The following is a 142394-nucleotide window of genomic DNA, read 5'->3' as shown; positions in this document are numbered from 1 at the left end:
GACTGCCCACTCTGGACACACACACTCAGGTACAAACACACAGGTGGTTTGTGTATCAGGATTTTTCTGCTGTGAAGTTTTAACATGGGAGTCTATGGGGGCGACTCACTGCTGCCTCTGCTGGACACTAGAGGAACTGCAGGCATCAGTGCTTCAGGTATGAGTCTCAGGTCTGACTGTTAGCTGAATGTGTGTGTGCAGGTGTGCGTCTCACTCTTTGTGACCAAGCTGGGAGGAGTCTGCAGGTGTACCTGGACTTAAGCCACACCCCCTACCCACCTGGCCTGTTGCCGGGTAACACTCTGCTGTTGTCTGGTTTCCAGAGGAGGCTGTCCAGGTGAGACACACATAGACAGGCTTATAAATGTTTGGACTCTTTATTTGGACTCATTTCCAACAATGTCAGCCCCAATAAAGTTATGGATTATCTTGCATTAATAGGCTGCTGGTTTTCTTTACTGGTTTCAGGTGTTACCAGCAAAATAGTTGTTTAATCATCTGGAAATGTACCCAGATTTATTTATTTAGACAGAGATCTTGACCCCCCCAATGTGAATGGGGACAGTTTATAATTGAATTATAGTATATAATCACATAATTATTAAGGAAAATTTATTTTTCCATGTAAAATGTTTAATCTAATGAGCTCTGGGGGGTTTGACACACTTTATACCTATTTTTTTGTTCCAAAACAGCAAAGCTGCAACCAGAATAAGATCTAGGAGACCCAGAGAACCCAGAGCAGCTACAGGTGAGATGATGGAGGAGGACGATGTAGAAGGAGGGGAATTGAGATTGGTAGTTGTTGTTGGTGGTGGTTTGGTGGCACTTGGTGAAATGGTGGTGGTGTCATAGACATCTGCAGGAGAGATGATAAAACTGGGTCATTGAATTTATTATAAGCTCAGCAGGTTAGCTTTAAACAGGAAGTGATGTCAGTGTTCTGACCTCTGACCCTCAGAAAGCTCTGAGGAGATGATCCAAACTCATCAGTAGCACACCAGTAGAGACCTTCATCAGACTGCTGCACGTTAATGGTGATGTTTTTCTCTGATTTAGGTCCAACAGGACGTCCATTAAAGTAGAAATAAGCTGCAGCTGTGCCACCAGTTTTGTTCTTACAGCGTAGCGTGACATCACTTCCTGTCCTCACAGGAAGTGCAGGGATCTGCAGGATCACATGTTTATCTGAGGAAAAGACCCACAGAGTGATGTAGAGGTGGTATAACAGTCTGCTGTTAGTCTGATGAAATGAATGACTTCATTACCTGATACAGTGATGTTGACTTCTTCACTCTTCTCTCCAGCTTCACCTTCACACCAGTAAACTCCACTGATTGGCTCGCTTTGCTTATCAAGCAAACAGGATGAACCATTGAACCTCCCGAAGCCCCGCCCACCTGCTCCACATGACTCAGTCCCACTTCCTGTGTCCCTCTTCACCGTCCATCCATCAGAGCCCAGCTGACCGTCACATGTCAGAGACACTGAGGCTGCTGTGAAGAACTGCTGAAGGTTTGGACTGACGCTCAGAGAGACTGGAGGACAGACGGACAGTTTCTATCAGTGTTTACACTCAGTGTTTGTCCTGGACCATGGTGCACTTCATCTACTCACCTGCACAAACAGTCAGTGCAGACAGCAGCAGCACACACACACCTGCAACAGGTCAGAGGTCACTGAAAGTCAGAGGTCATTTAAAGAAAGACTGAGGCTGCACAGTTTTTTTTTTGTTGTTGTTTTTTTTCTCTCAGGAAACTTTTTAATCTCCTGAAGTATCTGCCACAATCTAAGGAGCTTGGAAAGAAAAGCGTCTGGACTTCTTTGAGTTGCTTGAAGACGTTTCACCTCTCATCTGAGAAGCTTCTTCAGTTCTAGGATCAAACGGTGAAGAGACCCACATTTAAGCTCTGTGGGAGTTTCCTACTGAGAGGGACAATGGACCCCCTGATGATCCTCTACCTAATCACATGAGCCAAGGTGTGGTAATGGGTGTGGGTCACAATCAGCCAGGGTTTTACTGCTACTACTTTGTACTTTCTTACTTTGAAAGTACTCTGTACTTTTTTTTTACTTTAACTTTAGTTAATAAGTTGAATCAGTACTTCATCTTTTACTGGAGTATTTTTGAACAGTAGTATTTGTACTTCTACTTAATTATGGAAGGTCTGTATTTTTGCCAGATCTGTGAGCCACGCAGATTAAACTGCAAAAACACCACCGTGCACTGTAACAGGAACAGGAAGTTATAAAATACCACCGAGACAGCAACACAGGTTAGCCTGTCTTTTCCTGTTTTCTATACATTTTTTGATCAGATGGCAATCAACGGTAAACATCACAGTGCACAGCATTGTAAACAATGGAGAAGGAACTGTGCATGGATGAGCTTTCATTCATGTGCAGAGAAGAAAGTGTGGGACTAAGAAGCCACCCTTCAAAAGCACAGTTTTTATTTTCAGATTTGCGGCCTGTTTCACTCCCACACTGCTGCTGTTTAAAGGTCATCATGTCAATGGGAATGGGAACTTTAACAGTCAAAACCGTCTGTGGTTGTTTGAATACACTCAGTCCTCTTAATGGAAAATTGGCTGTGAATAGAGGAAGTGAAGACTAGATAAAAGAGGGGACGCAGTCAGAGGACCCTGTGCTTCATGCAGTCAGAGGCTGTGGTTTCCTGACTGAAGAGATGTTTGATGAAAAGAGGTCAAGTCTCTTTTGTTCTTTTGGTCTTCATGTTACTGACACTTAGCTGGGCAGAAAGTTTAATCGCTGACTTAGTCCAGACTATATGGTGACTTTCCTGCAGGATTCCAGGTTAAACTGCTGAGAGTCTGAACCTCTGAGAGGTTTGCAGTGATGATGAGATCGATTTAAACCGAAAAACTTTCATCATGCATGTTTGAAACCATTTTCTATCACTCTTCATACATTTCAGTTAAAACTGTGAGCTCCATTATTCAACATTAACATCACTTCTTGGTTCCTGCCCAACTTCACAGCCACCAATCAAATGAAACCAGAAAGACATAAGAAGGAGAATGAACTGTTCCTCCTGCCTTGACGAAACTTTTCAGAATTTTTACATGAACTTTAAAGTCAGTAGCTGCAAGCTTGTAACTGCTGAAAGGTTGTTTTCCTGCCATATTGTTTGTTGGAGCTGTGATAAATAAATCGATGATTTTAGTGTTTGACTCACCGAGGAGCAGAGAGACCGGTGCAGTCTTCATGTTGTCTGGATGACGACTGAACGTCAGTCTGAGCAGCAGAGAGACGCCTTCAGCTTCAGCACTTCCCCGTTAACAGTCTTCAGTACGTCACGCTGCTGCTCCATCACAAAGAGGCAGAGCAGCTTCTCCAGCAAACGTCAGTGAATGAGATGTTCCGTTGGGTAATTCAGCTCCGAATCTATAATCCTTTTAAAAAACAAATTCCCTTTTCCTACAAAATGTTAATTGAACTCACATGTAGTTATAAGCAAAAACAGACTGTATGTGTCCAAGTCCAAACTATAAATGTATATCATCACTTTAGCTCCATCTTTGTAGAAGTAGTCGGTTTAAATCTGGTTTTACTATCTTAGAAAACATTATGAGTTGCAGCACTTTATAATAACTAAGAAGCTGTAAAATTAAAGGTGTTGAGGTGGCAGGCAGGATGTAGGACCCAAACGCAGGACTAGTGATGTGTCCTGTGTGTCGAAGCTTCGAATCGTGCGTCGGGTAATCGCGGGGGCGTTTTTCTGAAGCGCGTATCGAGGCTTGCTTTGATTACGTATGCAGTGACGTTCGAGGCCTTGCGGGCAGTCCGTACCACGTAACTGATTCAGGGACTGGTTCACCGGTTCGCGCCAGATTCGAAATAACATGGGCAGGAAAACAGCTGATTCCCTATCACACCGTGTTGTGGAATTGGATTACGTACGTGCTACATAGTTACTTGTGCATTTCTTCTTCGATGGAACCAGCAAGGAAGAGATTTTTTTTTTTAATTTTGTCTCTCCTAATAAAGTATGCACACAGTAATAAATATCACAAATGATAAACACCAAAATATAAATAAACAACACTACACATCCTATAATCTGATTTCTGTCTTTTAGTTTATTAAAAAGTGAAGCACCAAACACTAGTTTGTGTCATTATCCAGATGTACATAAGGTTTACACATCATTATAATCAAAGAGCCCGCTTCACTTGAATTGAGTAGTAGAACAAATGAATCATCACAATGCTTCGAACCATGAGTCGACCAATTGGATGGAAAGCTTCAGTTCATCATGAGGCTTCATCTCACCATCACTACGCAGGACCCAGAGACAGAATGATTAACTAAAGTGGCAGCTTTATTGCTGGAGAACACTCGAATAGAAATAGAAGAAAACAAAACTAGAAACTCAAAACTTAAGCCCAAACTAGAAACCCGGGAAAGTAGAAAATCAAACCAGGAAAGAGTGAACCAGAAAATTACCAGAAGCACATAGAAAACAAAACACAGTACAGTGAGGGTACAACACAACAACTAACAGAGAAACACAGGGCTTAAATACACAAGCAGAACTACGAGAAGATGGGGAATAGGTGGTAACACATCTGGGACAAATCAGGCCTAATGACAGAAGGGAAGCAAAACCAAGCACACTGCACACAGGACAGGGACTATCAAAATAAAACAGGAAACACATGAGGCACAGACTTGATACTGAACAGAGGGAACACAGAGCACAGGGACAGGATTGACAAACTGCAACATGAGACACGACTGAACAAGAAAATCAGCATGAAGACAGAACTAAACCTTGAGTAAACATGAGGGCTGCAGGAAGAAAACCCAAGTAGATTAGATTAGATTAGATTAGATGAAACTTTATTAATCCCTCGGGTGGGTTCCTCCAGGAAATTCAGTTTCCAGTAGCAAAGCACCGAAAGAAGTTGCATGTTACAGATACATTAAGGGGAATGAGAGTAAGGATATAAGCATAAATACACCACATATACACATATACACATATATAGATACAGAATATACAATATGGATAAATAGGATTGCTCATTTGAGTGAGTATATTTCACCGTTGCTTTCGTATACATGAAGCGGACATACCTGAGTGGCTGCGATCTAATCCTGTTTACATAAAGTAAGCCTGCTCCCGAGCAGGTTTACGCTTACGGATCTGTTGCTATGACAGCAAGTCCCGGATGAGCTTCGGAGAACCGAACGATCCAAGATCACGCGAAATCGTCAACAATCAAATCCAGCTAACTTACTTACCCCCTACCCACCTGGCCTGTTGCCGGGTAACACTCTGCTGTTGTCTGGTTTCCAGAGTAGGCTGTCCAGGTGAGACACACATAGACAGGCTTATAAAAGTTTGGACTCTTTATTTGGACTCATTTCCAACAATGTCAGCCCCAATAAAGTTATGGATCATCTTGCATTAATAGGCTGCTGGTTTTCTTTACTCGTTTCAGGTTTTACCAGCAAAATAGTTGTTTAATCATCTGGAAATGTACCCAGATTTATTTATTTAGACAGAGATCTTGACCCCCCAATGTTCAATACAAAGTCACGCCGATGGTTACGTACCTGTGCGGTTTACCTGTGTGTGTGTTTCAGGACAGGAAGTGTGTACTGCACGTACTTACCTGTCAGCTCCATAACTGTGGTCTCCCTGGGAGACACCAGGTAAGTTTACAGGTAAAGTCTGGTTCACGTGTTTGTCGTGCTGTTGTTTATTTGTTTGTTTGGTTTCTATACGCTCGGCCCAGCCTCCTCCTCCTGCTCCCATCATGCACCTGGGTGAGTGGGCTCTGAGCAGTGAGTCACGTGCTCATCGTCGTCTTTATCTTTAAAAATTTAAGATCGGGTCATGTTTTTATTCCTGAGGCTTTAACTGTGAAAGGGCACGTCCTGTTTACATCCTGGTAACAGCTCCGTCTGCTCACACTTTACTGCTGAACTGGTTTGGGGGCGTGGCGTCAAACTGAGGGTTTTCTTCATATTTACAGTCGGTGTGAAAACGTCAGAAGGTTTGAGTGAAAAGAGAGAAACAGATGTTTGTGAGGATTCACGTTGTGGATATCTGAGGTTATCAGAGTGTCAGGAAGGGAAACCTGAAGAAAGTCAAAGAGCCGCCCAGCACAGAACAAGCCTGTCAGAGCAAAGACTTCAAAGACTCTACAGGCTGCACAGGGACGCACTGTGAGCTCACAGAGCTCCACGTCTGCAGACACCTTCAGCCACACTGCTGAGGACGAAGACCTGCAGACTGAAACGTCCTGTGGTCAGAGGAGGTGAAACGAGAAGAAGATGCAGCTACAACCCAAAGAACAGCGTCCACACAGTGAAGCACGGTGGGGACGCTGTGGGGGGGCCACCACAGAGAGAAACAGGCGTCCTGCAGGACGTTTCCACAGGGCCGAGCCGTGAGTCTGCAGAGACATAACCTCTGTGTCTGTCTCAGGTGTGTGACGGGGACGCTGACGACTTCCTCCTCCACTTCCTGTTGTGTCTGTGCAGCAGTGATGTCATGATTCGGCCGCTCAGCCTCACCTGCAGGAAACACACCAACCAGAGACCAGAAGATAACCCCACCCTCACCACCCTGACCAACCCTGACTGCAACCTTCAGAGTCGTGTGTGTGTGTTTCAGAGGTGAGGAGGTTCACTCGAGGAGACAGAGAGTTCCTGACCAGACTGGCTCCTCCCCTTCAGCTCACCTGTCTGCACCTCCACCCTGACTGAGCTCCACCTGCTTCGTTCTGACTTCATCTGTTCTACGTGTTCGTACAAATAAAACTTTATTGTTCCTCCTCCTGTCACATGGTATCTCACCTTCACTGACCCTAACGCTGGTGATCAGGGTCAGAGGTCACACGAAGCTCTCTGGGTTTAACCTCACACGAAAGGGGCGTCGCTGTCATCATCACAAAGGGGCCTATAACAGGTCATGTGACCCTTCTACAGGAAGTGATCCCTGTGAGTGGCGCCCACATCAGAGACGTTCTCAGATGGTGATTCATCAAACCTGCACCAGTAAAATCTGACAGTAGAAGGATGATGAGTGAAACTGGTTAATCTGGTGTTTGTGGCACAGAAGGTTTGACCTCCACTGTGTGACACGGGTCAGACTCCAGCTGGGCCTGCCGCTCTCAGCCTCACTCTGAGGAAGCCTACAGTCTGTCACAGTGGAAACTACACCGGGGGACCCCATCCTTGGGGTGGACCCATTTTTGTTTTAGCGTGTTTTGGGGTTTAAAAGCCACAGAGACGTGGTGCTTAGGAAAAATGCATTTCAGCTGTGCTGATGCTCCTGACACGTATAAGACTGGGGAAACCTGCATTCAGCTGGACCTGAAAAACACTATGTCCAGATAAACACAATCAACTTTTGGAGAAAAATAAAAGATTCTTCATCAGACTAACAACTAAAAACATGACACTTACCTTAACAGTATGGGCTACATCAAATATATTCAAGACCGACAACAACACTTCTCACTGCTGCTAATTTTAACTAAACTAAACAAAAAGTAGAAAAAGGCAATTCACCAAGTCTTGAAAAGTAAAACTGAAAAATAGAAACACAGAATAAAATAAAACATCCATCCAGATCTTTACCACCAACAACATAAAATCTATCTTAATTAAATGGCCAAATTCTCCAATAAATTAGCAATAATAAAGTAAGAAAAAATAAGACATTCAATTTATGGACGCTCAAATTAACAGAGCGACATTAAACGCACCTCATTGCCTGCCGTAGCGTTCTTCGCAGCTGCACTTCACCTCAAAGGTCGGTTAATACATCGGATTGAACTTAACCAAAGTCCAATTAAAGGAAAATAACGGGAGGGTTAGGAGTCACAGGAAAGACGGGCTCCTCAGCAGCGCAGCATCCGATTTTCAAAACCTGCTCACCTGAAATCTCAGCCAGCAGGCCACAGCCAGGCTCCACCATCAGCCAGCAAGCCCAGCCACGCTCCTCCATCAGCCAGCAGGCCCAGCCACACTCCTCCATCAGCCAGCAGGCCACAGCCAGGCTCCACCATCAACCAGCAGGCCACAGCCAGGCTCCACCATCAGCCAGCAAGCCCAGCCACGCTCCTCCATCAGCGAGCAGGCCCAGCCACGCTCCTCCATCAGCCAGCAGGCCACAGCCAGGCTCCACCATCAGCCAGCAGGCCTAGCCAGGCGCCATCATCAGCCAGCAGGCCCAGCCACGCTCCTCCATCAGCCAGCAGGCCCAGCCACGCTCCTCCATCAGCCAGCAGGCCACAGCCAGGCTCCACCATCAGCCAGCAGGCCACAGCCAGGCTCCACCATCAGCCAGCAGGCCACAGCCAGGCTCCACCATCAGCCAGCAGGCCTAGCCAGGCGCCATCATCAGAAATTCCGCTTCCGGGTCCCTCGTGGTGGCCGCCTCATGCTCTCGCTTCAGTATGCCACCCAAGAAAGGCCCAACACCAAAGGAGGTTGAAGACATTAAAACCTCCCTCGGAGCGCTGTGCGGAGACGTGGCTGCAGTCAGGGCGCAGCAGGAGCTGCTTCTGGGGCTTCTGGAGGAGGTAAAACAGCTACGCCTCCAAAATGCCGAGAAGGACAGACGGATCATGGATCTCGAGCGGCGGGTGGATGAGCTGGAGCAGTACACCCGTACGAACGACGTGGTAATCAGCGGTATTAAAATCAAGCCACGCTCGTACGCGCGCGCGGTGGCCGGGAACGTCGGGGAGCCCAGCGACGAGGAGACCCGCTCGGTGGAGCAACAGGTGGCGTCCTTCCTCCAAAGCAAGGGGATAGAGATGGACCTGGAGCACATAGAAGCATGTCACTCACTGCCCAGGAGGAGTGACAGACTGCCGGCCGTCGTTATGAGATTTGTCAATCGGAAGAACAAGGTCGCACTGCTGAAACAAGGACGCAAACTGAAAGGCACGGACGTTTTCATTAATGAGCATCTGACACGAAAAAACGCAGACATCGCGAGGAAGGCAAGGCAACTGAAGAAGAACGGTAAAATACAACATACATGGGTAACAAACTGTAAGATTTTCATTAAGCTAAACGGGACACCAGAAGAGGCAAAAGTACTGATAGTGAGGAACATGGAGGATCTGGACAAGTATAACTGACACCAATGTATCAATTACACCAGGAAATGACATGGACACGTTGAAATTAGTTCTTCAACAGAAAGTAATTGATCTAGATTGTGAATATAAGGAGCATAATATAATAGATCCAGAAATAGATTCTGAAAGTAACTTTCTCTCTTCTTTTGTTAAAAATTGTAATTATTTCACTCAGGAACAATATGAAAAAGAAATTAACCTAGACGGGAAGCTCTCATTAATTCACTTTAACAGCAGAAGTATGTACTCTAATTTTGATTTCATTAAGGACTATTTGCAACAATTTTCTCGCCCCTTTAGTGTTATAGCCATCACTGAAACTTGGTTCAATGTCGATAAAGGAATAGATTTTTGTTTGAATGGATGTGATTTAAAATACATGAATAGATTAAATAAGGCGGGCGGCGGGGTTGCTATATATGTTCATAACTCTATAAAATATAATGTTGTAACAACTATGTCTATGGCTATTGATGGAATTTTGGAATGTTTGACTATTGAGATTATGAATGAAAAAAAGAGAAATGTTATAATAAGTTGTATATATCGGACACCCAGTTCAAGTATTGACACTTTTAATGAATGGATAGAAAAAACGTTTGCTTCGGTGAACCAAAAATTACTATTTATCTGTGGTGATTTTAACATTGATTTGCTAAATCCAACAAGGTTAAAAGCCATTGATGACTTTACTGACACAATGTACAGCTTATCACTATATCCAACAATAACAAAGCCAAGCAGAATAACTTCACATAGCGCCACTATTATTGACAACATTTTTACTAATGTCATGGATTTCCAAATTAATAGTGGCCTGCTTGTCTGTGATATAACTGACCACTTACCAGTTTTTACTTTGTGTGACTGTGATTTAAAAAAAATAGATACCAAGATCATGATAGCAAAGCGAACAATAAATGAAGAAGCAATTCATGCCTTCAATTTCGATTTAGCACAACAAGATTGGAGTTCGGTGTATGAAGAGTCAGATGTGGACAAGGCTTATGATAATTTTCTAGATATTTTTACTATGTGGTACAATAAACATTGTCCTGTAAACGAACACATGACAAAGAAAAAAAAGATAAAAAGTCCTTGGCTCACAAAAGGAATTATTAATGCTTGCAAAAAGAAAAACAATCTGTATAAACAGTTTATCAAAGTAAAAACAAAAGAAGTGGAACAAAGATATAAAGCATATAGAAATAAATTGACTGATATTATAAGAACGAGCAAACAACTTTATTATAGAAGAAGATTATATGAAAATAAAAACAATATAAAAGGAACTTGGGATGTGTTAAACAACGTAATTAAACAAGGATCTTCTGGAACATCATATCCTGAATATTTTACTGATGCAAATGGTGAAAATCACAACATGAGTAATATTGTCGATGGGTTCAATAAATTCTTCATAAATGTTGGCCCTGAACTAGCAGCGGACATCCCGTGTCATAAAAATGAAAATATCAGTAATATAAAATCAAATCCCTTTTCACTGTTCCTCTCAGCTACAAATGAGCAAGAAGTAATAAATATCACATTAAAATGTAAAAGTAAGTCTTCAATGGATTATCATGACATAAATATGTCTGTAGTTAAACAGGTTATTCTGAATATTGCTAGTCCCTTAACATATATCTGTAATTTATCATTTCAGTCCGGTTGTTTTCCAAAAAAAATGAAAATTGCGAAAGTAATACCACTATATAAAGGTAATGACAAACACAGTTTTACCAATTATAGGCCTATTTCTCTACTGCCTCAATTCTCAAAAATTCTAGAAAAACTTTTTAATTCAAGATTAGAAAAATTCCTTGAAAAACATCAAATAATAAATGTTGGTCAGTATGGTTTCAGAACGCAAAGAACCACTTCAATGGCGGTAATTGAGGCAGTAGAAGAAATTACTGATACACTGGATAAAAATAAATATGCAGTTGGTATTTTTGTTGATCTCAAAAAGGCCTTCAACACAATCAATCACTCAATTTTACTGGATAAATTGGAAAGATATGGTATTCGAGGGAAAGCTGGTAACTGGTTAAAAAGTTACCTAACAGGTCGGGAACAATATGTTAGCATAGGGCATTACCATTCAGAGAAACTTGGTATTACATGTGGTGTTCCCCAAGGGTCAGTGTTGGGACCAAAACTTTTCAATGTATACATAAATGATATTTTTGATGTTTCTCAAGTACTTAAACTCATACTGTTCGCAGATGACACCAACATATTTTTCAGTAGCGATGATTATACTGATCTTGTAATGACCGTAAACAGGGAGCTAAAATTAATAAAAAAATGGATGGACATAAATAAATTATCATTAAATATAAATAAAACTAAAGCAATGTTTTTTGGTAATTTAAAATATAATATAGAATTACCAATTATCATTGAAGGTGTACCAATTGATAATGTGAGTGAAAACAAATTTTTGGGAGTTATAATTGATAACAAAATTTCATGGAAACCCCACGTCAGACACATAAAAACCAAAATTTCCAGAAGCCTCGCAGTTTTGAACAAAGTGAAACCATACCTTGATAAAGATGCACTTCGTACTCTGTACTGTACCCTGGTTCTTCCATATCTTACATATTGTGTGGAAGTGTGGGGAAATACATATAAAAATACAACTAATCCATTAGTCACAGTACAGAAAGGAGCACTGCGTATTATTCACAAGGCTGGTTATCTAGATCATACTCACAAATTCTTTCTTCAGGCAAAGTTACTTAAATTCCAGGATCTGGTTAATTACAATACATCCATAATTTTGTATAAAGCTTTTACTAAACTTTTACCGGCAAATTTACAAACTAGATTTGAAATTCGAGAAAAGGTTTATAATGTGAGAGGCTTTGGAGAATTCAAATTACCCAGAACTCGAACAACCCGTAAAGGTTTTTGTGTGTCTGTATGTGGTGTGAAAATCTGGAACAGTCTGAGTTTACAATTGAAACAATGCAAAAATTCCAAAATATGTATGTACATATATGTACTTGTGTGTGTAGATATATATGTATGTATATGTATGTGTGTTTGTTACTTGTAGTTATTACTGCCTGTTACCTGTGGTAATGTAATTTATAATTTATATATTCTGTATTCAGTTATGAAGGCTCTAATTGTTGTTTGCGAGCTGCCGTTTAGAAGCTTGTATGTGCCCGGGGCTGTTGATGGGTCTGTATGCAATGATGGGCGTAGCTGCGGGAAGTTTATTGTTTTTTTTGTTGATGAGTGAGTATAGGGGTGGGATTTAATAAGTTTTCTTTGTCCCACTCCTTTTTCAGGCAATTTTTGTTTTTTGTTTTGTGTATTTTATGTTCAATATACGTATTTGTTGTGCCTGAAAATGAAAAAATAAATGAAATGAATGAATGAAATGAAAGATAAGGTGAGAAAATATAATAGATATATATAATCAATCAATAATGTGAAAATATCAGATAAAAGGGTTTTTTTGGTTATAAGGAATAAAGAGGTCAAAGGTCAAAACAAGAGTACTGTTAAGTTAAAATTAAAGGGTCAAAGGTCAGATTAAACAGGTTACACAGAAAGGATCGGCAAAACTTAAACAAGGATAAAGAAATAATACATTAAACAAGGAAATAAATTAAAAGTCTGAGTTAATGAGAAATTAAACGTTTAAATCAGGTTAAGAGTTAAATTTTAAGCTTTTCTTAGTTAAACTAAATAAAATAATCAGAATAAACGATTGGAGGAAAAAAGCAAAGATGTTGTGATCAAATAGTTTGTACGGCAGAAAGAAAAACATGTTTCAGTAGATTGTATGTTGGAAACCACAGTAGACACAGTAGACTCAAATCATTGTTACTGAGGAATTCTGCCTTAAACAGTAAAGTGTTCTTTAACAGTGTGTGTGTGTGTGTCTGCAGCTGTTCTTTGTGTTGTTGCTGCATCGTTGCCTCAGGGGGAAAGTTGTGTGTGTGTTATGCAGACTAGCAGAGACTGCAGCTGTCAGCAGCCACACACACTTTCTATTCTTCAAATCAAATCACAGTGAAACATGTTCACTGACAGCTCAGCTTCAGCATCGTCTTCATGCTGTGACTGCAGCCGTTCAACTCTGTTTGTCTTTAACCCAAATCATCACAACATGCAAATATAATCATCAAAATGATGTGACTGGAAGGATGCAGCAGTCTGTGCTCCACCTTTCTCCTCCACACCTGCAGGTGGAGAACATGGATGCATGAATCTCTACAGAGTTCTTTGAATATTATCCGTCTCATCAGTTTTCAGTGAACAAAACTCCTCACAGAGCCAAAATAAGCAGTTTGTATCCAACATAACTCAGCTGGACTCTGATGCTCCGTATAACAGCCACACATGAGTCTGGATTCACTCAAAGCATTGAACAAACTTTATTGGAAATGAAGCTTTTGGACATTTGTTCTCTGATATTTGCTCTTCAGCTCGAGTCTCCATCAGTGGGAACATTTCCTGATTCAACTTTTCTTCTGTTCAAATCAAACTCCATGAGAATCAAAGTGTGAATCAGAGTCCTGATGATCAGATTCTATAGAAACATGGAGACTGTAGAGGATTTACACTCAATATGTTCATTTGTTCCCTTCAAGAAAAATCAATCATTCATCCAATAAAATCAGTCGTTGATCAGTTTGATTGACAGGACAGATGATCAGAGGTGCAGAGTTTTTACCTCCATCATTAGTACAGGGACTGAAGTATGGGTGGAGTTTGTGAGTGAAGGAGCAGCCAGTAAAGGAGTAGATCAGAGCTGCAGCACCTACATCATAAAAGGAGACCAGACCCTCCTCATAATCCACAAACACCCCCACCTTCTCAGGACCAGGATGGAGACAGAGGAGGACTGAAGGGTCAGCACAAGCTTTGTACTCATTTCCATTTCTCAGCACTACAGTCCAGAAACCATCCTGAGGTCTCAGTGTGATTTTTCCCTTCCTGTTGATCGACTCTGTGGCCACTCCTAAAGTCCACTCAGTCTTTCCTTTAACCTGAACCTCAAAGTAAAATCTGCCTGAAGAGAAACTCTGCTCTCCTAAAACATTAACACAGTAAGAAAATCTCTCTGGGTTGTCTGGAAGTTTCTTCCTCACATCACTATGATAAACTTGTTTTCCATCATCAGACAGGATGAGTTCAGGATGAGCTGTATCAGGATCCAGAGTCACATCCACCTCATGCTGCTGCACCCTCTGCAGCTCAGCCTCAAACAGCTTCTTCTTCATGGGTTTCCAGACTGTCTCCTCCAGCTGATCCACAGCTCTCCCCACAGTCCCCTCATATGATGGTGGATGAACTCTGACCTCTGTCCAGTCCTTGCTGGGTGGAGCAGCTTTCAGGGAGGAGAAGCTTTGGAGGAGGTGGAGGTGGTCTTCAGAGCGTGAGAGCTGCTCCACCTCAGAGCTTCTCTCCATCAGCTCAGAGATTTCCTGTTCCAGATCTTTGATGAGACCTTCAGCCTGTTTCTCTGTAGCTTCCTGTTTGTCTTCGATCTCCTTCATGAGCTCCTTCAGGCGTCTCTCAACAGACTCCATCAGAGCCGTGAGGACCTGAACACCTTCTGCTTTCTGTCTGTCTGCAGCATCTTTACTCATCTTCACCGACTCTGTGATCTCCTGAATCTTCAGTCGTCTCTTCTGGATCATCTGCTGAATCTCAGCCTCTGTCTTCTCCAGCTCTGCCTTCTTTCCTTCATATTCTTCTCTCAGAGGAACAAACTCGTGGTTCTTGTGGTCTAAAACAGAGCAGAGCGTGCAGACACATGTCTGGTCGGTCTTACAGAACAGCTGCAGAAGGTTATCGTGCTTCGTGCACATCCTGCCTTCCAGGTTCTCCACAGCATCAACCAGCTGATGTCTTTTCAGACCTTTCAGTGTCAGATGAGGCTCCAGGTGGGTCTGACAGTAGGAGGTCTGACACACCAGGCAGGACTTCAGGGCCTTCAGTCTGGTTCCAGTGCAGACGTCACAGGGAACTTCTCCTGGTTTGGCAGCTTGTTGCTCTGAGCTGCTGCTGCTGGCTTTCTGCTGAGCTTCACGTCTGAACTGAGCAACCATCTCAGAGATGAAGGTGTTGATCTTCAGCTGAGGTCGAGTGTAGAAAGTCTCTTTACACATGGGACACTGACAGCTCTGATTCATGTCCCAGTGCTGACTGATGCAGGTTTTGCAGAAGTTGTGTCCACATGGTGTAGAGACTGGATCAGTGAACACATCCAGACAGATGGAGCACAGAAACTGATCTTCAGATCGCAGATTGCTGGCAGCAGACATGTCTGCACTCTGAGGGAGAAAGAAGAGAAACATTTGATTCAAAATTCACTTTAAATTTCATTTTTACAAAGAGAGAAACAAGCGTCAGTAGTCTGAGGAGCTTGGAGAGAAAAGCGTCTGGACTTCTTTAAGTTTCTACTCATCACAGAAGCTTCTTCACCTCATCCTCAACACGGACCAAGGAATGAATACTGCACTTTTGGAAGAACTCCCTCCCCTGCAGCATCTTATCGTCAAAGGGACGGAGGTGGAGAGGGCAAACAGCCACAGATTCCTGGGACTGCAGGTTACATCAGACCTGAGCTGGACTCTCAACACTACAGCAACTGTGAAAAAAGCCCAGCAAAGGCTTTATTTCATTCGGCTGCTCAGGAAAGCTGGCATGAACCACCACCCTCTCACCCAGGCCTGCAGAGGACTGATAGACAGCATCCTCACCGCAGGCATCACTGTCTGGTATGGAAACACTACACAGACAGAGAGGAAGGCTCTGCAGAGTCAGAAAGTCTGCAGAGAGGATTATGGGAACAACACTTGCATCCATGGACCTGCACATACAAAGCTGCACATACAATCTCAGACACAACAGAGCGGACAGCAGCATCACACACAGAACACGATTCTTCAACAGCTTCTTCACCGCAACTGTCAGACTGACGGCAAACAAAAACACACTGAACACTTAAAATAACACAGCACTACTTAACCTCATTTTGAATGTATCATCGGTTCACTGACCATCGGGCAATACACTCACAACAGACTTGTGAAACAGATCTGTGGAACAAATGTGCAATACTGTGAGTGCGATAAGAGGTAGAGAACTACACACTCTCTGTACATTTTCTTCTTTTTCTTTGTATATAGAAAATAGTACGACTACCCTACTCCGGACTTCATTTCTATCCTTCTGCTTTTTCTGTCTTTATATTGTTAAAGTGTGATTTGACTTGGAAAGCTCTGCACAAGTATTCCACTGTGCATGGACTGTTGGTCCTGTGTGCAAATGTCAAAATAAAAATCTTGAACCTTCAGTTGTCAGAGTAACTGGTGGAGACCCAGCAACACACTCAGACACAAACTGGTTCATCTGAAACACAAACTGAACAACGTCGTGTCTGCTGTACAGTGCAGCGTCCAGATGAACAGGATCAACAGGATGAACATCTTTTTAACAGTCGTTACAAAGATGTGAAGTTGTTTGGCTGACACAGACAAACAGTATCCCACATTCTTGATTTTTAGCTCACAAACACGTCTTATAAGGACTTATTGATCCTGAAATGTTGGAGGTTTTAGCTCTTTAAACAGTAAAGTTACAGGAGGATACAGATAATTATCAGGAAAATGTCCTCGGTTTGTTAAAATGATCCCGTCCGATAACACACGAGAACAATAAATGTATCATTTTCTGTTGTAACCCACAAACTGAACGGTCACACTCATCTTTCATGTTGTCACTAAAACATCACTCCTTCCACGTCTAGTTGGTCGTGATGGAGGCGGAGTGCGTTGGGTCCGCTTTCCCTGCCCAGCCGATGTTCCTGACGCAGGGAAACAGATCCTGTTGGGGATCCCTACCTCGGCACAACACCTGCCATGGTCTTTGCACACTCACCACAGTAAATGCATCATGTTGTCAGCTTTACAGTATCATAGTCAGAGAAACTGGTCAGGCCGCTCTCTTCCAAATGTCTACACTTCACCCTTTTACTGTCAGTGGGCTCAGAGTCCATCTAATGTGGCTCATTATCTGATGCCGTCTGCAGACCAGTGTTAGACACTGAGAGGTTGATGGCTCCGTGTCAGAGCACCGGCCTTAACGAAAAAGTTATCAATCGTTCTTTTCATCTTTTCTCATTACCCACAGCTACATCCACTCCTATCACGCTGCTCACCTCTGCTGCGACGATTCAAACAGCCGGAAAGTAAATAATTTGGAGACGGTGCGTTTGTGTCACAGTGAAGAGTGAAAACAGAGACTTTCTAAAACGATGATGCATGTTAGTCATGTGATGCAGGCATGTGACCAATTAAACAAAGATAGTGGAGAGCATTATACAGCAGCAGTTTTGACAGTCCTATTAAAGATGAATATCAGTCTGCACATGCTCCACAGAGCTTTTCTTCAAATTCTTTATTTCTCTCTCGCTTTTGCAACTTTGTACTTTTGTGTTACTCGCAGCAACAACTCCACCTCATTGTTAGTCCATTTTAAAACTCGGTGCTTTTCCTCCACCTTTTGCCGCGACGTTTCAAACAGCCGGAAAGTGAATAAGCAGCAGACAGAAATGAGACCGGTCGAATCGTCTTGCGTTTCACGCATGCGCAGGACTGGAACGTAAGCGTTTTCAGCCGTCTTAATGTGGACGCACAACTCTGTGAAAACGACTGAAAACACCAGTGTGGACGCGGAGCGCTGTTTTCAAATCTATCCGGGCGAGTGTGGACGTAGCCTAAGTGGCACCATGGAGAAATGAGGTGGCGCTCTAGACCCTGATGAAGTGAACAGAGTGAAGATTTGTGTAGAAGCAGGAAGTGTGATCAGCTGCACTCACCACTGTTGCTGAGAGGAACCTGATGGACTCCAGTGAATCTTCTTTTAGAGACAAACAGGACTCGACTGCAGCTCTGCTGCTGCTCTCTCACACTTTCACTTCTGCAAAATGACGTTGAGCTTCTTGTTTTTCAGGTGTTGCTCCGCCTCTTCTTGCCTCTCCCTTTACAGGAATCAGCCGGTCTGTACTCAGTGACTGTGTGCAGCGGGTGGGAGGAGTGAGGAGTGGTGTGTGGGTAAAGTTCAAACAGTAATGACGGCCTCAGGTGATCAGGAGAAACTCACCTGGATTTCCTTTTTCCACAGCAGACTGAGAGCTTCAGGTGGACCCTGAAGGAGGTCTCAGACACAGGTGGTAAAAGTACACACAGTGTGTACTGAAGTAGAAGTACTACTGTTAAAAATACTCCAAGTACTGTTTCAACTTCTTTACTCAAGTAAAAGTAAAAAGTACTGGCTGTGAAATGAGAGTAAAAAGAGCTGATTGAAGAACATTTCTAACACGTGTTTATACAAAGCTAACTGAACCATGTGCTGCATCAACGTGATAATAAAATAACATTATTCACTTTGTTTCTGTCTAAATTTGAATTCTAATAAATATTTTAGCTTGAAATAAGTGAAAAAAATCTGCCAATGGAACAAGTTAAAACTCTCTATTTTTTCTCTGGTTTCAAGATTCACTGTCTTGAAAAAAGTTCATATCCGGTGGCGGACGCCCTCAGACATCAGTGCGTTGGTGGTTCTTTGTGTCCGGGGATGGGCGTCCAGGTACACACCGGCTCACTCCTTGGTGGGTGCTTATCGGGGCCTGGAGCCTGGGGCTCGCTCGGGCCTCTCGGCCTGGGACTCTGTCACTCAGGCACAGCTGGCTGCCGGCAGAGCTCACGGGCGCGTCACTGCAACTCCCCCTGGCTTCTGCTCCGCGGCTGCTGAGTGAACCCTCATCTGGGACTCTCCTCAGCTCTTTCTTTTTTTTTTTTTTTGATCTCCTCCATACCTGCTTCATGCCCTGAAGGACGGGGCTGTGGCCCCCCCACACCCTCTAGCAGATCATTACATGAAGGAACCTTTTAAAAACAAGCGCGTCCATGCTCACAGGTGTACACACGGGTGATCGCACCCACAAACTACACCCTTTTTGGCTCCTACCTCAAAGCACACTGTGTTCTGTTGATCTTATGTGCTTCACAATAATGTTTAACATTTAGTATTAACTGTTATATTCCCATATATCATTGTGATGTTGTTTATTCTATTGCTCTTGTTCTCTGGATTCAAATATTGGGGATGGAAAATGGACTATTTTTCCTTTTAATTTTTTTTTAGGTAGAAATTCTCAAATTACACGAACCTGCTCTCAACTCAGGCATTTTAGACTAAACCAACTTCAGAATTCTCAAAAGAACCTCAAACCTATTTTCAGCTCTGGAGACCAGAGTCACTGAATAGGAGACTTGGATTTGCACCCTTTAAAAACGTGTAGCTAGTGTTAGTGTGTTTATTTAGGAATCACAAGCCAAAACACTTTATTTATGACTATTGTTTTTTAATGCATTGGATGATTAAAAAAATCGGCATGTACATGGATCTCTTCCATTCAGAAATCCGCATGGCTGCAGCCAACTTCCCAGGAGAGAGTAACCTGTCCTAGCAGTTTTATATCAGGACCAGTTAAAACTGCTGGGGTTGACCTGCTTGTTTTGCAGGCCCTAATTCTTTTGTATTGATACGTCTGCAGGTTTCTAAGTAATTGTTCAGTAAGTAAAAAACTACAGATTCTACTAATCACAACATTAAACCCAACATTAGCAGGTTCCCATAGCCAGTGCTGCCGAAGGTAGGTTAGGCCCAATCAGCTCTTACTGGCTAAGTAAAACAGAGACATTTAAAAAGCAATCAGAGTTAATGAACCATCAAACCACCGAGATCACTGGATTAAAGTTAGGCGACTTTGGCAATATCAGCTGCTGAGTGAGCGACCTGAAAAATCTGTTTAGTAAACATTACAGTCGTTTGAGTCCCGCTCGTCTAAATCGCCATCAGAAAATTAACAAAGCATACAGAAAATGAGGAAAATCCGACGTTAATTCTGGAAAACCAACTATCTTCAGTCATTTAGTTAGACTCAGTCAATCTGGTCTGAACAGAGGAAGTGATGATTACAACAGGCAGATAAGGAGAACATGTGGTACATGCAGCTAGGAGCCGTGGTTTCCTGAGTAAAGGTTAATGTTTGATGAAAACAGGTCACTTTCCTCTCTTACAGACACGACATGAAGCTTCAGCTCTGTGAGTCAGTCCAGATTACAGGACAGAGAAACGCAGAGTTAAACTTCTAAATTTTAAAGAGTTTATGCAGTTGAAACAGTTTTCTGTTACTTTTAAAAGAAATTTAAAAGTAACAGAAATTTAAAAGAAAAAAAAAAGAAAAAAAAAAAAAGAAAAAAAAAGAAACAGTTTTCTGTCATTTGCTGTATCTTCATACACTCCAGTTACATATGAGGTGCTTACAGGAAATACACTACTTGATTTGTGTCCAAACACACAAACAAATATCAGATACAACCAGCCTTAGATAAACAAAAGAAGTAGTGATCACTTCTTCTCACTAAGGAAACAAAACCAACAGATCTGAACAGATTTCATGTGAGAGAAACTATCAGCGAGAGCTTCCAGCTGCTGAAAATAGGCTCTTTACCTTTGACCTTTAGTGTGTGTTGGAGCTGTGATAAAGAATTGAAGAAGGGAGGGTTTGACTCACCGAGGAGCAGAGCGACAGATGAAGTCCGCATGTTGTCATGTTGGAGACCGACAGCAGAGTGATACCTTCAGCTTCACCACTTCCCTGTTAACATCATCAGCTCGTCACGCTGCTGCTTCTCCACAAGGACGAGCTGTTTCTAATACACTCGTCTTCATCAGAATCAGAGAAACTTTATTGATCTCAGAGGGAAACTGAGTTATCATAGCAGCAAATATACAAGAAACAACACATAAAATCAGTGTAGAAACAGAGATATGATAACAAAACTATTAAGATACACAGATGAATACAGAGACATGGGACTAAATATAAATATACATATGAACGTGAAAAGACAAGCATACAGTCCTGAGTGGACATAAATTATATGTGCAGTTTGCTAATACTGCAGTTTATGCAGTCTATGAACAGCTCAATGCTCCTTCTGAGAACAGGAAATAACAAAGAGAATACAACTTTATTTATATAGCACATTTAAAACCAGCAGTACCCCAAAGTGTTTTACAGTAATACGATCATTTATAGGAGGGAAACATTAAAAGCCAATAATGACACCAACAGGTGGAGCGCACTAATTTGCTGCAGTGCAGTGAAAATATGTAAAAGAAAATACAAACACAACTCGACTAGGAGATTATTTAACAATAAAATAAAATAATTAAAACTACATAAAAGAACATTTACAGGATACAGACAATAACTAGGGAAGGCTAGATTGAGTAAATCTTTTTATTAAATTATGACCCCTGTGACTTTGCCTGTAAGCTTCTCACTGGGAAGCTGCAGTTTCAGATCGCTATGAAAGTCCCGTGACCGACTGTCACTGCAAGGCTGCTGAGCTTGAACAACTGCCTTTACAAACCCAGTTACACAAGATCTGGGGGCCTTCGTAAAATGTAAATAACAACAGAAAGAACTGTTTCGCAAATCTCAGATTTCATTTTTTATTCACAATAGTATGCAGAAGTCATTTAGAAAAAGACTGAGGTTGTGATCAGGAAGATTTTTCATTTCATGAAGTTTCTGCATCTTTAACCAGAAATGGTGGAATTATGTAAAAACATACAGAAAAATGTGTCAGTGTTTCTTTAATTACCTTATTAAGCAGAGAAGACATCAGATCATCTTTTTTTAATGGAGTGTTTGCCCAGGGTGCCAAACAGGCTAGCCTCTGCCTATTACTAAAAACATAAATAAAAACATTTAAGTTTGTGGTTTTAAGGTGAAAAAATGTGTCAATTTTCAAGGGGTATGAAGACTTTTTCAAGCCGTCCTAATCCCACAGATGATCTTCTGTAAGGGAAGTGAGTCTGGAATCAATGAGGCAACTAGAAAAATTTGCATTTCCTGCGAAAATGCAGTGTGGATGCTTTAAAGCTGAAGCTGTCTGCTGAAAAAAGCTGAAAAAGTTGGAAAGAAAAAAAAATGCTGCCCTGTGCAGGATTCAAACCTGGCCCTTCTAGTCTCAAGGAAGCTACTCATCTCACTGCGCCAAACTCTTTCTCACAAAGAAGAGGTGGAGAGACTGACAATTCTGCTGACATGAGCAGAAGCTGCAGAGAATTGAGGTGAAAAGAGGTGAAAAGGCTAAAACTTTGCAGAAAAGAGATGAATCAGCAGAATTTCTGCTCAAAAGAGTTTTTTTCTGAAAACAGCTAAGATTTGTGCTACTAAGAGGTGAAAAGGCTGAAAATTTTGCAGAAGAGGTGAATAAGCAGAATTTCTGCTGAAAAGAGGTTTTTGCTGAAAACAGCTGAAAAAGCTGGGATTTGTCCTGAAAAGTGGTGAAAAAACTAAATATTCTGCTGAAAAGGGATGAAAAAGCTGAAATTTGTGTTGAAAAGAGTTAAAAAAGTTTAACTGTTAACTGAAAGAAATGTTGCCATAAGCGGGATTTGAACACCGGCCTCCCAGTCTGAGAACGGATGCTCATCTCACTGAGCTAAAACACAGCGAGCAGAAATAAGTGACCACATTGATAATGTGTTCCATTCATTTCAATGGGCAAAAATATTGCAAAAAAAATTCAATATCTCAAAAATTATAGAAGTTATGAGCACCAAAAGATCTAGCCGGCATTAGCAAAAAATATCAGCATAGTTTAAAATTTGAACGGTGAAAATCGGCTGAAAATTGTGGAAGTAGTTAAGTGCCAAAAAGTGTACAGAAGCAACTAGAATAATAAAGTATAAAGATTAAAGAGAAACAGGAACTCAATAGTGTGGATGCTTAAAGCATCCACACAATTAAACACCTGGTTGGTGGCAGAGCCTGTAGTGTGGATGGGATTCACTTTGAGTTCCTGAAGGCTCTCGATGTTGTAGGGCTCACTTGGTTGACAGGCCTTTGCAACGTTGCATATCTGGGGCCCTTGACTCTCAGACTCGGGTAGTGGTCCCCATATTTAAATATTGGGGAGTGAAGGGTGTGCTCAGACTGTAAGGGGATCACACAACCTCAAAGTACAAATTTTGACTGAATTTTTCTTCCTTTCAGCTGATTGGTTAACGTCATGTCAATCACAAATTTAACAATCCAATGAGAGAACAGATAGGTTTGGCTGTTGGAGGGGTGCTTTACTGAGCTTCAGGTCCTGGAGGTAGTTCATACTTATGGTTCTTATGGGCTAAAATTGTTGGTTCTTCAGCCTAATTATTATTAGGCTGGTAACAATAATAATTATTGTTATTATTATTTTTCTTTTCTTTCTTTTAAAAAAACAAACAAAAAAACCCAAATCTTTTTTGCACACACACCAATTTGCATCTATAGATGCACAAACATAAATGTTTTAGATATTTTGGTTTACAAGGTTACAAAACTCAGTTCACAACTAGAGATGGACCGATCCGATATTACGTATCGGTATCGGTCCGATACTGACCTAAATGACTGGATCGGATATCGGAGAAAAATAAAAAATGTAATCCGATCCATTAAATATCACGAAAGCACCTCACAAAACTTGCAACACGCCGTAACTCACCTCAGAACGTTAGCAGTCGGAGCAGTATGCATCACGTGATAGAGCGGCTGTGGCATGCGGGACCTGTGGTCTGGATAGCATTTGAAGCTTCGCTAGCAACCTGGCATTTCATCTCCGACAAAGTTATCCCCGAGAGAAGTAAAGCAAGTGTGTAAGTCCATCTCTGAATGTTTGTAAAGCATTCCTGCGTTAAGCTTAACGAGCGACTGCCTCTCGCTCTCCGGCTGCTACTTCAATCGTGAAACTGCTTAAATGATCAGCTGATCGGCTTTTCTGTCGCGAGTCCGTCTTTGTTTTTGGCCCACTTTGCACCAGAAAGAGGAAACCAGCGGCTGAACAACAGCAGCACGTTTAAGCTTGATAAGCTGTTGTTAGAATTTATTTAATATTACTTTCTACACCAGGATCTTTTTCTAGGTAGCTGACGCTGGTAACTGTGCAGGGGCGGATCTAGCAAAGTTTAGCCAGGGGGGCCGATAGGGCATTAACTGGGAAAAGGGGGCACAAAGACATACTTTTCTTTCTTATTCTCATTTAAAATGTCGAGCTTTTAATAAATAATTATCTGACACACAAAGTTTTAATTTGATGTAAAATGAATAGAAGTCAATTACTGTATATAGTAACTATTAAGTCTAATATATATACCCTAGTAAGCTATAGTACTTTTTCCTTTGGGAAGGTACCATCTGTGCAGTCTGCAATTTTGTTGAAGAAAGATGTTGAATCTATTTAATATTTCTTGAAAAAGAATTGATTTCTGTGCATTTTTTTTCACACTGCATCAAATTAAGGTTGATTACGTCGATTAAGCATCATGAGGTGGAGTGTGAGGGGTGGTTCCCTATTTTTTATTTATTTATTTTTGTTGTTGCTGGGAGTTGGAACCCTATTAGTTAGGTTGCTTAATATTTACGCTAAGTACTCTTTAAAATACCAGAATAGGGAGGATGGTGTAGGTCTAAGTTTATTAGATTGATCAGTATTGCTGAACTATGAAATATTTTTTTTGTATACAGGTATAACAGAATAGCTTTAGTGTAGTTGTTGTTTTAAACTTGAGTATGAACTTGCAGACTTGCAAAATGCAGCAAGATATTTTAAAAAACAGTTTTGTTGATTAAAAAACACTATATCGGATTCATATCGGTATCGGCAGATATCCAAATTTATGATATCGGTATCGGTATCGGACATAAAAAAGTGGTATCGTGCCATCTCTATTCACAACTAGTCGGTCAGATTTACAAGTACAAAATATTTATGACCACAATTTGAGCCCATAGATGTGTGTGGAGAATCAGTTTGTGTTGAACATGTTTCACCTTCACGAATCCTCACAGTCAAGGGAGGAGGAGACAGGGAGGCAGGAACCAATGAGAGACAAGGAGGAAACTGAAAAGAAGAAAATAAAGAAGAGTGAAATAAATGAGACAAGGAGAGACTAGGCAACGAAGGAGGAGTGAAGGATGAAGGAAACTTTGAGACAAGAAGATAGAGGCAACATAGGAGGAGGCAGGAGATAAAGTGAAAGAAGAGAAGGGTAAAAAGAGTAAAGAAGCGATGAAGGAGACATACATAGAGGAGGAAGGAACAATGAGACTGGAGAAGCAAGAATGTGAGAGTGGGGAAGACATGGTGGAAGGAGGGAGGAGACAAGTAGGCAAGATGAAAGGAGACACATAAAGGGAACAGAAATAAAGAAAGTTAATTTTGGACAATTTATGCCTTTATTTTCAATCATGTGACTCTGACGCCCTCTGCTGGTCAGTGCTAACGTCACACAGCTCACAGAAGAAACATTTCCCTTTGTTTGCACTCAGGTTTATTTCTGATGTCATCACTCATCTCTGTGTCTGATAGAAGAGACAGGTTACTGTTAATGTTTGTCTGACTGACACAATAAAGCCTAAACATTTATTCTTTACTGACTTTAGTCACTTTGAATCAATAACCAGGATCCATTTACCTGACTTTACCTGTTTAAACTCATTTGTGCCTTTAATGCTACATGGAATATACAAAGGAGCACGAGGAAGATGAGGAGAGGACTGAACAGCGCTTGCCTTGCCTGAAGATCATTACCTCTCCTCACCAGCAAGTCTGCAGCTCTGACCTCAGTTTCCATCATTCATTTTCCATTTGATCTTCTTCTTTTGTGGTGTCTGTAGGCCCCAAAGACCTGGGCCTTCGCATGATGTGCCCAGTCACGCCACCCAGGTCTCACTGTCATTGTCCACATGAGCTCTGAAGTCTCCAAAGATTCCCAGCCTACCTTCGTTCTCACCTGTGTGGCGACGTCAGTGTTGTTGTGTATGAGTGAGTGAAGGACTGAGTTTGAGTTTCTGTCTGTTGAACTGAACTCAGATTATTTGTAATTTTTTTTACTGAGAATGTTTAGAGACAGTCTGAATGTCTGAGAACAAAATGCTTTTGTTCATTTGTCCATTTTTGAAATTGAGGTGCTGCGATAGTCCAAAGCCGAGACCCTAACATTGAATGAAATGTGTTGGTGGGATTTCAGAGAGCTGTGCATAACGTACATAAACGTCAGTGAGCTGAAGCAGCACTGTGAAGAAGATCACGTTTTTCAGTAGTCTTGAGATCAATGTCTCATGGAGGCTTCACCTGTTCACCTGTAATGACCTACGCCTGTATTCACACCTCTGCTCATGTGATGACTCACATGATCAATATTCGGTCAATGACCTTCAGGACAGAGGTTAGTGTCACAGTTTCAATGTAGAAACAGACACAGTTACTCTTAATGACCTCTTTGCAGAGACCTTCATCAGACTGCTGCACATTAATCATGATGCTCTGTTTTGGTTAGTTGTCCATTAAAGTAGAAATAAGCAGTGACTATGCCACCAGTTTTGTCTTTGCAGCGTAGAGTGACATCACTTCCTGTCTTTTCAGGAAGTGTCAGGATGTCAGGATCCTTTCTTTATATAAAAATTAAAACAGCGTGCTGTTATTCTGATGATTAAATGAACGTGTCATGAGGGCCAGAACTGAGCAGAACCCTGGAGGAGAAGCAGGGTTTAACAACATTTATTGGTCTAGCACAGGTTAACACTTGGCAGTAGCAGAAAACAGCCACACAGAATGTAACAGTGACTTGGCGTGAGAAACCTGATAACCTGGTTGTGGACCAAAAGCGGAAATTGGGCTGGAAGGGTAACTGGAGCGTGACAGCTTAGGTCTAGCTGTCAGGAGAACGGAGTTAGAAGAAGGGGAAACACTGGAGAGGGTAAGTTTAGCTGTATTTATAGCTCACTGGGAGTTGGAGTGAAAAACGCTTTGAGGGAGGGGCAGTGTGAGTCCAGGGCCCTGTTTCAGGAAGCCGGTTTGGAAAACTCAGAGTGAAAAACGACACTCACGGTTGAGTAACCCCGAACTGTCCAACTCGGAATATTCCGTTTCAGAAAGGCTGATAACAATTAGTTCAGTCAACGCGGAGTTGCTTTAACCCCAAGTGAAGCGCGCGGACGAGGATACATAAAGCCCTGATAAGCGGAGCACAGATTAAGCGAGTCACCATGGAGACGGAGGGAAAGAAGGCGCGATCAATGTATCTTACAGCGCTTGAGGCCGAAATTCTGATGGCAGCACATGCCGATAACATGCAAATTCCGCGGAAAAAAGTAACACAGCCACAGCTGCAAAAGCATGCATGGCAAAACATAGCCGACAGAGTCAATGCGTGAGTGTTAATATAAACATTGATCGAGGGATTTCCACCCATTTAACACGTTATTTTATCATATGTTATTTTATTTGTTATTTTATACATTTTATTCCGTGATGTGATGTGAGCGCAGGTGCAACCCAACAGGCCCCAAACGTTCCTGGCAGCAAGTAAAAATGAAATATAAAAATATAGTCCAAACAGGTAAGGTGTAATTGTATTATGAGCCATAGTGCTTGGTCTGTTTGTCCCATGTAAATCAATTGCAGTTAGAGGCTACATTAATTTTCTGTCTGTAAGCACTTATTGAAATTATCTGAGCACATTACAAGTACATATTTGCTTACTCTGTATGCTCAAATGTGGCCCGTTATAGCCAACAGAAAAAAAGCGGAGGCCCGAAAAACAGGTGGGGGTCCTCCACCATCACCACTCACAGAGGCTGAGCAGTTGGCCCTCAGCCAAAACAGTGGGCGCCCTGTGGCCGAAGGCATCTCTGCGGGGACATCCTCTGAGGCAATAACCCCGCAAGACACAAGTGCCTACATAAGGGGTAAATTCAAAATAATACATGATGTGCATACATCCTTTCTTCACAGTCACCTTTGCAGTGCTACTCATTCATCTGATAAACTCTTTACCATAATGGATTATTTTGTAGTGAAGTTATTTTCCGACTGATCTTGCCTTCCCTCAGCCTTGGTTGTCTTTGAGAGCATAATGACAATGAAGTGTAAGGTGCTTGGTATGTTTGTTAATTGCCATTTGGTCCCTTGTAAGTTATAAGTGACCTGTATAAACCTCATATTCTATCAGTTGATGGTGATGGTGTACTGCATCTGGTGCAGCCTCCTGTTGAGCCAGACCAACATGCAGTTGTGAGTAATACTCCACAGATTATATGAGTTTACAGTAGAACAGCAATGTTGTTTATTTCTTTACTACAGGAAAATAATGAAGAAACATTGACAGCTGTTACAGAGGAGGAAGCAACAGAGACACTTTATGAGGTTTACATCTTTTAATACTTTGTGTACAGGAAACACAGGCGACCAATAAAGCCAGTTGAACAAAAAATCTGTTTATTCTTCTTTCAACATGTTGAGGTGATGGGTCAAAAGAAATGATTGTGACATATGGTGTCTCTGACTGCGCTTCCATCTTGTATGTCCGTGGGAGGGTCAGGATGTTCATGGTTTGGATCACTGCTGATGTTTGGTTCAGAAGGACAGTGTTCTCCTCTAATTGTGGCAATGTTGTGAAGAATCACACATGCCACAATAATGTCACATGCCCTTTCTGGGGTGACCCTGAGTCTTTGCAGGCACTGGAACCGGGCCTTAAGCATTCCGATAGTCATTTCAATTCTGGCTCTTGTCCTGCAATTAGCCAGATTATATCGCTGCTGTGGGCCCGGTTCAGGGTCAGGGTAAGGGGTAAGCAAATAGGGTAAACATGGATACCCCCTATCACCAAGCAAGTAGCCAGTGAACTCTCCTAAGACAGAAGGGTACACTTCAGTTCAAATGTCCCTGAAGCAATTGGTCTTTATATATTTTAAAGTATTCTCAACTCACCATGTCCAAATTTTGTGCTCAGTGTACATTCACGGAATATTTGTGAGTCATGGACAGAGCCTGGCCACTTGGCTTCCACATTTGTGATAATGTTGGCAGCATCACATATGATCTTCACAGTGCAGAGAACACAAATTAGCATCCATTACTATAATGAAATAATTTGTTAGTTTGACATGCTACAGGGAACTATGTACCTGTACATTGATGCTGTGGAAAGACTTCCTGTTCACATAGTCTCCTTCATTTATTGAAGGAGCAATGATTGGAATGTGAGTGCCATCTGTACAGCCAATCACGCCTGGGAACCCTGAAAATAAATGTGCAATTTAAGTAGTAGTCCAAGTATCACCACATCATACATTAAGTTTTGGTCATCCTGATACCTGCAATTTTGTGGCATCCCTCTTTGATAAATCTTGTGGGTCTGTGACCGGGGAACACCACAAACGAGTACAGGAGACGTTTCAGTGCAACTGTAACATTCCTGACTGCCCGACAGACGGTAGCCTTGGAAACGTGCTCAGCGTCACCAATATTATACAGAAAGCTCCCGTTTGCAAGAAACCGAAGTGCAATACAAATAATATGCAATGGACTGAGCGCATGTCCGCGATGTGTCACATGCGTAATATATGGCCTGAGGATGTTATCCAAATAAATTATAGATTGTGCTGAGAAACGGTAACGTTCGCACAGAAAATCATCAGGAAATGATAAAATGTCCAAACGCGCTCTGATCACTCTCTCCCGGCGGAGAGCTCTGCGGAGAATTTGGGCTTCACAATCTACTGGCTCTTCAAGGAAGTGGCACGCCATGTCCGACACTTCCTACTGTCAGGTTTCCGACAAAGGGGCGGAGACAGTCAGGGTTAGTTGTGGTAAACCTGCTAGGGGGCAGGTTAGCTTCACGGAGTGTGTCGTCATAGTGACTCACTCAGGCTGCAGCTGAACTCGCTTTGTGAAACCGAAAACCCAGAGTTTTCGTTAACTCAGGGTATACTTACTCAGTTTTTCCACTAAACCGGCTTCCTGAAACAGGGCCCAGGTCAGTTGGATGGTGTGAGCTGGCTGATCTACGTTCCACAGGTTTGGATGGAGCGGGATGGCAGGCCGGTGAGGCACGGAGAGATTTCCAGAGTGAAGGTAAGTTGTTCGAGGTCCAAGGGATGAGCTTAAGGTAGAGTAAGAGACGTGGAAAACTAAGGCACACGAGAACAGGGGACATAAAAGCCAGCTCCAACATGGAGTAGCTGACTAACTGGTGGAGAAGGAACGTCAGTGTGAGGCTTAAATATCTCCAGCCTGATTGCCAAAAATCAGCTCCAGGTGAGTGGAGCAGATGAAGAGATTATGGGCCTGCTTGGGGCGGATATGAAAGAGGTTCAAGAACCTGGTGGAAATTTGCAGCCACTCACCTCGATTGTAACGGAATGACACACCAGTAAACTCCACTGATTTGTTGTTTGTTTGAGTTGATGCTCCCCACTCAGGCTCTCAGCAGCTTTGGGTAAGTGGACAGTAAAGGTACTGCAGGCAGGTCTTGCAAAATAAAAAAGCACATTCTTGAAGGTTAGATGTTTATTCCACCTCAGCTGTGGGATGAACAGTGTGAAAAAGCTGTTTCATGGATTCTATTTGCAGGTTTACGTCCTGTTTGAGTCTCACTTTGCTCATATTTGAAGCTCATCATCAGAAAGTAACAAAGCATACAAACTCTGAGAGAAATTAAATTTGACTCAGTTGACATGATGGAAAATTTGTAAACAGAAGAGGAAGTGAAGACTATACAACAAAGGCCGGTCAGACAAACATTTAGTACATGCAGCTAGCAGCTGTGGTTTCCTGAGTGAAAGCTGATATCTGATGATTGTTGGCTGATATCTATACAAACCATCATGTTACAGAAACTGAAAACATCTCTACTTGATTTCCTCTTCACAACATGACAAACAAATATCAAATAAAACCAAAACACAAAAGAAGATGAGTGAACTCTTCCTGTCGCCTAAACAACACATGAAACTGTGGACAGACCTGAACAGATTTGATTTGAGAGTCAGTCAGTGAGAGCTCACACTCTGTTAGTGTGTCTATCTGTGACAGATGAGTGAAGCACTTCAGTGTTTACACTCAGTGTTTGTCCTGGACCATGGTTCACTTCATCAACTCACCTGCAGTGCAGACAGCAGCAGCACACACACACCTGCAACAGGAGGTCAGAGGTCACTGAAGGTCAGAGGTCACTAAAGGTCAAAGGTCATTTAAAGACACTGTTAATTTAATGTTACAGTCACATAGTCTTTGGCTGTTGCCAAATTCAGAGGCCGCATTTGTAGGCCGAATACGTCACAGTGAGGCGATGAAGGTTGTTCATATTTGAAGGCTCCTCCAAATGGGGCCCACAAATGCGTCCTCTGTCTCCCCAGATTTGAAGGATGGGTCTCGCGAATCCTTCATGGGCCACCATAAATGCAGCAGCAAGGCGCATTAAGATCAAATGAATATCGTGGAGGGGAAATCAACAGAGGACAGGAAATCTCTACCTTATCCCACTGGGATTCAGCATTCTGAACAAGCTGAAGATGAGAGAGCAGAGCCTGGCTGATACCAAAATAAAGACTATCACAGTAATCAAGCCTGGATTAAATAAATGCATGAATAACTTTCTAAAGTCAGCAGATTACAAAATGTTCTTATTTTTTGCCCTGAGCTGGAAGAAGTTGGCTTTTACAACGGAATTGATTTGTTTCACAAATGAAAAACTGCCATGAAAGAAATCACTTGCAAATTTTTTAATCAGGAAGTTCTGGAGTTTTCCAAAGGGCTAAGTTCACCCTAAAGATAATAACGGGGCTCAAATCGTAAAATCTACGTTCTTTGATCATTTACATGCAAAATATTTAATGTCAACCATGATTTTAAATCATTGGGTTAATCTAGCAAAGCTGCACCAGCTGTTTGTGGTCAAATAGCCGCTAAAAAGAGCTTAGTAATAGTAATAACGAGATAATAATAATAGTAATAACATCTTGGAGATTGAGAGACCAGTGACGGACATCTAGAGCAACTGTAAAATTGGCATGCAGTTTTTGCACTAAAGGAAAATCACTACCATCTCATGCGCCTACCACATTGGCGCCAGCTGTGGCCTCAAGGCTGGAGCTGGACAACAAGACCTTTCTCCATGATAACAGACTGTGTTTAGAATCTTCGTTCCCATCCTTTGCACCCCAAACACCTCTGCATGCTTATCTCCAAGGCCGAGGTCAGGGGGCAGATCTGGGCCCAGCGCATGCTACAGGACCAGATGTGCTGTCTACACCGGCTTACCCCCACCCCTGTTGCTTGTGCTTCTATGGTGTATTAAGATTCATTGAGCGCTTAGAACAGGTACTGCTGAAGGGATTGGCTGAACAGCTGTCCCAATCCAAGGAATGGGTACGAGTGCAAGGATAGGTTGTGTCTTGGCCACTGTCACCCTGGGAAGTAGGGACAGGCATGGGAAGTAGTTGGACACCAGCCAGGGTGCAAAGGTGGACTGGGCCTTGGATGTCCTCACGCTGGGAGCAGGTGACAGCTGGACACTAGCTGTTGCTACCTGAGGAACTGATATGGTTGCAGGGACAAGCGGAGCCCTAGCTGCTCTAGGCAACTGGGACTGACTGGACCACAGCGACCACCATTCAGGGAACTGGAAAGGGTGCAGGGGAAGGCAGGGTACAAGCCTCTCTGTGAGCAGGAACAGGCAGAGAGACAGGCTCTAGGATGGTCACGGGAGGGCAGAAACAACCAGAAAGAAAGAAAGCAGGGAAACTATAACTGATATGGGAAAATTCGACTGAACCACACGGCGTTGTTGAGGTGGAACTGCTGAGTGAAACAAAGCTGACCTTGAGGAGACAGGCATTTGAGGAGGGAGGTTGTAGGTAGTCTTCTTCCTTCTACTCATCATCATCATTCTTAGTTTACTGTAGTTCATGAGGTCATGGTATTTCATTCTCAGTAATAATTTGATCCAGTTCAGCACACTCTCATGTTCTGTCAGACACTGTTTATCTTTTCTTTCTTCATGGCGGGAAACAGTCCACAACGTTCGAACAGCAGTTAAACTGAACTTAAACACATAAAACACTTCGTGGTTTATCACACCGGTTGTTTTACCTTTGATCATTTCCCACTGGTGTCAACAAGGAAGCCCTGTCACGCAGAGACTTCAGCTTCTCTCATCAGTTAACCACACGAGCAGCACCTGTTTTGATGTGGGTGAATGAACACTCGACTCTGGGAAAAACAGCTACTGACTCAGGTGACTTCACCATTTATCTGCTTTTGATGTGACTGCTGCATCTCACACAGGAGAACTTTCTCCCGTCACTTTGGTGACTCTGCATCTTCATCAGCTCCTCGTGTGGAATCCAAAAGGTGGCCTAACCTCGTCTTTGATCTCTCTCTGAGCGACAACTTTATTTTTCACCAAACACACATGGATAAAGAAAATTTCCCACATTTATTTTGGAAAAGGGCAGACGTTCATACTAACCTGAACTGCCTCACACTATGTACCAATCACATTCTTCCAATGCAGCGATCTGTTGAAGCTGCAGGATCAGTGCCACGGCTGTCTGACACTGTCACTGTCCCATTTTTCAAACAGTGACTCGACCACAGAGACCACAGTAAAGGTTTAGTGGAAACCAGTGACAACGTTAACTGTAAAACAGGAAACTAGCGACAGAGCTGCAGACCTGCTGTGGATCCTGCGTTCCTGTCCCACTTTCAAAACTTTTGATATATTTGAGGTAAAAATATTTTTTCCATGACCACATGTTACGACCTCAAAGTAGTGATGCTGTTTAAAACAAATAAAAACAGAATCCAATGATTTTCAAGTCTCATATTCTCTCAAAGACAGAAAACCAAACACATATCAGAAGTGTAATTTTGTAATGCTCCTGTACAGCCTCGCCTTTTAACATCATTCTGGAAATGTCTGTGAACTGAGGACAGCAGCTTTTGGACTTTTTGGGAGTGGGATGTTGCTCCATCCGTGTCTGATGGAGGGTTTTAGCCGCCCAGCAGTCCTGGCTCTTCTTTGTCCTGCTTCTGGTTTCATGATGCTCCAGATGTTTTCATTGATGAAAGATCAGGACTGCAGGCAGGCCAGTTCAGCACCTGACTCTCCTACTATGAAGCTGCGCTCCTGGAATAGGTGGTGTGGTGAACTGTGTTCATTGACAGTCATTTCTGGAAGTGTTCCTCCTCCAGCTGTTGGTCTTTGGTACCACTTGGTTTTCTCTTCTTTTAACCTGGTTTTGGTATTGTGTTGTTAATAAAATATAAGATTTACAAATCTTTGTATTCTTTGTTTATTTACACATTTTTTAAATTTAAAATTTTTAGAAAATGGGTTTACATTTAAATTTGTCCAGAACAAGAAACTTTCAGATTAATTTAGAGACAGAGGTCAAATACACATGGCAGCATGAAGAGGAGAAAAAAGTCTCATCTTCTTCAACTCTCAATTTCTCTTGCTTTTATCGCTCATTTATGTCACCTGCTAGAATGTGTACCTGTAGTGTTTATGCTCAGGCTGGAGTAAATCACTTCTGGTTGGATGACTGACATCTTATTGGCTGACTCTCTAATGGTGACCTCGGCATATGTGACATCATTTGTAGAGGCTGGCTGGTGTCTCCCTGCAGAAATGATGTGATGTGAATGAACGTTGGTGATCACTTCACTGCTGTAGGATGTTTAGAAGACCTTCATAGACAGTCTGATGTTACAGGTACAGGATTCAGGAGCAAAGACTGGTTGATTATGGATTAAGCAGAGCCATGATGGCAGCATCAGAGTGATGAGACCACAGAACACTGTTCCTGTATCATACCACCTTAACAAGTGACAGCCAATCGGGAAAAACAACCCAAACTGGTGTTTGTGTCTGTGGGGTTTTAGTCTGAATCTAATTTCTAGGGAGCGATCCTAAAATTGAAACCCTGATGGAAGCTGTCTGGACGTGACTTTGAATGAGAGATAAGCCCAGTTTATATCAGTAATACTTTTCATTTTTATGGACCCACTTCCAGAACTTTTAAAACTTTTCAATTGGGCCATGGGAACGCATCAGTCTAAAGATGTTGGGACCCAGTGCTCTACAAAATAAATGCAGACAGGAAAGTCCCTCAGATTTTCTCAAGTGAAATTTCAAAATATTTTAATTTGCTGCTTGAACCAAAAGAGCCCAGGTGGGACAGACAGATATCATATCTGTGTGTTTCTTCCAAAGAAGCTGAACTAGAACCAAAACCAGAACCACAAGGACCAGAGAACCTACAGTAACTATGACTGGGATGATGAAGGAGGGATTAGGAAGAGGAGGAGGAGAACAGGAGATATGGATGTTTGCTGATGTTTTTGTTGTTGGTGGTGTTGGTGTAGTAGGATCTGCAGGAAAGATATGAAGCTGGGTCATTCAGTTTGTTATCAGCTCAACAGGTTTAAGCTTTAACAGGAAACAGTGATCTGACCTCTGACCCTCAGAAAGCTCTGAGGAGATGATCCAAACTCATCAGTAGAACACCAGTAGAGACCTTCATCAGACTGCTGCACGTTAATGGTGATTATGTGCTCTGATTTAGGTCCAACAGGACGTCCATTAAAGTAGAAATAAGCTGCAGCTGTGCTACCAATTTTGTTTTTACAGTGTAGAGTGACATCACTTCCTGTCCTCACAGGAAGTGCAGGGATCTCCAGGATCACTTCTTTATCTGAGGAAAAGACCCACAGAGTGATGTAGAGGTGGTATAACAGTCTGCTGTTAGTCTGATGAAATGAATGACTTCATTACCTGATACAGTGATGTTGACTTCTTCACTCTTCTCTCCAGCTTCACCTTCACACCAGTAAACTCCACTTACTGGGCTGAACTCATCAAAAACACAGGATGGACCACTGAACCTCCCGAAGCCCCGCCCCCCTGCTCCACATGACTCAGTCCCACTTCCTGTGTCCCTCTTCACCATCCATCCATCAGAGCCCAGCTGACCGTCACATGTCAGAGACACTGAGGCTGCTGTGAAGAACTGCTGAAGGTTTGGACTGACGCTCAGAGAGACTGGAGGACAGACGGACAGTTTCTATCAGTGTTTACACTCAGTGTTTGTCCTGGACCATGGTGCACTTCATCTACTCACCTGCACAAACAGTCAGTGCAGACAGCAGCAGCACACACACACCTGCAACAGGTCAGAGGTCACTGAAGGTCAGAGGGCAGGAACCTGTTTCAATCTGGTCTTGTTCCAAAAACATCACATTAAAGGGGGGAGACCTTTAATTCGCTTTGAAGGTTCTGTTTAGGTTTTCAAAGTACATTTAGACTTATAAACATCACACAAAGCGCCAGCTCAGTTTTAACACATGCTGACGAAACTATGTTGGTACACTTGGTCTGAATGAGGTGGGCGTCATATCTGTTTTGACAATCCAACACCCTGCACCTAAATATTTCCCAAACTAAGCAGATTTTGGGGAATTGTTGATTATTGGCAGCAGAAGAGAAACTGCTCCCCACTCAGGCTTCATGAAGACTCAGCAGTTTGGGGTGGATGGGCAATGGGGAATAAAAGAGTAAGGGGTACAGCAGGCAAGAAAAGCATTCTCAGGATTAAACAGTCAGAACTTATAAACCAAAGCCATGGGATAAGGGTTAGTTGTTTATTCAGCATCAGCTGATGAATAAAAACCTGGAGAAGCTGCTTCATTGATCTTTATTCACAGGTTTGAGTCCCAGTTTGCTTCTGTTTGAAGCTCATCATGAGAAAACAAAATACACAAAAGTAAGGTAAATGACAAAAAACAGTCTCCAGTCCTTTCATTAGAGTCCACATGAAGGAAAGTTTGCTCTCTATAGTGGAAGTGAAGACTACATAACAGACCAGAGGAGCATGTGGTACCTGCAGCTAGCAGCTGTGGTTTCCTGAGTGAAAGTTGATCTTCGATAAAAAAAAGAGGTTGCCTGACTTCTCTACAAGTCAACATGTTAAAGACAACAAACTGGATATGAAGGTCCAACTCTCTGAGTCCAGAACACACGATGGATCTGAACTTTGAGATGAAAAAAGGTTCTGAGCAGCAAAACATACAAACTGTTGATGAGACAACTATACAAACACACTTTCATTGTCATTCACCTGTCAGGAACAAATTTCTCTTCATTTGGTGCCTCTGAGTTAAAAGTGTGAGCTGCCGTAAAAAAACAAACACATTTTACTTGATTTCTGTCAAACTTGACGAACAAATGTCAAATAAAACAACAAAAACACTAAAGAAGAAGAGTGAACTCTTCTTCTCGCATAAACGTAACTTCAGACTTTGGACAGACCTGAAGAGATTTCATTTTAGAGTCAGTCAGTGAGAGCATCCAGCACACACTCTGTTACTGTGTTATAAGATAAATGAACGCTATGAGTGAGTGAAGGATTTCAGCGTTTGACTCACCGAGGAGCAGAGACACAGATGAAGTCTTCATGTTGTCGGGACGACGACTGGCAGCAGAGTGACACCTTCAGCTTCACCACTTCCCTGTCAAGATCATCACGCTGCTGCTTCTGGACAGCGAGGACGAGGAAGAGCTGGTGATGCGCAGTTAGCTGATTTGGATCAAAGCTAGCTCCTTATTTGGTACAGAGGAGGGAAGTAGAGGGCGGAGGTGGCTGTGAGCTGGGGTTTAAGAAGCTGCTGTACATCCAATCATCCAATCAACACTTAGGAACTCTTTCAAACCAGCAATCAGCAGCATCCACCTGCCTCAACAGTCAACACACACATATCCATACTCACATCTCAGAGAAAGCAGAGAAAGATGCACACCATCCCGTGGGAGGAGCCAAACGTCTAAAAATATATGACACATGATCATGTATCATGAAATTTATCCCCACCCCAAAATCAAACATTTCTCCCCTAAAAGAAATGGACTTGGGGTTCAGAGTGTGTTTGGGGACTGTGGGTTCATCTTGTCTCCACACTGGGTGAGTGCTGAATATTTGTATATGTGTGTATGAGGGTGGTGTATGTTTGTGTCTGTGTGTGCATGTTTGTCTATGTCTATGTGTCAAGTCAGGTCTCACATACTGGCTCACTCCCGGCGGCTGCTTGGCAGGGCCTGGCATCCGTGACTCCGTCAGGCTACTTTGGGGGGTGGAGGACCCTCAAACCTCGGGCCGCTCTGGTGCAGCTGGCTGCCGGCCCTCTCTGACTTCTGCACTGTGGCTGCTGGGTGACATCCCATATAGGCATCTCTTCAGCTCTTTCAAGGAGGGTGGAGCATCTGCCCATCCGGTGGTCCTGGGGGGGGGGCTGAATCTATGACTCCCCACACTCACTATCAGATCGTTACACGGAAAAACCTTTTGAATATAAGTGCACACAGGTGTGCGTCAAGATGAACCGAATCAACCTTTTGGGACTGCAGGGAGGGCACTGGCTGCCTCGAGAGCGAAATGCCGTGACCTGTTATTGGAGATACAACATCAGGAAATCTTTATATGGTTTTAACCTGCTGTGCCCAGAAAATGGCACAGCTCATGGTGTGTTTGAAAAGCTGGGAAATCTAATATTGGATGCACTTAAGCTGCAACTGGGAACCAGCAAAGTAACACATTCACATTTAATGAAGTTTGGTGTGAGTGAGCAAGTATTTCACTGAGGCAGTTCAGTTCAGGGGGATGTGTAGGCTGGGATATCATCCACGTAGGCTTCTAGTTGAACAGCGTTGACCAGCCTCATCAGGAATGTTGCCGTTCACGTCTGCTAAATTTTTAAATCCAAAACTTCAATTATATTGTACGAAATGGTCAGGTGTGACAAAAGCATGTATGCATGATTACAGTTTTTACTGCCACAAGGACTGGACCGGATTCTGGACCGGAGTTTTTCCCATTTTGTGGATAAGCTGTCGGTCCACCGTTTACCTCAGCTGTCAATGCTGGAGCTGAGAAATGTCCACTTTTATTTACTCTCAAACAGGGTGTAAAACTTTGTGAAAGGAGTCTTGTGCAACCAGTGTTGGGGAGTAACGCAATACATGTACCGCCGTTACGTATTGAAAATACAAAATATGAGTAACTGTATTCCGTTACAGTTACCGTTTAAAAAGGTGGTATTCAGAATACAGTTACTTTGTTGAAATAAATGGATTACACTGCGGTACTTTCCTGTTTCATATTGTCGCGGGTCAGGACTGTTTGGGTTTTGTTTGACAGCTACGTTCTGTAGTTCCGGGTGGCAGCGTTGCGGTTGCCATGGTTATAGGGTGACGCTCTCGCTCTGCGTGTTTCCTGGGTGAGAGAGCGCCTTTTTGTTGTTGTTGTTGTTGTGCTAAGCTAATAGGCAGAATGCAGAATGTAGCCTCACGGGCAGTGTAGTCCGTGCTGCAGGGAGAATGGACTGCCATACTCGTTATGTGTCTGTGAGCACGAGGAGGGAGAAAAAGGAAAAGTAGTAGCTGTCATCGAGCAGAAACAGGAGCTGGAAGCATGTAAATATAATAATAACCACTGCAGCCAAGAAGAGAGCCTGACGAGCCCAGCTGTAAGTAAGCTGTTAAGACAGATTGCATGTCTCCCTGGAAGCCCTAAAGATTAGTTGGAAAACTTATCAGAGGGCAGTTAAGGCCGATAAACACTCCTACTTTTCTCAATTTATTTCGGCCAACTCCCACAACCCTCGTGTTTTATACAATACGATTAATTCTGTACTTAACTTGGAGGGTTACAACCTTTTGCCGTCCTCTGAGGCTATGTGCAATAAGTTTATTACCTTTTTTGTGGACAAGGTTGCTACCCTGAGGCCTCTGATTCCACCTATTGTTGATCCGGCCATGCATGCTCCTTGCTCAAGCCTATTCCCTGCTTTTGCACCGATTTCTCTGCGTGACTTAGAGGAGTTGGTGCTACATGCTAAGTGGCTGTGGCTCCCCGAATGATGTTGTTACTCCCCGCTTTCTCCGAAAAGTATTTCCCATCATTGGACCTTATATCCTGAAAATTATCAATACTAGTCTGTTAACCAGTCATGTTCCTAGTGGGTTTAAACGTGCAGTCATACACCCCTTACTTAAGAAACCTGGCCTTGATAGTTCTACTATGTCAAATTTTAGACCTATCTCCAAACTTCCCTTTTTAAGCAGGGATCTATCCTTGGGCCATTATTTTTCTCACTGTATTTACTCCTCCTTGGTGCGATTTTTTCGTAAACACGGAGTGTCATTTCATTTGTATGCCGATGACTGTCAGCTTTACTTACCTTTTAGTCATTTGGATACCTCCCCATGTCAATCACTGCTTGACTGTCTTAGCGATATTAAATTATGGATGGCAAATAATGTTTTGAATTTTAATGGTCACAAAACGGAAGCAATTTTATATGGCCCACATCGCTCTACTGATTCTCCAGATGTTGATTTTGGTGATTTGACCTCTCATCTGAAAAGTTCAGTCACTAATCTTGGTGTTAAACTTGATTCTGCGCTTACTTTTGAAGGTCATATAAATGGAGTGATAAAATCAGCTTTTTATCACCTCAGACGCCTGTCGAAGGTTAAGCCTTTCCTTTCCAAACCCAATTTGGAAACTCTTATTCATGCTTTTATCACCTCACGTCTGGACTATTGTAATTCCCTTTTAATAGGGGTCGGGTCGGGCACCTTGTCACGCCTGCAGTTAGTGCAAAATGCGGCGGCGCGATTTTTAACCGGTAGTAGGAAATTCGATCACATCACTCCGGTTCTGGCTTCCTTGCATTGGCTTCCCATTGAATTTAGGGTTCGTTTTAAAGTCCTTTTATTGGTTTTTAAATCTTTAAATGGTCTGGCTCCTGTCTATTTATCTGATTTGCTGAAGCCACATGTTCGCTCGCTCCGTTCAGCTGAGCAGCTGTTGCTGTCGGTCCCTAAGTCGCGGCTGAAATGCAGAGGAGACCGTGCCTTTTCAATTGCGGCTCCGATGCTCTGGAATAACCTTCCCCTCCAAATTAGACAAGCGTCGTCAGTGCAGGTCTTTAAGTCCAGATTGAAAACCTATTTTTATTCCCTGGCTTTTAACTCTGTAGGAAACTGACACCTTCTTATTTATTTTATTGTATGTAATGATTTTATGGTATTTTTAATTTGGTTGTTGTTTTGATCTGTGTTGTTCAGCACTTTGGTCTGCCTGGTGTGTTCTTAAAGTGTTATACAAATAAACGATGATGATGATGATGATGATGACTCGACTGAACGCTGTGTTCGTGTTTTCCTCAAATACAATAACTTCCATTGCAGCAGCCTTTCAACGCCTCTCTCTGTCTCTGCTAGCAAAGTTGACCCAGACAACAAAGTAAAGCTAGTTTTCAGCTACGAGCCCGACACGGACCCGACGTATGAGCCAGAGGTCCTTTACTACGGTTTGGAGTCACGGACCTTCAGTAACAGTAATAAATCACAGCAATAGTACATTCACGTAGTTGTAAACAGCATGATAATATATTAAGTAATCCAAAGTATTCATAATACGTTACATTTTAAAAGTAACCTTCCCAACACTGTGTGCAAGTTAATAAAGCTCACTGCTGACCGAGGACAGCCATGCTGAGGTGAGCTGTCGACGATATGCTAAACTGTTGGTTAGCGTTGGTATTAGCCTCTGTTAGACTGTGCCAGCTGCAAACAGCAGCTAACAGAGTCTTTTCCACTTTCCTTGAAGTGGATCCTTCATCATTTGTTTCTATTCATGTTTTTTTGGCAGTTCTAGTAAATTGTAAACTCAGTCAAGAAAATCTAGATAAATCACAGATATTTTTAAAGTACTTCATCTGCAAACAGACTGTTTTTCAATGAGGCCTAATACTTTTCTTATGTTGAAAGCTGATAGAGGACAGGGTTTGATGAATATCTGTGAGAGATTAGAGATTCAGAACAGAAACGCTAAGGCTGCTAGTGTTTGTCTTCATACCATTTTTCTTGTATCCACTGATATTAGCTAATAAATGTACGGTCTGCACATTTCTTCTGTCTGTGATGAGCATTTATTTGTATAAACGAAAATGTCACAACACAAATCAGTCAAATGTCTGATGTTTTACATATGTATATGTGTTACAGTGCTGCATTTCTGTCCTGACCTTTGACCCCATGCTCAGACTAAAGCTTCACACAGGCTGGTGTGTAAAAACAGCTAACAATGCATTTCTGTGTAAAGCATCATTTGTAGTAAACATTTAATGCCTGTTTCAGTTTTACACAACCTGATGGAAAAGAGAAGGAGAGCAAAGGTCAGTGAAGGGAATGACTGTAGTGCAAATACAGGTGATGTCAGTGAGGATGTGACCCTGCTGCCCTCTCCTAAACAGAGGAGACATTGTTACCCCAATACTGTCAGGCCAACATCAGCAATAAAACAGGGAAGATGTGGGGTTAATGCGCACTAATGTTAAAGAAGATTGTGTCACAGGGTTTTAGAGAAGCATTACATGTTAACTACAGTAGCTCCATAATGAATGAGTAACACGGGAAAAAGCTGTCCTGTAAAATTCAAACAAATCAAACAGTTGGAGCTGTTTAGTAAAGGAGCCGCCGACTAATATCATGTAGAAATGTTTAAGAATTCAAGAAAATTGTTTCACTTTCTTGTACACAAACCAAAGAAACTTCCAGACATTTCACCAGAAAAAGATGAATCTGTTGATCTCACAGTTTTCCATGCTTTCATCTCCTCCAGTCTCCTCACGTAGTGCAGACTTTACTCAGTCAAGAGTCCAGCTCGTTCAAAACTCTGCTGCCACACTTTCAGCATATTTAAAAAACAGCGCTACACTGGCTACCTGTGATTTTAACATATTAATGGCTACTTTTAAAGCGTTCCTTGAGCTTGTTGAGACCCACATTACAAATGATGTTACATCCTCAGATCAGAGCCCCAAATAAAGCTTATTGTTATTCATGTTTTTATTGTTGGCTCCAATGGAGAGGTTGTTGTTCAGTTCCACCTGGAAACACAGATCCCGTTTGAGTTGCCTCAGGAAGCTCATCTAGTGCAAAACTGCCAAATCAAACATGCTGAGCTACCGGCTCCACCTGTTTATTATTTATTAATAATAAATTATAGAATGTGTTACTGTTTATCTGCAAGACCTTCATTAGGAACCTGGAATTTTAAATCATTATGCTATTATTATCATTTCAAAATGCCAATCACTGGCTGTCACTACAGGTCTGTGCTGGACTTTCAGTAACAGCCACTTCCATGCAACAACTGCCTGAAGCATAGTACACTAAAAACTCATTCTTTACAAATCCCTTTGCAGCCCTGGCAAAAGCCTGCTTTTAGTAAATGGTAGAAGGACTGGTTCTTATGTAGCACTTATATAGCGCTACTCTGACGCCACAGCCAGGGTTCAGTTTATCAGCAAGAGATTTTTATTTAAACAAAGGAATAAACTGAAGGCTTATTTTTGGCCAAGACAAACATCAAAGTTGAAGGCAGCTGGACATTTGGATGCAGAATGTACACTTTTTAAGCAATGGCAAGAAAAACAGATGAGCAGGGCCTTCATACTGAAAAACAGGACAAGCTCTAAATCTTAGCAGGGAGCTGACGGGACTGGCAGAGAGAAAATCCTCTTCTTCCCATCCTCCTTTAAATTTGATCTGGGAAACTCCATCAATAACTCAGCCCTGATGCACAAGAGAACGAGAATGAGTAGATGGTTAAAAGAGAATCCAGGAGATGGAAAGACAAGAAGAATAGAGGAGCAAAGAAATTATCACAAGGACCCACAGTGGACAAAGGGTCATAATCATATTTTGTGAAGCAATAACTTGTTGGATAACAGCTGAATGTGTACCTGCAGTGTCCTCGGACTGGAGAAAACAACATGTGAGTGTGTATCTGTAATTTTATTGGCTGATTGTCTGAAGTTCATATCCTGATAGGTGACTTGACTCAGACTTGATGACAGCGTCCTTTCTGCAGGAATGAGAAAGACGAGGATTTAAACACGAGACAAATAATAAAAGATTCTAAACCGAAGACGTCTGCCAGCATGGAGCACAAACTGGGAGTCATCAGGACGCTACAACACAGAGCGAACACCATCCCCACAGACACAGCGGCCAGGAGGAACATCACATCAAGAAGGCCCTGAGTAAATGTGGTTATCCCAGCTAGTGATGTGTGGGTCGCGAAGGAAACTCTCAGAGCCGACTCTTTGACGTGAACGACACGAGCCGGCTCCTTATCGCGAGCCGTGGGTTTTTTTTTTTCTCTCACCCTCTCTCTCGCACTTTTTTCCGCACGCGAGCCGTGTGCTTTGCGCTGAGCAGAGGGGGGAGGGGCGGTAGTGACACTCAGTAGCACAGGAACAGAGCGGGAGGGAGAGAGAAAGAGAGCAGGGACAACAAGGTCACATTAGAAAGGTATAGTAATCATCCACAACTATTTTCAGTTGCAGATGATAAAGGATTCAGAAAGTTTATTCATGCAGGTCCATATGACAGAGAATGTGCGTCTTCTTTTTGTTTTCATATTATAATTTATATTTAATTGTGTTGTGGTTTGCAGTGTTTTGTGTTGTTTCACTTTAAATTTGTTTAAAAGGAAAAAGCTGAAAATTTAAATAGTTAAAAGTTGAAATGTGAATAGTTGGTTTTTGTATGATTTATTTATTACATTTTATGTGGAGTGAATAAAAAAGTATATTTACGGTGGTCCCTACAGACAAAGCACGTACGAAACACAACAGAAGTGCTCCAGGATGCTAGGGGGCAGTGTTGAGCTTTTGTTACCTAGAGGCTACACAAGTCAGCAAGTACCAACGACCGGATTTGGTGTGAGGTAGTAACAGGCAGTGTTGGTCAAGTTACTTGAAAAAAGTAATCAGTATCTAATTACTGATTACTTCCCAAAAAAGTAATCCCGTTACTTTACTGATTACTTATTTTCAAAAGTAATTAATTACTTAGTTACTTAGTTACTTTTTAAAAACCCAATTTACAACCTGAAGAGGTGATAAAGTGATAGATCTTTCAGCCCAATTCTACTTTTTCTACATAATCCATCATACAAAATGTAATCAAATGGAAAAGTCTCTTTTTTTTAACTTGTTTTATCAGTTTTAATCTTTTAACTTTATGCATCAAGCAAAAATTTAATTATATGAAACATTCTCTGACTTGAATAAATTAGTTTAACATTTAAACCTATTTTCTGCACATTCCAGCACATAAAATAAAATGTTTTTTGTGTTTACACTCAGTCTTTCAAATAGATGCAAGTAAAACACAGCAGAAAATAAATAAAGTCAAAGACTCAGCGGTCCTGTTGCTCTATTTTCACCTGTAAAGCAGGAGTGAGGTAGGCGGAGGTTTACCCTGGTGCAGGTGTGCTGCGGTCAGTGTAAGAATCCGCGAGTTTCTCTGTGAGTTTCCCATTACGTCGTTGCGCACTCGGTGCTTGCTTGGAAGTTTAGGGGTTTTTTTCGCTGTAAAAAGAAGTTTTCTTCCCACGCACGATGGACACTAATGTTTTTGTTACTTTTTATGGAATCAAACTCTTTTTTTTTTTTTTTTTTTTTTTTCTTAAATGACATCAGAAACAGCAGTATGCGACATTACGTGATGGCAGAGCTTCAGTTCATCCTTTGTCATTTTTTTTTAATAAATAGGACAGGGGGAATGAATGAGAGAGAGAGGGGGAGAGAAAGAAAGAAAACCAAAGAGGAGAAGAGACGGTGAGAAGGGGGGGGAAGAGAGAGAAAAAAAAAAAAAAAGAACTCCTGGGTCACCTGTATGGAGAAAAAAACAAACAAACAAACAAACAAAAAAAACAAACAGAGGAGACAGCAAACAACAAAGAGCAACATAATAATAGAGAAAACAAAGCACCATCACAATAAACTAGCTAGTCATAGATATCAATATTTACTAAATAATAAACGATATTGTGCAGCACGCAAGATAGACAGCGCACAGTGTGCTTTGAGGCAGCAGCCAAGAAAGCTGTAGTCCGTGTCTGTGAATACCCATGTGTGCATACCTGTGTGGATCAGCATGCTTGCATTCCAAAGGTTTCTCCATGTAATGATCTGCTAGGGAGTGTGGGGGGGCCACAGCCCCGTCCTCCAGGGTGTGAAGCGGGTATGGAGGAGATCAAAACTCCAGACATCCAGAGGCCCCCAGAACACAAGAGACCATGGAAGACCAACAGAGGGGCAGCCGCGCCACTGTCCCAGTAAGAGCTGAGGAGAGTCCCAGATGAGGGCTCGCCCAGCAGCCGCGGAGCAGAAGTCAGGGGGAGTTGCAGTGACGCGCCCGTGAGCTCCGCCGGCCCCCAGCTGCGCCTGAGTGACCGAGCCCCAGGCCGAGAGGCCGGGGGCACCCCACCTCCAAAGGGGCCCGAGCGAGCCCCAGGCCCCAGGCCCCGACAAGCGGCCGCCAAGGAGTGAGCCGGTGTGTACCCGGACGCCCACCCCCAGACACAAAGAACCACCAACACACCGACACCTGAGGGAGTCCGCCACCGGCAGGGGAAGTGGTGGTGGGTGGAGATAGGCCTCCAAACCTTGGAGGGCCTGAGGTGTCCCCAGAGAGGTGGCGTCTGATACCCAACCTGACATATAGACACAGACATACAGGCACACACAGATACAAACATCCATTCCCACCCTCATGCTCTCATATGCACTCACTCCACACTCAACCAACGTGGAGACAGACATAAAGAGACGCTGTACACACAATCACACTCCCCAAGCGTACTCTACAAACCGGGTCTAGGTACCCTTGCCCCTGGAGGGGGGAATTGCACCCAGACCCAGGTGGTGTTACCCTTTTCCCTGCGGTGGGGAGAGGCAGACCACCCCGACTCCGCAGCAGCAGGGAGGCCCCACACCCCAGACCGCAGTCGGACGGCCAACTCCTCCTACTAGCCCTCCCGCTCCAGCAGGCCGCAGAGAATGGGGGTGGGAGAAGACTCCAAACCTCCCTCCACCCGCTGGAATCAAACTCAAAGTAAGGTCAGTACTTCCACGCTTTAAACGCTGCACGCTCATACTCTCTCCCACAATCGATATGTGATCCACTGTTGATCTGCACACAGCTGTTGTCACGAACGGCACACTCGCTTACGTCACTGTCGTGAGACATTCTGGCAAAAAATCACGGTTTTAGTAACGCAGTAACGCAGCGTTCCTATGGGAAAGTAACGGTAATCTAATTACCATTTTTGCAATAGTAATCCCTTACTTTACTCGTTACTTGAAAAAAGTAATCAGTAACGCATTACTGCCCATCTCTGGTAACAGGTAAATGAACATTTGTTTAAATTATTTGAATATATATGAGTTCTTGTGTATTATTCTGCCCCTCGGTTGTTACTTTGTTGGGTTTCTTTGGCTGGCGCATTTCTCAGGTTTCCCAATAGTTGGCAGTATTACCCCTTCAGTTTGTGGCTTCTTCTTTGGTTGTTTGGTGTGCGCTACACTGTCCCCTTTGGTGATGTGTTGTAAGCAGCAGGAAAAGTTCACGCAGGCAATGTGAGAAAATGCATGGAGCAGAAAACAAGCTGCACAACTTTAAGCCCAGTTTACATCGTTGGGGAGTTTGTTGAGCCATAATCTGTAAGTAAGCAATGTCTAACTTCATTTTCTGTAAGATTGTTACTTTCATGTTACTTAAAAGGTTATTTGAACGTATAAGGAAAGATGTTAATGGTGAATGTAAAGCATAAGGAAAGCTATGTTGCTAACTTCTGTTTTGTTTACAAAATATGTTGATACTGATGCTACGTATTATTTTACTGTATGTTCACAGTCTTACAAATCAAAAGAGGAAAAAACGGTCTTCAGTTAAAGACACAAAGACAAAGCGATGTGTCCTGTCGTTCCTGGAACCATCTCCTCTTATGTTAAGCTCGCTGCATAGGGTGAATAGCCATAGCCACCTGAGGGCAGCAGATATATAAATACACAAACAATACACACATGCTTTCTCTTTTGTAATTTAAATGATCTGCTCTGTTTTGAAGTTCAGTTAAAGCTAGAAATGTGTTTTGGAGTTTGCACGTGCTTTGTGTCGTGGTCCTCGTGCCTCACTGTCCGACTCTGTGTTTTGCAACATGTTTTGTGTGTTTTTTTTCCTTTGCGCTCTCTCTCCTCTGCTGGTGCTCATTACGGCCCTAGTAATCCCTAGTAATTAGTAATTCCTTTTGTGCATAATTTTATATTATTGTTAATAATAAATTAATTAAAGCAACAAAACAACCTGAAGAGCCGGTTGGGAGCCGAAAGAGCCGGCTCTTTTTAGTGAGCCGAGCGAGACGGTTCTCTAAAAAGAGCCGGAAATCCCATCACTAATTCCAGCTGGACTTTTGTCAAAACCTGTAGTGATCCCGTATGTGTCAGGAGCAGAGATGGACAGTAACACGGTACTTAATTTAAACGTTTAAATCAGGTTAAGAGTTATTTTAAGTTTTTGTTAGTTAAACTAAATAAAATAATCAGAATAAACGATTGGAGGAAAAAAGCAAAGATGTTGTGATCAAATAGTTTGTACGGCAGAAAGAAAAACATGTTTCAGTATGTTGAGCTAAAACCACAGTAGACACTGGTAGAGACCTCAGATCATTGTTACTGAGGAATTCTGCCTTAAACAGTAAAGTGTTCTTTAACAGTGTGTGTGTGTCTGCAGCTGTTGTGTTGTTGCTGCATCGTTGCCTCAGGGGGAAAGTTGTGTGTGTGTTATGCAGACTAGCAGAGACTGCAGCTGTCAGCAGCCACACACACTTTCTATTCTTCAAATCAAATCACAGTGAAACATGTTCACTGACAGCTCAGCTTCAGCATCGTCTTCATGCTGTGACTGTGTAACCCAGTGAGTTTACACGACTCAGTAATGCACAACAACATGTTATTGTTAATTGGGATTTATCATTACTCTGTTAATCACTGAGTTGAGCTAAAGTAAATCAATAGTAAAAGATAAATACTATAAATATAAGAATAAAACCCAAAGAGTATATTTAACACCCCTACTGGTTAGGAAGGAACAAGCCCCGCCTTCCCCTGCTCTGTACCGTCACGTGCTCAGACACAGAGAGAGACGGAGGTGCACGAGACCATTGCTGATTTTCACCGCCAAGCTTTTCGCTGGAAAATAACTATTAACTTGATAGATTGAGCAAATATCCATACCGGAGATCTGCATGGACCTTGGAGAAACGGACCTGATTTATTGTGAACATTTCGGACCTTGAAACCATCGCGATCTGCGCGGGAGCGGATGAAGTGGACAAGATCCTCTCTGAGAGTTGAACATTAGAAGTGTGCTGGCTAGGTTTTTTTTATGGGATCGTGAGACCTGGATCTCTTCCTGACGAGGAAGATGGCGAGCCTTTCCCTTTGAACCGAACCACAGCCATTCTGAGTTGGCCCAGAAGGGCAGGTTGCTCTTCTCTCACGAACAATTGCAACAGTGCGGTAGGACGAAATCGCACCAATCACAAACTTTTGACCTATTGGATTTGACTTGACTGAACACTGACTATTAAGCTGACAAGACTGACATATCTGAGCTCAGATAGGATTCTGATTGTTATTATTATTGCTGTCACTGTATTTTATTTTATGTTTTCATTCCTGTTCATGAAATGCTGTTAAATTGTTGCTAAATAGTTTAATACAATTCATAGCAACTTTACCTGTGGCTTGTCATTCTTCTCCACGCAACTCACCTTATCCCTCCTACGAATCTAGCTATTGGCCCATTCTCTCCATCTTACTTTAATTTCCCCTACCCTATCCTGTACTAGGCTACAACTGCAAATCATCACAACATGCAAATATAATCATCAAAATGATGTGACTGGAAGGATGCAGCAGTCTGTGCTCCACCTTTCTCCTCCACACCTGCAGGTGGAGAACATGGATGCATGAATCTCTACAGAGTTCTTTGAATATTATCCGTCTCATCAGTTTTCAGTGAACAAAACTCCTCACAGAGCCAAAATAAGCAGTTTGTATCCAACATAACTCAGCTGGACTCTGATGCTCCGTATAACAGCCACACATGAGTCTGGATTCACTCAAAGCATTGAACAAACTTTATTGGAAATGAAGCTTTTGGACATTTGTTCTCTGATATTTGCTCTTCAGCTCGAGTCTCCATCAGTGGGAACATTTCCTGATTCAACTTTTCTTCTGTTCAAATCAAACTCCATGAGAATCAAAGTGTGAATCAGAGTCCTGATGATCAGATTCTATAGAAACATGGAGACTGTAGAGGATTTACACTCAATATGTTCATTTGTTCCCTTCAAGAAAAATCAATCATTCATCCAATAAAATCAGTCGTTGATCAGTTTGATTGACAGGACAGATGATCAGAGGTGCAGAGTTTTTACCTCCATCATTCAGACAGGGATTGAAGTATGGGTGGAGTCTGTGAGTGAAGGAGCAGCCAGTAAAGGAGTAGATCAGAGCTGCAGCACCTACATCATAAAAGGAGACCAGACCCTCCTCATAATCCACAAACACCCCCACCTTCTCAGGACCAGGATGAAGACAGAGACGGACTGAAGGACCAGCACGAGCACTGTACTCATTTCCATTTCTCAGCCACACAGTCCAGAAACCATACTGAGGTCTCACTGGGATGTGTCCCTTCCTGTTGATCGATTCTGTGGCCACCCCTAAAGTCCAGTCAGTCTTTCCTTTAACCTGAACCTCAAAGTAAAATCTGCCTGAAGAGAAACTCTGCTCTCCTAAAACACAATGACACTTAGAAAATCTCTCTGGGTTGTCTGGAAGTTTCTTCCTCACATCACCACAGTACACTTGTTTTCCATCATCAGACAGGATGAGAGCAGGATGAGCTGTATCAGGATCCAGAGTCACATCCACCTCATTCTGCTGCACCCTCTTCAGCTCAGCCTCAAACAGCTTCTTCTTCATGAGTTTCCTGATTGTCTCCTCGAGCTGAGCCACAGCTCTCCCCACAGTCCCCTCATATGTAGGTGGATGAACTCTGACCTCTGTCCAGTCCTTGCTGGGTGGAGCAGCTTTCAGGGAGGAGAAGCTTTGGAGGAGGTGGAGGTGGTCTTCAGAGCGTGAGAGCTGCTCCACCTCAGAGCTTCTCTCCATCAGCTCAGAGATTTCCTGTTCCAGATCTTTGATGAGACCTTCAGCCTGTTTCTCTGTAGCTTCCTGTTTGTCTTCGATCTCCTTCATGAGCTCCTTCAGGCGTCTCTCAACAGACTCCATCAGAGCCGTGAGGACCTGAACACCTTCTGCTTTCTGTCTGTCTGCAGCATCTTTACTCATCTTCACCGACTCTGTGATCTCCTGAATCTTCAGTCGTCTCTTCTGGATCATCTGCTGAATCTCAGCCTCTGTCTTCTCCAGCTCTGCCTTCTTTCCTTCATATTCTTCTCTCAGAGGAACAAACTCGTGGTTCTTGTGGTCTAAAACAGAGCAGAGCACGCAGACACACGTCTGGTCGGTCTTACAGAACAGCTCCAGGAGTTTATCGTGCTTCGTGCACATCCTGCCTTCCAGGTTCTCCACAGCATCAACCAGCTGATGTCTTTTCAGACGTTTCAGTGTCAGATGAGGCTCCAGGTGAGTCTGACAGTAGGAGGTCTGACACACCAGGCAGGACTTCAGGGCCTTCAGTCTGGTTCCAGTGCAGACGTCACAGGGAACTTCTCCTGGTTTGGCAGCTTGTTGCTCTGAGCTGCTGCTGCTGGCTTTCTGCTGAGCTTCACGTCTGAACTGAGCAACCATCTCAGAGATGAAGGTGTTGACCCTCAGCTGAGGTCGAGTGTAGAAAGTCTCGTTACACATGGGACACTTACAGCTCTGACTCATGTCCCAGTGCTGACTGATGCAGGTTTTGCAGAAGTTGTGTCCACATGGTGTAGAGAGTGGATCAGTGAACACATCCAGACAGATGGAGCACAGAAACTGATCTTCAGATCGCAGATTGCTGGCAGCAGACATGTCTGCACTCTGAGGGAGAAAGAAGAGAAACATTTGATTCAAAATTCACTTTAAATTTCATTTTACAAAGAGAGAAACAAGCGTCAGTAGTCTGAGGAGCTTGGAGAGAAAAGCGTCTGGACTTCTTTAAGTTTCTTTTCATCACAGAAGCTTCTTCACCTCATCCTCAACACGGACCAAGGAATGAATACTGCACTTTTGGAAGAACTCCCTCCCCTGCAGCATCTTATCGTCAAAGGGACAGAGGTGGAGAGGGCAAACAGCCACAGATTCCTGGGACTGCAGGTTACATCAGACCTGAGCTGGACTCTCAACACTACAGCAACTGTGAAAAAAGCCCAGCAAAGGCTTTATTTCATTCGGCTGCTCAGGAAAGCTGGCATGAACCACCACCCTCTCACCCAGGCCTGCAGAGGACTGATAGACAGCATCCTCACCGCAGGCATCACTGTCTGGTATGGAAACACTACACAGACAGAGAGGAAGGCTCTGCAGAGTCATAAAGTCTGCAGAGAGGATTATGGGAACAACACTTGCATCCATGGACCTGCACATACAAAGCTGCACATACAATCTCAGACACAACAGAGCGGACAGCAGCATCACACACAGAACACGATTCTTCAACAGCTTCTTCCCCACAACTGTCAGACTGACGGCAAACAAAAACACACTGAACACTTAAAATAACACAGCACTACTTAACCTCACTTTGAATGTATCATCGGTTCACTGACCATCGGGCAATACACTCACAACAGACTTGTGAAACAGATCTGTGGAACAAATGTGCAATACTGTGAATGCGATAAGAGGTAGAGAACTACACACTCTCTGTACATTTTCTTCTTTTTCTTTGTATATAGAAAATAGTACGACTACCCTACTCCGGACTTCATTTCTATCCTTCTGCTTTTTCTGTCTTTATATTGTTAAAGTGTGATTTGACTTGGAAAGCTCTGCACAAGTATTCCACTGTGCATGGACTGTTGGTCCTGTGTGCAAATGTCAAAATAAAAATCTTGAACCTTCAGTTGTCAGAGTAACTGGTGGAGACCCAGCAACACACTCAGACACAAACTGGTTCATCTGAAACACAAACTGAACAACGTCGTGTCTGCTGTACAGTGCAGCGTCCAGATGAACAGGATCAACAGGATGAACATCTTTTTAACAGTCGTTACAAAGATGTGAAGTTGTTTGGCTGACACAGACAAACAGTATCCCACATTCTTGATTTTTAGCTCACAAACACGTCTTATAAGGACTTATTGATCCTGAAATGTTGGAGGTTTTAGCTCTTTAAACAGTAAAGTTACAGGAGGATACAGATAATTATCAGGAAAATGTCCTCGGTTTGTTAAAATGATCCCGTCCGATAACACACGAGAACAATAAATGTATCATTTTCTGTTGTAACCCACAAACTGAACGGTCACACTCATCTTTCATGTTGTCACTAAAACATCACTCCTTCCACGTCTAGTTGGTCGTGATGGAGGCGGAGTGCGTTGGGTCCGCTTTCCCTGCCCAGCCGATGTTCCTGACGCAGGGAAACAGATCCTGTTGGGGATCCCTACCTTGGCACAACACCTGCCATGGTCTTTGCACACTCACCACAGTAAATGCATCATGTTGTCAGCTTTACAGTATCATAGTCAGAGAAACTGGTCAGGCCGCTCTCTTCCAAATGTCTACACTTCACCCTTTTACTGTCAGTGGGCTCAGAGTCCATCTAATGTGGCTCATTATCTGATGCCGTCTGCAGACCAGTGTTAGACACTGAGAGGTTGATGGCTCCGTGTCAGAGCACCGGCCTTAACGAAAAAGTTATCAATCGTTCTTTTCATCTTTTCTCATTACCCACAGCTATATCCACTCCTATCACGCTGCTCACCTCTGCCGCGACGTTTCAAACAGCCGGAAAGTAAATAATTTGGAGACGGTGCGTTTGTGTCACAGTGAACAGTGAAAACAGAGACTTTCTAAAACGATGATGCATGTTAGTCATGTGATGCAGGCATGTGACCAATTAAACAAAGATAGTGGAGAGCATTATACAGCTGCAGTTTTGACAGTCCTATTAAAGATGAATATCAGTCTGCACATGCTCCACAGAGCTTTTCTTCAAATTCTTTATTTCTCTCTCGCTTTTGCAACTTTGTACTTTTGTGTTACTCGCAGCAACAACTCCACCTCATTGTTAGTCCATTTTAAAACTCGGTGCTTTTCCTCCACCTCTGCTGCGACGTTTCAAACAGCCAGAAAGTGAATAAGCAGCAGACAGAAATGAGACCGGTCGAATCATCTTGCGTTTCACGCATGCGCAGGACTGGAACGTAAGCGTTTTCAGCCGTCTTAATGTGGACGCACAACTCTGTGAAAACGACTGAAAACACCAGTGTGGACGCGGAGTGCTGTTTTCAAATCTATCCGGGCGAGTGTGGACGTAGCCTAAGTGGCACCATGGAGAAATGAGGTGGCGCTCTAGACCCTGATGAAGTGAACAGAGTGAAGATTTGTGTAGAAGCAGGAAGTGTGATCAGCTGCACTCACCACTGTTGCTGAGAGGAACCTGATGGACTCCAGTGAATCTTCTTTTAGAGACAAACAGGACTCGACTGCAGCTCTGCTGCTGCTCTCTCACACTTTCACTTCTGCAAAATGACGTTGAGCTTCTTGTTTTTCAGGTGTTGCTCCGCCTCTTCTTGCCTCTCCCTTTACAGGAATCAGCCGGTCTGTACTCAGTGACTGTGTGCAGCGGGTGCGAGGAGTGAGGAGTGGTGTGTGGGTTCACACAGTAATGATGGCCTCAGGTGATCAGGAGAAACTCACCTGGATTTCCTTTTTCCACAGCAGACTGAGAGCTTCAGGTGGACCCTGAAGGAGGTCTCAGACACAGGTGATAAAAGTACACACAGTCTGTACTGAAGTAGAAGTACTACTGTTAAAAATACTCCAAGTACTAATTCAACTTCTTTACTCAAGTAAAAGTAAAAAGTACTGGCTGTGAAATGAGAGTAAAAAGAGCTGATTGAAGAACATTTCTAACACGTGTTTATACAAAGCTAACTGAACCATGTGCTGCATCAATGTGATAATAAAATAATATTCCATCCATCCATCCATCCATGTTCATCCGCTTTATCCGAGGCCGGGTCGCGGGGGCAGCAGCCTAAGCAAAGAGACCCAGACCTCCCTCTCCCCAGCCACCTCCTCCAGCTTATCCGGGGAATACCAAGGTGTTCCCAGGCCAGCCGAGGGATATAATCTCTCCAGCGTGTCCTGGGTCTGCCCCGGGGCCTCCTCCCGGTGGGACATGCCCGTAACACCTCCCACAGGACACCCCGAGGGACACGGTCGAATGCCTTCTCCAAGTCCACAAAACACATGTAGACTGGTTGGGCAAACTCCCATGCACCCTCAAGTATCCTGGAGAGGATAAAGAGCTGGTCCAGTGTTCCGCGACCAGGACGAAAACCGCATTGTTCCTCCTGTATCCGAGGTTCGACTAGCGGACGAACTCTCCTGTCCAGCACCCTGGCATAGACTTTCCCAGGGAGGCTGAGGAGTGTGATCCCCCTGTAGTTGGAACACACCCTCCGGTCCCCCTTCTTAAAGATGGGGACCACCACCCCGGTCTGCCAGTCCACAGGTACTGCCCCTGATCTCCACGCAACATTGCAGAGGCGTGTCAACCAGGACAGCCCTACAACGTCCAGAGCCTTCAGGAACTCGGGGCGGACCTCATCAACACCAGGGGCTCTGCCACCAAGGAGTTGTTTAACTGCCTCAGTGACCTCGCCCCCGGAAATTGGCGGGTCATTCCCCTCATCCCCAGACTCTGCTTCTTCCTCGGAAGACGTGTCAGTGGGATTAAGGAGGTCCTCGAAGTATTCCTTCCACCGCCTGACAATTTTCTCAGTCGACGTCAGCAAAATAATATTATTCACTTTATTTCTGTCTAAATTTGAATTCCAATAAATATTTTAGCTTGAAATAAGTGAAAAAAAATCTGCCAATGGAACAAGTTAAAACTCTCTATTTTTTCTCTGGTTTCAAGATTCACTGTCTTGAAAAAAGTTCATATCTGGTGGCAGACGCCCTCAGACATCGGTGCGTTGGTGGTTCTTTGTGTCTGGGGATGGGCGTCCAGGTACACACCGGCTCACTCCTTGGTGGCCGCTTATCGGGGCCTGGAGCCTGGGGCTCGCTCGGGCCCCTTTGGAGGTGGGGTGCCCTCAGCCTCTCAGCCTGGGGCTCGGTCACTCAGGCACAGCTGGCTGCCGGCGGAGCTCACGGGCGCGTCACTGCAACCCCTCCTGGCTTCTGCTCCGCGGCTGCTGAGTGAGCCCTCATCTGGGACTCTCCTCAGCTCTTTCTGGGACAGTGGCGCGTCCATGCTCACAGGTGTACACACGGGTGCTCACACACACAAACTACACCCTTTTTGGCTCCTACCTTAAGGTCAAGGTCAAGGTCGAATTTCTTTATATAGCACATTTCAAACAGCCGATGCTACACAAAGTGCTTAACAATATAAAAATGGTATTGAAAAGCAACAATGTAATACAATAATAACAATAAAAAACAATAAAAGGACAGTAAAAGAATTAAAACAATAACTAAACTAATTCAAATAAGACCAAAATGCTTGGGTCATAGTTTGTTAAAAGCCAGGGCATAGAAATGTGTCTTTAGTAAAGATTTAAATTGCTCAAGTATTTGTGCAGATCTAATATTTAAGGGGAGACTATTCCAAAGTCTGGGACCTGCCACAGAGAAGGATCTATCACCACGGGATTTGAGGTTAGTCGGTGGGATGGACAGCATTAGTTTTGAGCTAGACCTCGTGGTTTTTCCTGGAGCATAGGCAGAGAGGAGCTCAGACAGGTAAGGAGGGGCTCGGGCGTTAAGTGACTTAAAAACAAAAAGTAAAAGTTTAAATTGGATCCTGTAGGAGACAGGAAGCCAGTGTAAAGAAGCTAAAAGTGGGGTTATATGCTCTCTCCGTTTGGTACCAGTTAGCAGGCGAGCAGCTGCATTTTGAACCATCTGAAGATGATGGATGGTGGCCTGATCTAGACCATAATACAATGAATTGCAGTAGTCCAATCTGCAAGTAAGAAAAAGGTGAATAACACGCTCAAAGACATTAGCCGGAAGGTATGGCTTTACCTTGGCTAGCGTTCTTAACTGAAAAAAGCAGGACTGAACTACTGCACTCACCTGCTTATTCAATTTAAAAGAACCATCAATATAGACACAGAGGTTTTTTACATGTGTTTTACAATACGAGGAAAGTAGCCCAGAGTGCTGTCGATATGATTAAAGTTGCCAAAAGTGACAACCTCAGTTTTATTTTCATTTAGCTTTAAAAAACTTTAATGACAACCACTGTTTGACATCATCAAGGCAGCATAATAAGAGCTGGGGATGGTCTGACCCTGCTTTTAAAGGTAGATAAATCTGCAAATCATCAGCAAAACAATGAAATGAAATGCTGAAGATGGAGCCCAATGGCAAAAAATAGAGTACGAACAGGGCAGGACCCAAAATAGAGCCTTGAGGTACACCGTATTTAAGAGGGGCTATTTTGGAGTTGTGGGGGCCCATACTGACTGTGGGGATGAACAAAAAGTATTTTACCAGCATAATATAATCTGCAGTATGATCATTGCTTTAACAATGTAACAGATAGCTTTAAGATGGCCTTAAGATGTTTATGATGATGTTAGCAGTTATAACTATTTTATACATATTGCATATCTGTGCTTATTTGAGTTGATGTTCAGGTTCTTTAAAGGTTTGAAGCTTCACTGACGTGACTGTTCAGATGATCCATGTTGAGGGAAAACTAGAACGAAGGATTGCAATACATGCTTACAAAACACTTATATCAGGTTGTTTTTAATATCTTTTATATGCTTCATATTTTTATATTAAACTTTTAGTAGAGGTTCTTGATTAAAACATTTATTTAGTAGAAGACATACACATAGTCTCAGTGAGCCTCTGGTCTGGTAAAAGGTCAGAAGTGCGAGAGGTGACATAGAGGCTGAGTGAGGTCGTGACACACACACACACACATGAGTTAGATTTATTTAGAGGAGAGAGGTTAGTCATGTCTGGATTGTAACGGCGAAAGTGTCTCTGAAAAAAGAAGAACCGTTCCTTGTTGTCTCAGCAAGAAAGAGGAACTGAAAGGTAGAAAGGAAGTCCCGGCCATGAAAATAGAAAATGATGTTCTTTCAAATTGGGTGAAAAGTCAGTGTGGTGTTGATTTGACGTATGTATAAAATGTATCTGTGACGTTGAAGGGGCGTCAGTAAATTTAAGCCCTGATGGTATAAAATATCTGTTTATGCTTTGATTAAGTTGAAGATCAATTGTTGTTTCTAGTGATCTTCCCACGCGTGAATTAAAATCATTGTTTGACTTCACCCGGCCGGATCAGTGTGGTTATTCTTCGATCACCTCTTGTATCCTTCCTCAATCTTTGAACCTTAACATGACATAAAAAAACCTTTCTGACAGATAGGACCGAAACCACTGTAAGGCAGATCCTTTTAGGCCAGCATGAAATTCTAGCTGTGATAACAGGATGTCATGGTCGACCGTGTCAAAAGCTGCTGACAAGTCCAACAATAAAAGGGCAGCAGGGCTGCCAGAGTCCAGAGTTAAAAGAATAGCGTTAAAAATCCTTAAAAGTGCCGTCTCAGTGCTATGTAGTGGAGGCCGGAGACAGCCCTGATGCCAAAGGATCCCAAGAAGCAAGTGTTCTCACCCAAATAGCTCGGTACTTCATATAAGTTCCTGTTAGGCATAGCAACAAAGAGGAATAAGGATTAATATGTGAGTGGGGCACACAAAGGAAAACTACACTGACCAACATATGCACCACCTGCATTTACTACAAGAAAGCCTATGACTCTGTGCCTCACACAGGGATCCTGGAAGTGCGCAAGATCAACTGGACTGCAAGGACCTTCATAAGTCACCATCAAGTGCATTATTTACCAAGGAGTTGCTCTGTCCTCACAGCTGTTTCTTGAAGACGTTTCATCTGAGAAGCTTCTTCAGTTCTAGGGTTGAACCGTGGAAAATCCCAGATTTAAGCCCTGTGGGAGTGTCCCCCCAAGAGGGACAATGGTGTGAAAACGGGTGTGGGTCACAATCAGCCAAGGTTTTTGGGTGAGTTCATTGTGAAACCTAACGCCACCCTATCATGTGATTTCCTGAGGTCAGATGGCCCAGGGTGTGAGTGGGCGTTAAGGCGTCTGGGAAGGATCTCAAAACTGGATTATAGATGGCATATAGTTGGTGTTGTAAACCACCGCCTCTGTTCAAAGATGGTCGCTCACAGTGGACATAGATGGCTTGTGAACTTTTTTTAGGAACTGCATCACATGACTGTGTTATGATCGTGCTTTTAGATTTAACAGCTGCCTTTGATACAGTGGATCATAAGATTTTAGTGCAGTTTAGAGCAGGTGGTGGGTGTTAGGAGTACTGCACTGCAGTGGTTCAGATCCTAATTGGCAGACCAAATTTTCTCTGTGAAACTTGGTGAGCTTGTATCCTCTGCTGCTTCTTTTCAATGTGGGGTTCCACAGGGTTCAGTTTTAGGCCCGCTTCTTTTCTCCTTATATCTGATACCACCCGAGTATATTTTCAGGAAACATGGGATTTCTTTCTACTGTTTTGCCGATGACTCCCAGATTTGTTTCCCACTTAAAAGATAAATGGTTTCTCAGTAGACCCTCTGCTCAGATGTCTTGATGAAATAAGGGCCTGGGTGCCTTTGAACTTTTTACATTTTAATGAGCAGAAAACAGAAGTGATGGTTTTTGGTGGCACTTCTGAGACCACTACTATGGATCCTGGTTTGCTGGCGCAGTTTGTTAAACCAATCACCACTAACCTGGGAGTTTAAATGGAGGCAGATGATGAAGTTGAAAGCCAGGTCAGAGCTGTTGTAAAATCTGTCTTTTTTTCATTTGAGACAACTGGCAAAAATAAAGCCCATCTTATCAGAGCAGCTTTTTGAGACAGTGATCCATGTCTTTGTTACATCTAAGATAAGAGATGAGATAAGATGTACCTTTATTAGTCCCACATGTGGGAATTTTCTAGACTCCATTATTGTAACGCACTTTATAGTGGGGTTAGTGATGCATCTGTTAGGCGTCTGCAGGTTATGAAGCACATCTTTTAACTGGAACAAAAAGGTCTGAGCACATTACCCCCATTTTAATTTCACTCACTGGCTTCCTGTCACAAACTGGTAGTAGGAACTCAAGAGCAGAGCGGTGTGACGTCTCCAAAAACAGTTTATTTACAGCACCAGTGCACGATATATACAGTGAAGGGAAAATCCAAACTCCAGGGAATCACAGGGAAGCGCTCTCACACTCGCTCACGTCTTCTTGCCCAAACCCACACACGCTCACACGACAGGGAGGTCCGGGGAGGAAAGTCTGTAGCAGAGGAAAGGGAAGTCACTCACAAATCACGAATCACAGGTATACTCAAGCACAGGTTCACAGGAGCTGGGAGAATCACTAACGTCTGTAGTACAATCATCCAGCAATGAGAGGATCTGTGTTCCAGCCTCAAATAGTGCTCCAGGTGATGACAGCTGATTGTTGTCAGGTGTGTGGGCCAAGGGCGGGAGCCCACAGTGAGCTCCGCCCAGGCAGAGAGAGAGAAAACCAAACACCACATGCAGCCTTGTGGGGCCGGCCGGGCAGGCACGGAGACCATGACACTACCTGTACATTTTAGGGTCCTTCTTAAAGTTCTTTATTTGTTTTTAAATCTCTTATAGCCTGCCCCCACCTCTCTGAGATGCAACAGCCATATACACCTTCCCACTCCCTTAGTAAGCATTAATTTGCTTTGGCTGTAGCAGCTCCAAAGTTGTGGAACGATCTGCCCTTGCACGTTAGGCAGGCTTCTTCTCTTTCTGAGTTTTAAACTCTTCTTAAAACACATTTCTTTGCTGGCGTGTACAGCATTTTGTGAACCCTGGTTTTATTTTAAAGGGCTTTATAAATAAAGATGGTGTCATGCAGTATGGTAAAGTTAAATTAACACCTATACTTCACAGTTAAATAACAGTGGCCATTATGAAGTGTTACCCACTCAGTTCCTTTCTGTTACTGAATGAACTCCCACTGGTCACCATCAGCCTTTGCTGTGTTTGATTTGAGTATCACTCCCTCTGGTGGGCTGTACAGGTATTACATGTGAATGGCAGTAGATTTTTTGTTGTTGTTTTTGCTGTTTTCTTCAGTTTTGTAACTAGAATTTAAATCTATCCTATAATATTTATGATTAAAAGTTACATTTAAAGAGAAGTGAAAATAAAGATCAATCCCAGCTGTGCTTAGATGCACTTAGATGGTGGGAAAATAGTTAAAAGAGAGTGGGAATCAACAGATCCAAAACTGGAAACATTTAATTTTAGTGTTTCATGTTGAAAAAGTGTCATGATTAAAGTTATGCATAACAGATTAAAATCACAGAGTTGAAGCAGGAAGTTTTTAAATGTGCAAATAGGTTATTTAGGTTTTTACTCTAATGAATGCTTCTTTCATTCAAACAGTTTCTTCTTTACTGGCTGAGGCTTTTGTGAACACTCCTCCTCCTGCTGCTTTTAAAGAAGTGTTTCCTCTTCCTGAATGAAAACAATCCACAGGTGTGATGTGTGACATGGAGAGCAGCCAGAAAACACCTTTGGCTTCTTGGCAGGATTATTTAATCTCTTAGTCGGTTCAGGTTGAAGATTAACTTTGTAGATGTCTACTCTCTGTATAGCAACATGAAGATTTTGGATTTGTTTGTGATCCTCCTGTACGGTAAGAAAAGTTTCTTTTAAACTTATGACACACACACATATTTACACAAGCACACACACACTGGTTTTGCTTACAGAAACAGTCAGACAGGTTTGTGCATGTTGATCTGGAAGATAAGTTCTCAAATGCCGTAGGTTATTCTCGCATAGTTAAAGCCAAAAGAGAGAATTGTTTTTTGTTTTAGGACCAAGTGTATGTTTGCACCAGACTTTTACCATATGAAGTATGTAAATGAGAAAAAACTGAACTGTAGTCCTCTCATTTCTTTTAAAACAATGACGGGACTCAAACACAAACACACTGAAACTGAAGTCCAGCTGTAATCCAGGCCTGAGTTCTGAACAGTAAGACAGTCAGTGGGTAAAATATCACAGGCAAGGGGGAGAGATGACAGACAAAATATAAAAACAGCAAAGGTAAACACACACACACACACGGCATTATTATAGACAGGAGAAACGTCTTGGAAATAGTCTTTGAGCATGAAGAATCCACATCTGTCACTGGTGGGCAGATAAACTGAATCCGTTGATACAGCCATCCTTGGATGTGTATCTGAGGCAAATGATCAGACGGAGCAGGTGGTGGTCAACCTCCCGAGCAAACCACACCTCATCCAAAGTTTGGGCATGGAGGTGGTCACCATGTACAAGCTGCTGGGTCTTCACCTTAACAATAACCTGGACTGCTCAGAAAACACTCAAACTCGGCACAAGGACCAAAGTCGACTGTGCTGACAGGCTGAAGTCTGCAGGACATTACTGAGGATGTCTGCAATCTTTTATCCAGAGCTCTGCTGTGGAGGCGGCAGCAGAGAGAGGGGCAGGTAACGGCTAAATAGCCTGGTGAAGAGGGCCAGCTCTGTCCTGGACAGTCCCCTAGACCCCATAAAGGAGGTGGGTGGGCTATTATGCACAACATCTCTCATCCCTGCATGAGACTGTGGATGGAGACTGTGGATGGAGACTGTGGAAGGAGACTGTGGACGGAGACTGTGGACGGAGACTGTGGATGGAGACAGTGGACGGAGACAGTGGACGGAGACTGTGGATGGAGACTGTGGATGGAGACTGTGGACGGAGACTGTGGACGGAGACAGTGGACGGAGACTGTGGATGGAGACTGTGGACGGAGACAGTGGACGGAGACAGTGGATGGACACTGTGGACGGAGATTGTGGACGGAGACTGTGGATGGAGACTGTGGAAGGAGACTGTGGACGGAGACAGTGGACGGAGACTGTGGATGGAGACTGTGGAAGGAGACAGTGGACGGAGACAGTGGACGGAGACAGTGGACGGAGACTGTGGACGGAGACAGTGGACGGAGACTGTGGATGGAGACTGTGGACGGAGACAGTGGACGGAGACAGTGGACGGAGACTGTGGATGGAGACTGTGGAAGGAGACAGTGGACGGAGACAGTGGACGGAGACTGTGGACGGAGACAGTGGACGGAGACTGTGGACGGAGACTGTGGATGGAGACTGTGGACGGAGACAGTGGACGGAGACTGTGGAAGGAGACTGTGGACGGAGACAGTGGACGGAGACTGTGGATGGAGACTGTGGAAGGAGACTGTGGACAGAGACTGTGGAAGGAGACAGTGGACGGAGACTGTGGACGGAGCGCTATCACAGGTCCTTCATCCCGACAGAAGCCAGGCTGTAACATTATAAACAGGATGAACACTGTTTAGAAATATGTGTGTATAACTATCACTGCCTGCACTTTATGTGCACATAAAACATCTTGTGTTATTTTTCTGCACATAGCAACCATTTGCACAGAATCTTTTTATTATTTATTTTTTCTATTTTTATGTGGGATCAATAAGGTCTTTGTCTATGTCTGTCTCCTCAGTTTCCCAGTGTGCCTCAGGTGTGGAGGTACTAGAGGGGGCGGAGTTTGTTCTCCTGCCCTGTGAGTATCCTACTTTTGAAGAAAAAGAATCCACAGCTGTGTGGAGTCGCTATGACCTCAATCCCTCCACAGTGCACCTGCGTCGACGAGAAGGCGATGACCTCCAGAACCAAAATGACCAGTTCAGCGGCCGAACATCCATGAATCCTGACGCTCTGGAAACCGGAGACCTCAGTCTCACTCTGAAAAAGCTTCAGCTGTCTGACAGTGGCAGCTACACCTGCACCGTCCGTAAGTTTGGAGTAGAACTGGGTCAGTCAAGAGTGGAACTGCAGGTTCAGCGGGTCAAAGGTGGAGGTCAGTGCAAAGAGATTCAAAATCACATGTAGTGTCACAGAGTGTTAATCATTTCATGTTAACATCATGTAATGTTCATGTTTTCATTGTGTTATAAGTTCCCATCAGTGTCCCAGTGGCTCTGGGTGTCCTGGCTGTAGTTGCAGCTGTCATCGTGGGTGTTGGAGTTCACTTCAGAAGCTATTTTAAGAAAGGTATGTTGTGTGTGTGACGTGTTTGCATTGTGAATAATCTGAATCATCCCTAAACCTCAGATTTGTTTTACTTGACTTGACTTGCAGTGTTTTTTCTTCTTCTTAATCTATTAGTTATGTTAATAGGTTGTTTTAATTGTCTCCTTTCTTTCAATAAAACACAAACCAGTGTTTCCCCATGTTTCATGTTCTTAAGGAATCCTCCAGCGCATTTTGCAGAACAGGCTCCCCTCACACAATTTACATGTCAAACATGGGGGCTTTGACAGACTGCGCGCACAAATCATTATTTGTTGTTCTTACTTCACAGTCTCACAGGTGGATGTGGATTCGGGGGTGGAGTCTGTTCAGCTGCCCTTTATAACCACAGTTTACCGACATGAAGATGTAACTGTAGAGTGGACTGACAGCTCCAACAGGATAGTGCACGTCTTTAAAAACGGTTCTGACCACCTTGAAAAACAGCACTGGTTTTACAGAAATCGAACAATGATGAGGAAAAACCTGCGGATAGCTGTGGACCTCAGCCTGACCCTGAAATACCCGACAAACAGAGACGCACTCACCTACACCTGCACCATCTACAGGGGGGAAAACATCCTAAAGAAGAAACAAGTGAAGCTCTACGTCAGAGGTGAGTGCTGTAGACAGAAGATGAAGATGTGAGTCATGAATTAAAGAGCTTGGTGACCACATTGATAATCTGTCCCTGAGGTGAACAGGACTTGATGAGTGAGCTACAGTAAGATCTATTAAGTTAGGTTTTTCAACCATTACTTTTTTATCAGCTCAAACTGAAGATGTGACACAAGTCCGAGAAATTGAGGAGTTTAAGAGAAATTTATAAAATAATTTAGAATGAAAATATTATAATGATTATGTTTTTGAGTCAATGTCAGCCTGAAAGCACCAGGATTTTGAGGATCAGATGTTTTCTTAAGGAAACTCACACGAGCTTCTTCTATTTCTTCTATTCCACACTAAAACAACCTCATTAAAATGCTGCACGCTTTGTCTGGGCCTGCATAGCCCAGAATAATAGCTTATTTAACAAAAGTTCATATTAATCTGCATGTAGAGAGAAAATTCAAAGGAAATATTAAGTAGGCAAGCTCCCATAACAGTCTATGAACGTTTCCAGTTTGGGTGTAGGAAGTGAAGATAAAGACAGATGATAAATTTCTTCCCATAATTGATTTAGGACACCAAAGATAACACTGTGTCTGCTCAGTGGAGCAATGGGACAAATCCCAGGCTGCAGCCAGTCAAACATGTTTTCAGTGCAGATGTTTCACTTCATCCAAACAAAATGTTCTCAGTGCTGATGATGCTGTGTTCAGCTCATTGTGGTATTTTTTCTCCTCTCAGTCCCCCAGGTGGAGGTGGAGCAGGGGGTCGAGTCTGTACAGCTGCCCTGCAAAACCAAACTTCACCTGCTTAAAGACAGTAAAGTGGAGTGGACCTGCATTTACATCCGGACCACAAAGGTCCACGTGAATGAGAACGGCTCTGACCAGCCTGAAGAACAAGACCACTTTTACAGAGACCGAACGAAGATGAATGAAGACCTGCTGAAAACTGGAGACCTCAGTCTGACCCTGAGATACCCCACAGACAGAGACAACGAAGTCTACACCTGCACCGCCTACAGCAGCGAGGGAAACATCCTGCTGAAGAGAGAAGTGAGGCTTCGAGTCAAAGGTCAGAAATGAATTTAAGTCAGTTATTTATACAGCACCAAATCACAACAACAATTGCGTCAAGGCACTTTATATTATAAGGTAGTTCCTTCAATAATACAGAGAAAACAGAGAAAAACCCAACAATCATATGAGCCCACTATGGGTAAGTGCTTTGGTGATAGTGGGAGGAAAAAATCCCTTTTAACATGAAGAAACCTCCGTCAGAACCAGGACTGGGGCGACCATTTCTGACCCATTCCAACAAAACGATGGCTGATAAACAGACATGCTGTGGTAGAGAGGCAGAGGTTATTAATGACTAATTATTACATTCAGAGAGGTGTATTAACACATCATCACAACCACAATCAACACAATCATCATCTCGGCTCCTCTGACGACCTGTTTGCTGTTGCATGCTGTTGAAAGGCAGTGAGGAGAGGGGACACTCGGGCAGTGCATTTATCACGTATAATGTGTTTCCTGGATACACTGCTGCTTTTACAGCATTCAGAGATCGATGGCACCGTGTCAGAGCTGGCTATGAATTTCAGACGGATCAGACTTTAACTTAACAAAAAAGTTATCAATAGTTCTTTTCATCTTTCCTTATTACCCATACCTACATCCACTCTGTCAGGCCTAGGCTGCTCACTAGGGCTGGGTATCATCGCTGATTTCTATAATCCCTTTGATTCCGATTCACGAAGTCCCGTTTTGATTCAATTTAGCCTCAGACAGTCAGAAATATTATAATTCTGATCATTTATCAGCACTGATACATGTGAGACTTCATCACAATTGTGAGCATCACAGCTGATGTCTTTGTGTGAAAGTAACTGAGGATAAAACAGAGAAAAACATGAAGGAGATTTTCCTGGTCTGTCGTTTTATAGCAGATAACCTTAAAAATATTCTGCAGTAGATCAAAAATGAAAGAAAACCATGAATCGACATATGAACATTACCTGATGCTGCTGAAGTTGTCATGGGCCGTGGTGCGCGGGCACGAAAGGATCCAGGCGCAGACTCCGCGCTAACAGAAAAAACACTTTATTGTACCAACGAAAGGCGACCTGGGGAAACTAGGGAGCAAAGCAAGAAACTAAAAACCCGGGGAAACAATGACACGAGGAAGCCGGGATCGGGATGGTGGGAGGCTGCAACAGAAAGGGGAGATGATTACTAGGGAGCCGGGAAGCGGGGAAAACACATCTGGACTGAGTTAGAGTAGGGGCTTACGATAGAACGGGACCGTGGGAGCTCGGGAGGGAAGTGTGGCAGTCCGTGGGGCAGGAAGTCCGTGGGAATGGCGAATGGGCCAGGTGAGCACCGCGAGATCCAGTTGAGCCGGAGGACAGGCAGGTAGCAGACGCCGAGTAGAAACCTGGACAGAAGTAGGCAGGTAAAACACAGTTCCAATCCAGAAGAGAATGCACGCTTTTCGTGGAAGTCTGGTTACCACTGTGGGGGTGACTAACGGACTGGCGTGGAGCATCTGTCAGCGCCGGGTTAAGTAGATCTCCGTGTAGTCACCGTGATGGAGAGCAGGTGTGCTGGTGATGGCCCAGCCCGGGGGTGTGGCTACCCAAGCATCACGCATTCCACAGACACAGGACCACGGACCATGACAGAAGTGAAGCAGAGCAAAGTTGCAGAGGTTCTTTTTAAAAGTGGAATTAATGATGACATTTATCAAATGTGAGTTGTAGTTTGGATCTTGTCTGTGAAGCTTCTCAGTGATCCAGGTCATCGTAGTCTAAGGAGTGTGGAAAGGAAAAGCGTCTGGACTTCTTTAAGTTGCTTGAAGACGTTTCACCTCTCATCCGAGAAGCTTCTTCAGTTCTAGGACCAAATTGGTCACACTCTAGGGACTCCCCGGCAGACTACACCTATTGCAGCATAACTAAGGGAGGATTTTTATGTAATCTTTCTTTTTTGGATTTTTTGTTAATAAATGGTAAATGGCCTGTATTTGTATAGCGCTTTACTCAGTCCCTAAGGACCCCAAAGCGCTTTACACTACATTCAGTCATCCACCCATTCACACACACAGTCACACACTGGTGATGGCAGCTACAGTGTAGCCACAGCCGCCCTGGGGCGCACTGACAGAGGCGAGGTGATAATTTGTCTCCCTTTATTAAAATTAAACTACCATAAAAATTAGAGACTCGTTCTTTCTTTGTGAGCAGTCCCACTCAAATCCTACTAAAGTGGACTGAAGGCAACAATTCAAAAGAAATGAAGAACAACCATTAAAATACATTAATCCTGAATTAAATGAGTGTAGTATATTTCATCTTTAGGAAATCAACACAAGCAAAGACAAATATCATAGTTTGAGCTTAAAATTGAATATTAAAGTTCTCTTTGGAATCATTGAATAAAACTGCTGCTGTGTCATGTTGTGTTTGTTGTCCTCTCAGTCTGTCAGGTGGAGGTGGAGGAGGGGGCGGAGTCTGTCCAGCTGCCCTTCACAACCACAGAAAACCTGCCTGGAGATGCTGAAGTGGAGTGGTGGCGCTATGAACCTGAACCACCGATGACTGTTCACAAATATCACGCCGGCTCTGACCAGCCTGACGCACGAGACCAGTTTTACAGAGAGCGAAACGAAATGAGAGACGACTCACTGAAAACTGGAGACCTCAGTCTGACCCTGAAACTCCCCACAGACAGAGACACTGGAGTACATCTGCAGAGTTGAGGGGAAAGGGATCAAGAGAAAGAAAACAGTTCTGCTGAGAGTGATGAGTCAGTGCAAATACCTATGAAATATTTCTTACAGTGTATTTGTTTATAAAATAACAATAATTAAATGTAAATATCAGACTGCAGCATCTATAAAGAAGCTTAATAAGGTGTTTTCTAGATTCACTGCTGTCTGTACAGCTCATGTTGTGTTTGTTGTCCTCTCAGACTGTGTGGTGGAGGTGGAGGAGGGGGTGGAGTCTGTCCGGCTGCCCTTCAAAACCACACAAAACCTGCCTGAAGATGCTACAGTGGTGTGGAAACGCATTGACCCTGTACCATCAGTGTTGGTTCACATGTATAAGAACGGCTCTGACCAGCCTCACAAACAGCACCAGGATTACAGAGACCGAACGAAGATGAATGAAGACCTGCTGAAAACTGGAGACCTCAGTCTGACCCTGAAACAGCCCACAGAGAGAGACAGTGGAGAATACATCTGTAATGTCTGCAGCAAAGAAAGAAGCATTTCAAGAGAGACCACGGTGCTATTAAAGGTCAAAGGTCAGTATGAAAATATAAGTTTGTCTCTTGTTGTCTGTCCCTGTCTGACTGTCTTGTCTCTGCAGGGAGAGTTCCGGTCCAGGATCAAACAGGGGACATCAGGAACAGAAGCAGCTCCATTGATCCGACTCCTCTGATGGCTGATCAATCAGTTTGATCTGTGCTTAGTTTAGGATCAGCTTTTAGTTCAAGTTAAAATTAAAGTCCCTTTCTCATGACTACACTTTAAGAAAGGGACTGGAGCACACCAGCCTGCGTGGCAGAGTTCCAAGACTTTTGGGGAAAAAAACCCTGGACTGATGAGTGTGTGTCATTACACACTGCATTTCAGAAAAGGAAGCTCATACCAACAGTAAAATATGGTGGTGATAGTGTGATAGTCTGAGGCTGTTTTGCTGCCTCGGGACCTGCAAGACTTGCCTCCCTAAATGGAACCATGAATTCGGCCCTCTTAAAGAAACAATTCTTTAGGAGACTATCTGCCCATCCGTTCTCATCTGACCTGAAGCGCACTTGGTTTCTGCAGCCGGATAATTATGCAAAACACCCAAATAAGTCAAAGTTCTTACCTGAATCTGATTTATATGCTGTGACATGACCTTAAAAAGGTAGTTCATGCTTGAAAACCCAGCAATGTGGCTAAATTACAACAATTCTGCAACAGTGAGTGGGCTGAAAATCCTCCACAGTGCTGTTAAAGATTTATTGCAGGTTGTTACAAATGCTTGGTTGCAGTTATTTATTAAATTCAGGGGGCAATAGCTTTTTCTGACATGTTCATCTAGGTTTGGGTTTTTCCCCTTAATAATAAACACATTTATTTAGAAACTGCATTTTGTGTTTACTTCTGTTCTTTGTATAATATTGTAATTCAATTAATGTTTTATCACTCACCTTTGAAAGTTCAGGTCAGGGGTTAACGTGTGATAATGAGAAATAACAGAGAAAAACAAAAGGAAGAAAAGGAAGGTGCAATGAGACAGGAAATCATGATTCATGGCAAATGAAATTTATCAATAATTGAAAGCCATCCTGACAGTTATTACAAATTAATATTAGCAGGTTCAGTCCCAACTGATGACCTATAAAGATCTGTGTCATTACCAAAGTGTCACAAAAGAAACATCTCATGATGGGTAAACCAGTGAGCTGTCTCAAAACCTTCACAACCGTATTGTTGCAAAACATACTGAAGGTATTGGTTCTAAACTACTGAAGGTTCTAGTGAGCACTGTTGGGTTCTTAATGCAGAGGTGGAAAGAACATCATTTCACCATATATAATAATGATCAGAAGAGTCGTTGAAGAGCCAAGGTGCTAGAGAAAAACCTGGAATCAGCAGGTACAATTGTTTCAAGAAGGCATGGCATGTAGGTCACCATCCATGGTGCCATTGCTGAAGAAAAAGCATGATGAAGAGCATTTAAAGTTTGCTGAACATTTAGAGAAGCCAGTGAAATATGGTCTGGTCAGATGATCATATGATTGTTCGGTTTTTCTCTGTAGGGTCTACCTTACAATATAAAGGTAACTGTTATTGTGATTGGTCGCTATATGAATAAAATTGACTGGAAATGAAAAGATGACATTTAGTCCTTGCCAAGCTCAATACAGGAAGGCTACACAGATAAAGGTCAGTAAAAATAGTGTTCAAGCTTGTGGTTTATTTTCCAGCTCTACATAAGAAACGCTTCAACCACGAGTGATGGCAGTTCACTGATCATCATTTATACATGTAAACTGGTTGTTTGTGTAAACGAACTGCTGCTACTGCTCTAATCCAGCTGAGCACTCAAGACTCAGCTATTCACACACTGCTTTCTAAGCACCCTTATCAAACACTCACGTTTGGATGGAGGCGTCAGAAGAAATTTGGGGTTCAGTATCTTGCCTAAGAATACTTCAGCATGCAGACAAGAAGACACATTTAGAAGACAACCCACTGCATCACATGAGCCTCAGTCAGCGTTCACAGTGCACAGAGAGATCCTGCTGGTTTGCTGTTTATGCATTACTAATGTAGATTTATTTTTGACATGCGTGTTTAAGGTTCGGTGCCCAAACTGACAGTGACTGATGGCAACATTTAGACTGAAAACCAAACAATGAAACTCTGAGAGACACAGGACGATTATCGACTCTGTCCACACAGTGGAAAATTTGTTCTTAATAGAGGAAACATCGTCTACATAACAGACCCAATCAGCAGGAGCGATGCTAAACACAGCAGCTGTGGTTTCCTGTTTGATGAAAACAGGTCGTCTGCCTTCATGTTCAGTCGTCATGTTACAGATACTAACTGAACTGAACCTTCAGCAGGTTTTGGACGTTTATGAGACAAATTTAAATCACAAACTTTCATCACTTTAATCCTGCAGGTTTGAAACTGTTTTCTATTATTAGAAAGATTCTTTGTGTATTTCAGGTAAAGTGTGATGCTCATATGTAAATAACATCTTGTTTTGTTTCCTGTCCAACTGGCCAGCTTTGAGATGAAACCAGTCATTTTTAACCAGGATATGTCCTTTAATGCACATATTAAACAAATATGTAGGACTGCTTTCTTCCATCTGAGCAACATCTCTAAAATTAGAAATATCCTGTCTCAGAGTGATGCTGAAAAACAAGTTCATGCATTTATTACTTCTAGGCTCAAAATCGTTTTCTGTGCCTGTCATGAACAGCTGTGTGGCAGGCAGAGGCAAGACCCAAATGCAGGACTTGGAAACAAAGGGGTCGGCTAAAAGAGGCAGCGTTATTAATGTTAGAAGATACTCAGAAAGAAACATAAAAATACAAGAGAAACAAAGAAAGAAAATTAGAGAATATAAACAGGAAACTACGAAGGAAACATAGAACTCACAGAAGAACACAGCAAAACAGGCACGAGGGAGACTGAGGACCTAAACACAGGGATGGGATTACAAACACAATGAGACAGAACACAGAGAAAACAGACAAACGCAGGTACGTGAGCGGGGAGACTGAAAGAATAACAAAACACAGAGAAGAGGCTGGCACAGACTGGACACGAAGGAAATAAACATGAACAACAAGAAATAGAGAATAAGAAATATAAATAATGACGACTCTGACAAATAAGGGAACCTGAGCTCAAGAGACACCAATATAGAACCAGAACAAAGGTCATTGAAACAAGAGAACAAATAAACACATAGTCCATAACAAACACAAAAACTAGCTCAAAGACTGAGGACCATCACAGGACACTCTGTGTCAAACATGAGTGTTCATAAGTTCAGAGTATTGATCAGTTTGAAATGATGGAAGCAGCTCCTGAAAGTGACGACTCTTCACCTCGCAGTAGACCTTTGTCAGAGTTCAAGCTGCACAGACTCAAACCAGCAGCAGGTCGATTTCTTTAGTTCTCCGTCAATCCTGGTTCCTCAGGAGGAACTTGCTCCCACAATGACATCACTGTGTGAATGAATGGGAGTGAATGAAGAAAGGAGGAAGCTGATGACTGCCTGTAAATGTTCCCACGGTGACTGACAGAGTGAGACTGTCCACAGGAAGTCTGCAGGTCTGTCCTCAGCTTCCTGTTTACACTTCTTCTGTGGTGTCTGTGGTTCCTTTAGCTTCTGTAAAAATGGGACAGTTGAGTGTGCAGTCATGGGGCAGGTCACTAGAAGGGTGAGGCATTTATTGTCCTACCAACTTTAAAACCTAATTAAAATGTATATGTATGTAACAAATATATGAAACTTTAAACCTAATTTTTAAACTGAAGCTTAAAGAGAAAAAAGTTAATGATGGATTGCATTTATATAACACTTTTCTAGGCACCCAAAGTACAGTTCCACAGTCACTCTCACACACTGGTGGAGGCAGCTACAGTTGTAGCCACAGCTGCCCGGGGACAGACTGACAGAAGCGAGGCTGCCATATCGCACCATCGGCCCCTCTGGCCATCACCAGTAGGCGGTAGGGGAAGTGTCTTGCCATAGGACACAACCACCAGGACAGAGAGAGAGCAGGAGGGATCAAACCGGCGACCTTCCACTTATAGAGGAGCTTCCCAATCCACTGAACCACAGTCGCCCCGATAGTTCAGCATGTAATAACACTGGGACATGAGTCATATAGGTGCAGCCTCCCTACCTGTGTCCTCAGGGGTCTGAGTGATGATGTCAGCATTGGTCATGTGTGTTTTTGGGATGACATCATCAAGACAAGAACATGCCAATGAGTGACTGAATATCTGGGATTTATTTACAACTCACTGAACTTGGATTTCCCATCAACCCTGTTTGCCTGCTGAACTGAATTCAAATATATATTGTTTTCATTTAATAATAATCCTGCAGAGAAATCTTAATTCTTATGAAGACGTTGTGAGGGGCTTCATGAATCTCTCTCTGAAAAAGAACTCATTTTGTTTCACTTTAAACACTAGTCACACAAAGAGATGAAGACAAGAAACAAAGTTAAGAACATCTTTTGCTGTGTGGTAACTTTACATCTTCCTTTGTTCAGTCCTGTATCTCAGCACCGGTATCTGCTGACATGCACTCTCTCTACTCTCAGACACTGTTTACCTCTACAGAGTCCACAACATTCAAATAGCTGCTAGACTGATCTTAAACACATAAAACACTTCATGGTTTATGTGTTTTACCTTTGATCATTTCCCACTGATCTCAACAAAGAAGCTCCGTCACAGAGAGCTTCTCTCAGCAGTTAACCACACCAGCAGCACCTGTTTTGATGTGGGTGAATGAACGCTCGACTCCGGGAAATATGAACTACTGACTCAGGTGACTTCACTATTTATGTGCTTTTACATCTGATTACTGCTACTACTGTGTATAACCCTCAGATTTACATGGCAATAAAAGAAATAATGTGGTCACTGAACTAGCTTCTCCTGCTAGTCCCAAAAACGTGACTCAAAGTGAGAGCTGACTGGGCTTTTTCAGCTGTAGCCTAAACTGTGCAAGCATCACCCTGCCCTCGTTAGTTCAGCCCACTCGCTGCCTGTCTTTAAATAATGTCTTAAAATGTGTTTTTGCTCCTCAGATTAGAGTCAGAACGCGAGCAGTACATTCTCACCTTGTACTGGTTGTTATTTTCCTAATTTTGCTGGTTTGCTGGTTTGTACAGTATTTTTATTAAACTGTCCAACGTGTGCTTCTCCGATTTATTTTTGAAAAGATACATCTGGATTAAAAACAAACCAAATCCGCTCAGATTATTTTTAATCTTCAGTTCAGGCCGACTGCTCCTGTTACACTGTGTCATACACACAAACCTGAATTGACTCCCATCAAACACCGATCATATCTGTTTAAGCTGCAGGATTTCCTGTCTCAGTGCCACGTCTCTCTCTGCTGACTGCCTCATGTTATAAACACTGAACTGACCAACGAAACCACAGTACAGCTTTAATTATGAAACCAGTGACAGGTTTTACTGAGGAAACAGGAACCTAAAGAGTGAACTGCACCTGCATTCAGGTCCCACTTTCAAAACACTAGTTTGATAAATGTGAGAAGAAGATTCTCATTGTTTCATTGAGCACATTTTACAAGCCCAATGAAAACTACTTTTGGGTTTATCTCTCATTGATGTCCCTCGTTAGAACACAGGTGAATGTGTACCTGCAGTGTTTGTCCTCAGACTGGAGTAAAGTACTTCAGGTTCGCTGGCTGGAGTCTTATTGGTCCAGGCTCTACTGGTGACCTCAGCATAGGTGACATCATTTACTGGAGCTAACTGGTATCTCCCTGCAAAGATGAAGTGATCTGAAAGAATACTAGTATTTGTGTCTGTGGAGTTTTAGTCTGAATCTACTTTCTAAGTGTTCTAAAAATAGAAACGCTGATGGAGGCTGTCTTGATGTGTCCAACATGATGACTTTGGATGAAAATTTGAGACAGATGCCATACCTGTGCGTTTCTTCCACAGAAGATGAAGTACAAACAGAACCAGAACCAATAGCACCAGGGAACCTATAGCAGCTACAATTGGGAATATGAGGGAGGAGGGGGGAGAGGGAGAAGGGGGAGGAGAAAGAAGGGTAGAAGAAGAGGAGATATGAGCGTTTGTGAGTGACGTTATGGTTGTTGTTGCTTCTTTTGTTGTTGTAAACAAGGCTGTGGTTGAAGGACCTGCAGGAGAGATGAGGAAGCTGGTTCAGTCAGTTTATCATCAGCTCAGCAGATTGGCTTTAAACAGGAAGTGATGTCAGTGATCTGACCTCTGACCCTCAGAAAGCTCTGAGGAGATGATCCAAACTCATCAGTAGCACACCAGTAGAGACCTTCATCAGACTGCTGCACGTTAATGGTGATGAGTTTCTCTGATTTAGGTCTAACAAGACGTCCATTACAGTAGAAATAAGCTGCAGCTGTGCCACCAGTTTTCTTCTTACAGCGTAGAGTGACATCACTTCCTGTCCTCACAGGAAGTGCAGGGATCTCCAGGATCACATGTTTATCTGAAGAAAAGACCCACAGAGTGATGTAGAGGTGGTATAACAGTCTGCTGTTAGTCTGATGATGAAATGAATGACTTCATTACCTGATACAGTGATGTTGACTTCTTCACTCTTCTCTCCAGCTTCACCTTCACACCAGTAAACTCTACTGATTGGCTCGAACTCATTAAACAAACAGGATGGACCATTTATCCTCCCAAAGCCCCGCCCACCTGCTCCACATGACTCAGTCCCACTTCCTGTGTCCCTCTTCACCGTCCATCCATCAGAGCCCAGCTGACCTTCACATGTCAGAGACACTGAGGCTGCTGTGAAGAACTGCTGAAGGTTTGGACTGACGCTCAGAGAGACTGGAGGACAGACGGACAGTTTCTATCAGTGTTTACACTCAGTGTTTGCCCTGGACCATGGTGCACTTCATCTACTCACCTGCACAAACAGTCAATGCAGACAGCAGCAGCACACACACACCTGCAACAGGTCAGAGGTCACTGAAAGACATTGGACATTATGACCAGAAGGCAGTAATAGGCCTGGGAGAGCATCTTCTATGTTACCATGTTCACCCTTCTCCCTGCTATGATGGCACTTGTTTAGCCATTTGTCACATAGACTCTGGATGTTATATTTCAAAGCTGCACACTGGTTATCTGTGTAGGTCACAGTTAGGTGTTGTGAGAAAGTTGGTGACACCCAGTTGGTGGGGAGGTCCTGGTGGTGAAGTCTTCTGTTCTCCTGTGTCAAGGGTGCAGACAACAGCTGTTGAAACACCTTCTCTTTTAACGTCTATTCAACTAAATGCTGTGCTATTCATCTTTAGTGACTGTGTACCTGCCCCCCCCTCTCGCTCACTCTCTCGTGCTCATAAGAATAAAAATGAATATAGGTGGAGGTGGTCTTCAGAGCGTGAGAGCTGCTCCACCTCAGAGCTTCTCTCCATCAGCTCAGAGATTTCCTGTTCCAGATCTTTGATGAGACCTTCAGCCTGTTTCTCTGTAGCTTCCTGTTTGTCTTCGATCTCCTTCATGAGCTCCTTCAGGCGTCTCTCAACAGACTCCATCAGAGCCGTGAGGACCTGAACACCTTCTGCTTTCTGTCTGTCTGCAGCATCTTTACTCATCTTCACCGACTCTGTGATCTCCTGAATCTTCAGTCGTCTCTTCTGGATCATCTGCTGAATCTCAGCCTCTGTCTTCTCCAGCTCTGCCTTCTTTCCTTCATATTCTTCTCTCAGAGGAACAAACTCGTGGTTCTTGTGGTCTAAAACAGAGCAGAGCACGCAGATACATGTCTGGTCGGTCTTACAGAACAGCTCCAGGAGTTTATCGTGCTTCGTGCACATCCTGCCTTCCAGGTTCTCCACAGCATCAACCAGCTGATGTCTTTTCAGGCCTTTCAGTGTCAGATGAGGCTCCAGGTGAGTCTGACAGTAGGAGGTCTGACACACCAGGCAGGACTTCAGGGCCTTCAGTCTGGTTCCAGTGCAGACGTCACAGGGAACTTCTCCTGGTTTGGCAGCTTGTTGCTCTGAGCTGCTGCTGCTGGCTTTCTGCTGAGCTTCACGTCTGAACTGAGCAACCATCTCAGAGAACAAAGTGTTGATGTCTAGTTCAGGTCGTCTCTTGAACACTCTGTTACACATAGGACACTTCTTTCTGCCATTAGTGTCCCAGTGCTGACTGATGCAGGTTTTGCAGAAGTTGTGTCCACATGGTGTAGAGACTGGATCAGTGAACACATCCAGACAGATGGAGCACAGAAACTGATCTTCAGATCGCAGATTGCTGGCAGCAGACATGTCTGCACTCTGAGGGAGAAAGAAGAGAAACATTTGATTCAAAATTCACTTTAAATTTCATTTTTACAAAGAGAGAAACAAGCGTCAGTAGTCTGAGGAGCTTGGAGAGAAAAGCGTCTGGACTTCTTTAAGTTTCTTTTCATCACAGAAGCTTCTTCACCTCATCCTCAACACGGACCAAGGAATGAATACTGCACTTTTGGAAGAACTCCCTCCCCTGCAGCCTCTTATCGTCAAAGGGACGGAGGTGGAGAGGACAAACAGCCACAGATTCCTGGGACTGCAGGTTACATCAGACCTGAGCTGGACTCTCAACACTACAGCAACTGTGAAAAAAGCCTAGCAAAGGCTTTATTTCATTCGGCTGCTCAGGAAAGCTGGCATGAACCACCACCCTCTCACCCAGGCCTGCAGAGGACTGATAGACAGCATCCTCACCGCAGGCATCACTGTCTGGTATGGAAACACTACACAGACAGAGAGGAAGGCTCTGCAGAGTCATAAAGTCTGCAGAGAGGATTATGGGAACAACACTTGCATCCATGGACCTGCACATACAAAGCTGCACATACAATCTCAGACACAACAGAGCGGACAGCAGCATCACACACAGAACACGATTCTTCAACAGCTTCTTCCCCACAACTGTCAGACTGACGGCAAACAAAAACACACTGAACACTTAAAATAACACAGCACTACTTAACCTCACTTTGAATGTATCATCGGTTCACTGACCATCGGGCAATACACTCACAACAGACTTGTGAAACAGATCTGTGGAACAAATGTGCAATACTGTGAGTGCGATAAGAGGTAGAGAACTACACACTCTCTGTACATTTTCTTCTTTTTCTTTGTATATAGAAAATAGTACGACTACCCTACTCCGGGCTTCATTTCTATCCTTCTGCTTTTTCTGTCTTTATATTGTTAAAGTGTGATTTGACTTGGAAAGCTCTGCACAAGTATTCCACTGTGCATGGACTGTTGGTCCTGTGTGCAAATGTCAAAATAAAAATCTTGAACCTTCAGTTGTCAGAGTAACTGGTGGAGACCCAGCAACACACTCAGACACAAACTGGTTCATCTGAAACACAAACTGAACAACGTCGTGTCTGCTGTACAGTGCAGCGTCCAGATGAACAGGATCAACAGGATGAACATCTTTTTAACAGTCGTTACAAAGATGTGAAGTTGTTTGGCTGACACAGACAAACAGTATCCCACATTCTTGATTTTTAGCTCACAAACACGTCTTATAAGGACTTATTGATCCTGAAATGTTGGAGGTTTTAGCTCTTTAAACAGTAAAGTTACAGGAGGATACAGATAATTATCAGGAAAATGTCCTCGGTTTGTTAAAATGATCCCGTCCGATAACACACGAGAACAATAAATGTATCATTTTCTGTTGTAACCCACAAACTGAACGGTCACACTCATCTTTCATGTTGTCACTAAAACATCACTCCTTCCACGTCTAGTTGGTCGTGATGGAGGCGGAGTGCGTTGGGTCCGCTTTCCCTGCCCAGCCGATGTTCCTGACGCAGGGAAACAGATCCTGTTGGGGATCCCTACCTTGGCACAACACCTGCCATGGTCTTTGCACACTCACCACAGTAAATGCATCATGTTGTCAGCTTTACAGTATCATAGTCAGAGAAACTGGTCAGGCCGCTCTCTTCCAAATGTCTACACTTCACCCTTTTACTGTCAGTGGGCTCAGAGTCCATCTAATGTGGCTCATTATCTGATGCCGTCTGCAGACCAGTGTTAGACACTGAGAGGTTGATGGCTCCGTGTCAGAGCACCGGCCTTAACGAAAAAGTTATCAATCGTTCTTTTCATCTTTTCTCATTACCCACAGCTACATCCACTCCTATCAGGCTGCTCACCTCTGCTGCGACGATTCAAACAGCCTGAAAGTAAATAATTTGGAGACGGTGCGTTTGTGTCACAGTGAACAGTGAAAACAGAGACTTTCTAAAACGATGATGCATGTTAGTCATGTGATGCAGGCATGTGACCAATTAAACAAAGATAGTGGAGAGCATTATACAGCTGCAGTTTTGACAGTCCTATTAAAGATGAATATCAGTCTGCACATGCTCCACAGAGCTTTTCTTCAAATTCTTTAATTCTCTCTCGCTTTTGCAACTTTGTACTTTTGTGTTACTCGCAGCAACAACTCCACCTCATTGTTAGTCCATTTTAAAACTCGGTGCTTTTCCTCCACCTTTTGCCGCGACGTTTCAAACAGCCGGAAAGTGAATCAGCAGCAGACAGAAATGAGACCGGTCGAATCGTCTTGCATTTCACGCATGTGCAGGACTGGAACGTAAGAGTTTTCAGCCGTCTTAATGTGGACGCACAACTCTGTGAAAATGACTGAAAACACCAGTGTGGACGCGGAGCACTGTTTTCAAATCTATCCGGGCGAGTGTGGACGTAGCCTAAGTGGCACCATGGAGAAATGAGGTGGCGCTCTAGACCCTGATGAAGTGAACAGAGTGAAGATTTGTGTAGAAGCAGGAAGTGTGATCAGCTGCACTCACCACTGTTGCTGAGAGAAACCTGATGGACTCCAGTGAATCTTCTTTTAGAGACAAACAGGACTCGACTGCAGCTCTGCTGCTGCTCTCTCACACTTTCACTTCTGCAAAATGACGTTGAGCTTCTTGTTTTTCAGCTGTTGCTCCGCCTCTTCCTGCCTCTCCCTTTACAGGAATCAGCCGGTCTGTACTCAGTGACTGTGTGCAGCGGGTGGGAGGTACATACAGTCTGTACTGAAGTAGAAGTACTACTGTTAAAAATACAGCAAGTACTAATTCAACTTCTTTACTCAAGTAAAAGTAAAAAGTACTGGCTGTGAAATGAGAGTAAAAAGAGCTGATTGAAGAACATTTCTAACACTTGTTCCATTGGCAGATTTTTTTCACTTATTTCAAGCTAAAATATTTATTAGAATTCAAATTTAGACAGAAACAAAGTGAATAATATTATTTTATTATCACGTTGATGCAGCACATGGTTCAGTTAGCTTTGTATAAACAAGTTAAAACTCTCTATTTTTTCTCTGGTTTCAAGATTCACTGTCTTGAAAAAAGTTCATAGTCGGTGGCGGACCCCCTCAGACATCGGTGCGTTGGTGGTTCTTTGTGTCTGGGGATGGGCGTCCAGGTACACGCCGGCTCACTCCTTGGTGGCTGCTTATCGGGGCCTGGAGCCTGGGGCTCGCTCGGGCCACTTCGGAGGTGGGGTGCAACCGACCTCTCGGCCTGGGGCTCGGTCACTCAGGCACAGCTGGCTGCCGGCGGAGCTCACGGGCGCGTCACTGCACCCCCCCCCTGGCTTCTGCTCCGCGGCTGCTGGGTGAGCCCTCATCTGGGACTCTCCTCAGCTCTTTCTGGGACAGTGGCGCGGCTGCCCCTCTGTGGGTCTTCCTTGGTCTCTTGTGTTCTGGGGGCCTCTGGATGTCTGGAGTTTTGATCTCCTCCATACCTGCTTCATGCCCTGGAGGACGGGGCTGTGGCCCCCCCACACCCTCTAGCAGATCATTACATGAAGGAACCTTTTAAAAACAAGCGCGTCCATGCTCACAGGTGTACACACGGGTGATCACACCCACAAACTACACCCTTTTTGGCTCCTACCTCAAAGCACACTGTGTTCTGTTGATCTTACAATAATGTTTAATATTTAGTATTTACTGTTATAGTCACATAGATCATCGTGATGTTGTTTATGCGATTGCTCTAGTCTTCCTCTGCTTGTTTTCTTTTTTCTTTCTCAACAGGTGATCCAGGGAAAGGAAAAAGAGAAAAAAAAGGTGATGAAGCAGATTTTCATCGTCTTTTCTCTCTCTCTCTTTTCTCCTTTTTCTTTCTCTCTCCTTCTGTTAACTTTCTTCTGAACTTTTCTTCTTGTTTTTCTTTCCCGTCCCCGAGTCCAGTCTGGCCTGATTACAATAACTTATAAAAATAACTAATAAAGATCAAATAAACTATGACAATCAAGTGGACCAGTATTGCAAAAGGCCCACTTGGGAAAGTAAATCTGTTGGGCATTTGTCTTGGCCTTCAGACATAATTCTGATTGTTACAGTGCCAGACAGGACACACACACACACACACACACACACACAAAGAAAAAGATAGACCTGAAAAGCTCAATTGAAGGCCGGACAGCCCTGATGCCAAAGGATCCCAAGAAGCAAGTGGTCTCACCCGAATACCTCGGTACCTCATACTGAATCTTGTCCATGCCCGCTATGACTCCCCACACCCACTATAAGATCGTTACACGGAAAAACCTTTTGAATACAAGTGCACACAGGTGTGTGTCAAGATGAACCGAATCAACCTTTTGGGACTGCAGGGAGGGCACTAGCTGCCTCGAGAGCGAAATGCCGTGACCTGTTATTGGAGATTCAACATCAGGAAATCTTTATATGGTTTTAACCTGCTGTGCCCAGAAAATGGCACAGCTCATGGTGTGTTTGAAAAGCTGGGAAATCTAATATTGGATGCACTTAAGCTGCAACTGGGAACCAGCAAGGTAACACATTCACATTTAATGAAGTTTGGTGTGAGTGAGCAAGTATTTCACTGAGGCAATTCAGTTCAGGGGGATGTGTAGGCTGTGATATCATCCACGTAGGCTTCTAGTTGAACAGCGTTGACCAGCCTCATCAGGAATGTTGCTCGTTCACGTCTGCTAAATTTTTAAATCCAAAACTTCAATTATATTGTACGAAATGGTCAGGTGTGACAAAAGCATGTATGCATGATTACAGTTTTTACTGCCACGAGGACTGGACCGGATTCTGGACCGGAGTTTTTCCCATTTTGTGGATAAGCTGTCGGTCCACCGTTTACCTCAGCTGTCAATGCTGGAGCTGAGAAATGTCCACTTTTATTTACTCTCAAACAGGGTGTAAAACTTTGTGCAAGTTAATAAAGCTCACTGCTGACCGAGGACAGCCATGCTGAGGTGAGCTGTCGACGATATGCTAAACTGTTGGTTAGCGTTGGTATTAGCCTCTGTTAGACTGTGCTAGCTGCAAACAGCAGCTAACAGAGGCTTTTCCACTTTCCTTGAAGTGGATCCTTCATCATTTGTTTATGTTCATGTGTTTTTGGCAGTTCTAGTAAATTGTAAACTCAGTCAAGAAAATCTGGATAAATCACAGATTTGTGTATGAAATGTTTTTAAGTATAGTTTTTAAAGTACTTCATCTGCAAACAGACTGTTTTTCAATGAGGCCTAATATGTTTCTTATGTTGAAAGCTGATAGAGGACAGGGTTTGATGAATGTCTGTGAGAGATTAGAGATTCAGAACAGAAACGCTAAGGCTGCTAGTGTTTGTCTTCATACCATTTTTCTTGTATCCACTGATATTAGCTAATAAATGTACGGTCTGTACATTTCTTCTGTGTGTGATGATGATTTATTTGTATAAAGAAAAAACTAGCTGTCACAACACAAATCAGTCAAATGTCTGATGTTCGACATATGTATATGTGTTACAGTGCTGCATTTCTGTCCTGACCTTTGACCCCATGCTCAGACTAAAGGTTCACACAGGCTGGTGTGTAAAAACAGCTAACAATGCATTTCTGTGTAAAGCATCATTTGTAGTAAACATTTAATGCCTGTTTCAGTTTTACACAATTCAATTCAATTCAATTTTATTTATATAGCGCCAAATCACAACAAAAGTCGCCTCAAGGCGCTTCATAGATACAGAGAGAAAAACCCAACAATCATATGACCCCCTATGAGCAAGCACTTTGGCGACAGTGGGAAGGAAAAACTCCCTTTTAACAGGAAGAAACCTCCGGCAGAACCAGGCTCAGGGAGGGGCGGCCATCTGCTGCGACCGGTTGGGGTGAGAGAAGGAAGACAGGATAAAGACATGCTGTGGAAGAGAGACAGAGGTTAATAACAGATATGATTCAATGCAGAGAGGTCTATTAATACATAGTGAGTGAGAAAGGTGACTGGAAAGGAAAAACTCAATGCATCATGGGAATCCCCCGGCAGCCTACATCTATTGCAGCATAACAAAGGGAGGATTCAGGGTCACCTGGTCCAGCCCTAACTATATGCTTTAGAAAAAAGGAAAGTTTTAAGCCTAATCTTAAAAGTAGAGATAGTGTCTGTCTCCCGAATCCAAACTGGAAGCTGGTTCCACAGAAGAGGGGCCTGAAAACTGAAGGCTCTCCCTCCCATTCTACTTTTAAATACCCTAGGAACAACAAGTAGGCCTGCAGAGCGAGAGCGGAGCGCTCTAATAGGGTGATATGGTACTACAAGGTCATTAAGATAAGATGGGGCCTGATTATTTAAGACCTTGTATGTGAGGAGCAGGATTTTGAATTCAATTCTGGATTTAACAGGAAGCCAATGAAGGGAAGCCAAAACAGGAGAAATATGCTCTCTCTTTCTAGTCCCTGTCAGGACTCTTGCTGCAGCATTTTGGATTAGCTGAAGGCTTTTCAGTGAGTTTTTTGGACATCCTGATAATAATGAATTACAGTAGTCCAGCCTGGAAGTAATAAATGCATGAACTAGTTTTTCAGCGTCACTCTGAGACAGGATATTTCTAATTTTAGAGATGTTGCGCAAATGGAAGAAAGCAGTCTTACATATTTGTTTAATATGTGCGTTGAAGGACATGTCCTGGTCAAAAATGACTCCAAGGTTCCTCACAGCGTTACTGGAGGCCAAGGTAATGCCATCCAGAGTAAGAATCTGCTTAGATACCATATTTCTAAGATTTTCAGGGCCGAGTACAATAACCTCAGTTTTATCTGAATTAAGAAGCAGAAAGTTAGCGGCCATCCAGGTCTTTATGTCTTTAAGACATTCCTGCAGTTTAACTAATTGGTGTGTGTTATCTGGCTTCATGGACAGATAGAGCTGGGTGTCATCTGCATAGCAGTGAAAATGTATGCTATGTCTTCTAATGATGCTGCCTAAGGGAAGCATGTATAATGTAAACAGAATTGGTCCTAGCACTGAACCCTGTGGAACTCCATAATTAACCTCAGTGTGTGAAGAGGACTCTCCATTTACATGCACGAATTGGAGTCTATTAGATAGATATGATACAAACCACTGCAGTGCAGTACCTGTAATACCTACAGCATGTTCTAATCGCTCTAATAGGATATTATGATCAACAGTATCGAACGCTGCACTGAGGTCTAGCAGGACAAGCACAGAGATGAGTCCACTGTCAGAGGCCATAAGAAGATCATTTGTAACCTTCACTAAAGCTGTTTCTGTGCTGTGCTGAGCTCTGAAACCTGACTGAAACTCTTCAAATAAACCATTCCTCTGCAGATGATCTGTTAGCTGTTTGACAACTACTCTTTCAAGGATTTTTGATATGAAAGGAAGGTTGGAGATTGGCCTATAATTAGCTAAGACTGCTGGGTCTAGAGATGGCTTTTTGAGTAAAGGTTTAACTACAGCCAGCTTGAAGGCCTGTGGTACATAGCCGATTATTAGAGATAGGTTGATCATATTTAAGATCGAAGAATTAATTAATGGCAGGACTTCTTTGAGCAGTTTTGTAGGAATGGGGTCTAAAAGACACGTTGATGGTTTGGAGGAAGTAATTATTGAAGTTAACTCAGAAAGATCAATTGGAGAAAAAGAGTCTAACTTAATATCAATGGTACTAAGAGTAGCTGTAGATAATATTACATCTGTGGGATGATTATTGGTAATTTTTTCTCTAATGATAAAAATTTTATTTGTGAAGAAGTTCATGAAGTCATTACTAGTTAACGTTAAAGGGATGGTTGGCTCAAAAGAGCTCTGACTTTTTGTCAGCCTGGCTACAGTGCTGAAGAGAAACCTAGGGTTGTTCTTATTTTCTTCAATCAGTGATGAATAGTAAGATGTTCTGGCTTTGCGGAGGGCTTTCTTATAAAGCAGCAAACTATTTCTCCAGGCTAAATGATGATCCTCTAGATTTGTGACACGCCATTTCCTCTCCAGATTACGAGTCATCTGCTTTAGGGTACGTGTTTCAGAATTATACCACGGAGTCAGGTACTTCTGATTTGAGGCCTTAGTTTTCACAGGAGCTACAGTATCCAGAGTCGTACGTAGTGAGGAGGTGAAATTATTAACAAGATAATCGACCTCTGTTGGGGTAGCGTTCAGATAGCTACTCTGCTCTGTGTTGGTACAGGGCATTGAAGATGATAACAGTGGGTGGATTATATTCTTAAACTTAGTTACAGTGCTTTCAGAAAGACATCTACTTTGATAAAGTCTACTCTTCACCGCTGTGTAATCAATTATTGTAAAAGTAAATGTTATCAGGAAATGATCAGACAGCAGAGGGTTTTCAGGAAACACTGTTAAATGTTCCGTTTCTATGCCATATGTTAAAACAAGATCTAGAGTGTGATTAAAGTGGTGGGTGGGTTCTTTTACATTTTGAGAGAAACCAATTGAGTCTAATAACAGATTAAATGCCATGTTGAGGCTGTCATTTTTAGCATCTACATGGATGTTAAAATCACCCACAATAATTATTTTATCTGAGCTCAGAACTAAATTAGATATAAAGTCTGAGAAATCAGACAGAAACTCTGTGTAAGGCCCAGGTGGACGATAGATGATAACAAGTAAGACTGGTTTCTGAGTTTCACAGCTGGGGTGGACAATGTTAAGCATCAGGCTTTCAAATGAATTAAAAGTCTGTCTTGGTCTTTCATTAATTAATAGGCTGGTGTGAAAAATTGCTGCCACACCGCCCCCTCGGCCTGTGCTTCGAGATTTCTGGTAGTTAGAATGGCTCGGGGGTGTTGATTCATTTAAACTAACATAATCATCCTGCTGCAACCAGGTTTCTGTACACAACCTGATGGAAAAGAGAAGGAGAGCAAAGGTCAGTGAAGGGAATGACTGTAGTGCAAATACAGGTGATGTCAGTGAGGATGTGACCCTGCTGCCCTCTCCTAAACAGAGGAGACATTGTTACCCCAATACTGTCAGGCCAACATCAGCAATAAAACAGGGAAGATGTGGGGTTAATGCGCACTAATGTTAAAGAAGATTGTGTCACAGGGTTTTAGAGAAGCATTACATGTTAACTACAGTAGCTCCATAATGAATGAGTAACACGGGAAAAAGCTGTCCTGTAAAATTCAAACAAATCAAACAGTTGGAGCTGTTTAGTAAAGGAGCCGCCTACTAATATCATGTGAAAATGTTTAAGAATTCAAGAAAATTACCGTATTTCCTGGACTACAAAGAGCACCTGAATATTAGCCGCACAAGCTAAAATCAGGGGAAAATCCTGTTTTGTACATACATTACCGCACGTGACTAAAAGCCGCAGGTGTTTCAATGTTGACTTATCATATGTAAGAGAATATGCACAAAGTGAATTGTCAGGAAAGAGATGGCTGTTTGGAGACACACCCCTTTTATTAATATTTTGAAAAACAAGTTATGGGTACATATTTGCAAAACTTTTTAGGTATACGTACAAGTAGCGGTAATTACAAGTACGAAACATGTACTGTGCTTCATAAATGAGTAACAAATGTAGTACATAACAATAACCTACAGCACACGAGAAAAATAGCTTCGGACTACTGTTATGTATGAACCAAGAATTATTGTGTGCTATGCAAGCCATCGCCAGTAGGGGGCACCACGCCCAGTTATGTGTGTGTGTTACTTCTGTGTTATCCCAATAAAGAAGAAGTCAACTTGTAAACAAACTATTGTGTGTGCAGTCTGACTCGGCATAAGCTCTAATAGTGTATTGACACTACAGTGGAAATATAACAACTACCTTTTAGGCTCAGGTGCAGCGACACGGCTTTAACAAGAAGAAAAGTCAGTCATTCACCATCTTTCTCTTCTTCCTGCGCACTAAAACCACCAAAGTCCTCTTCTCCAGTGTCGGATACGAACAGGCTCAGGGTGGCTTCGTCATCCACTCTCCGCTTCTTTCCTTCGTTGTCACTTTCAAAACCAAAGAAATCCTCGTTGTCAGTGTCAGAGTCGAACACCCTCAGAAGGGCCGTGGCGGTGTCCTCCTCTCCATCATGCAGCAGTCCAGCCCTTCGAAATCCGTTGGTGATCATGGATGTTTTCACACTTTTCCACGCTGTCAGATTCCACCGGTGGAGTTGAGCATAACTTGCTTCTCGCAAGTTTATCGCCGCTCATCATCCACGCCTCCTGCTGAACGCGAGGAGGAGGAGGAAGGAGGAGGAAGGAGGAGGAGGATGGGAGATATGAGTGGTGATGGTGGTTGTTGTTGTTGTTGCTCTTTCTGTTGTTGCAACAGAGATTGGTGTCACAGAACCTGCAGGAGAGATGAGGAAGCAATAAATGTATAATTTGGGGGGTCAGCGGGGGAGCTGGCCCCAGGGAGGGGTCACCTGCCCCTCCCTTCCTTCCCTCCCCATCTCCAGCTGCCTCCCTCCTCCCGCTCCACCACAACCACCCACACATGCAGGGCCTTGGAGTAGGGGTATGTCACCAGGATGCAGAGGAGGCTACCCCCCCCCTCTGTCCCCTTCTGGCTGCCTCTGCCTCAATTTTATCCCACAACTTAGACATTCACATTACTCACACCCTCATTACACATACATATAGGATCTTGGGGGTGGGCACGCTACACGGAGTCCAAGTTACCATCAGGGTGTACAACCTCACCCCTGGCATCGTTGCCCACCTCTCAATTTTAAATACATGTAGACATTGAGGGCTAACAGGAGGGACTATGCGCTTACCTGCTGCTCTCTGGCAGGTAGCTCCAAGCCCTCCTGGGTTTTAATTGCACCTTAGAACACACATGCATCAACACTACAATGAGCGGGTGGAGGGAGGTTTGGAGTCTTCTCTCACCCCCGTTCTCTGTGGCCTGCTGGAGCGGGGGGGCTAGGAGGAGGAGTTGGCCGTCCGGCTGCGGTCTGGAGTGTGGGGCCTCCCTGCTGCTGCGGAGTCGGGGTGGTCTGCCTCTCCCCACCGCAGGGAAAAGGGTAACACCACCTGGGTCTGGGTGCAGTTCCCCCCTCCAGGGGCAAGGGTACCTAGACCCGGTTCGTAGAGTACGCTTGGGGAGTGTGATCGTGTATACAGCGTCTCTTTATATTTGTCTCCACGTCGGTTGAGTGTGAAGTGCACATGAGAGCATGAGGGTGGGAATGGATGTTTGTGTCTGTGTGTGCCTGTATGTCTGTGTCTATATGTCAGGTTGGGTATCAGACGCCACCTCTCTGGGGACATCTCGGGCCTTCCAAGGTTTGGAGGCCTATCTCCACCCACCACCACTTCCCCTGCCGGTGGCGGACTCCCTCAGGTGTCGGTGCATTGGTGGTTCTTTGTATCTGGGGGTGGGCGTCCGGGTACACACCGGCTCACTCCTTGGCGGCCGCTTATTGGGGCTCGCTCGGGCCATTTCGGAGGTGGGGTGCCCCCGGCCTCTCGGCCTGTGGCTCGGTCACTCAGGCACAGCTGGCTGCCGGCGGAGCTCACGGGCGCGTCACTGCAACTCCCCCTGGCTTCTGCTCCGCGGCTGCTGAGTGAGCCCTCATCTGGGACTCTCCTTAGCTCTTTCTGGGACAGTGGCGCGGCTGCCCCTCTGTGGGTCTTCCTTGGTCTCTTGTGTTCTGGGGGCCTCTGGATGTCTGGAGTTTTGATCTCCTCCATACCTGCTTGATACCATAGAGGACAGGGCTGTGGCTCCGCACACTCTCTAGCAGATCATTACATGGAGAAACCTTTGGAATGCAAGCATGCTGATCCACACAGGTATGCACACATGGGTATTCACAGACGCGGACTACAGCTTTCTTGGCTGCTGCCTCAAAGCACATTGTGCGCTGTCTATCTTGCGTGCTGAACAATATCGTCTATTATTTAGTAACTATTGATATCTATGACTAGCTAGTTTATTGTGATGGTGCTTTTTTTTTTCTATTATTATGTTGCTCTTTGTTGTTTGCTGTCTCCTCTGTTTTTTTTTCTCCATACAGGTGACCCAGGAGTTTTTTTTGTTGTTTGTTTGTTTTTTTTTTTTCTCTCTTCCCCCCCTTCTCACCGTCTCTTCTCCCCTTTGGATTTCTTTCTTTCTCTCCCTCTCTTTCTTTCATTCTTTCCCCCTGTCCTATCCCACAGCCATGTCTGTCCCGTTTGCAACTGATAATAAAATAAATTCATAATTATAATAAAGGTCAACCAAATGGACCAATATGGCAAGGCCATGATGATCCACTTGGTAAAAAAAGAAAAAAAGGAGAGATGAGGAAGCTGGTTCAGTCAGTTTATCATCAGCTCAGCAGATTGGCTTTAAACAGGAAGTGATGTCAGTGTTCTGACCTCTGACCCTCAGAACGCTCTGAGGAGATGATCCAAACTCATCAGTAGCACACCAGTAGAGACCTTCATCAGACTGCTGCACGTTAATGGTGATGTTTTTCTCTGATTTAGGTCCAACAGGACGTCCATTAAAGTAGAAATAAGCTGCGGCTGTGCCACCAATTTTCTTCTTACAGCGTAGTGTGACATCACTTCCTGTCCTCACAGGAAGTGCAGGGATCTGCAGGATCACATGTTTATCTGAGGAAAAGACCCACAGAGTGATGTAGAGGTGGTATAACAGTCTGCTGTTAGTCTGATGAAATGAATGACTTCATTACCTGATACAGTGATGTTGACTTCTTCACTCTTCTCTCCAGCTTCACCTTCACACCAGTAAACTCCACTGATTGGCTTGAACTCATCAAACAAACAGGATGAACCATTGAACCTCCCGAAGCCCCGCCCACCTGCTCCACATGACTCAGTCCCACTTCCTGTGTCCCTCTTCACCGTCCATCCATCAGAGCCCAGCTGACCTTCACATGTCAGAGACACTGAGGCTGCTGTGAAGAACTGCTGAAGGTTTGGACTGACGCTCAGAGAGACTGGAGGACAGACGGACAGTTTCTATCAGTGTTTACACTCAGTGTTTGTCCTGGACCATGGTGCACTTCATCTACTCACCTGCACAAACAGCCAGTGCAGACAGCAGCAGCACACACACACCTGCAACAGGTCAGAGGTCATTTAGAGACACTCTGATGTTATAGTCACATAGTTTTTTCTTTCAGGAAACTTTCTAATTTCCTGAAGTCTCTGCATCATCGAGCTTTTCAAGTTGAGGATGAAAGGAGCTTCATCGTTTCTTTTATTTTAACACACACTGGACCATCTTTATGAAAGGAGGGTACCATCACAGGTCATCAAGCACCGCTCATGAAAACAAACCATCAGCATGGCTGACATGTGTCACCTCATGTAAATGAGGATTTGATGTTTATGCATTATTAATGCAGGCTTACATTTTACGTGCTTATTTAGAGTTTGGTGCCTAAACTGACCCAAACAGTGACTTTGGCAACATTTAGATCTGAAAACAGATCAGTGAAGCTCCAGAGTCCTGAGAGACACAGGAAGATTATTGACTCTGTCCACACATTGGAAAATTTGTTCGTAATAAAGGAAATATCGTCTACACACAGACCCAATCAGAAGAAGCTTAACGCAGCAGCTGTGGTTTCCTGTTTCATGAATAAGGTCGTCTGCCTTCATGTTACACACACTAACTGAAGCTTCACTGACTCAGTCGACATGCTCGACTTTCATTAGATTCAGTTCTGAGCATTCAGCAGGTTTTGGATGTTAATGAGACAAATTTGAATCATAGTAAAAACAAACTTTCATTACTATAAACCAGCAAGTTTGAAACTGTTTTCTGTTATTCACTGAGTCTTTGTGTGTTCGAGTTAAAACGTGATGCTCGTACATAAATATCATCTTGTTTTGTTTCCTGTCCAGCTGACCAGCTTTAAGGTGGAACCAAATAAAGAAAGAAGCAGAGCAAACTCTTCCTAAACGAAGCAAACCAGCAGGTCTACACAGATTTGATTTCAGTGGAAGTTTCAGCTCAGTCAGTGAGAGCTGACGATGTGTTCTCCTTTACAGAGTGTGGAAGTACAGTAAATGAATGGATGAATATGAGTGTTTGACTCACCGAGGAGCAGAGACACACATGAAGTCTTCATGTTGTGGAGACGACGACTGACAGCAGCTTCAGCTTCACCACTTCCCTGTTAGCACCAGCAGCTTCGTCACAGTGAGGCCGAGCCGCTGCTCCAATGAACTCAAAGAGAAACTCAAAGCAAATATTTTTATCTATCGGGGCCTTTTTATTCATGATTTACACACTTCAAATCTGCCACATATATTGGAAATATAATATTAGCCTTCATTTTTATGCAGACGACACTCAGCTGTGTATTTCTTACAAACATAATTCCACCCATCTCCTGCTGCGACTGCCTCATGGAAGTTAAATCATTGTTGTCCTTAAACTTTCTCAAACTAAACATTGATAAAACTGAAGCTCTTGGTTACGACTGTAATCTGTCATATGTGTCATCCTCTGCAGTATTTTATCATATCAGTTTCATATTAATCACTCAAGCTGCCTCGTTCCACTTAAGCAGTACAGTCGTCTCTGTCCTTTGGGGACATGAGCTGCAGAGCCACAGCTGGCAGGACCTGGATGTGCTGTGCAGCCTTTGTTTCTCCTTTTTAATCGCATCATAATTATTACATTTTTACAGTCATTACAGAATTTCACCTTTCAAGTACGTTTCATGACAAACACTCATACACAGACACTCACAAACACACTCTGTAAAAATGTACATTTGTTTGCGTTTTGTCTGTTTTGTCTTTCAGGCGTTGTGTATGATTTAAGTGTGCTTTGTGTTGTTGGAGTGGGCCTTTTTTCCCTTAACCCCTGTCCACTCCAGCACAATATTCAGATACCAATAAGAATATTAAATAAATCAAAGATAACGAAGCATTCAGATTCTGCTGTCTCCAAAAACAGAACTTCCCATCTTAGAGTAAAATGCTGAAAAACTAGTTGATGCATTTATTACTGCTGGGCCCCTCCTGAAAATCACTGGCTGTACCCAAAGAGATAATTAAGTGTGCCCCCTCTCTTCCTGATATAAACAGGAAAGTTCCTGATCGATGCAGATCTGTCTGTTCATTAAATCTGTGTTAAATCACACCTGCTGAAATTACAGCAGGAGTTCAGAGTATTGATCAGATTGAAATGAAGGAAGCAGCTCCATCGTAGACGACCTTTGTCAGAGTTCAAGCTGCAGAGACTCAAACCAGCAGCAGTTTGATGTCTTCAGTTCCTCCTCCTGGTTTCTCTGAAGGAACTGGAAACAGGACGCCTTCCTCACTTGCTGCCACCATGACTCCATTGATTGGATTAAATGGGAGTGAATGAAGAAAGGAGGAAGCTGATGACTGTCTGTAAATGTTCCAACGGTGAGACCGACACAGTGAAACGTGTCCACAGGAGCTCTGCAGGTCTGTCCTCAGCTTCCTGTTTACACAGAGAAACTCGTCGTTTCTTTCACTTTTTAATTTCTTCTGTGGCGTCTGTGGTTCCTCCACCTTCTGTAAAAATGGGACAGTCATGCACGTTGGTCACTGCGCTGAAGGAATCAAAGACAGAAACAAGCCGCTGTGTGACCGAACATCTGGGATTCATTTTCATCTCACTGTGAACTTGGAGTTCCCATCAAACCTTGTCTGCTGAACTCAAGTCAAACTATTTTTTTTTTTTATTGATAACACTGAAGAACAATGTGAAACAATATGATTCAGCAAAGCTTCAGGTTCAGTATCTGCTGACATGCACTCTTTGGACTCCACATCATTCAAACAGCTGTTAAACTAAAGGTAAACAGATAAAACACTTCATGGTCACAACAAGGGAGCTCTGTCACACAAAGATTTCAGCTTCTCTCATCAGCTAACCACACGAGCAGCACCTGTTCTGATGTGGGTGAAAATAAACACTCGACTCTGGGAACTACAAACTCAGGTGACTTCACCATGTACGTGCTTTTACATCTGACTGCTGCCCCAACACAGTGAACTGAAACATCCTCGTCAATCAAAGTGAGTCTTCCTCAGCTCCTTTCTACTACGAGGTGTAATTCTTGAACAAATTCTTCTCTCTCTTCATCGTCTCTTTCACAGAGTCTTTATTGCCTAACCCCTGTTTTTATGTGTATAACCCCAAACTTACATGCCAGTGAAACATCGGTGGCTTGTGCTTTCATGTTCCACGCTTATGTTATTGTTTAGCTTCACCTCTGCCTTTTATTTTCAGATGTTTTTATCAGCCTTGTTAGACAGCTCCCCTTTTGTTTATCTTCTATGTTCATTCGTGTCAGGATTTTGGGTCCACTCCTCAAATTCATAGTGTGCTGCTGCATGCTGTGACAAAATCTCCCCAAATCATTTTCACACTGGAGTTCAATCAGACAGTTCGTGCTGCAGCGTGTCATACACACTAATCTTCCACATCATACACCAATCACTTCCTTCCATTTCAGCGTTCTGACTGAGCTGCAGGATTGCTGCCATGGTTTTCTCTGACACTGACCCATTTTTACAAACTGCGACTCGAGCAGTGAGACCACAGTAAGGTTCAGATGTGAAACCAGTAACATGTTTTACTGTCAGACAGGAAACTAAAGAAAGTTTATGTTTCATAACGCTTGAAGCCGTTGAGTCACAGTTCCTCTTTGTTTTGATGCATTTGAGGAAAATATAAGTCAATGTTTCCACGACCACAGTTTACTCCAATTCTTAAAAACCACAGGGACACTGTGCAAACACAGACTAAATGATGTGCAAATCTCACAAACCCATATTTTATCATGAGATAAAAAATAAGCTGAGATAAGAAAACCACAAAGAAGAGGCTGATTCTGGAGCATGCTCACATGTGGTTCTTCTTTGCATTATAGAGCTTCAACCTGCATTTGTGGAAGGCAGGTGAACAATGCTCACAGACACAGTTTCAGGAAGTGTACCTCCACCTGTTTGTCTTTGGGACCACCTGCTTTTTCTCCATTTGTGCATTCAATCCCTTTACTGTGTTCTATTTATTAAAATATGCTTTTATAAGATACACAAATCATTGCATTGTGGCTTTATTTATACAACATCACAAAAGATGTATTAACCTAAGTGTATCTCTAGTTTTCCTGCTTTTATCCCTCATTTCCGTACCTGTAGTGTTTGTCCTCAGGGTGGAGTAAACCATTTCTGGTTGGATGACTGGCATCTTATTGGATGCCTCTCTACTGGTGACCTCAGAGTAGGTGACATCATTTGAAGGAGCCTCATTGTGGACTAGGCAGAGCCATGAAGGCAGCATGAGAGTGATAAGACCAAGAATCACTGATCCCATACAACACATACATACATGTATACTGCTTCACTTACAAGTGCTCAGTTGGGTCAGACAGACTCTATACCTGTGTGTTTCTTCCAAAGGACCCGGACCAGAACCAGAGACGCAAGAACCAGAGAAACCACAGCAGCTACGACTGGGATGATGAAGGGCTGGAGAGGAGGAGGAGGAAGAGGAGGAGAAGGTGGATGGGAGACATCAGTGTATGTTGTTGTTGTTGTTGTTGTTGTTGTTGTTGTTGTTGTTGTTGTTGTTGTTGTGGGAGGAAGAGGACCTGCAGGAGAGATAATGACACTGATTCAGTTAATTTATCATCAGCTCAGCAGACGGGAAGTGATGTCAGTATTCTGACCTCTGACCCTCAGAAAGCTCTGAGGAGATGATCCAAACTCATCAGTAGAACACCAGTAGAGACCTTCATCAGACTGCTGCACGTTAATGGTGATGAGTTTCTCTGATGTAGGTCCAACAGGACGTCCATTAAAGTAGAAATAGGCTGTGACTGTGCCACCAATTTTGTATTTACAGCGTAGACTGACATCACTTCCTGTCCTCACAGGAAGTGCAGGGATCTCCAGGATCACATGTTTATCTGAAGAAAAGACCCACAGAGTGATGTAGAGGTGGTATAACAGTGTGCTGTTAGTCTGATGAAATGAATGACTTCATTACCTGATACAGTGATGTTGACTTCTTCACTCTTCTCTCCAGCTTCACCTTCACACCAGTAAACTCCACTGACTGGCTTGAACTCATCAAAAACACAGGATGGACCATTTATCCTCCCGAAGCCCCGCCCACCTGCTCCACATGACTCAGTCCCACTTCCTGTGTCCCTCTTCACCGTCCATCCATCAGAGCCCAGCTGACCGTCACATGTCAGAGACACTGAGGCTGCTGTGAAGAACTGCTGAAGGTTTGGACTGACGCTCAGAGAGACTGGAGGACAGACGGACAGTTTCTATCAGTGTTTACACTCAGTGTTTGTCCTGGACCATGGTGCACTTCATCTACTCACCTGCACAAACAGTCAGTGCAGACAGCAGCAGCACACACACACCTGCAACAGGTCAGAGGTCACTGAAGGTCAGAGGATATTAAAGGTCAGAGGTCACTGAAGGTCAGAGGGCAGGGAATTGTAATCTGTTCCTGTGTGGTTCTGGAAACATCATTCAAACCTGATCAAGCAGATTTGGTGTAAAATGCTCGAGCTGAATTCAAATGGACTATTTTTCCTTTTAATTTCTTTTTAGGTAGAAATTCTGAAATTACACGAACCTGCTCTCAACTCAGGCATTTTAGACTAAACCAACTTCAGAATTCTCAAAAGAACCTCAAACCTATTTTCAGCTCTGGAGACCAGAGTCACTGAATAGGAGACTTGGATTTGCACCCTTTAAAAATGTGTAGCTAGTGTTAGTGTGTTTATTTAGGAATCACAAGCCAAAACACTTTATTTATGACTATTGTTTTTTAATGCATTGGATGATAAAAAAATCGGCATGTACATGGATCTCTTCCATTCAGAAATCCGCATGGCTGCAGCCAACTTCCCAGGAGAGAGTAACCTGTCCTAGCAGTTTTATATCAGGACCAGTTAAAACTGCTGGGGTTGACCTGCTTGTTTTGCAGGCCCTAATTCTTTTGTATTGATACGTCTGCAGGTTTCTAAGTAGTTGTTCAGTAAGTAAAAAACTACAGATTCTACTAATCACAACATTAAACCCAACATTAGCAGGTTCCCATAGCCAGTGCTGCCGAAGGTAGGTTAGGCCCAATCACCGAGATCACTGGATTAAAGTTAGGCGACTTTGGCAATATCAGCTGCTGAGTGAGCAACCTGAAAAATCTGTTTAGTAAACATTACAGTCGTTTGAGTCCCGCTCGTCTAAATCGCCATCAGAAAATTAACAAAGCATACAGAAAATGAGGAAAATCCGACGTTAATTCTGAAAAACCAACTATCTTCAGTCATTTAGTTAGACTCAGTCAATCTGGTCTGAACAGAGGAAGTGATGATTACAACAGGCAGATAAGGAGAACATGTGGTACATGCAGCTAGGAGCCGTGGTTTCCTGAGTAAAGGTTAATGTTTGATGAAAACAGGTCACTTTCCTCTCTTACAGACACGACATGAAGCTTCAGCTCTGTGAGTCAGTCCAGATTACAGGACAGAGAAACGCAGAGTTAAACTTCTAAATTTTAAAGAGTTTATGCAGTTGAAACAGTTTTCTGTCATTTGCTGTATCTTCATACACTCCAGTTAAATATGAGGTGCTTACAGGAAATACACTACTTGATTTGTGTCCAAACACACAAACAAATATCAGATACAACCAGCCTTAGATAAACAAAAGAAGTAGTGATCACTTCTTCTCACTAAGGAAAACAAAACCAACAGATCTGAACAGATTTCATGTGAGAGAAACTATCAGCGAGAGCTTCCAGCTGCTGAAAATAGGCTCTTTACCTTTGACCTTTAGTGTGTGTTGGAGCTGTGATAAAGAATTGAAGAAGGGAGGGTTTGACTCACCGAGGAGCAGAGCGACAGATGAAGTCGGCATGTTGTCATGTTGGAGACCGACAGCAGAGTGATACCTTCAGCTTCACCACTTCCCTGTTAACATCATCAGCTCGTCACGCTGCTGCTTCTCCACAAGGACGAGCTGTTTCTAATACACTCGTCTTCATCAGAATCAGAGAAACTTTATTGATCTCAGAGGGAAACTGAGTTATCATAGCAGCAAATATACAAGAAACAACATATAAAATTAGTATAGAAACAGAGATATGATAACAAAACTATTAAGATACACAGATGAATACAGAGACATGGGACTAAATATAAATATACATATGAACGTGGAAAGACAAGCATACAGTCCTGAGTGGACATAAATTATATGTGCAGTTTGCTAATACTGCAGTTCATGCAGTCTATGAACAGCTCAATGCTCCTTCTGAGAACAGGAAATAACAAAGAGAATACAACTTTATTTATTTAGCACATTTAAAACCAGCAGTACCCCAAAGTGTTTTACAGTAATACGATCATTTATAGGAGGGAAACATTAAAAGCCAATAAATACACCAACAGGTGGAGCGCACTAATTTGCTGCAGTGCAGTGAAAATATGTAAAAGAAAATACAAACACAACTCGACTAGGAGATTATTTAACAATAAAATAAAATAATTAAAAATACATAAAAGAACATTTACAGGATACAGACAATAACTAGGGAAGGCTAGATTGAGTAAATCTTTTTATTAAATTATGACCCCTGTGACTACCTGTAAGCTTCTCACTGGGAAGCTGCAGTTTCAGATCGCTATGAAAGTCCTGTGACCGACTGTCACTGCAAGGCTGCTGAGCTTGAACAACTGCCTTTACAAACCCAGTTACACAAGATCTGGGGGCCTTCGTAAAATGTAAATAACAACAGAAAGAACTGTTTCGCAAATCTCAGATTTCATTTTTTATTCACAATAGTATGCAGAAGTCATTTAGAAAAAGAGTGAGGTTGTGATCAGGAAGATTTTTCATTTCATGAAGTTTCTGCATCTATAACCAGAAATGGTGGAATTATGTAAAAACATACAGAAAAATGTGTCAGTGCTTCTTTAATTACCTTATTAAGCAGAGAAGACATCAGATCATCTTTTTTTAATGGAGTGTTTGCCCAGGGTGCCAAACAGGCTAGCCTCTGCCTATTACTAAAAACATAAATAAAAACATTTAAGTTTGTGGTTTTAAGGTGAAAAAATGTGTCAATTTTCAAGGGGTATGAAGACTTTTTTAAGCCGTCCTTAATCCCACAGATGATCTTCTGTAAGGGAAGTGAGTCTGGAATCAATGAACCAACTAGAAAAATTTGCATTTCCTGCGAAAATGCAGTGTGGATGCTTTAAAGCTGAAGCTGTCTGCTGAAAAAAGTTGAAAAAAAAAATGCTGCCCTGAGCAGGATTCAAACCTGGCCCTTCTAGTCTCAAGGAAGCTACTCATCTCACTGCCCCAAACTCTTTCTCACAAAGAAGAGGTGGAGAGACTGACAATTCTGCTGAAATGAGCAGAAGCTGCAGAGAATTGAGGTGAAAAGAGGTGAAAAGGCTAAAACTTTGCTGAAAACAGTTCAATCAGCAGAATTCTGCTGAAAAGAGGTTTTTGCTGAAAACAGCTGAAAAAGCTGGGATTTGTGCTGAAAAGTGGTGAAAAAACTGAAAATTCTGCTGAAAAGGGATGAAAAAGCTGAAATTTGTGTTGAAAAGAGTTAAAAAAGTTTAACTGTTAACTGAACGAAATGTTGCCATAAGCAGGATTTGAACCCGGGCCTCCCAGTCTGAGAACGGATGCTCATCTCACTGAGCTAAAACACAGCTCAGCCCGGCAAGCAGAAATAAGTGACCACATTGATAATGTGTTCCATTCATTTCAATGGGCAAAAATATTGCAAAAAAAATTCAATATCTCAAAAATTATAGAAGTTATGAGCACCAAAAGATATAGCCGGCATTAGCAAAAAATATCAGCATAGTTTAAAATTTGAACGGTGAAAATCGGCTGAAAATTGTGGAAGTAGTTAAGTGCCAAAAAGTGTACAGAAGCAACTAGAATAATAAAGTATAAAGATTAAAGAGAAACAGGAACTCAATAGTGTGGATGCTTAAAGCATCCACACAATTAAACACCTGGTTGGTGGCAGAGCCTGTAGTGTGGATGGGATTCACTTTGAGTTCCTGAAGGCTCTCGATGTTGTAGGGCTCACTTGGTTGACAGGCCTTTGCAACGTTGCATATCTGGGGCCCTTGACTCTCTGACTCGGGTAGTGGTCCCCATATTTAAATATTAGGGAGTGAAGGGTGTGCTCAGACTTTAAGGGGATCACACAACCTCAAAGTACAAATTTTGACTGAATTTTTCTTCCTTTCAGCTGATTGGTTAACGTCATGTCAATCACAAATTTAACAATCCAATGAGAGAACAGATAGGTTTGGCTGTTGGAGGGGTGCTTTACTGAGCTTCAGGTCCTGGAGGTAGTTCATTCTTATGGTTCTTATGGGCTAAAATTGTTGGTTCTTCAGCCTAATTATTATTAGGCTGGTAACAATAATAATTATTGTTATTATTAGTTTTCTTTTCTTTCTTTTAAAAAAACAAACAAAAAAACCCAAATCTTTTTTGCACACACACCAATTTGCATCTATAGATGCACAAACATAAATGTTTTAGATATTTTGGTTTACAAGGTTACAAAACTCAGTTCACAACTAGTTGGTCAGATTTATAAGTACAAAATATTTATGACCACAATTTGAGCCCATAGATGTCTGTGGAGAATCAGTTTGTGTTGAACATGTTTCAATTTCACGAATCCTCACAGTCAAGGGAGGAGGAGACAGGGAGGCAGGAACCAATGAGAGACAAGGAGGAAACTGAAAAGAAGAAAATAAAGAATAGTGAAATAAATGAGACAAGGAGAGAGTAGGCAACGAAGGAGGAGTGAAGGATGAAGGAAACTTTGAGACAAGAAGATAGAGGCAACATAGGAGGAGGCAGGAGATAAAGTGAAAGAAGAGAAGGGTAAATAGAGTAAAGAAGCGATGAAGGAGACATACATAGAGGAGGAAGGAACAATGAGACTGGAGAAGTAAGAATGTGAGAGTGGGGAAGACATGGTGGAAGGAGGGAGGAGACAAGGAGGCAAGATGAAAGGAGACACATAAAGGGAACAGAAATAAAGAAAGTTAATTTTGGACAATTTATGCCTTTATTTTCAATCATGTGACTCCGACGCCCTCTGCTGGTCAGTGCTAACGTCACACAGCTCACAGAAGAAACATTTCCCTTTGTTTGCACTCAGGTTTATTTCTGATGTCATCACTCATCTCTGTGTCTGATAGAAGAGACAGGTTACTGTTAATGTTTGTCTGACTGACACAATAAAGCCTAAACATTTATCTTTACTGACTTTAGTCACTTTGAATCAATAACCAGGATCCATTTACCTGACTTTACCTGTTTAAACTCATTTGTGCCTTTAATGCTACATGGAATATACAAAGGAGCACGAGGAAGATGAGGAGAGGACTGAACAGCGCTTGCCTTGCCTGAAGATCATTACCTCTCCTCACCAGCAAGTCTGCAGCTCTGACCTCAGTTTCCATCATTCATTTTCCATTTGATCTTCTTCTTTTGTGGTGTCTGTAGGCCCCAAAGACCTGGGCCTTCGCATGATGTGCCCAGTCACGCCACCCAGGTCTCACTGTCATTGTCCACATGAGCTCTAAAGTCTCCAAAGATTCACTGGATGAAGAACCCTTGAGTACCCCACCCAGTGACCCCCAACAGACTGGCTGCTCTCAACTGTTGTTTGGTGCATAAATACAAACCACAGTCAGGATTTGTTCACTTTCTAAAGATGAATTCATTTGTTCATGATTCTCTGGACCTCTGTGGTTAGTCCACATACAGGTACGCCCAGCCTACCTTCGTTCTCACCTGTGTGGCGACGTCAGTGTTGTTGTGTATGAGTGAGTGAAGGACTGAGTTTGAGTTTCTGTCTGTTGAACTGAACTCAGATTATTTGTAATTTTTTTTTTACTGAGAATGTTTAGAGACAGTCTGAATGTCAGAGAACAAAATGCTTTTGTTCATTTGTCCATTTTTGAAATTGAGGTGCTGCGATAGTCCAAAGCCGAGACCCTAACATTGAATGAAATGTGTTGGTGGGATTTCAGAGAGCTGTGCATAACGTACATAAACGTCAGTGAGCTGAAGCAGCACTGTGAAGAAGATCACGTTTTTCAGTAGTCTTGAGATCAATGTCTCATGGAGGCTTCACCTGTTCACCTGTAATGACCTACGCCTGTATTCACACCTCTGCTCGTGTGATGACTCACATGATCAATATTCGGTCAATGACCTTCAGGACAGAGGTTAGTGTCACAGTTTCAATGTAGAAACAGACACAGTTACTCTTAATGACCTCTTTGCAGATATAAATATTTAGTTCTCTTCCTCTGGTTCTGTTTTTATCTCACATTTACATCACCTGTCAGAAAACAGGTAAACGTGTACTTGTTAAACAGCGTCTAGTTGGCCACCTTAGATTGTCTCAGGTGTAATCAGCTAAATCAGCTGCTTCACCCAGAAGAACTGATGTAGTGTCTGATAGACTTCATACTTCTGTGTTTCTTTCATAGAAGTTGAACCAAAACCAGAACGGCCAGAAAAACCACAGCAGCCATGACTGTGATGATGAAGGAGGAGGAAGAAGAAAGAGCTGGAGGAGGAGAATAGGTGGTGTGAGTGTTTGTTGTTGTAACGGAGGCTGTGGTTGGAGGACCTGCAGGAGACATGATAAAGCTAAGTTCAGTCAGTTTATGATCAGTTCAGCAGATTGTCTTTATACAGGAAGTGATGTCAGTGTTATGACCTTTGACCCTCAGAAAACTCTGAGGAGATGATCCAAATTCATCTGTAGAGACCTTCATCAGACTGCTGCACATTAATCATGATGCTGTTTTGGTTAGTTGTCCATTAAAGTAGAAATAAGCAGTGACTATGCCACCAGTTTTGTCTTTGCAGCGTAGAGTGACATCACTTCCTGTCTTTTCAGGAAGTGTCAGGATGTCAGGATCCTTTCTTTATATAAAAATTAAAACAGCGTGCTGTTATTCTGATGATTAAATGAACGTGTCATGAGGGCCAGAACTGAGCAGAACCCTGGAGGAGAAGCAGGGTTTAACAACATTTATTGGTCTAGCACAGGTTAACACTTGGCAGTAGCAGAAAACAGCCACACAGAATGTAACAGTGATTTGGCGTGAGAAACCTGGTAACGTGGTTGTGGACCAAAAGCGGAAATTGGGCTGGAAGGGTAACTGGAGCGTGACAGCTTAGGTCTAGCTGTCAGGAGAACGGAGTTAGAAGAAGGGGAAACACTGGAGAGGGTAAGTTTAGCTGTATTTATAGCTCACTGGGAGTTGGAGTGAAAAACGCTTTGAGGGAGGGGCAGTGTGAGTCCAGGTGAGTTGGATGGTGTGAGCTGGCTGATCTACGTTCCACAGGTTTGGATGGAGCGGGATGGCAGGCCGGTGAGGCACGGAGAGATTTCCAGAGTGAAGGTAAGTTGTTCGAGGTCCAAGGGATGAGCTTAAGGTAGAGTAAGAGACGTGGAAAACTAAGGCACACGAGAACAGGGGACATAAAAGCCAGCTCCAACATGGAGTAGCTGACTAACTGGTGGAGAAGGAACGTCAGTGTGAGGCTTAAATATCTCCAGCCTGATTGCCAAAAATCAGCTCCAGGTGAGTGGAGCAGATGAAGAGATTATGGGCCTGCTTGGGGCGGATATGAAAGAGGTTCAAGAACCTGGTGGAAATTTGCAGCCACTCACCTCGATTGTAACGGAATGACACACCAGTAAACTCCACTGATTTGTTGTTTGTTTGAGTTGATGCTCCCCACTCAGGCTCTCAGCAGCTTTGGGTAAGTGGACAGTAAAGGTACTGCAGGCAGGTCTTGCAAAATAAAAAAGCACATTCTTGAAGGTTAGATGTTTATTCCACCTCAGCTGTGGGATGAACAGTGTGAAAAAGCTGTTTCATGGATTCTATTTGCAGGTTTACGTCCTGTTTGAGTCTCACTTTGCTCATATTTGAAGCTCATCATCAGAAAGTAACAAAGCATACAAACTCTGAGAGAAATTAAATTTGACTCAGTTGACATGATGGAAAATTTGTAAACAGAAGAGGAAGTGAAGACTATACAACAAAGGCCGGTCAGACAAACATTTAGTACATGCAGCTAGCAGCTGTGGTTTCCTGAGTGAAAGCTGATATCTGATGATTGTTGGCTGATATCTATACAAACCATCATGTTACAGAAACTGAAAACATCTCTACTTGATTTCCTCTTCACAACATGACAAACAAATATCAAATAAAACCAAAACACAAAAGAAGATGAGTGAACTCTTCCTGTCGCCTAAACAACACATGAAACTGTGGACAGACCTGAACAGATTTGATTTGAGAGTCAGTCAGTGAGAGCTCACACTCTGTTAGTGTCTATCTGTGACAGATGAGTGAAGCACTTCAGTGTTTACACTCAGTGTTTGTCCTGGACCATGGTTCACTTCATCAACTCACCTGCAGTGCAGACAGCAGCAGCACACACACACCTGCAACAGGAGGTCAGAGGTCACTGAAGGTAAGAGGTCACTAAAGGTCAAAGGTCATTTAAAGACACTGTTAATTTAATGTTACAGTCACATAGTCTTTGGCTGTTGCCAAATTCAGAGGCCGCATTTGTAGGCCGAATACGTCACAGTGAGGCGATGAAGGTTGTTCATATTTGAAGGCTCCTCCAAATGTGGCCCACAAATGCGTCCTCTGTCTCCCCAGATTTGAAGGATGGGTCTCGCGAATCCTTCATGGGCCACCATAAATGCAGCAGCAAGGCGCATTAAGATCAAATGAATATCGTGGAGGGGAAATCAACAGAGGACAGGAAATCTCTACCTTATCCCACTGGGATTCAGCATTCTGAACAAGCTGAAGATGAGAGAGCAGAGCCTGGCTGATACCAAAATAAAGACTATCACAGTAATCAAGCCTGGATTAAATAAATGCATGAATAACTTTCTAAAGTCAGCAGATTACAAAATGTTCTTATTTTTTGCCCTGAGCTGGAAGAAGTTGGCTTTTACAACGGAATTGATTTGTTTCACAAATGAAAAACTGCCATGAAAGAAATCACTTGCAAATTTTTTAATCAGGAAGTTCTGGAGTTTTCCAAACGGCTAAGGTCACCCTAAAGATAATGACGGGGCTCAAATCGTAAAATCTACGTTCTTTGATCATTTACATGCAAAATATTTAATGTCAACCATGATTTTAAATCATTGGGTTAATCTAGCAAAACTGCACCAGCTGTTTGTGGTCAAATAGCCGCTAAAAAGAGCTTAGTAATAGTAATAACATGATAATAATAATAGTAATAACATCTTGGAGATTGAGAGACCAGTGACGGACATCTAGAGCAACTGTAAAATTGGCATGCAGTTTTTGCACTAAAGGAAAATCACTACCATCTCATGCGCCTACCACATTGGCGCCAGCTGTGGCCTCAAGGCTGGAGCTGGACAACAAGACCTTTCTCCATGATAACAGACTGTGTTTAGAATCTTCGTTCCCATCCTTTGCACCCCAAACACCTCTGCATGCTTATCTCCAAGGCCGAGGTCAGGGGGCAGATCTGGGCCCAGCGCATGCTACAGGACCAGATGTGCTGTCTACACCGGCTTACCCCCACCCCTGTTGCTTGTGCTTCCATGGTGTATTAAGATTCGTTGAGCGCTTAGAACAGGTACTGTGAAGGGATTGGCTGAACAGCTGTCCCAATCCAAGGAATGGGTGCGAGTGCAAGGATAGGTTGTGTCTTGGCCACTGTCACCCTAGGAGTAGGGACAGGCATGGGAAGTAGTTGGACACCAGCCAGGGTGCAAAGGTGGACTGGGCCTTGGATGTCCTCACGCTGGGAGCAGGCATGGGAGCAGGTGACAGCTGGACACTAGCTGTTGCTACCTGAGGAACTGATATGGTTGCAGGGACAAGCGGAGCCCTAGCTGCTCTAGGCAACTGGGACTGACTGGACCACAGCGACCACCATTCAGGGAACTGGAAAGGGTGCAGGGGAAGGCAGGGTACAAGCCTCTCTGTGAGCAGGAACAGGCAGAGAGACAGGCTCTAGGATGGTCACGGGAGGGCAGAAACAACCAGAAAGAAAGAAAGCAGGGAAACTATAACTGATACGGGAAAATTCGACTGAACCACACGGCGTTGTTGAGGTGGAACTGCTGAGTGAAACAAAGCTGACCTTGAGGAGACAGGCATTTGAGGAGGGAGTTTGTGGGTCGTCTTCTTCCTTCTACTCATCATCATCATTCTTAGTTTACTGTAGTTCATGAGGTCATGGTATTTCATTCTCAGTAATAATTTGATCCAGTTCAGCACACTCTCATGTTCTGTCAGACACTGTTGGTCTTTTCTTTCTTCATGGCGGGAAACAGTCCACAACGTTCGAATAGCAGTTAAACTGAACTTAAACACATAAAACACTTCGTGGTTTATCACACCGGTTGTTTTACCTTTGATCATTTCCCACTGGTGTCAACAAGGAAGCCCTGTCACGCAGAGACTTCAGCTTCTCTCATCAGTTAACCACACCAGCAGCACCTGTTTTGATGTGGGTGAATGAACACTCGACTCTGGGGAAAAACAGCTACTGACTCAGGTGACTTCACCATTTATCTGCTTTTGATGTGACTGCTGTGTCTCACACAGGAGAACTTTCTCCCGTCACTTTGGTGACTCTGCATCTTCATCAGCTCCTCGTGTGGAATCCAAAAGGTGGCCTAACCTCATCTTTGATCTCTCTCTGAGCGACTTGTCAACTTTATTTTTCACCAAACACACATGGATAAAGAAAATTTCCCACATTTATTTTGGAAAAGGGCAGACGTTCATACTAACCTGAACTGACTCACACTATGTACCAATCACATTCTTCCAGTGCAGCGATCTGTTGAAGCTGCAGGATCAGTGCCACGGCTGTCTGACACTGTCACTGTCCCATTTTTCAAACAGTGACTCGACCACAGAGACCACAGTAAAGGTTTAGTGGAAACCAGTGACAACGTTAACTGTAAAACAGGAAACTAGCGACAGAGCTGCAGACCTGCTGTGGATCCTGCGTTCCTGTCCCACTTTCAAAACTTTTGATATATTTGGTAAATGGTCTGTATTTGTATAGCGCTTTTACTAGTCCCCCCTAAGGACCCCAAAGCGCTTTACACACCCAGTCATCCACCCATTCACACACACATTCACACACCGATTCACACACTGGTGGAGGCAGCTACAGTTGTAGCCACAGCTGCCCTGGGGTAAAAATATTTTTTCCATGACCACATGTTACGACCTCAAAGTAGTGATGCTGTTTAAAACAAATAAAAACAGAATCCAATGATTTTCAAGTCTCATATTCTCTCAAAGACAGAAAACCAAACACATATCAGAAGTGTAATTTTGTAATGCTCCTGTACAGCCTCGCCTTTTAACATCATTCTGTAAATGTCTGTGAACTGAGGACAGCATTTTGGACTTTTTGGGAGTGGGATGTTGCTCCATCCGTGTCTGATGGAGGGTTTTAGCCGCCCAGCAGTCCTGGCTCTTCTTTGTCCTGCTTCTGGTTTCATGATTGTCGCGGGGTCCTCTCCTAAACTTCTCCCGAACAAATACAGGCGTAGTCGGAAAGCATTCAGTGTGGATAATTTATTTATTTTGCCGGCCTCCCAGGTGCACAAAAAGTTATTTACAAAGAAAATAGAACTGACTTAAGTCAGCTCAAACAAACATCTATATACAAAACACAGTCTGCATGTTACCCTCTCTGTAACAGCTCACTGGAAAAAAGACAACAGGTGGGCCCTGACCGCCTTCTCTTATACCCCATAGCCCCTCCCACTAGGCGTAATAGTCATCTCTTTATTATTTCTTTTATCAAACCGTCTTTCCCCCTCAGCTTATTTCCTGCTGTAGTCCTACAATACATATATGTATATACAGACATTTATGGCCACTTCCAGGCAGCCTACAGTGTTTCACAATAACACCAAACAAACCAAAAGAATAATGCAGTTCACGTGACCCTTCAAGCGCACGCGAACCCACTATTTAAACCCCGGAACACCATACCATCGGCTTGCATAACCCCCGTATAATCGGCGATCATAGCGAGTCTCCGCGACCGGCTTTATTGAAGGTAAGTGGGAAAATATGTTGGCCACCCTCTGCGCTGCTCAAAATATACCTCTCACCCTTTTTTGTTTATCTGCCCGGTCGCCGAAAAGCCGCGCAGCCACGGTAATTGTAAAAACTAATGGTGGTGGTGCGTGTATGCGCCCAGATCAGCTGTCGGCGGCTCGGGACGGTGTAACTCCATCACAATGATGCTCCAGATGTTTTCATTGATGAAAGATCAGGACTGCAGGCAGGCCAGTTCAGCACCTGACTCTCCTACTATGAAGCTGCGCTCCTGGAATAGGTGGTGTGGTGAACTGTGTTCATTGACAGTCATTTCTGGAAGTGTTCCTCCTCCAGCTGTTGGTCTTTGGTACCACTTTCTCTCCTTTTAACCTGTTTTTGGTATTGTATTGTTAATAAAATATAAGATTTACAAATCTTTTTATTCTTTGTTTATTTACACCGTTTTTAAATTTAAAATGTTTAGAAAATGGGTTTACATTTAAATTTGTCCAGAACAAGAAACTTTCAGATTAATTTAGAGACAGAGGTCAAATACACATGGCAGCATGAAGAGGAGAAAAAAATCAGAGCCCCAAATAAAGCTTATTGTTATTCATGTTTTTATTGTTGGCTCCAATGGAGAGGTTGTTGTTCAGTTCCACCTGCAAACACAGATCCCGTTTGAGTTGCCTCAGGAAGCTCATCTAGTGCAAAACTGCCAAATCAAACATGCTGAGCTACCGGCTCCACCTGTTTATTATTTATTAATAATAAATTATAGAATGTGTTACTGTTTATCTGCAAGACCTTCATTAGGAACCTGGAATTTTAAATCATTATGCTATTATTATCATTTCAAAATGCCAATCACTGGCTGTCACTACAGGTCTGTGCTGGACTTTCAGTAACAGCCACTTCCATGCAACAACTGCCTGAAGCATAGTACACTAAAAACTCATTCTTTACAAATCCCTTTGCAGCCCTGGCAAAAGCCTGCTTTTAGTAAATGGTAGAAGGACTGGTTCTTATGTAGCACTTATATAGCGCTACTCTGACGCCACAGCCAGGGTTCAGTTTATCAGCAAGAGATTTTTATTTAAACAAAGGAATAAACTGAAGGCTTATTTTTGGCCAAGACAAACATCAAAGTTGAAGGCAGCTGGACATTTGGATGCAGAATGTACACTTTTTAAGCAATGGCAAGAAAAACAGATGAGCAGGGCCTTCATACTGAAAAACAGGACAAGCTCTAAATCTTAGCAGGGAGCTGACGGGACTGGCAGAGAGAAAATCCTCTTCTTCCCATCCTCCTTTAAATTTGATCTGGGAAACTCCATCAATAACTCAGCCCTGATGCACAAGAGAACGAGAATGAGTAGATGGTTAAAAGAGAATCCAGGAGATGGAAAGACAAGAAGAATAGAGGAGCAGAGAAATTATCACAAGGACCCACAGTGGACAAAGGGTCATAATCATATTTTGTGAAGCAATAACTTGTTGGATAACAGCTGAATGTGTACCTGCAGTGTCCTCGGACTGGAGAAAACAACATGTGAGTGTGTATCTGTAATTTTATTGGCTGATTGTCTGAAGTTCATATCCTGATAGGTGACTTGACTCAGACTTGATGACAGCGTCCTTTCTGCAGGAATGAGAAAGACGAGGATTTAAACATGAGACAAATAATAAAAGATTCTAAACCGAAGACGTCTGCCAGCATGGAGCACAAACTGGGAGTCATCAGGACGCTACAACACAGAGCGAACACCATCCCCACAGACACAGCGGCCAGGAGGAACATCACATCAAGAAGGCCCTGAGTAAATGTGGTTATCCCAGCTAGTGATGTGTCGGTCGCGAAGGAAACTCTCAGAGCCGACTCTTTGACGTGAACGACACGAGCCGGCTCCTTATCGCGAGCCGTGGGTTTTTTTTTTCTCTCACCCTCTCTCTCTCTCTCTCTCGCACTTTTTTTCGCTTCACTGAGCAGAGGGGGGAGGAGCGGTAGTTACACTCAGTAGCACAGGAACAGAGCGGGAGGGAGAGAGAAAGAGAGGCAGGGACAACAACGTCACATTAGAAAGGTATAGTAATCTTCCACAACTATTTTCAGTTGCAGATGATAAAGGATTCAGAAAGTTTATTCATGCAGGTCCATATGACAGAGAATGTGCATCTTCTTTATGTTTTCATATTATAATTTATATTTAATTGTGTTGTGGTTTGCAGTGTTTTGTGTTGTTTCACTTTAAATTTGTAAAAGGAAAAAGCTGAAAATTTAAATAGTTAAAAGTTGAAATGTAATTAGTTGGTTTTTGTATTATATGATTTATTTATTACATTTTATGTGGAGTGAATAAAAAAGTATATTTACGGTGGCCCCTACAGACAAAGCACGTACAAACTCCGAAGCACATACAGAAGACAACAGAAGTGCTCCAGGATGCTAGGGGGCAGTGTTGAGCTTTTGTTACCTAGAGGCTACACAAGCCAGCAAGTACCAACGACCGGATTTGGTGTGTGGTAGTAACAGGCAGTGTTGGTCAAGTTACTTGAAAAAAGTAATCAGTAACTAATTACTGATTACTTCCCCAAAAAAGTAATCCCGTTACTTTACTGATTACTTATTTTGAAAAGTAATTAATTACTTAATTACTTAGTTACTTTTTAAAAACATGATTTACAACCTGAAGAGGTGATAAAGCGATAGATCTTTCAGCCCAATTCTACTTTTTCTGCATAATCCATCATACAAAATGTAATCAAATGGAAAAGTCTCTTTTTTTTAACTTGTTTTATCAGTTTTAATCTTTTAACTTTATGCATCAAGCAAAAATTTAATTATATGCAACATTCTCTGACTTGAATAAATTAGTTTAACATTTAAACCTATTTTCTGCACATTCCAGCTCATAAAATAAAATATTTTTTGTGTTTACACTCAGTCTTTCAAATAGATGCAAGTAAAACACAGCAGAAAATAAATAAAGTCAAAGACTCAGCGGTCCTGTTGCTCTATTTTCACCTGTAAAGCAGGAGTGGGGTAGGCGGAGGTTTACCCTGGTGCAGGTGTGCCGCAGCGGTCAGTGGAAGAATCCGCGAGTTTCTCTGTGAGTTTCCCATTACGTCGTTGCGCACTCGGTACTTGCTTGGAAGTTTAGGGGTTTTTTTTCACTTTAAAAAGAAGTTTTCTTCCCACGCACAACGGACGCTAATGTTTTTGTTACTTTTTATGGAATCAAACTCAAAGTAAGGTCAGTACTTCCACGCTTTAAACGCTGCACGCTCATACTCTCTCCCGCACTTGATATGTGATCCACTGTTGTTCTGCAGACAGCTATTGTCACGAACGGCACACTCGCTTACGTCACTGTCGTGAGACATTCTGGCAAAAAATCACGGTTTTAGTAACGCAGTAACGCAGCGTTCCTGCGGGAAAGTAACGGTAATCTAATCACCGTTTTTGCAATAGTAATCCCTTACTTTACTCGTTACTTGAAAAAAGTAATCAGTAACGCATTACTACCCATCTCTGGTAACAGGTAAATGAACATTTGTTTAAATTATTTGAATATATATGAGTGCTTGTGTATAAATACACAAACAATACACACATGCTTTCATGCTTTCAATTGTGTAATTTAAGTGATCTAGTAGCTCTGTTTGGAAGTTCAGTTAAAGTTCAGTTACTTTGGAAACATGGCTCGAACAATTTCTCTTCCACGACGTAATCCGATAAGTACCGATCTCTTTACCCGTCGGCTTCCCGTGGCTGTCATGTGACCGGCTATTGCAGTTAATAATACAGCAGCTTCTTGCCATTTTTGTGTTTCTTTTTATTACTGTGTGACTGTTTTCGTGTGAAAGCCTGCATGCGCTAGTACCGCTTGCCACGCGTACCCACAATCCTTTGTGGTTTTACCCCAGAATGACATCACATTTCCCATCTCTATTCTCTGTGTTTTCAGGCCGTCCCACCCGCAGTCTTGTCCGTCTCAGGTGTCTTAGACTGCAGGTAAACTCTCGTCTGAGTCGCCCCCTTTGGCCATCTGAGGAACTGCAGCTCCAGCCTGCTTTAAACTCTTACTGCTGTGTGTGTGTGTGTGTGTGTGTGTGTGTGTGTGTGTGTGTGTGTGTGTTTCAGCTCAGAGCTGGTGTGTTTTCAGGGTGTGGTGTCTGAAAGGATCAGTGTGAACAACAGGACTGCCCACTCTGGACACACACACTCAGGTACAAACACACAGGTGGTTTGTGTATCAGGCTTTTTCTGCTGTGAAGTTTTAACATGGGAGTCTATGGGGGCGACTCACTGCTGCCTCTGCTGGACACTAGAGGAACTGCAGGCATCAGTGCTTCAGGTCTGAGTCTCAGGTCTGACTGTTAGCTGAATGTGTGTGTGCAGGTGTGCGTCTCACTCTTTGTGACCAAGCTGGGAGGAGTCTGCAGGTGTACCTGGACTTAAGCCACACCCCCTACCCACCTGGCCTGTTGCCGGGTAACACTCTGCTGTTGTCTGGTTTCCAGAGGAGGCTGTCCAGGTGAGACACACATAGACAGGCTTATAAATGTTTGGACTCTTTATTTGGACTCATTTCCAACAATGTCAGCCCCAATAAAGTTATGGATCATCTTGCATCAATAGGCTGCTGGTTTTCTTTACTGGTTTCAGGTGTTACCAGCAAAATAGTTGTTTAATCATCTGGAAATGTACCCAGATTTATTTATTTAGACAGAGATCTTGACCCCCCCAATGTGAATGGGGACAGTTTATAATTGAATTATAGTATATAATTACATAATTATTAAGGAAAATATATTTTTCCATGTAAAATGTTTGATCTAATGAGCTCTGGGGGGTTTGACACACTTTATACCTATTTTTTTGTTCCAAAACAGCAAAGCTGCAACCAGAATAAGATCTAGAAGACCCAGAGAACCCAGAGCAGCTACAGGTGAGATGATGGAGGAGGACGATGTAGAAGGAGGGGAATTGAGATTGGTAGTTGTTGTTGGTGGTGGTTTGGTGGCACTTGGTGAAATGGTGGTGGTGTCATAGACATCTGCAGGAGAGATGATAAAACTGGGTCATTGAATTTATTATAAGCTCAGCAGGTTAGCTTTAAACAGGAAGTGATGTCAGTGTTCTGACCTCTGACCCTCAGAAAGCTCTGAGGAGATGATCCAAACTCATCAGTAGCACACCAGTAGAGACCTTCATCAGACTGCTGCACGTTAATGGTGATGTTTTTCTCTGATTTAGGTCCAACAGGACGTCCATTAAAGTAGAAATAAGCTGCAGCTGTGCCACCAGTTTTGTTCTTACAGCGTAGTGTGACATCACTTCCTGTCCTCACAGGAAGTGCAGGGATCTGCAGGATCACATGTTTATCTGAGGAAAAGACCCACAGAGTGATGTAGAGGTGGTATAACAGTCTGCTGTTAGTCTGATGAAATGAATGACTTCATTACCTGATACAGTGATGTTGACTTCTTCACTCTTCTCTCCAGCTTCACCTTCACACCAGTAAACTCCACTGATTGGCTCGCTTTGCTTATCAAGCAAACAGGATGAACCATTGAACCTCCCGAAGCCCCGCCCACCTGCTCCACATGACTCAGTCCCACTTCCTGTGTCCCTCTTCACCGTCCATCCATCAGAGCCCAGCTGACCTTCACATGTCAGAGACACTGAGGCTGCTGTGAAGAACTGCTGAAGGTTTGGACTGACGCTCAGAGAGACTGGAGGACAGACGGACAGTTTCTATCAGTGTTTACACTCAGTGTTTGTCCTGGACCATGGTGCACTTCATCTACTCACCTGCACAAACAGTCAGTGCAGACAGCAGCAGCACACACACACCTGCAACAGGTCAGAGGTCACTGAAAGTCAGAGGTCATTTAAAGAAAGACTGAGGCTGCACAGTTTTTTTTTTGTTGTTGTTTTTTTTCTCTCAGGAAACTTTTTAATCTCCTGAAGTATCTGCCACAACCTAAGGAGCTTGGAAAGAAAAGCGTCTGGACTTCTTTGAGTTGCTTGAAGACGTTTCACCTCTCATCTGAGAAGCTTCTTCAGTTCTAGGATCAAACGGTGAAGAGACCCACATTTAAGCTCAGTGGGAGTTTCCCCCTGAGAGGGACAATGGACCCCCTGATGATCCTCTACCTAATCACATGAGCCAAGGTGTGGTAATGGGTGTGGGTCACAATCAGCCAGGGTTTTACTGCTACTACTTTGTACTTTCTTACTTTGAGTACATTTCATAGTCTGTACTTTTTTTTACTTTTACTTGAGTTAATAAGTTGAATCAGTACTTCATCTTTTACTGGAGTATTTTTGAACAGTAGTATTTGTACTTCTACTTAATTATGGAAGGTCTGTATTTTTGCCAGATCTGTGAGCCACGCAGATTAAACTACACAAACACCACCGTGCACTGTAACAGGAACAGGAAGTTATAAAATACCACCGAGACAGCAACGCAGGTTAGCCTGTCTTTTCCTGTTTTCTATACATTTTTTGATCAGATGGCAATCAACGGTAAACATCAGTGCACAGCATTGTAAACAATGGAGAAGGAACTGTGCATGGATGAGCTTTCATTCATGTGCAGAGAAGAAAGTGTGGGACTAAGAAGCCACCCTTCAAAAGCACAGTTTTTATTTTCAGATTTGCGGCCTGTTTCACTCCCACACTGCTGCTGTTTAAAGGTCATCATGTCAACGGGAATGGGAACTTTAACAGTCAAAACCATCTGTGGTTGTTTGAATACACTCAGTCCTCTTAATGGAAAATTGGCTGTGAATAGAGGAAGTGAAGACTAGATAAAACAGGGGACGCAGTCAGAGGACCCTGTGCTTCATGCAGTCAGAGGCTGTGGTTTCCTGACTGAAGAGATGTTTGATGAAAAGAGGTCAAGTCTCTTTTGTTCTTTTGGTCTTCATGTTACTGACACTTAGCTGGGCAGAAAGTTTAATCACTGACTTAGTCCAGACTATATGGTGACTTTCCTGCAGGATTCCAGGTTAAACTGCTGAGGGGCTGAACCTCTGAGAGGTTTGCAGTGCTGATGAGATCGATTTAAACCGAAAAACTTTCATCATGCATGTTTGAAACCATTTTCTATCACTCTTCATACATTTCAGTTAAAACTGTGAGCTCCATTATTCAACATTAACATCACTTCTTGGTTCCTGCCCAACTTCACAGCCACCAATCAAATGAAACCAGAAAGACATAAGAAGGAGAATGAACTGTTCCTCCTGCCTTGACGAAACTTTTCAGAATTTTTACATGAACTTTAAAGTCAGTAGCTGCAAGCTTGTAACTGCTGAAAGGTTGTTTTCCTGCCATATTGTTTGTTGGAGCTGTGATAAATAAATCGATGATTTTAGTGTTTGACTCACCGAGGAGCAGAGAGACCGGTGCAGTCTTCATGTTGTCTGGATGACGACTGAACGTCAGTCTGAGCAGCAGAGAGACGCCTTCAGCTTCAGCACTTCCCCGTTAACAGTCTTCAGTACGTCACGCTGCTGCTCCATCACAAAGAGGCAGAGCAGCTTCTCCAGCAAACGTCAGTGAATGAGATGTTCCGTTGGGTAATTCAGCTCCGAATCTATAATCCTTTTAAAAAACAAATTCCCTTTTCCTACAAAATGTTAATTGAACTCACATGTAGTTATAAGGAAAAACAGACTGTATGTGTCCAAGTCCAAACTATAAATGTATATCATCACTTTAGCTCCATCTTTGTAGAAGTAGTCGGTTTAAATCTGGTTTTACTATCTTAGAAAACATTATGAGTTGCAGCACTTTATAATAACTAAGAAGCTGTAAAATTAAAGGTGTTGAGGTGGCAGGCAGGATGTAGGACCCAAACGCAGGACCCAGAGACAGAATGATTAACTAAAGTGGCAGCTTTATTGCTGGAGAACATTCAAATAGAAATAGAAGAAAACAAAACTAGAAACTCAAAACTTGAGCCCAAACTAGAAACCCGGGAAAGTAGAAAATCAAACCAGGAAAGAGTGAACCAGAACATTACCAGAAGCACATAGAAAACAAAACACAGTACAGTGAGGGTACAACACAACAACTAACAGAGAAACACAGGGCTTAAATACACAAGCAGGACTACGAGAAGATGGGGAATAGGTGGTAACACATCTGGGACAAATCAGGCCTAATGACAGAAGGGAAGCAAAACCAAGCACACTGCACACAGGACAGGGACTATCAAAATAAAACAGGAAACACATGAGGCACAGACTTGATACTGAACAGAGGGAACACAGAGCACAGGGACAGGATTGACAAACTGCAACATGAGACACGACTGAACAAGAAAATCAGCATGAAGACAGAACTAAACCTTGAGTAAACATGAGGCCTGCAGGAAGAAAACCCAAGTAGATTAGATTAGATTAGATTAGATGAAACTTTATTAATCCCTCGGGTGGGTTCCTCCAGGAAATTCAGTTTCCAGTAGCAAAGCACCGAAAGAAGTTGCATGTTACAGATACATTAAGGGGAATGAGAGTAAGGATATAAGCATAAATACACCACATATACACATATACACATATATAGATACAGAATATACAATATGGATAAATAGGATTGCTCATTTGAGTGAGTATATTTCACCGTTGCTTTCGTATACATGAAGCGGACATACCTGAGTGGCTGTGATCTAATCCTGTTTACATAAAGTAAGCCTGCTCCCGAGCAGGTTTACGCTTACGGATCTGTTGCTATGACAGCAAGTCCCGGATGAGCTTCGGAGAACCGAACGATCCAGGATCACGTGAAATCGTCAACAATCAAATCCAGCTAACTTACTTACCCCCTACCCACCTGGCCTGTTGCCGGGTAACACTCTGCTGTTGTCTGGTGTCCAGAGGAGGCTGTCCAGGTGAGACACACATAGACAGGCTTATAAATGTTTGGACTCTTTATTTGGACTCATTTCCAACAATGTCAGCCCCAATAAAGTTATGGATTATCTTGCATTAATAGGCTGCTGGTTTTCTTTACTGGTTTCAGGTGTTACCAGCAAAATAGTTGTTTAATCATCTGGAAATGTACCCAGATTTATTTATTTAGACAGAGATCTTGACCCCCCAATGTTCAATACAAAGTCACGCCGATGGTTACGTACCTGTGCGGTTTACCTGTGTGTGTGTTTCAGGACAGGAAGTGTGTACTGCACGTACTTACCTGTCAGCTCCATAACTGTGGTCTCCCTGGGAGACACCAGGTAAGTTTACAGGTAAAGTCTGGTTCACGTGTTTGTCGTGCTGTTGTTTATTTGTTTGTTTGGTTTCTATACGCTCGGCCCAGCCTCCTCCTCCTGCTCCCATCATGCACCTGGGTGAGTGGGCTCTGAGCAGTGAGTCACGTGCTCATCGTCGTCTTTAAACTTTATTTTATCTTTAAAAATTTAAGATCGGGTCATGTTTTTATTCCTGAGGCTTTAACTGTGAAAGGGCACATCCTGTTTACATCCTGGTAACAGCTCCGTCTGCTCACACTTTACTGCTGAACTGGTTTGGGGGCGTGGCGTCAAACTGAGGGTTTTCTTCATATTTACAGTCGGTGTGAAAACGTCAGAAGGTTTGAGTGAAAAGAGAGAAAAAGATGTTTGTGAGGATTCACGTTGTGGATATCTGAGGTTATCAGAGTGTCAGGAAGGGAAACCTGAAGAAAGTCAAAGAGCCGCCCAGCACAGAACAAGCCTGTCAGAGCAAAGACTTCAAAGACTCTACAGGCTGCACAGGGACGCACTGTGAGCTCACAGAGCTCCACGTCTGCAGACACCTTCAGCCACACTGCTGAGGACGAAGACCTGCAGACTGAAACGTCCTGTGGTCAGAGGAGGTGAAACGAGAAGAAGATGCAGCTACAACCCAAAGAACAGCGTCCACACAGTGAAGCACGGTGGAGACGCTGTGGGGGGGCCACCACAGAGAGAAACAGGCGTCCTGCAGGACGTTTCCACAGGGCCGAGCCGTGAGTCTGCAGAGACATAACCTCTGTGTCTGTCTCAGGTGTGTGACGGGGACGCGACTTCCTCCTCCACTTCCTGTTGTGTCTGTGCAGCAGCGATGTCATGATTCGGCCGCTCAGCCTCACCTGCAGGAAACACACCAACCAGAGACCAGAAGGTAACCCCACCCTCACCACCCTGACTGCAACCTTCAGAGTCGTGTGTGTGTGTTTCAGAGGTGAGGAGGTTCACTTGAGGAGACAGAGAGTTCCTGACCAGACTGGCTCCTCCCCTTCAGCTCACCTGTCTGCACCTCCACCCTGACTGAGCTCCACCTGCTTCGTTCTGACTTCATCTGTTCTACGTGTTCGTACAAATAAAACTTTATTGTTCCTCCTCCTGTCACATGGTATCTCGCCTTCACTGACCCTAACGCTGGTGATCAGGGTCAGAGGTCACACGAAGCTCTCTGGGTTTAACCTCACACGAAAGGGGCGTCGCTGTCATCATCACAAACGGCCTATAACAGGTCATGTGACCCTTCTACAGGAAGTGATCCCTGTGAGTGGCGCCCACATCAGAGACGTTCTCAGATGGTGATTCATCAAACCTGCACCAGTAAAATCTGACAGTAGAAGGATGATGAGTGAAACTGGTTAATCTGGTGTTTGTGGCACAGAAGGTTTGACCTCCACTGTGTGACACGGGTCAGACTCCAGCTGGGCCTGCCGCTCTCAGCCTCACTCTGAGGAAGCCTACAGTCTGTCACAGTGGAAACTACACCGGGGGACCCCATCCTTGGGGTGGACCCATTTTTGTTTTAGCGTGTTTTGGGGTTTAAAAGCCACAGAGACGCGGTGCTTAGGAAAAATGCATTTCAGCTGTGCTGATGCTCCTGACACGTATAAGACTGGGGAAACCTGCATTCAGCTGGACCTGAAAAACACTATGTCCAGATAAACACAATCAACTTTTGGAGAAAAATAAAAGATTCTTCATCAGACTAACAACTAAAAACATGACACTTACCTTAACAGTATGGGCTACATCAAATATATTCAAGACCGACAACAACACTTCTCACTGCTGCTAATTTTAACAAAACTAAACAAAAAGTAGAAAAAGGCAATTCACCAAGTCTTGAAAAGTAAAACTGAAAAATAGAAACACAGAATAAAGCATCCATCCAGATCTTTACCACCAACAACATAAAATCTATCTTAATTAAATGGCCTAATTCTCCAATAAATTAGCAATAATAAAGTAAGAAAAAATAAGACATTCAATTTATGGACGCTCAAATTAACAGAGCGACATTAAACGCACCTCATTGCCTGCCGTAGCGTTCTTCGCAGCTGCACTTCACCTCAAAGGTCGGTTAATACATCGGATTTAACTTAACCAAAGTCCAATTAAAGGAAAATAAATGTTTCTAACAAATACAATGAAGAAGATTAAAATAATTCACTGTCAGTTACTGTCGCTGTGAGTTTGACGAGGTCAGCTGCTTCATTTGGTTCTGCCTAAAGTTCTCTCAGTGATCCAGTGTTTATATGATAAGATACGTGTTTAATGCAGAGAGTTGGAATTACAAGTTGGTAAGAAGCTTTTTAACAAAGGTTTGATTTAAGCTTTAAGTTCAAAGGTGACAGAAATTTCACGTTTAATGAAGGAAGATCAAGGCTAACAAGGACATAGGTCAAAGGTCAAAATAAGGTGAGAAAATATAATAGATATATATAATCAATCAATAAGGTGAAAATATCAGATAAAAGGGTTTATTTGGTTATAAGGAATAAAGAGGTCAAAGGTCAAAACAAGAGTACTGTTAAATTAAAATTAAAAGGTCAAAGGTCAGATTAAACAGGTTACACAGAAAGGATCGGCAAAACTTAAACAAGGATAAAGAAATAATACATTAAACAAGGAAATAAATTAAAAGTCTGAGTTAATGAGAAATTAAACGTTTAAATCAGGTTAAGAGTTAAATTTTAAGCTTTTCTTAGTTAAACTAAATAAAATAATCAGAATAAACGATTGGAGGAAAAAAGCAAAGATGTTGTGATCAAATAGTTTGTACGGCAGAAAGAAAAACATGTTTCAGTAGATTGTATGTTGGAAACCACAGTAGACACAGTAGACTCAAATCATTGTTACTGAGGAATTCTGCCTTAAACAGTAAAGTGTTCTTTAACAGTGTGTGTGTGTGTCTGCAGCTGTTCTTTGTGTTGTTGCTGCATCGTTGCCTCAGGGGGAAAGTTGTGTGTGTGTTATGCAGACTAGCAGAGACTGCAGCTGTCAGCAGCCACACACACTTTCTATTCTTCAAATCAAATCACAGTGAAACATGTTCACTGACAGCTCAGCTTCAGCATCGTCTTCATGCTGTGACTGCAGCCGTTCAACTCTGTTTGTCTTTAACCCAAATCATCACAACATGCAAATATAATCATCAAAATGATGTGACTGGAAGGATGCAGCAGTCTGTGCTCCACCTTTCTCCTCCACACCTGCAGGTGGAGAACATGGATGCATGAATCTCTACAGAGTTCTTTGAATATTATCCGTCTCATCAGTTTTCAGTGAACAAAACTCCTCACAGAGCCAAAATAAGCAGTTTGTATCCAACATAACTCAGCTGGACTCTGATGCTCCGTATAACAGCCACACATGAGTCTGGATTCACTCAAAGCATTGAACAAACTTTATTGGAAATGAAGCTTTTGGACATTTGTTCTCTGATATTTGCTCTTCAGCTCGAGTCTCCATCAGTGGGAACATTTCCTGATTCAACTTTTCTTCTGTTCAAATCAAACTCCATGAGAATCAAAGTGTGAATCAGAGTCCTGATGATCAGATTCTATAGAAACATGGAGACTGTAGAGGATTTACACTCAATATGTTCATTTGTTCCCTTCAAGAAAAATCAATCATTCATCCAATAAAATCAGTCGTTGATCAGTTTGATTGACAGGACAGATGATCAGAGGTGCAGAGTTTTTACCTCCATCATTAGGACAGGGACTGAAGTATGGGTGGAGTTTGTGAGTGAAGGAGCAGCCAGTAAAGGAGTAGATCAGAGCTGCAGCACCTACATCATAAAAGGAGACCAGACCCTCCTCATAATCCACAAACACCCCCACCTTCTCAGGACCAGGATGAAGACAGAGGGGGACTGAAGGGGACGCATTAGCTTTGTACTCATTTCCATTTCTCAGCATCACAGTCCAGAAACCATCCTGAGGACTCAGTGTGATTTCTCCCTTCCTGTTGATCGACTCTGTGGCCACTCCTAAATCCCAGTCAGTCTTTCCTTTAACCTGAACCTCAAAGTAAAATCTGCCTGAAGAGAAACTCTGCTCTCCTAAAACATCAGCACACAGAGAAAATCTCTCTGGGTTGTCTGGAAGTTTCTTCCTCACATCACTATCATACACTTGTTTTCCATCATCAGACAGGATGAGATCAGGATGAGCTGTATCAGGATCCAGAGTCACATCCACCTCATGCTGCTGCACCCTCTGCAGCTCAGCCTCTAACAGCTTCTTCTTCATGGGTTTCCTGATTGTCTCCTCCAGCTGAGCCACAGCTCTCCCCACAGTCCCCTCATATGATGGTGGATGAACTCTGACCTCTGTCCAGTCCTTGCTGGGTGGAGCAGCTTTCAGGGAGGAGAAGCTTTGGAGGAGGTGGAGGTGGTCTTCAGAGCGTGAGAGCTGCTCCACCTCAGAGCTTCTCTCCATCAGCTCAGAGATTTCCTGTTCCAGATCTTTGATGAGACCTTCAGCCTGTTTCTCTGTAGCTTCCTGTTTGTCTTCGATCTCCTTCATGAGCTCCTTCAGGCGTCTCTCAACAGACTCCATCAGAGCCGTGAGGACCTGAACACCTTCTGCTTTCTGTCTGTCTGCAGCATCTTTACTCATCTTCACCGACTCTGTGATCTCCTGAATCTTCAGTCGTCTCTTCTGGATCATCTGCTGAATCTCAGCCTCTGTCTTCTCCAGCTCTGCCTTCTTTCCTTCATATTCTTCTCTCAGAGGAACAAACTCGTGGTTCTTGTGGTCTAAAACAGAGCAGAGCACGCAGACACATGTCTGGTCGGTCTTACAGAACAGCTGCAGAAGGTTATCGTGCTTCGTGCACATCCTGCCTTCCAGGTTCTCCACAGCATCAACCAGCTGATGTCTTTTCAGACGTTTCACTGTCAGATGAGGCTCCAGGTGAGTCTGACAGTAGGAGGTCTGACACACCAGGCAGGACTTCAGGGCCTTCAGTCTGGTTCCAGTGCAGACGTCACAGGGAACTTCTCCTGGTTTGGCAGCTTGTTGCTCTGAGCTGCTGCTGCTGGCTTTCTGCTGAGCTTCACGTCTGAACTGAGCAACCATCTCAGAGAACAAAGTGTTGATCTTCAGCTGAGGTCGAGTGTAGAAAGTCTCTTTACACATGGGACACTGACAGCTCTGATTCATGTCCCAGTGCTGACTGATGCAGGTTTTGCAGAAGTTGTGTCCACATGGTGTAGAGACTGGATCAGTGAACACATCCAGACAGATGGAGCACAGAAACTGATCTTCAGATCGCAGATTGCTGGCAGCAGACATGTCTGCACTCTGAGGGAGAAAGAAGAGAAACATTTGATTCAAAATTCACTTTAAATTTCATTTTTACAAAGAGAGAAACAAGCGTCAGTAGTCTGAGGAGCTTGGAGAGAAAAGCGTCTGGACTTCTTTAAGTTTCTTTTCATCACAGAAGCTTCTTCACCTCATCCTCAACACGGACCAAGGAATGAATACTGCACTTTTGGAAGAACTCCCTCCCCTGCAGCCTCTTATCGTCAAAGGGACGGAGGTGGAGAGGGCAAACAGCCACAGATTCCTGGGACTGCAGGTTACATCAGACCTGAGCTGGACTCTCAACACTACAGCAACTGTGAAAAAAGCCCAGCAAAGGCTTTATTTCATTCGGCTGCTCAGGGAAGCTGGCATGAACCACCACCCTCTCACCCAGGCCTGCAGAGGACTGATAGACAGCATCCTCACCGCAGGCATCACTGTCTGGTATGGAAACACTACACAGACACAGAGGAAGGCTCTGCAGAGTCAGAAAGTCTGCAGAGAGGATTATGGGAACAACACTTGCATCCATGGACCTGCACATACAAAGCTGCACATACAATCTCAGACACAACAGAGCGGACAGCAGCATCACACACAGAACACGATTCTTCAACAGCTTCTTCCCCACAACTGTCAGACTGACGGCAAACAAAAACACACTGAACACTTAAAATAACACAGCACTACTTAACCTCACTTTGAATGTATCATTGGTTCACTGACCATCGGGCAATACACTCACAACAGACTTGTGAAACAGATCTGTGGAACAAATGTGCAACACTGTGAGTGCGATAAGAGGTAGAGAACTACACACTCTCTGTACATTTTCTTCTTTTTCTTTGTATATAGAAAATAGTACGACTACCCTACTCCGGACTTCATTTCTATCCTCCTGCTTTTTCTGTCTTTATATTGTTAAAGTGTGATTTGACTTGGAAAGCTCTGCACAAGTATTCCACTGTGCATGGACTGTTGGTCCTGTGTGCAAATGTCAAAATAAAAATCTTGAACCTTCAGTTGTCAGAGTAACTGGTGGAGACCCAGCAACACATTCAGACACAAACTGGTTCATCTCAAACACAAACTGAACAACGTCGTGTCTGCTGTACAGTGCAGCGTCCAGATGAACAGGATCAACAGGATGAACATCTTTTTAACAGTCGTTACAAAGATGTGAAGTTGTTTGGCTGACACAGACAAACAGTATCCCACATTCTTGATTTTTAGCTCACAAACACGTCTTATAAGGACTTATTGATCCTGAAATGTTGGAGGTTTTAGCTCTTTAAACAGTAAAGTTACAGGAGGATACAGATAATTATCAGGAAAATGTCCTCGGTTTGTTAAAATGATCCCGTCCGATAACACACGAGAACAATAAATGTATCATTTTCTGTTGTAACCCACAAACTGAACGGTCACACTCATCTTTCATGTTGTCACTAAAACATCACTCCTTCCACGTCTAGTTGGTCGTGATGGAGGCGGAGTGCGTTGGGTCCGCTTTCCCTGCCCAGCCGATGTTCCTGACGCAGGGAAACAGATCCTGTTGGGGATCCCTACCTTGGCACAACACCTGCCATGGTCTTTGCACACTCACCACAGTAAATGCATCATGTTGTCAGCTTTACAGTATCATAGTCAGAGAAACTGGTCAGGCCGCTCTCTTCCAAATGTCTACACTTCACCCTTTTACTGTCAGTGGGCTCAGAGTCCATCTAATGTGGCTCATTATCTGATGCCGTCTGCAGACCAGTGTTAGACACTGAGAGGTTGATGGCTCCGTGTCAGAGCACCGGCCTTAACGAAAAAGTTATCAATCGTTCTTTTCATCTTTTCTCATTACCCACAGCTACATCCACTCCTATCACGCTGCTCACCTCTGCTGCGACGATTCAAACAGCCGGAAAGTAAATAATTTGGAGACGGTGCGTTTGTGTCACAGTGAACAGTGAAAACAGAGACTTTCTAAAACGATGATGCATGTTAGTCATGTGATGCAGGCATGTGACCAATTAAACAAAGATAGTGGAGAGCATTATACAGCAGCAGTTTTGACAGTCCTATTAAAGATGAATATCAGTCTGCACATGCTCCACAGAGCTTTTCTTCAAATTCTTTAATTCTCTCTCGGTTTTGCAACTTTGTACTTTTGTGTTACTCGCAGCAACAACTCCACCTCATTGTTAGTCCATTTTAAAACTCGGTGCTTTTCCTCCACCTTTTGCCGCGACGTTTCAAACAGCCGGAAAGTGAATAAGCGGCAGACAGAAATGAGACCGGTCGAATCGTCTTGCGTTTCACGCATGCGCAGGACTGGAACGTTAGCGTTTTCAGCCGTCTTAATGTGGACGCACAACTCTGTGAAAACGACTGAAAACACTAGTGTGGACGCGGAGCGCTGTTTTCAAATCTATCCGGGCGAGTGTGGACGTAGCCTAAGTGGCACCATGGAGGAATGAGGTGGCGCTCTAGAGCCCTGATGAAGTGAACAGAGTGAAGATTTGTGTAGAAGCAGGAAGTGTGATCAGCTGCACTCACCACTGTTGCTGAGAGGAACCTGATGGACTCCAGTGAATCTTCTTTTAGAGACAAACAGGACTCGACTGCAGCTCTGCTGCTGCTCTCTCACACTTTCACTTCTGCAAAATGACGTTGAGCTTCTTGTTTTTCAGCTGTTGCTCCGCCTCTTCCTGCCTCTCCCTTTACAGGAATCAGCCGGTCTGTACTCAGTGACTGTGTGCAGCGGGTGGGAGGTACATACAGTCTGTACTGAAGTAGAAGTACTACTGTTAAAAATACAGCAAGTACTAATTCAACTTCTTTACTCAAGTAAAAGTAAAAAGTAGTGGCTGTGAAATGAGAGTAAAAAGAGCTGATTGAAGAACATTTCTAACACTTGTTCCATTGGCAGATTTTTTTCACTTATTTCAAGCTAAAATATTTATTAGAATTCAAATTTAGACAGAAACAAAGTGAATAATATTATTTTATTATCACGTTGATGCAGCACATGGTTCAGTTAGCTTTGTATAAACAAGTTAAAACTCTCTATTTTTTCTCTGGTTTCAAGATTCACTGTCTTGAAAAAAGTTCATATCCGGTGGCAGACGCCCTCAGACATCAGTGCGTTGGTGGTTCTTTGTGTCCGGGGATGGGCGTCCAGGTACACACCGGCTCACTCCTTGGCGGCTGCTTATCGGGGCCTGGAGCCTGGGGCTCGCTCGGGCCATTTCGGGGGTGGGGTGCCCCCGGCCTCTCGGCCTGGGGCTCGGTCACTCAGGCACAGCTGGCTGCCGGCGGAGCTCACGGACACGTCACTGCACCCCCCCCTGGCTTCTGCTCCGCGGCTGCTGAGTGAGCCCTCATCTGGGACTCTCCTCAGCTCTTTCTGGGACAGTGGCGCGGCTGCCCCTCTGTTGGTCTTCCTTGGTCTCTTGTGTTCTGGGGGCCTCTGGATGTCTGGAGTTTTGATCTCCTCCATACCTGCTTCATGCCCTGGAGGACGGGGCTGTGGCCCCCCCACACCCTCTAGCAGATCATTACATGAAGGAACCTTTTAAAAACAAGCGCGTCCATGCTCACAGGTGTACACACCGGTGATCACACACACAAACTACACCCTTTTTGGCTCCTACCTCAAAACACACTGTGTGCTGTCGATCTTACAATAATGTTTAATATTTAGTATTACTGTTATAGTCACATAGATCATCGTGATGTTGTTTATGCGATTGCTCTAGTCTTCCTCTGCTTGTTTTCTTTTTTCTTTCTCAACAGGTGATCCAGGGAAAGGAAAAAGAGAAAAAAAAGGTGATGAAGCAGATTTTCATTGTCTTTTCTCTCTCTCTCTCTTCTCCTTTTTCTTTCTCTCTCCTTCTGTTAACTTTCTTCTGAACTTTTCTTCTTGTTTTTTTTCTCGTCCCCGAGTCCAGTCCGGCCTGATTACAATAACTTATAAAAATAACTAATAAAGATCAAATAAACTATGACAATCAAGTGGACCAGTATTGCAAAAGGCCCACTTGGGAAAGTAAATCTGTTGGGCATTTGTCTTGGCCTTCAGACATAATTCTGATTGCTACAGTGCCAGACAGGACACACACACACACACACACACACACACACACACACACAAAGAAAAAGATAGACCTGAAAAGCTCAATTGAAGGCCGGACAGCCCTGATGCCAAAGGATCCCAAGAAGCAAGTGGTCTCACCCGAATACCTTGGTACCTCATACTGAATCTTGTCCATGCCCGCTATCGCTCCCCACACCCACTATCAGATCATTACACGGAAAAACCTTTTGAATACAAGTGCACACAGGTGTGCGTCAAGATGAACCGAATCAATCTTTTGGGACTGCAGGGAGGGCACTGGCTGCCTCGAGAGTGAAATGCCGTGACCTGTTATTGGAGATACAACATCAGGAAATCTTTATATGGTTTTAACCTGCTGTGCCCAGAAAATGGCACAGCTCATGGTGTGTTTGAAAAGCTGGGAAATCTAATATTGGATGCACTTAAGCTGCAACTGGGAACCAGCAAAGTAACACATTCACATTTAATGAAGTTTGGTGTGAGTGAGCAAGTATTTCACTGAGGCAATTCAGTTCAGGGGGATGTGTAGGCTGGGATATCATCCACGTAGGCTTCTAGTTGAACAGCGTTGACCAGCCTCATCAGGAATGTTGCTCGTTCACGTCTGCTAAATTTTTAAATCCAAAACTTCAATTATATTGTACGAAATGGTCACGTGTGACAAAAGCATGTATGCATGATTACAGTTTTTACTGCCACGAGGACTGGACCGGATTCTGGACCGGAGTTTTTCCCATTTTGTGGATAAGCTGTCGGTCCACCGTTTACCTCAGCTGTCAATGCTGGAGCTGAGAAATGTCCACTTTTATTTACTCTCAAACAGGGTGTAAAACTTTGTGCAAGTTAATAAAGCTCACTGCAGACCGAGGACAGCCATGCTGAGGTGAGCTGTCGACGATATGCTAAACTGTTGGTTAGCGTTGGTATTAGCCTCTGTTAGACTGTGCCAGCTGCAAACAGCAGCTAACAGAGGCTTTTCCACTTTCCTTGAAGTGGATCCTTCATCATTTGTTTGTATTCATGTGTTTTTGGCAGTTCTAGTAAATTGTAAACTCAGTCAAGAAAATCTAGATAAATGACAGATTTGTGTATGAAATGTTTTTAATTATAGTTTTTAAAGTACTTCATCTGCAAACAGACTGTTTTTCAATGAGGCCTAATACTTTTCTTATGTTGAAAGCTGATAGAGGACAGGGTTTGATGAATGTCTGTGAGAGATTAGAGATTCAGAACAGAAACGCTAAGGCTGCTAGTGTTTGTCTTTATACCATTTTTCTTGTATCCACTGATATTAGCTAATAAATGTACGGTCTGCACATTTCTTCTGTGTGTGATGATGATTTATTTGTATAAAGAAAAAACTAGCTGTCACAACACAAATCAGTCAAATGTCTGATGTTCTACATATGTATATGTGTGTTACAGTGCTGCATTTCTGTCCTGACCTTTGACCCCATGCTCAGACTAAAGGTTCACACAGGCTGGTGTGTAAAAACGGCTAACAATGCATTTCTGTGTAAAGCATCATTTGTAGTAAACATTTAATGCCTGTTTCAGTTTTACACAACCTGATGGAAAAGAGAAGGAGAGCAAAGGTCAGTGAAGGGAACGACTGTAGTGCAAATACAGGTGATGTCAGTGAGGATGTGACCCTGCTGCCCTCTCCTAAACAGAGGAGACATTGTTACCCCAATACTGTCAGGCCAACATCAGCAATAAAACAGGGAAGATGTGGGGTTAATGCGCACTAATGTTAAAGAAGATTGTGTCACAGGGTTTTAGAGAAGCATTACATGTTAACTACAGTAGCTCCATAATGAATGAGTAACACGGGAAAAAGCTGTCCTGTAAAATTCAAACAAATCAAACAGTTGGAGCTGTTTAGTAAAGGAGCCGCCGACTAATATCATGTAAAAATGTTTAAGAATTCAAGAAAATTACCGTATTTCCCGGACTACAAAGAGCACCTGAATATTAGCCGCACAAGCTAAAATCAGGGGAAAATCCTGTTTTGTACATACATTACCGCACGTGACTAAAAGCCGCCGGTGTTTCAATGTTGACTTATCATATGTAAGAGAATATGCACAAAGTGAATTGTCAGGAAAGAGATGGCTGTTTGGAGACACACCCCTTTTATTAATATTTTGAAAAACAAGTTATGGGTACATATTTGCATAACTTTTTAGGTATATGTACAAGTAGCAGTAATTACAAGTACAAAACATGTACTGTGCTTCATAAATGGGTAACAAATGTAGTACATAACAATAACCTACAGCACACCAGAAAAATAGCTTCGGACTACTGTTATGTATGAACCAAGAATTATTGTGTGCTATGCAAGCCATCGCCAGTAGGGGGCACCACGCCCAGTTATGTGTGTGTGTTACTTCTGTGTTATCCCAATAAAGAAGAAGTCAACTTGTAAACAAACTATTGTGTGTGCAGTCTGACTCGGCATAAGCTCTAATAGTGTATTGACACTACAGTGGAAATATAACAACTACCTTTTAGGCTCAGGTGCAGTGACACGGCTTTAACAAGAAGAAAAGTCAGTCATTCACCATCTTTCTCTTCTTCCTGCCACTAAAACCACCAAAGTCCTCTTCTCCAGTGTCGGATACGAACAGGCTCAGGGTGGCTTCCTCATCCACTCTCCGCTTCTTTCCTTCGTTGTCACTTTCAAAACCAAAGAAATCCTCGTTGTCAGTGTCAGAGTCGAACACCCTCTGAAGGGCCGTGGCGGTGTCCTCCTCTCCATCATGCAGCAGTCCAGCCCTTCGAAATCCGTTGGTGATCATGGATGTTTTCACACTTTTCCACGCTGTCAGATTCCACCGGTGGAGTTGAGCATAACTTGCTTCTCGCAAGTTTATCGCCGCTCATCATCCACGCCTCCTGCTGAACGCGAGGAGGAGGAGGAAGGAGGAGGAAGGAGGAGGAGGATGGGAGATATGAGTGGTGATGGTGGTTGTTGTTGTTGTTGCTCTTTCTGTTGTTGCAACAGAGATTGGTGTCACAGAACCTGCAGGAGAGATGAGGAAGCTGGTTAAGTCAGTTTATCATCAGCTTAGCAGATTGGCTTTAAACAGGAAGTGATGTCAGTGTTCTGACCTCTGACCCTCAGAACGCTCTGAGGAGATGATCCAAACTCATCAGTAGAACACCAGTAGAGACCTTCATCAGACTGCTGCACGTTAATGGTGATTATGTGCTCTGATTTAGGTCCAACAGGACGTCCATTAAAGTAGAAATAAGCTGCAGCTGTGCCACCAATTTTGTTTTTACAGGGTAGAGTGACATCACTTCCTGTCCTCACAGGAAGTGCAGGGATCTCCAGGATCACTTCTTTATCTGAGGAAAAGACCCACAGAGTGAGTTAGAGGTGGTACAACAGTCTGCTGTTAGTCTGATGAAATGAATGACTTCATTACCTGATACAGTGATGTTGACTTCTTCACTCTTCTCTCCAGCTTCACCTTCACACCAGTAAACTCCACTGACTGGGCTGAACTCATCAAAAACACAGGATGGACCATTGAACCTCCCGAAGCCCCGCCCCCCTGCTCCACATGACTCAGTCCCACTTCCTGTGTCCCTCTTCACCGTCCATCCATCAGAGCCCAGCTGACCTTCACATGTCAGAGACACTGAGGCTGCTGTGAAGAACTGCTGAAGGTTTGGACTGACGCTCAGAGAGACTGGAGGACAGACGGACAGTTTCTATCAGTGTTTACACTCAGTGTTTGTCCTGGACCATGGTGCACTTCATCTACTCACCTGCACAAACAGTCAGTGCAGACAGCAGCAGCACACACACACCTGCAACAGGTCAGAGGTCACTGAAGGTCAGAGGGCAGGAACCTGTTTCAATCTGGTCTTGTTCCAAAAACATCACATTAAAGGGGGGAGACCTTTAATTCGCTTTGAAGGTTCTGTTTAGGTTTTAAAAGTACATTTAGACTTATAAACATCACACAAAGCGCCAGCTCAGTTTTAACACATGCTGACGAAACTATGTTGGTACACTTGGTCTGAATGAGGTGGGCGTCATATCTAGGGATGGGTATTGATAAGATTTTCACGATTCCGATTCCATTTTCGATTCTGTTTAACGATTCGATTCTTTATCGATTCTCTTATCGATTCTTTTTAAAAAGGAGAACACTAAGGTCGATTAGCTTAGAACTTTGTTTTTTATCTTCTCTTTGAACAAGGTAGAAATTTAGGAGTAACATGGCCTTACAAACCCAGCAGTGAGATCTTAAGAGATCCAGCCTACGGCTCTTCAATGGGGTGTCACAGGGTCCCCAGGAAAAAAATTGTAAATGTAAAATAATAAAATAAATATTCTTCTGTAGCAATAACAAAGTAAAACATAAATTATTCTGTAGCAATTACACAAGAATATCCAGTAATGTCCCTGCCTACAATTAAACACATTCACTTACCGAAAATCGGGGGCATCTGCTGTGGCAAATGGGTGCAAGCCTTTTACCACAAACTTAGTCACTGCTCGTGACATTCGTCTATCCTGCCTGAAAGGAGAAGCTACCTGTAGACTGCAGCAAGAACTGCCAGCATCTGAGCCAGACTCTGTCTCTCTCATCACGGTCACCTAAATGCACAGTAATGTCAGGTTTTGTAATAAGGCAGATCGCGCTAACATAATATGCACTGTTAGTTGATTATTTACCTGCCGCATTAACGGGAGAGGACGTGCAAACGTTAGCGCTGCTGCTGGGTTGAGATTCACGAGTCCGGAGCGGAATTAAAAACACGACATTCATTTAAGGTCATCGCGTGTTTTGTGAGCAAATGCTTTTGCATATTCGTAGTGTTTCCTCCCTTAAATGAAATATCTACTTTTCAAGTACTGCAAGTTGCCCTGTTGTCATCCGTTCTCGTAAAGTATAACCAAACTTTTGAGCCGCTTTCGCGCCGTGTTTCCTGCCAGGTAAATGACGCTCCGCAACGTGGTGACGTCATTCGGGGCGACTGGAATCGATAAGGGAATCGTTTGCAAAAATGGCAAACACTTCCAAGGAATTGAAGCAGTGGGAACCGGTTCTCAACAAGAACCGGTTTTCGATACCCATCCCTAGTCATATCTGTTTTGACAATCCAACACCCTGCACCTAAACATTTCCCAAACTAAGCAGATTTTGGGGAATTGTTGATTATTGGAAGCAGAAGAGAAACTGCTCCCCACTCAGGCTTCATGAAGACTCAGCAGTTTGGATGGATGGGCAATGGGGAATAAAAGAGTAAGGGGTACAGCAGGCAAGAAAAGCATTCTCAGGATTAAACAGTCAGAACTTATAAACCAAAGCCATGGGATAAGGGTTAGTTGTTTATTCAGCATCAGCTGCTGAATAAAAACCTGGAGAAGCTGCTTCATTGATCTTTATTCACAGGTTTGAGTCCCAGTTTGCTTCTGTTTGAAGCTCATCATGAGAAAAATAACAAAATGCACAAAAGTAAGGTAAATGACAAAAAACAGTCTCCAGTCCTTTCATTAGAGTCCACATGAAGGAAAGTTTGCTCTCTATAGTGGAAGTGAAGACTACATAACAGAGGCAGACCAGAGGAGCATGTGGTACCTGCAGCTAGCAGCTGTGGTTTCCTGAATGAAAGTTGATCTTCGATAAAAAAAAGAGGTTGCCTGACTTCTCTACAAGTCAACAGGTTACAGACAACAAACTGGATATGAAGGTCCAACTCTCTGAGTCCAGAACACACGATGGATCTGAACTTTAAAACAACAAAAACACTAAAGAAGAAGAGTGAACTCTTCTTCTCGCATAAACGTAACTTCAGACTTTTGACAGACCTGAAGAGATTTCATTTTAGAGTCAGTCAGTGAGAGCATCCAGCACACACTCTGTTACTGTGTTATAAGATAAATGAACGCTATGAGTGAGTGAAGGATTTCAGCGTTTGACTCACCGAGGAGCAGAGACACAGATGAAGTCTTCATGTTGTCGGGACGACGACTGGCAGCAGAGTGACACCTTCAGCTTCACCACTTCCCTGTCAAGATCATCACGCTGCTGCTTCTGGACAGCGAGGACGAGGAAGAGCTGGTGATGCGCAGTTAGCTGATTTGGATCAAAGCTGGCTCCTTATTTGGTACAGAGGAGGGAAGTAGAGGGCGGAGGTGGCTGTGAGCTGGGGTTTAAGAAGCTGCTGTACATCCAATCATCCAATCAACACTTAGGAACTCTTTCAAACCAGCAATCAGCAGCATCCACCTGCCTCAACAGTCAACACACACATATCCATACTCACATCTCAGAGAAAGCAGAGAAAGATGCACACCATCCCGTGGGAGGAGCCAAACGTCTAAAAATATTTGACCATGTGATCATGTATCATGAAATTTATCCCCACCCCAAAATCAAACATTTCTCCCCTAAAAGAAATGGACTTGGGGTTCAGAGTGTGTTTGGGGAGTGTGGGTTCATCTTGTCTCCACACTGGGTGAGTGCTGAATATTTGTATATGTGTGTATGAGGGTGGTGTATGTTTGTGTCTGTGTGTGCATGTTTGTCTATGTCTATGTGTCAAGTCAGGTCTCACATACTGGCTCACTCCCGGTGGCTGCTTGGCATCCGTGACTCCGTCAGGCTACTTTGGGGGGTGGAGGGCCCTCAAACCTCGGGCCGCTCTGGTGCAGCTGGCTGCCGGCCCTCTCTGACTTCTGCACTGTGGCTGCTCGGTGACATCCCATATAGGCATCTCTTCAGCTCTTTCAAGGAGGGTGGAGCATCTGCCCATCGGGTGGTCCTGGGGGGGGGGCTGAATCTATGGCTCCCCACACCCACTATAAGATCGTTACACGGAAAAACCTTTTGAATATAAGTGCACACAGGTGTGCGTCAAGATGAACCGAATCAATCTTTTGGGACTGCAGGGAGGGCACTGGCTGCCTCGAGAGCGAAATGCCGTGACCTGTTATTGGAGATACAACATCAGGAAATCTTTATATGGTTTTAACCTGCTGTGCCCAGAAAATGGCACAGCTCATGGTGTGTTTGAAAAGCTGGGAAATCTAATATTGGATGCACTTAAGCTGCAACTGGGAACCAGCAAAGTAACACATTCACATTTAATGAAGTTTGGTGTGAGTGAGCAAGTATTTCACTGAGGCAATTCAGTTCAGGGGGATGTGTAGGCTGGGATATCATCCACGTAGGCTTCTAGTTGAACAGCGTTGACCAGCCTCATCAGGAATGTTGCTCGTTCACGTCTGCTAAATTTTTAAATCCAAAACTTCAATTATATTGTACGAAATGGTCACGTGTGACAAAAGCATGTATGCATGATTACAGTTTTTACTGCCACGAGGACTGGACCGGATTCTGGACCGGAGTTTTTCCCATTTTGTGGATAAGCTGTTGGTCCACCGTTTACCTCAGCTGTCAATGCTGGAGCTGAGAAATGTCCACTTTTATTTACTCTCAAACAGGGTGTAAAACTTTGTGCAAGTTAATAAAGCTCACTGCTGACCGAGGACAGCCATGCTGAGGTGAGCTGTCGACGATATGCTAAACTGTTGGTTAGCGTTGGTATTAGCCTCTGTTAGACTGTGCCAGCTGCAAACAGCAGCTAACAGAGGCTTTTCCACTTTCCTTGAAGTGGATCCTTCATCATTTGTTTGTATTCATGTGTTTTTGGCAGTTCTAGTAAATTGTAAACTCAGTCAAGAAAATCTGGATAAATGACAGATTTGTGTATGAAATGTTTTTAAGTATAGTTTTTAAAGTACTTCATCTGCAAACAGACTGTTTTTCAATGAGGCCTAATACTTTTCTTATGTTGAAAGCTGATAGAGGACAGGGTTTGATGAATGTCTGTGAGAGATTAGAGATTCAGAACAGAAACGCTAAGGCTGCTAATCTTTGTCTTTGTACCATTTTTCTTGTATCCACTGATATTAGCTAATAAATGTACGGTCTGTACATTTCTTCTGTGTGTGATGATGATTTATTTGTATAAAGAAAAAACTAGCTGTCACAACACAAATCAGTCAAATGTCTGATGTTTTACATATGTATATGTGTTACAGTGCTGCATTTCTGTCCTGACCTTTGACCCCATGCTCAGACTAAAGGTCCACACAGGCTGGTGTGTAAAAACAGCTAACAATGCATTTCTGTGTAAAGCATCATTTGTAGTAAACATTTAATGCCTGTTTCAGTTTTACACAACCTGATGGAAAAGAGAAGGAGAGCAAAGGTCAGTGAAGGGAATGACTGTAGTGCAAATACAGGTGATGTCAGTGAGGATGTGACCCTGCTGCCCTCTCCTAAACAGAGGAGACATTGTTACCCCAATACTGTCAGGCCAACATCAGCAATAAAACAGGGAAGATGTGGGGTTAATGCGCACTAATGTTAAAGAAGATTGTGTCACAGGGTTTTAGAGAAGCATTACATGTTAACTACAGTAGCTCCATAATGAATGAGTAACACGGGAAAAAGCTGTCCTGTAAAATTCAAACAAATCAAACAGTTGGAGCTGTTTAGTAAAGGAGCCGCCTACTAATATCATGTAGAAATGTTTAAGAATTCAAGAAAATTATTTCACTTTCTTGTACACAAACCAAAGAAACTTCCAGACATTTCACCAGAAAAAGATGAATCTGTTGATCTCACAGTTTTCCATGCTTTCATCTCCTCAAGTCTCCTCACGTAGTGCAGACTTTACTCAGTCAAGAGTCCAGCTCGTTCAAAACTCTGCTGCCACACTTTCAGCATATTTAAAAAACAGCGCTACACTGGCTACCTGTGATTTTACCATATTAATGGCTACTTTTAAAGCGTTCCTTGAGCTTGTTGAGACCCACATTACAAATGATGTTACATCCTCAGATCAGAGCCCCAAATAAAGCTTATTGTTATTCATGTTTTTATTATTGGCTCCAATGGAGAGGTTGTTGTTCAGTTCCACCTGGAAACACAGATCCCGTTTGAGTTGCCTCAGGAAGCTCATCTAGTGCAAAACTGCCAAATCAAACATGCTGAGCTACCGGCTCCACCTGTTTATTATTTATTAATAATAAATTATAGAATGTGTTACTGTTTATCTGCAAGACCTTCATTAGGAACCTGGAATTTTAAATCATTATGCTATTATTATCATTTCAAAATGCCAGTCACTGGCTGTCACTACAGGTCTGTGCTGGACTTTCAGTAACAGCCACTTCCATGCAACAACTGCCTGAAACATAGTACACTAAAAACTCATTCTTTACAAATCCCTTTGCAGCTCTGGCAAAAGCCTGCTTTTAGTAAATGGTAGAAGGACTGGTTCTTATGTAGCACTTATATAGCGCTACTCTGACGCCACAGCCAGGGTTCAGTTTGTCAGCAAGAGATTTTTATTTAAACAAAGGAATAAACTGAAGGCTTATTTTTGGCCAAGACAAACATCAAAGTTGAAGGCAGCTGGACATTTGGATGCAGAATGTACACTTTTTAAGCAATGGCAAGAAAAACAGATGAGCAGGGCCTTCATACTGAAAAACAGGACAAGCTCTAAATCTTAGCAGGGAGCTGACGGGACTGGCAGAGAGAAAATCCTCTTCTTCCCATCCTCCTTTAAATTTGATCTGGGAAACTCCATCAATAACTCAGCCCTGATGCACAAGAGAACGAGAATGAGTAGATGGTTAAAAGAGAATCCAGGAGATGGAAAGACAAGAAGAATAGAGGAGCAAAGAAATTATCACAAGGACCCACAGTGGACAAAGGGTCATAATCATATTTTGTGAAGCAATAAGTTGTTGGATAACAGCTGAATGTGTACCTGCAGTGTCCTCGGACTGGAGAAAACAACATGTGAGTGTGTATCTGTAATTTTATTGGCTGATTGTCTGAAGTTCATATCCTGATAGGTGACTTGACTCAGACTTGATGACAGCGTCCTTTCTGCAGGAATGAGAAAGACGAGGATTTAAACACGAGACAAATAATAAAAGATTCTAAACCGAAGACGTCTGCCAGCATGGAGCACAAACTGGGAGTCATCAGGACGCTACAACACAGAGCGAACACCATCCCCACAGACACAGCAGCCAGGAGGAACATCACATCAAGAAGGCCCTGAGTAAATGTGGTTATCCCAGCTAGTGATGTGTCGGTCGCGAAGGAAACTCTCAGAGCCGACTCTTTGACTCTTTGGTGTGTGGTAGTAACAGGTAAATGAACATATTTTTTAATATATATGAGTGCTTGTGTATAAATACACAAACAATACACACATGCTTTCATGCTTTCAATTGTGTAATTTAAGTGATCTGCTCTGCTTTGAAGTTCAGTTAAAGCTAGAAATGTGTTTTGGAGTTTGCACGTGCTTTGTGTCGTGGTCCTCGTGCCTCGCTGGCTCACTCTGTGTTTGGCAACATGTTTTGTTTGTTTTGTTTCCTTTGCGCTCTCTCTCCTCTGCTGGGGCGGTGCTCATTACGGGCCCCGCCCCTGGCCCACGCACCTGTGCTCACCGTCACACCTGCAGCCGATCCCAGCTGATTTGGAGCACTATTTATGACGGCGGACCTGAACCTGTATCTGTGAGTTTGAGACTATCCCTAACCTGGACGTCTCTCTCTGTGTGTATATAGATCTGCCCTGGACCCGAGAGAGTGTGTGTGTGTTTGGAACCCACTGAGAGCATGTATGGGATTAATCCCTGCTTCCCCCCGGACCCTGGAGCCCCGGACCGTTTTTAATTAAAGCAACAAAACAACCTGAAGAGCCGCTTGGGAGCCGGAAGAGCCGGTTCTCTAAAAAGAGCCGGAAATCCCATCACTAATTCCAGCTGGACTTTTGTCAAAACCTGTAGTGATACTGTTGTGTCAGGAGTATCGGAGCAGCTGAGATGCATTTTTTCTAAACACTGGGTCTCTGTGGAATTTAAACCCCAAAACACGCTGCGCCAAAAATTGTTCCACCCCAAGGATCGGGTCTTATACTTTATCAATGAAAGTGTCTCTATATTTTTCATGTAAGATAAGTTCTCTGCTAAACAATGTGAATGGGGACAGTTTATAATTGAATTATAGTATATAATCACATAATTATTAAGGAAAATTTATTTTTCCATGTAAAATGTTTAATCTAATGAGCTCTGGGGGGTTTGACACACTTTATACCTATTTTTTTGTTCCAAAACAGCAAAGCTGCAACCAGAATAAGATCTAGAAGACCCAGAGAACCCAGAGCAGCTACAGGTGAGATGATGGAGGAGGACGATGTAGAAGGAGGGGAATTGAGATTGGTAGTTGTTGTTGGTGGTGGTGGTTTGGTGGCACTTGGTGAAATGGTGGTGGTGTCATAGACATCTGCAGGAGAGATGATAAAACTGGGTCATTGAATTTATTATAAGCTCAGCAGGTTTGCTTTAAACAGGAAGTGATGTCAGTGTTCTGACCTCTGACCCTCAGAAAGCTCTGATCCAAACTCATCAGTAGAACACTGACTGATTTTCAGTTGCAAACGGGACAGACATGACTGTGGGATAGGACAGGGGGAAAGAATGAAAGAAAGAGAGGGAGAGAAAGAAAGAAAACCAAAGGGGAGAAGAGACGGTGAGAAGGGGGGGAAGAGAGAGAAAAAAACAAAACTCCTGGGTCACATGTATGGAGAAAAAAAAAACAGAGGAGACAGCAAACAACAAAGAGCAACATAATAAGAAAAAAAAAAAAGCACCATCACAATAAACTAGCTAGTCATAGATATCAATAGTTACTAAATAATAAACGATATTGTGCAACACGCAAGATAGACAGCGCACAGTGTGCTTTGAGGCAGGAGCCAAGAAAGCTGTAATCCGCGTCTGTGAATACCCATGTGTACACCTGTGTGCATACCTGTGTGGATCAGCATGCTTGTATTCCAAAGGTTTCTCCATGTAATGATCTGCTAGGGAGTGTGCGGAGCCACAGCCCTGTCCTTTATGGTATCAAGCAGGTATGGAGGAGATCAAAACTCCAGACATCCAGAGGCCCCCAGAACACAAGAGACCAAGGAAGACCCACAGAGGGGCAGCCGCGCCACTGTTCCAGTAAGAGCTGAGGAGAGTCCCAGATGAGGGCTCACTCAGCAGCCGCGGAGCAGAAGCCAGGGGGAGTTGCAGTGACGCGCCCGTGAGCTCCGCCGGCAGCCAGCTGTGCCTGAGTGACCGAGCCCCAGGCCGAGAGGCCGGGGGCACCCCACCTCCGAAATGGCCCGAGCGAGCCCCAATAAGCGGCCGCCAAGGAGTGAGCCGGTGTGTACCCGGACGCCCACCCCCAGATACAAAGAACCACCAACGCACCGACACCTGAGGGAGTCCGCCACCGGCAGGGGAAGTGGTGCAGTGCAGGGATCTCCAAAATCACTTCTTTATCTGAGGAAAAGACCCACAGAGTGATGTAGAGGTGGTATAACAGTCTGCTGTTAGTCTGATGAAATGAATGACTTCATTACCTGATACAGTGATGTTGACTTCTTCACTCTTCTCTCCAGCTTCACCTTCACACCAGTAAACTCCACTGACTGGCTTGAACTCATCAAACAAACAGGATGAACCATTGAACCTCCCGAAGCCCCGCCCCCCTGCTCCACATGACTCAGTCCCACTTCCTGTGTCCCTCTTCACCGTCCATCCATCAGAGCCCAGCTGACCTTCACATGTCAGAGACACTGAGGCTGCTGTGAAGAACTGCTGAAGGTTTGGACTGACGCTCAGAGAGACTGGAGGACAGACGGACAGTTTCTATCAGTGTTTACACTCAGTGTTTGTCCTGGACCATGGTGCACTTCATCTACTCACCTGCACAAACAGTCAGTGCAGACAGCAGCAGCACACACACACCTGCAACAGGTCAGAGGTCACTGAAGGTCAGAGGGCAGGAACCTGTTTCAATCTGGTCTTGTTCCAAAAACATCACATTAAAGGGGGGAGACCTTTAATTCGCTTTGAAGGTTCTGTTTAGGTTTTAAAAGTACATTTAGACTTATAAACATCACACAAAGCGCCAGCTCAGTTTTAACACATGCTGACGAAACTATGTTGGTACACTTGGTCTGAATGAGGTGGGCGTCATATCTAGGGATGGGTATTGATAAGATTTTCACGATTCCGATTCCATTTTCGATTCTGTTTAACGATTCGATTCTTTATCGATTCTCTTATCGATTCTTTTTAAAAAGGAGAACACTAAGGTCGATTAGCTTAGAACTTTGTTTTTTATCTTCTCTTTGAACAAGGTAGAAATTTAGGAGTAACATGGCCTTACAAACCCAGCAGTGAGATCTTAAGAGATCCAGCCTACGGCTCTTCAATGGGGTGTCACAGGGTCCCCAGGAAAAAAATTGTAAATGTAAAATAATAAAATAAATATTCTTCTGTAGCAATAACAAAGTAAAACATAAATTATTCTGTAGCAATTACACAAGAATATCCAGTAATGTCCCTGCCTACAATTAAACACATTCACTTACCGAAAATCGGGGGCATCTGCTGTGGCAAATGGGTGCAAGCCTTTTACCACAAACTTAGTCACTGCTCGTGACATTCGTCTATCCTGCCTGAAAGGAGAAGCTACCTGTAGACTGCAGCAAGAACTGCCAGCATCTGAGCCAGACTCTGTCTCTCTCATCACGGTCACCTAAATGCACAGTAATGTCAGGTTTTGTAATAAGGCAGATCGCGCTAACATAATATGCACTGTTAGTTGATTATTTACCTGCCGCATTAACGGGAGAGGACGTGCAAACGTTAGCGCTGCTGCTGGGTTGAGATTCACGAGTCCGGAGCGGAATTAAAAACACGACATTCATTTAAGGTCATCGCGTGTTTTGTGAGCAAATGCTTTTGCATATTCGTAGTGTTTCCTCCCTTAAATGAAATATCTACTTTTCAAGTACTGCAAGTTGCCCTGTTGTCATCCGTTCTCGTAAAGTATAACCAAACTTTTGAGCCGCTTTCGCGCCGTGTTTCCTGCCAGGTAAATGACGCTCCGCAACGTGGTGACGTCATTCGGGGCGACTGGAATCGATAAGGGAATCGTTTGCAAAAATGGCAAACACTTCCAAGGAATTGAAGCAGTGGGAACCGGTTCTCAACAAGAACCGGTTTTCGATACCCATCCCTAGTCATATCTGTTTTGACAATCCAACACCCTGCACCTAAACATTTCCCAAACTAAGCAGATTTTGGGGAATTGTTGATTATTGGAAGCAGAAGAGAAACTGCTCCCCACTCAGGCTTCATGAAGACTCAGCAGTTTGGATGGATGGGCAATGGGGAATAAAAGAGTAAGGGGTACAGCAGGCAAGAAAAGCATTCTCAGGATTAAACAGTCAGAACTTATAAACCAAAGCCATGGGATAAGGGTTAGTTGTTTATTCAGCATCAGCTGCTGAATAAAAACCTGGAGAAGCTGCTTCATTGATCTTTATTCACAGGTTTGAGTCCCAGTTTGCTTCTGTTTGAAGCTCATCATGAGAAAAATAACAAAATGCACAAAAGTAAGGTAAATGACAAAAAACAGTCTCCAGTCCTTTCATTAGAGTCCACATGAAGGAAAGTTTGCTCTCTATAGTGGAAGTGAAGACTACATAACAGAGGCAGACCAGAGGAGCATGTGGTACCTGCAGCTAGCAGCTGTGGTTTCCTGAATGAAAGTTGATCTTCGATAAAAAAAAGAGGTTGCCTGACTTCTCTACAAGTCAACAGGTTACAGACAACAAACTGGATATGAAGGTCCAACTCTCTGAGTCCAGAACACACGATGGATCTGAACTTTAAAACAACAAAAACACTAAAGAAGAAGAGTGAACTCTTCTTCTCGCATAAACGTAACTTCAGACTTTTGACAGACCTGAAGAGATTTCATTTTAGAGTCAGTCAGTGAGAGCATCCAGCACACACTCTGTTACTGTGTTATAAGATAAATGAACGCTATGAGTGAGTGAAGGATTTCAGCGTTTGACTCACCGAGGAGCAGAGACACAGATGAAGTCTTCATGTTGTCAGGACGACGACTGGCAGCAGAGTGACACCTTCAGCTTCACCACTTCCCTGTCAAGATCATCACGCTGCTGCTTCTGGACAGCGAGGACGAGGAAGAGCTGGTGATGCGCAGTTAGCTGATTTGGATCAAAGCTGGCTCCTTATTTGGTACAGAGGAGGGAAGTAGAGGGCGGAGGTGGCTGTGAGCTGGGGTTTAAGAAGCTGCTGTACATCCAATCATCCAATCAACACTTAGGAACTCTTTCAAACCAGCAATCAGCAGCATCCACCTGCCTCAACAGTCAACACACACATATCCATACTCACATCTCAGAGAAAGCAGAGAAAGATGCACACCATCCCGTGGGAGGAGCCAAACGTCTAAAAATATTTGACCATGTGATCATGTATCATGAAATTTATCCCCACCCCAAAATCAAACATTTCTCCCCTAAAAGAAATGGACTTGGGGTTCAGAGTGTGTTTGGGGAGTGTGGGTTCATCTTGTCTCCACACTGGGTGAGTGCTGAATATTTGTATATGTGTGTATGAGGGTGGTGTATGTTTGTGTCTGTGTGTGCATGTTTGTCTATGTCTATGTGTCAAGTCAGGTCTCACATACTGGCTCACTCCCGGTGGCTGCTTGGCATCCGTGACTCCGTCAGGCTACTTTGGGGGGTGGAGGGCCCTCAAACCTCGGGCCGCTCTGGTGCAGCTGGCTGCCGGCCCTCTCTGACTTCTGCACTGTGGCTGCTCGGTGACATCCCATATAGGCATCTCTTCAGCTCTTTCAAGGAGGGTGGAGCATCTGCCCATCGGGTGGTCCTGGGGGGGGGGCTGAATCTATGGCTCCCCACACCCACTATAAGATCGTTACACGGAAAAACCTTTTGAATATAAGTGCACACAGGTGTGCGTCAAGATGAACCGAATCAATCTTTTGGGACTGCAGGGAGGGCACTGGCTGCCTCGAGAGCGAAATGCCGTGACCTGTTATTGGAGATACAACATCAGGAAATCTTTA

General features: G+C 43.3%; 11 protein-coding genes and 1 pseudogene across 11 annotated transcripts; 1 reads left to right on the top strand and 11 right to left on the bottom strand.

Annotated features, from left to right (window-relative positions):
- Positions 1 to 210: 210 nt before the first annotated feature.
- On the bottom strand, positions 211 to 3230 carry LOC146634859 (uncharacterized). Its single transcript, XM_085349979.1, has 6 exons — positions 3200 to 3230; positions 1618 to 1659; positions 1269 to 1538; positions 925 to 1188; positions 674 to 859; positions 211 to 329 (listed from the first exon to the last, which is right to left on the bottom strand). The coding sequence occupies exons 1-6, from the start codon at positions 3228 to 3230 to the stop codon at positions 211 to 213; spliced, it is 912 nt and encodes a 303-aa protein (XP_085206105.1).
- Positions 3231 to 13036: 9806 nt separating this feature from the next.
- On the bottom strand, positions 13037 to 15430 carry LOC146634858 (E3 ubiquitin-protein ligase TRIM21-like). Its single transcript, XM_085342423.1, has one exon. The coding sequence runs from the start codon at positions 15428 to 15430 to the stop codon at positions 13760 to 13762; it is 1671 nt and encodes a 556-aa protein (XP_085198549.1). The 3' UTR covers positions 13037 to 13759.
- Positions 15431 to 25067: 9637 nt separating this feature from the next.
- On the bottom strand, positions 25068 to 37541 carry LOC146634857 (uncharacterized). The gene is made up of 7 exons (XM_085349978.1): positions 37511 to 37541; positions 36208 to 36249; positions 35862 to 36128; positions 35524 to 35781; positions 35285 to 35458; positions 34582 to 34710; positions 25068 to 25135 (listed from the first exon to the last, which is right to left on the bottom strand). The coding sequence occupies exons 1-7, from the start codon at positions 37539 to 37541 to the stop codon at positions 25068 to 25070; spliced, it is 969 nt and encodes a 322-aa protein (XP_085206104.1).
- Positions 37542 to 49910: 12369 nt separating this feature from the next.
- On the bottom strand, positions 49911 to 52042 carry LOC146634856 (E3 ubiquitin-protein ligase TRIM21-like). Its single transcript, XM_085342460.1, has one exon. It carries the CDS (start codon positions 52040 to 52042, stop codon positions 50372 to 50374), a length of 1671 nt encoding a protein of 556 aa, XP_085198586.1. The 3' UTR covers positions 49911 to 50371.
- Positions 52043 to 61868: 9826 nt separating this feature from the next.
- Positions 61869 to 69415, top strand: LOC146634855 (uncharacterized; annotated as a pseudogene).
- A 3407-nt stretch (positions 69416 to 72822) lies between these two features.
- Positions 72823 to 76532, bottom strand: LOC146634854 (uncharacterized). The gene is made up of 8 exons (XM_085349977.1): positions 76521 to 76532; positions 76276 to 76453; positions 76148 to 76189; positions 75802 to 76068; positions 75479 to 75718; positions 75168 to 75389; positions 74880 to 75005; positions 72823 to 72860 (listed from the first exon to the last, which is right to left on the bottom strand). Exons 1-8 carry the CDS (start codon positions 76530 to 76532, stop codon positions 72823 to 72825), a joined length of 1125 nt encoding a protein of 374 aa, XP_085206103.1.
- A 48-nt stretch (positions 76533 to 76580) lies between these two features.
- On the bottom strand, positions 76581 to 77516 carry LOC146634853 (E3 ubiquitin/ISG15 ligase TRIM25-like). The gene has a single exon (XM_085349976.1). The coding sequence runs from the start codon at positions 77514 to 77516 to the stop codon at positions 76581 to 76583; it is 936 nt and encodes a 311-aa protein (XP_085206102.1).
- Positions 77517 to 87728: 10212 nt separating this feature from the next.
- Positions 87729 to 91613, bottom strand: LOC146634852 (uncharacterized). The gene is made up of 5 exons (XM_085349975.1): positions 91583 to 91613; positions 90553 to 90594; positions 90207 to 90473; positions 89887 to 90126; positions 87729 to 87868 (listed from the first exon to the last, which is right to left on the bottom strand). The coding sequence occupies exons 1-5, from the start codon at positions 91611 to 91613 to the stop codon at positions 87729 to 87731; spliced, it is 720 nt and encodes a 239-aa protein (XP_085206101.1).
- Positions 91614 to 92992: 1379 nt separating this feature from the next.
- Positions 92993 to 97413, bottom strand: LOC146634851 (uncharacterized). The gene is made up of 7 exons (XM_085343164.1): positions 97383 to 97413; positions 95868 to 95909; positions 95522 to 95788; positions 95202 to 95441; positions 94914 to 95123; positions 94666 to 94788; positions 92993 to 93036 (listed from the first exon to the last, which is right to left on the bottom strand). The coding sequence occupies exons 1-7, from the start codon at positions 97411 to 97413 to the stop codon at positions 92993 to 92995; spliced, it is 957 nt and encodes a 318-aa protein (XP_085199290.1).
- A 14658-nt stretch (positions 97414 to 112071) lies between these two features.
- On the bottom strand, positions 112072 to 115110 carry LOC146634850 (uncharacterized). The gene is made up of 6 exons (XM_085349974.1): positions 115065 to 115110; positions 113479 to 113520; positions 113130 to 113399; positions 112810 to 113049; positions 112535 to 112720; positions 112072 to 112190 (listed from the first exon to the last, which is right to left on the bottom strand). Exons 1-6 carry the CDS (start codon positions 115093 to 115095, stop codon positions 112072 to 112074), a joined length of 888 nt encoding a protein of 295 aa, XP_085206100.1. The 5' UTR covers positions 115096 to 115110.
- A 4743-nt stretch (positions 115111 to 119853) lies between these two features.
- Positions 119854 to 122247, bottom strand: LOC146634849 (E3 ubiquitin-protein ligase TRIM21-like). Its single transcript, XM_085342412.1, has one exon. It carries the CDS (start codon positions 122245 to 122247, stop codon positions 120577 to 120579), a length of 1671 nt encoding a protein of 556 aa, XP_085198538.1. The 3' UTR covers positions 119854 to 120576.
- Positions 122248 to 129255: 7008 nt separating this feature from the next.
- LOC146634848 (uncharacterized) lies at positions 129256 to 132350 on the bottom strand. The gene is made up of 5 exons (XM_085349973.1): positions 132320 to 132350; positions 130151 to 130192; positions 129805 to 130071; positions 129485 to 129724; positions 129256 to 129395 (listed from the first exon to the last, which is right to left on the bottom strand). The coding sequence occupies exons 1-5, from the start codon at positions 132348 to 132350 to the stop codon at positions 129256 to 129258; spliced, it is 720 nt and encodes a 239-aa protein (XP_085206099.1).
- Between the last annotated feature and the right edge of the window lie 10044 nt (positions 132351 to 142394).

The sequence above is a fragment of the Diplotaxodon limnothrissa genome, linkage group LG3 (genome assembly GCF_057381915.1).
Source record: "Diplotaxodon limnothrissa isolate DT_005_m linkage group LG3, D_limnothrissa_male_GT1.1, whole genome shotgun sequence".
NCBI lineage: Eukaryota > Metazoa > Chordata > Actinopteri > Cichliformes > Cichlidae > Diplotaxodon > Diplotaxodon limnothrissa.
The sequence above is the reverse complement of the archived record's forward strand: the minus strand, read 5'-3'. Positions and strand labels throughout refer to the sequence as shown.

Bases quoted from the DNA above. Each gene is read 5' to 3' on its own strand.
- LOC146634857 (XM_085349978.1), bottom strand. From the start codon at position 37,541: ATGAAGACTTCATCTGTGTCTCTGCTCCTCG. The intron at 34,711-35,284 runs CAGATATGATAT...ACATCATTTCTG, and splicing joins GCTTCTTTGGAAGAAACACA to CAGGGAGACACCAGCCAGCC. The intron at 25,136-34,581 runs GTACACATTCTA...TCTTCTTTTCAG, and splicing joins CCTGAGCATAAACACTACAG to TTTCCTCCTTGTCTCTCATT.
- LOC146634852 (XM_085349975.1), bottom strand. From the start codon at position 91,613: ATGAAGACTTCATGTGTGTCTCTGCTCCTCG. The intron at 90,127-90,206 runs GTAATGAAGTCA...TCTTTTCCTCAG, and splicing joins AGTCAACATCACTGTATCAG to ATAAACATGTGATCCTGCAG. The intron at 87,869-89,886 runs GTCAGAACACTG...TCTCTCCTGCAG, and splicing joins GAGCGTTCTGAGGGTCAGAG to GTTCTGTGACACCAATCTCT.
- LOC146634849 (XM_085342412.1), bottom strand. From the start codon at position 122,247: ATGTCTGCTGCCAGCAATCTGCGATCTGAAGATCAGTTTCTGTGCTCC.
- LOC146634848 (XM_085349973.1), bottom strand. From the start codon at position 132,350: ATGAAGACTTCATCTGTGTCTCTGCTCCTCG. The intron at 130,072-130,150 runs GTGAGTAGATGA...TCTGTCCTCCAG, and splicing joins TGCACTGACTGTTTGTGCAG to TCTCTCTGAGCGTCAGTCCA. The intron at 129,725-129,804 runs GTAATGAAGTCA...TCTTTTCCTCAG, and splicing joins AGTCAACATCACTGTATCAG to ATAAAGAAGTGATCCTGGAG.
- LOC146634854 (XM_085349977.1), bottom strand. The intron at 76,069-76,147 runs GTGAGTAGATGA...TCTGTCCTCCAG, and splicing joins TGCATTGACTGTTTGTGCAG to TCTCTCTGAGCGTCAGTCCA. The intron at 72,861-74,879 runs GTACACATTCAC...CCATTTTTACAG, and splicing joins TCTGAGGACAAACACTGCAG to AAGCTAAAGGAACCACAGAC.
- LOC146634851 (XM_085343164.1), bottom strand. From the start codon at position 97,413: ATGCCGACTTCATCTGTCGCTCTGCTCCTCG. The intron at 95,910-97,382 runs GTGAGTCAAACC...GACCTGTTGCAG, and splicing joins ATCTGTCGCTCTGCTCCTCG to GTGTGTGTGTGCTGCTGCTG. The intron at 94,789-94,913 runs GTATAGAGTCTG...GGCTCTGCCTAG, and splicing joins CCTTTGGAAGAAACACACAG to TCCACAATGAGGCTCCTTCA.
- LOC146634856 (XM_085342460.1), bottom strand. From the start codon at position 52,042: ATGTCTGCTGCCAGCAATCTGCGATCTGAAGATCAGTTTCTGTGCTCC.
- LOC146634859 (XM_085349979.1), bottom strand. From the start codon at position 3,230: ATGAAGACTGCACCGGTCTCTCTGCTCCTCG. The intron at 860-924 runs GTTTAAAGCTAA...TCTCTCCTGCAG, and splicing joins GAACACTGACATCACTTCCT to ATGTCTATGACACCACCACC. The intron at 330-673 runs GTATAAAGTGTG...TCACCTGGACAG, and splicing joins GTTTTGGAACAAAAAAATAG to CCTCCTCTGGAAACCAGACA.
- LOC146634850 (XM_085349974.1), bottom strand. From the start codon at position 115,095: ATGAAGACTGCACCGGTCTCTCTGCTCCTCG. The intron at 113,521-115,064 runs GTGAGTCAAACA...GACCTGTTGCAG, and splicing joins ACCGGTCTCTCTGCTCCTCG to GTGTGTGTGTGCTGCTGCTG. The intron at 112,721-112,809 runs GTCAGAACACTG...TCTCTCCTGCAG, and splicing joins GAGCTTTCTGAGGGTCAGAG to ATGTCTATGACACCACCACC.
- LOC146634853 (XM_085349976.1), bottom strand. From the start codon at position 77,516: ATGTCTGCTGCCAGCAATCTGCGATCTGAAGATCAGTTTCTGTGCTCC.
- LOC146634858 (XM_085342423.1), bottom strand. From the start codon at position 15,430: ATGTCTGCTGCCAGCAATCTGCGATCTGAAGATCAGTTTCTGTGCTCC.